A 114,193-nucleotide genomic window follows, 5' to 3' on the forward strand; every position below is an offset into this window, starting at 1 on the left:
TTGGAAGACTGTGTTTGGAGGAAAAGAGCTTTCTTTTCAGGAATGAGAAAAAGAAGAGAGAAGCCTTCTGCTCTATGAATCAAAAATTTGGGTGAAGGTCTCCACTGGCCCCATCTCCCCACTCTTCCTCCTCCCCATCTTCTCTGTTCTCCACATACACAGATGTCTGCAGAGCCTCCAGATAGGGCGCTCCTGCCCACAGCTGAGATTCAAGTCGGGATTAGCTGGGAGCCTCCCCCTGCCTTGTTGCTGGCTCCACAGAGAAACACAGGCCTGGAAGATAATGGCAACCAGCAGGGCGGCAATAATCTGGCTCCAGCATCTCTGCTGGGGCTTCCCAGTTTACCAAACGTTCACGTGGTCTCTTGACAACCTTGGGAAGTGTGCGTGTTGGGAGACAGCGTCCCTGCTTCCACATGAGGAAAAAGAAAAACAAGGGTGATTTAGATGATGTGCAATGATCCTGTTTCTGTTGCTGAGGCTGGAATGTGGTGACAGCCATGGCTGACTGCAGCCTTGACCTCCCAGGCTCAAGCGATTCTCCCACTAAAACCTCTTGAGCAGCTGGGACCACAGGCACGTGCCATGATGTCCAGCTATTTTTTTTCTCATAAATAGAGATAGGACCTCACTATATTGCCCAGACTGGTCTGCAATTCCTGAGCTCCAGCTATCCTTCCTCCTCAGCCTCCCAAAGTGCTGAGATTACAGGCATGAAGCACTCTACCCAGCCCGTATGTTTCTTGAACTCCTGACCTCAGGTGATCTGCCCACCTCAGCCTCTTAAAGTGCTGGGATTACAGGCGTGAGCCACTGCGCACCGCCCCATCTTTCTTTTATAGTGAAAATAACATTTTGTGAAAAGTACTGTGTGTTCTTTACACATTTAAGATTACACTATTAAAAGCTGAGATCTCAGTTTTTAATAGTATTGCAAATCTGCCTCTTTTTTTTTTTTTTTATAGATGGAGTCTCCCTCTGTCTCCCAGGCTGGAGTGCAGTGGAGCAATTTCGGCTCACTGCAACCTCCACATCCGGGGTTCAAGCGATTCTCCTGCCTCAGCCTCCTGAGTAGCTGGGACTACAGGTGCATGCCACCATACCTGGCTAATGTTTTGTATTTTTAGTAGAGATAAGGTTTCACCATGTTAGCCAGGATGGTCTTGATCTTCTGACCTCGTGATCCACCCACCTTAGCTTCCCAAAGTGTTGGGATTACAGGCATGAGCCACTACGACCAGCCTATGTATTTTTTTTCCATATTTTCAGAAATCTCTTTGTTTCTCTCTATATATAAAGCATTGTTACTTTATGTTCTCTCTGATAATTCCAGTGTCTGTGTCTGCAGAGTCTACCTGTTGTTTCTGCTGGGTCTCAGAGTGTATTGTTTCCTTGCGGTGTTTTTGAGTTTTGAAAACTGGAGATCTCATTTTCTTTTCTTTTCTTTCTTTCTTTTTTCTTTCTCTTTTTTTTAGAGATGGGGGTCTCTCCCTACATTGCCCAGGCTGGTCTCCAACTCCTGGCCTCTAGTGCCGGGATTCCAGGCATGAGTTGCCACACCCAGCTGAGATGTTCCTTTTCCTTGGAACTTGAGCAACACAAAATCCTGAGGCCTGGTGGGTTGTGTTCCCCTGGGGCAGATTCTCAACCAGGCACACTTCTGCCCCCAAGGACACATTTCAACATCCCGAGACATTTCTGGGTGTCACAGCTGTGTGTGCACACACATGTATGTCCCTGCACATGATATGGGCACTTCAGGGATAGAGACCAGGGATGCTGCTCATATCCTGCAGGGAGACTGACCCACCAGCGTCACCAGGGTGGGCTCCAGGCAGGATCTGCCTGTGCCTCTGCCAGCCACCTAGACCCTGCCACCCGGGGCCACTCTACCTTCTCCCCTCATGGTCTCCAAGTCCACACTGTAGCCTGATTTCAAGCTGTAACTTGGAGGACCAATTTTTCTTCACCTTGCATGGAACCCCAAGGCTGAGAGGCAGTTGTTCCAGAGGTGCCAGCCCATCTCACGTTTCTGCTTTAGCTGCAGGGTCCAGCTCTGTGTGGGTGGTCTCCTGATGAAGTCACCCTGGGACAGACACTGTTCTGTCTCCTGCTTCCAGTCCTGTAAAGTTGCCGGGAAACCCCAGGGCATGGGAGGCATCCTCAAAGTCAGACGTGGGCAGGCCCTGGTGGGCAGACCCCAGCCTCCTATCAGGGAGGGAGGATTCTCCTGGTCTGCCGCTGGCCTACCCACTGTGCTGCCGTCCACCTGGTGCTGGGGCTGTGGGGCACAGGCCTTCAGGACCCGCTTCCTTTCCTGCCAGGAGGTCCAGTCCTGGTGTCTTTATGTCCCCAGGAAAGCCCACTACCATCCTCAGGGGAGGAGGGCAGCTGCATGCTGAGCTGGCTTGGGCCTGTTCTGGGACACCCCTGCAGACCGGGTACAGGTGGGGACATGGCTCTGTGGGGTTGCAGTGGGCAGATGAGTGTGGAGCTGGATTCCGGAAAGGAATTGACCACTGCCTCTTAGGACCCCTCTTCTGAGACAGGGGTGCCTTGTGGGACAGTGCTCCAAAGTGCCCTGGGCACGAGGGGTCCCTGCACCCCCCACACACTGACGTTGCACTGGGGTCCCTGCACCCCCCACACACTAACTCTGCATTAGGGTCCCTGTGTCCCCTTCATACTGACCCCTCATTGTGGTCCCTGCACCCCACAAACACTGACCTTGCATTGGAATCCCTGTACCACCCCACACACTGAGCCCGCATTGGGGTTGCTTCACCCCCCACACTGACCCTGTGGTCTGCACAGGGTCCCTGTGCAGGGATCCTGGACTGCAGAACCCATCCGTGATGTTGCCATGCCCTGGCTCTGGTGGCGCTCAGTACCTCCAGGCTGGGCTCGGCAGGTGCCCCCAACCAGTACCTACCCCAGCACACCAGGAGTAGGCCTGGGTGGGGGGCAGGGAGTGATACCCAAGGGGACCTGCCCCAGCATCCTCCTGTACACTGGGGGTTCTCATTGTCTTTGGCTCAGGGAAGTGGCTTCTCCTGAAACCTGGGTTGGGCATGGCATAAAAAGGGGGGTGAGCAGGACCCCAGACCTTAGGAATCCTGAGTGGGGGGCAGAAAGACAGGCTCTGCCTATGACGTATCTGGGAGCTGTCTGGGGGCACAGAGTGACCCCCTTCCTGGGGACGGGCCCTCCTGGGGAGATAGGCTCACAGGTTGTTGTGTGGGACTCAGCGTGGGGCAGCATCCTGGTCAGGATGAGGAAGGCCAGGACAGGGCTGGGGGGTCTGCGGGAGGCACACGCATGCCAAGCTCCCTGATCTGCTGCAGCCAGACTCCCTCAGCCTTGGCCGGGACCAGAAATCCGACGGCCATCCCTGCCAGGCTAGCATACCCCCGCTTAGAGGCCACCCCACCCCCCATCTGCTCCCATCCAAGCGACAGCCACCCTGTCCTGGTGCCCTGGGGAGGGGAAAGCTGGCCTTGGACCCGCATCGCAGCCTCCCGCACCCTCTGCTGGCCGTTTTCGGAGGTGCAGCCTGGCGTGAGCGGCGCCTTTCCCTGGAGAGGGGGCCCAGGGCAGCACCGCTGGAAACCGCTGGAAACCGCTGGAAGACGCTGGGGTGGCCAGAGATCTGCTAACTCATCGAGGGTTCACCCCACCCCGTGTCCACTGACAGCGGCAGCAGTAGCTGCAGGCTATGCAGACTCAAGAGAGCCCCAGCCCATGTCAACACCAGGGGCCAAAACCGAGTCCAGGGCTCGGCGCGAGGTCAGCCTGGGGCAGGCCTGGGGAGCCCGATGGCAAGGGGGCCAGGAAGGCGCCAACTCAGGGACTGCGCCTGGGCCTGCCGGGGGTCTCCAGACAGAGAGGATGAGTGTGACGGGGTGCCTGCTGTCGCAGGGCTGAGTGCCAGGCCGGCCCTGGGGGCCCTGGGGCTAGATGAAGGTGGAGTCCAGAGCCCCCCTCGTCCTGCTGGCTCAGGACGGGACCTCAACAGCTGCTTAATGGGCGTGACTCCTCCTGCTCCAGCTGCGTGATGCGCTCCCTCTTCTTGGCCACCTCCTGGGTGAGGAGTCGGTTCTGCTCCTTTGGCATGAGGATGGTCTGCTGCTGCCAGCACGGTGCGAGGTGGACATCAGGACAGGGCAGGGGGCCCAGAGGAGGAGTGGGCAGGGCCCGGCTGGCACAGGCCACAGCCAGCAGCTCCCCCAGGCCCCGGGACATCTCGTGTCCCTCGGGCAGTAGCCCCCCAGTGGCCGGGGACTCCCTGTGGCCCCAAAGTCCGTGCAGCCTCCGCTCTGGCCCAGGCTGCACTGGCGCTCCGGCACTCCTGCTGCTGCTGGTACCAGTCACTGCCCTGAGCCATCATCTCTGAACCCTGCAGCAGCACCTCCTCCTGCTCCAGCTCCTTCACCTGCTTCGGCAGGCCGAAGCCCACGCCGCCGGTGATGGTGAGCCTCCGACGTTCCCCCCGGGCACCGGGCTGCCGGGCAACCCCTGATTCCGTCTCCAGGGCCTGCAGGCCGCTGCACATGCTTCTGCGCTCTGGCTCCATTCCAGCGCCGTGCAGGGCGTTGCCTGGTCAGGGGACACAGCTGCTCCGGGCTGCGGGTCCGCACTGCTGGGGCCGGCCGGAGAGCACGCATGCCCGGGGCAGGGCCTTCCTCTCCAGGACAGGCTATGGCTAGTAGGGGGGCACCGACACCAGGAGCTGCAGCCGCGGCAGACGCGGCAGCCGCGGCTGGTACCCTGGGGTGCCGTGGCGTGCTTGGGGCCCGGGGCTCCATCAGCCTCAGCAGCGAGGTGAGCAGGCCGGCCACGCAGTGCTTGAAGATCAAGTCGCCGCTGGCCGGGGCAACCTGGCACAGACCCTGGAGCACCCCGCGGAGCAGCTCGCGCGCGTCAGCATTCTGTCAGTGGGACTCGATCTTGCCCAAGTGCAGCAGCCGCTGGTCGTCCAGGATGTGGAACAGGGTGCGCTGGCTCTGCAGGAAGGCTCGGAGCAGTCCCTGGTTGCTGGGCGAGGGGGCAGGCTCGGAGGGAGGCAGTTAGCCCTGCTCAGCCATCATAGCTTGGGCCTCCTCTCCACCCGCCTTTCTTCCCGCGTGGCCCCATGGCTGGGCCGTCTCGGTGCGCTCCTGTATTTATTTTTAATAGATAATAAAATAATAAAATGGATTGTGTTGCCCAGGCTGGTCTCAAATTCCTTGGCTCAAGGGACCCTCCCACCTTGCCCTCCAGAGCGTTAGAATTACAGGTGTGAGCTGCTGCACTGGACAAAGAGAAATTTTATAGGCAGAACACTGTTGAGCCTTGCCATGGCATGATAATGTGGTTTCATTTTAATTTCTCCCCTTGAAATGTTTCTCTTTTTTAAAATTATTGTTTTTGGCCAGGCGTGGCAGTGTAAGCCTCTAATTCCAACACTTTGAGAGGCTGAGGCAGGAGGATCCATTGAGCCCAAGAGTTTGAGGTTACTGAAGCTATGATTTCACCACTGCACCCCAGCCTGGGCAAAGAGTGAGACCCTATCTCTATGCTTTTTTAATTTACATAATTGTACGTAATTATAATTGTACGTAATAATTATACATATTGTGATGTTTCAGTACGTGTACCTCCAAATGTTTCTGGGTGTGGGTATGAAGGGTCTCTGTTTCCTGATAATCATCACACAGTGTTGATTTTTACGTATCAATCCTTTTTCATGTTAATGTCAACTGAGAGGAAATGTTTGTAGATCATAAGCAGAAATACAGTTTGTTCAATCGGCAATCATTTATCATCTCTTGGTATGTGCCAGATCCTTGTTTATCAGGGTTGGAGCTCTCTATCCTTGAGGAATTGCCCTCTATTTCTTTGAAAGCACTTATAAAACTAGAGAGTAACTGTCAAGGAGGAGGACTTGTTATGTGCAGTGAGGACAGGGAGTCGAGCTTCTGAATTCTTAGTACACATTGGAAGGCTCAAAATATGCTGAGACATGGAATGAACTTCAATGCCCATCAGTAGTGGATTGTGTAGAGAATATGTGGTACGTATGCACCACGGAATACTACACAGCCATAAAAACGATCATATCTTTCACAGCAAGGATGGAGCTGGACACCATTATTCTAGGCAAACTAATGCGACAATAGAAAACTGAATGCCAGCCAGGCATGCTGGCTCACACCTGTAATCCCAGAATTTTGGAAGGCTGAGGCAGGTGGATTCTATAAGGTCAGGAGTTTGAGACCAGCCTGGCCAACATTGTGAATCCTGTCTCAACTAAAAATACCAAAATTAGCCAGGCATAGCGGCAGGTGCCTGTAATCCCAGCCAGTTGGGAGGCTGAAGCAGGAGAATTGCTTGAACCTGGGAAGCAGATATTGCAGTGAGCTAAGATCATGCACCACTAAACTTCAGCCTGGGCAAAAGAAGAAAGAAGAAGAAGAAGAAAGAGAAGAAGAAGAAGAAGAAGAAGAAGAAGAAGAAGAAGAAGAAGAAGAAGAAGAAGAAGAAGAAGAAGAAGAAGAAGAAGAAGAAGAAGAAGAAAGAAGGAAAGAAAGAAGAAGAAAGAAGGAGAAGGAGGAGAAGGAGGAGAAGGAGGAGAAGGAGGAGAAGGAGAAGAGGAGGTGGAGGAAATGCCCCACTTTATCACTTATAAGTGGGATCTAAACATTAAGGGCACATGGACACAAAGAAGTGAACAATAGACACCTGGGCCTACTTGAGTGTTGTGAGTGGGAGGAGGGTGAGGGTCAAAAAGCTGCCTATAGGGTACTGTGCTTATTACCTGGGTGACAAAATAATCTGTACACCAAAACCTGAGACACACACAATTTACCTACGTAAACAACCTGCACATGTGCCACCGAACCTAAGATAAAAGTTGGAAAGAAAAACAGAAAACAAGAAAACTAACATGTTTGCTGAAGAATGAGTGAAACTGTTAAAATATTTGTCCCTCACATAGCGTACAAAGCAGGTATTGCTGTGCTTAGGGGGATTATCTGTAAGATAAAGGGATGCTATTCCGAGGTAGGGGAAACGCTGACACTCACTCTCCTGGTTAACTTCGGTGCTGTCTCCAGTACACTTCATCTGCCAGTAACCACGTGTGTTTATGGACGACACACACACCCCGGAAATAGCTCTCCCTGGACACGTGTGGGTTCAACATTCCTGGTTTCAGCCATTCACAAGTTTCCCTATAGAGTAGTGGCTACATTGTTCCCAGTTATTTATTGTCCTGAGGTATCACTGTTTAATGTACATTTCCATATGATGGAAATTATATGATTTAATGAGGTTAATGAAGTTGGGGGGTTCATATAAGCCTCTGGCTGTACCTCTCAGAATAGAAACTCTGCTGTTGGCCTTTATGAAAACCCATCTTGGCCAGACCCAGTGCCTCATGACTGTAATCCCGGCACTGTGGGAGGCCAATGTGGGAGGAACATTTGAGGCCAGGAGTTTGAGACCAACCTGGGCAACATAACAAGACCCCATCTCTACAGAAGTAATAAAAATAAAAATAAATTAGCCGGGCATGGTGGCATGTACCTGTTGTTCCAGCTGCTTGGGAGGCTGATGTGGGAAGATCGCTTGAGCCCAGGACTTTGAGACTGCAATGAGCTATGGTCATGCCACTGCACTCCAGCTGGAGCCATAGTCTTATATATGTGCAGTTTAATCTCTTAAGTACCACAGTGAGTGTAATGGGAAAGTATATGAAATATCTGGGACAAAGCTTTTGAAATTGTTTTTCCATAGTACTTTCATTTTGCCTGTTTTTTTTTTTTTCTTTTCTGTTTTTAAGCTGGATTTTTTTTTTCAAATTGTGTCAATTATAAGAACGTTGAGGTAGAAAATTTTCCAAAACAAGTTTGTTTGTTTGTTTGTTTGTTTATTTATTTATTTATTTATTTATTGGAAATGGAGTTTTACTCTTGTTGCCAAGGCTGGAGCACAGTGCTGTAATCTCAGCTTGCTGCAAATTCTGCCTCCTAGATTTAAGTGATTCTCCTGCCTCAGCCTCCCAAGTAGCTGGAATTATAGACATGAGCCCCCACACCAGGCTAATTTTAAAATTTTTAGTAGATAGAGGGTTTTACCATGTTGGCCAGGCTGGTCTCGAACTCCTGACCTCAGGTGATCCACGCACCTTGGCCTCCCAAAGTGCTAGAATTACAAGTGTGAGCCACCATGCCCAGCCCATTTCCTTAGTTGAAGGAAGGAAGCTTGGTAAGTTGAAATGAAGCTGGAAAATTACCTTGGAGGTAATTTTCAAAAAAATTAGAAGCAACTGTGAAAACTTGTGTTTTGAATGGAACTGTTAGAAGTGTTTGAAGCTGGAAAGTGGTCAGAACCTCTCACTGCTGTCGTGCTGCCCTTACAGTGCTACAAGTATTGGCAAAAGCCCACATCAAAAGTTGTGATAATAATAACGGCTCAGCACTACCTACTAGGATGGTTAGAACCAAAACTAAACAAAATGGACAGCAAATGCTGACGTTGCTGTTAGGAATGCAAAATGGTGCAACCACTGTGGAAAGCAGTTTAGCAGGTTCTCAAAAGATTAAACATAGAACTACTGTATTACCTGGAAATTTCACTTCTAGGTATATATTTAAAATAATTGAAACAGCACCTCAAAGAGATACTTGTACACTCATGTTCATAGCAGCACTATTCTGACTCTCTCTCTCTCTCTCTCTCTCTCTCTCTCTCTCTCTCTCTCGACAGAGTCCCACTCTGTTGCCCAGGCTGGAGTGCAATGGTGTGACCTCAGCTCACTGCAACCTCTGCCTCCCGGGTTCAAGCAATTCTCCCGTCGCAGCCTCTGAAGTAGCTGGGACTACAGGCAGGCACTACCACAACTGGCTAATTTTCGTATTATTACAGATGGGGTTTTACCATGTTGGCCAGGCTGGTCTCAAACTCCTGACCTCAGGTGATCTGCCCACCTTTACCTCCCAAAGTGCTAGGATTAGAGGTGTGAGCCACTGTGCCTGGTCAGCAGCAATCTCCTCAATAGCCAAAGGTGGAAGTAACTCGAGTGTCCATCAATAGATGAATAGATGAACAAAACGGTGCCTATACATCTAATGGAATATTGTTCAGCCTTAAAAGGAAGGCAGTCTTGATATTTTCTCTACCATGACGGACCTTGGAAGCATTCTGCTTCATGAAATAAGCCAGACACAGGAGGGCAGCTGTTGTGTGATTCCACTTGCATGAGGTGCCTACTGGCTGTTGTATGATTTCACTCGCATGAGGTAAATTCATAGGGACAGAAAGTAGAATGCCAGAGCCTGGGGAAAGTTGGAAAGGGGAAGATATTGTTTAATGGATACAGAATATTTGCTAGGTATGATAAAACAGTGTTGGGTTACAAATAGTGGTGCCAGTTACACAGCAATGTGAATTTATTTAATGCAACTGAATTGCATATTTAGGAATAGTAAAAATGATAAATATTGTTATGTATATTGTACCACAATTTTAAAAAAGTGAGGCCAGGTGCTGTGGCTCACACCTGAATCCCAGCACTTTGCAAGGCTGAAGCAGGTGGATCACTTGAGCTCAGGAGTTTGAGACCAGCCTGGGAAACATGGCAAAACCTTATCTCTACAAAAAATACAAAAACTAGCCAAGCATGGTGGCACATGACTGTACTCCCAGCTACTCTGGAGGCTAAGGTGGGAGAATTACTTGAGCTCAGGAGGTGGAGGCTGTAGTGAGCCACAATCATGCCACTGCACTCCAGCCTGGGTGGCAGAATGAGATCTTGTCTCAAAAAAAAAAAAAAAAATTGTCAATCTAGAGTAGTGGCTTTTTCTTTTCTTTTTTTCAGATAGGGTCTTACTTTGCTTGTCACCCAGGCTGGAATGAAGTGGTGCAGTCATAGCTCACTGCCACCTCCATTTCCTGGGCTCAAGGGATCCTCCTGCCTTGGCTAGGAGTGCTAGGATTATAGGTGTGGGCTACTGCACCTGGCTGGAGCAGTGGTTCTTAGTGTGCTTCCCTGACCACCAACATCAGGATCATCTGGGAGCTTGTTAAAAATGCAGATTTTCACTGGCTGGGCATGGTGGCTGGAATTAGAACTGGGCACTGCAGTGAGGACATCCAGATTACAGGCAGCTGTTTAAGACTTCATACTTTGTAGGTTTGCAAATAGCCTCTTAGGTATAATAAGCTCATCGTCTTGTGTCATTTTACAATATAGGTACCATTATACGATGTAAGTTTTTTTCCTGAGCTTATCGGAGGGCCTTTTTGGATTTTACAGTATTGATCTAGGCTGGGCATGGTGGCTCAGACATGTAATCCCAGCACTTTCGGAGGCTGAGGCAAGAAGATCACTTGAACCTACAAGTTTCAGACCAGCCTGGGCAACAGGAGGAGACCCTGTCTCTACAAAAACATTATAAAGGCCAGGCATGGTGGCTCGTGCCTGTAATCCCAGCACTTTGGGAGGCTGAGGTAGGGGATCACCTGAGGTTGAGAGTTCAAGCCAGCCTGACCAACACGGAGAAACCCTGTCTCTACTAAAAATGCAAAATTAGCTGGGTGTGGTGGTGCATGCCTATAATCGCAGCTACTTGAGAGGCTGGGGCAGGAAAATCACTTGAACCCAGAAGGCGGAGGTTGCGGTGAGGTGAGATCGTGCCACTGCACTCCGGCCTGGGCAACAAGAGCAAAACTCCATTTTAAAAAATATATATTTTTTTAATTAGCCCGGCATGCTGGCATGCTCCTGTAGTCCCTGCTACTTGGGAGGCTGAGGTGGGAGGATCATTTGAACCTGGAAGGTCACGGCTGCAGTGAGCCATGATTGTCCAGGCTGGGCAACAGAGTGAGACTCTGTCTTAAAAAAATAAAAAATGAAGGAAGCATTGGCCTAGCAGATTTGAAATGGCTGACTGTAATCTTCCCTTTAGCCCTGTCTAGCTGTATCCCACAGGTTTTGGTATGTTATCTTTCAATTTTTATTTGTTTCAAGAAACTTTTTGATTTCCATCTGAATTTCTCTGTTGACTCAATGATTATTCATTGAATCAACATGTTCTTTAATGTTGTTTAATTTCCATGTATTTGTCTAGTTGCCAAAGTTTCTCTTGGTGTACATTTCTAGTTTTATTCCATTGTGTCCAGAGAAGATATCTGATATGATTTCAGTTTTTGAAAATTGATTGAAACTTGTTTTGTGGCTGAACACAGGCCCTCTGCCGGAAAACATGAAAACATTCCTTGTGTTCATGAAAAGAGTGTACATTCTGTAGTGTTAGAATGCACTGTAAATATCTGTCAGCTTTATTTGGTCTAAAGTTCAGTTTAAATCCCACTCTTTCTTGATTTTCTGTGTAGATGACCTGTCTAATCCTAAGGTTTGGATGTTGAAAGTCCCCACTATTATCGTATTGGAGTCTATCTCTCTGATTAAATGTAGTAATTTTACAGGCTGTTCTTTGTTAGAAAAGAAAATATTTGGGGGCTGCGTTTCATTAAAAGGAAAAACCTTACCCAGGACTTCCGCCGTCTCACTGTCTGCCTAAATAATGTTTTCTTAACTACTATATCACTGACAGAGTCTGAGCCAGAATGAGGCGGCACAGAGAACCTGGACTGTGCAGAACGCTTTGTAGTAAAGACGTCTGAGCGGCAGCAGTGATCTCCAGTTTCCAAATGCAGCAGTGACATCTGACCTCACCTCAGGGTTCAGTGTCCAGCACCAGGATGTCAGAGGTCTGAGCTGCGGTATCTGTGCAGTAGGGGCAGGTGTCCCTCGGTGGAACCTGCTCTAGTGTGGGCTGAGGATTCTGTTCCTGGATGTGTAGTTTCCAGCCTGGTTCTGTGGCCTTCGCCCCAGTAAAATTAGCCCCCAACACCAGATATCCTGGTTTATGTGTAAAGTACAGAAATTTCTTTTCCGTAGTTTGCTCCAAGAAGTAAGCGAGAAATCCGTCTGCAGACCAGTGTCAGAGAGCAACACTGAGAGGTGTTCTTTGTGTGAGAGCTGCATCCTAAATTGTCTACCTGGCCTCTGCTCCATAGTGGAGAGAACAACAGGGAATCTCACGTCTCATAATTGATGATATACGTCCTCCCTTTTCTTTCTACGAGAAGAATGCTCTTTTAAATGAGGTTTGAAAACCCACCCGGTCCACCCACCCTGGGCACTCTGATCTCTGATCTCCGTGGATCCCAATCTGGTAGAGCAACAGGATTGCTGGCGGGGATTAGAAAATACTCAGGCAGCTTCCTAGAACACCTGTCTCAGAGTCTTCTGCACAAGACCAAGGAATCACTTATATAACAAGTGCTACAAGTGAGGCTAATCCTCAGACACGTGGGATCCTGGTGTTCTAGATCTGGAGACCGGAAACATGAGCTCCAGCCTTGCCATAAATCCAGAATCTCTTGCTGGGCTCTGGATTTACTGGATCTCAGCACCATGTCCAGGTGATTCCTGTGCTCAAGGAAGTTCCTTGTCTAAGTGTCCTCTGGACATGGGGTCAGGACCGTGCAGTCTGCTCTGGGTATAGTCTGATGAGATCCCTTAGAACTGGAGGTCCAGGGTTCCATCCTTGCGCTCATTCTTTTCCACAGCGGGTCACTCCTTTGGTGCCTTCATCCATCCAGGCTTGAGGTTTTAAGTATCATTTATATGGTGTGACCTCCTAAATCGATTTCTCCAGCCCTGTATATTTTTCCTTTCCCCTAAACTCTGGAATTGTCTGTCCAACTGGCATGTGAGCTCCCTCACCTGCGTTCCTAGCAGAATTTTCTCCACTGAGTGCCTGGGATGTGCCCTCCTCCGTCTGCTTCTGCCAGAGCCTCCCCATGCCCACTGACAGCAGCTCCACCCTTCCGTCTACTCACTCCTTTTACAACGATGGGTGTCCTTGATTCATCTTCCTCACACCACTGATACAATCCATTGGCAAATGCTGTTGGTCCATCTTAAAACGCGTCCAGAATCCCCTCACATCCCACTATTTCCCCTGCTCACACCCCAGTCAAGGTAATGACATCTCCAGCCTGGAATACTGCACTCACTTCCTGCTGTTTTCCCTTCTGCCTCTCTTGTTCCTCACCTCTTAGTTTTGTTCTTAGCATAGCAGTCAGAGATCTTTTAAAGGAGAAGTTGTACCATGTCCCTCTTCTGCTCAAAACTGTCCTCTACCACCCCAGCTGACTCAGAGAAAATGTCAGATGCCTCCCCACTCCCTGCAGGCCCACCTGCTCTGGCTGTCCCTCTGCCCTCACCTCAGTTTCTCTCTGTCCGGCCCTCCTGGGTTCCTTCCTCTTCTGGGAACACAGACACCCTCTTGCACTAGTGCATTTGAACTGGGGGTTCCCCTGTTGGGAAAGGACATCCCCAGACATCCTTGTGGCCAACTCTTTCCTAAAAGGTCACCTTTGCAATGTGGCACACGCTGTCCACCCAGCACAACAGCCGCCTTCCCTGTCCCCACTCCCCACACCCTGGCTCACCTGCCTCACAGCACTCACCACCTTCTAGCACTTTCTTTCTTTGCTCTGGCTACAGTGTATCCACCATCTGCCTCTTCCCACTGGAACACATGCTCCACAAGGTAAGAGATTTTTCTCATTTGACTTCAATTATGTTCACCAGATGCAGAACCATTCTGTCCTGTGTCTGACCCACAACCAAGGACAGTTGAATGAGTGATCACTGCAGGGGACCTCCCTGTTCTAAAGGCAATAGCTTTATTAACATAACCTCAGGCCAAATGCTGTTTTGTGGCAACTACAGCACAAGGTCGCCTCACACTGACATCGAGGCCACCTGTGCTTTTCTCAGCAGGGCTGTTTGTATGTCCCCCTCCCCCATGTCTCCTCCCACACCAACCCTCCCCCCAACACTGCAGCTCACCATCAGCCTTCTCTCTTCAGGGAAGAACAGTTCTTGAGGATGGGTCCAATTTCACAAACAAATCTACATCTAAATTAGACTCTGATTAGAGTCATGAGTTGGGTATTGGAGCCAGCAGCAAGAATACTGGAACCAGTGCAGGCAGAGGGCAGGAGAGCAGAGCGGAAGAGGAGCCCTGGAAGAAGGGCAAGAGCTGAAATGGTCTGAACATTTGTCTCAGAAAGTGCAGAGACTCCTGTGTGCAGGGGAGACCCTGGGTGATGTCTGACCCTCTGTGATCACAGCTCCAACTGGACAAGTTTCCACTGAAGGGACAAGAACAGTGGAGCCGTGAAGCTAACCCAGCTGAAGACTGACCACATGATGCCCATGATGGACTGAACCGCAACTGGGCACAGGCCCCATCCACACTCGGCTCCTCACAGCCCTCTCCACTCCCACCTGCAACAAACTCAGCACAGCAAACACACAGATTCTGGAAGATTCTCAGGTCTTTATTTCCTCTCTCAAATTTTAGGAATTGATTTATTTAATTAACTCCTTAACCTCTCATGGCAAATATTTGAGAAAACAAATTTATATTCAGGTTCTTATTTTCAGTAGGGAAGTAAGAGGCTGCAGCTCAGTGCACCATGAAGTTGAGACAGAGATGGAGATGCCCAGCCCTGAGTCTCTAGCACAGGAAAGACGACTGGGGAGGGACACATGTCAGCGTGGGGACAGGGGTCACAGTGGGCATGGGGTGGGCTGTCTCTCCACATCCTGACATCATGCTAACAGTGACACAGACACATTCAGATGCCTTTGCAGAAAGAGATGCCAGAGGCTCTTGAAGTCACAAAGTGGGTGTGTGAAGAAATCCTGTATCTCCGTCCCACACAAGGCAGCTGTCTCAGGCTACAGAAAACAATGAAGCAATTCAAGTCAGTCATGGTAAGTGATGACACTCTGAACAGCCACACACTCGAAACGGCCCAATCAAAGAATCTCCCTTACCCAGTCCTTTCCCCTCTGCCCCGCCCCCACCCACTTGAGACCCCCAGAGTCTCACCTTTAGGAGTCATGAGACACATGTCAGAGTCCTGGGCACTGCTGGTGCCTGGCGTGGAAGAAGCACAGGACCTGGCCAGAGGCTGCAGGACCCATGGGACAGGAGGACTTGTGGTGTGGGTGGGCTCCTCCACATGCCTGCCCCCCCACTTATATACAACCTGAGATTCACGCCCTCTTTTTCCACTTGTGGGAAGAACGTGTCCTGTGAGGGTATAGAGAGGAGGCTGGGCCGTGAGATCTTAGAGGAGCCTCCTAGCCTTGGACCCCAGAGAAGTTTCCAGAATTATGACTCAGAACCTAGGGCAGGATCAGAAAACATGAGGAAAGCAGGTGTGTGTCCTGCACCACCCACCCTCCTAAGGTCTGTCCTTAGCAGGGACCTTCCCCTGACTCATGAATGCTGAAATCAGGACCCCAACACCACAATCACCAAGGTGATGAATCTGTCCTTCATTGTCACATGTGCTTCACAGAAGACCAAGTGCTGGCACACAGGGCCCCAGGCAGGGTCGGCCCATGTGTGGATGGTGCTTCCCAGTAACCAGGCAGGGACCACTTCTACCTGGGGCTTGAAACTGCCATGGGACAAGAAAACCCAGACCCCACCCCTCACCCCTTCCCTACCTAAGTTCCTCCTCCTCCACATCAAAGCAGCAACCACAGCTCCAGGGACCAGAGTTCCTGGGACAGCTAGGCCAGCACCGATGCCCACAATGGGGATGGTGGTCTGGGGAGATGGCCCTGGGGAAGGAGAGAAAGGTGAGGGTCCCTGACCCTAGGCCTCCGCCCTGACCCTGCTGGAAGGCTCCAGAAGGGCTTCTGCTTTCTCTGAGAAGAGATGTGACCCTCATCCCCCTCCTCACCCCACCTCAGGGTGAGGGGCTCTGGCAGCCCCTCATGCTGCACATGGCATGTGTATCTGCTTTTTTCCAGAAGGCACTACCACGGCCGCCCACTTCTGGAAGGTTCCATCCCCTGCTGGCCGGATCTCCACAAGCTGTGCCCTGAGTTTGGTCCTGCCCATCCCGCTGCCAGGTCAGGCACTTCACATCTCTCATGGGACACTCCAGCAGCGTCCTTGTGATCGTCCTGAGAATGGACACCTGGGGTATGGAAGAAAGCACAGAATCCAGACACCAGCCTGGACGCAGGACCCTGGGATAATCTCTTATTCCTTGGAAAGTTCTAGTCTCTGAGGGAGGAACAGCGACTTCTGGTCCTGATCTGAGTGGAGGTCGAGGGACTCACAAAAGCTGAAATCAGACCTTCAAATACACTGAGTGTGAGGCAGAGAACAAGGCCTGAGGAAAAAAGTCACAAAGCTCAAGATGGATGCAGGGTTCAAGGGGAGCCCCTGATCAGTATTCCAGGGACACTCTTCCCCTCCATTTCCTGAGAGACGCCATCCCTTAATTGTCCTAGAGAGCAGAGGGAGCCCGCAAAGGAATCTCAGGAAAACTCATGCCATGCTCCATGCAAGGGAGGGCGATGTTCTCTGTGATCCTGTTTTCCTCCCCTCCTCCGGGAGACCGTCCCGGGAGAGCTATAGGAAGTGGGGAAGGCTCCCCAGGGCCCCTGGGACCCCGCGCCGCAGCGTCTCCTCCCCGTTCTCCAGTTATCTGTGGCGGCGCTCCAGGTGCTCAGTCTCGAGGTAGGGTCTCGCCCTCTTCGCCGAACGGCCCACCTCCCACTCGCGCTGGGTGATCTGAGGTCCAGGAGCGCGGGTCCTCGTTCGGGGCAGTGAAGTCCTCGGCGTCCTAGGCTTGCGGGTCACACCCGCGGAGGAGGCCCCCTCGGGCCCCACGCGGCAGCCAGTCACCGACCGGACGGCCTGAGACCCTGGCCCCCCGCCCAGGGCAGCCCCGCGCCCGCCCCACCCACCCCGCGAGGACTTCGGAGCCTCTTCGTCACACTGTGTGCCTGGGGCCTGGCCAGGCATCTGTGTGTGGAAACCAGGGAGAGACCCCCAGGCTGCGCGCAGCACCTTCCCCTTCCCTTCTCGTCCCGGAATCCCCTGAAAATGAACGGGGTAAAGGCGCTTGGGGCTCTCCCGGGTCGGAGGTCCGGGGGGTCCGGCGGCCTCGGGGTGGATCTCGGACCTGAGACTCGAGGGAACCCGGCGTCGCCGGGGAGGGGGAGGGGTCGTGACTTGCGCTCCGGCCGGGGTCACTCACGGGCCGCGCTCTGGTCGTAGCAGCGAAGCAGGGTCCAAAGGTTCCCTCGGAAAGTCCCCGCCTGGCCTTGACCCTCCGAGCCTCCGGGTCCCAATGTCCGACCCCGCCTGCTCCCCCCACGGTGCCCGCGGCTCCATCCTCGGGCTCGCGGGGCTGCTGTCCATCCGCACGCACTGCGTGTCGTCCACGTAGCCGATTTCGAGGTACTTGGACTCCCCGCGGCGGGGCCGGGACGCGGCGGTGCGGAAACACCTCACGGAGCGGGAGCCTGGGGGCGAGGAGGGGCTGAGACCCGCCCGACCCTCCTCCCGCGCGGCTCCCGGGTGCTGCGCCCCCGCCGGCAGGCCCCTGGCTCCTGCCCGCAGAGGCCGTTTCCCTCCAGACCCCGCACTCACCCGCCCGTGTCTCGGTCCGGGTCCCGAGAGCAGCAGGAGGAGGGTTCGGGCGCCACGGACCCATCCTCGGCGTCTGGGAGAACCTGAGTCCGGGGGTGACTGGGGACTTCAGAACCGGGACCGGGGACGCAGATCGCCCAATGGGAGTGGGAACTGGGGACGCGTCGAGAGTGTCCTGGAAGAAGGGGCAGACACGGGTGGGGAGAAGTGAGACTCAGGGGAGTGGGGATCGCCAACGCTGCGCCTCCCCGGTGCAGACGCGGCCTTCGGAGCCCAGACCCTGAGAGCCACACCCGGCCCCTGGGACTCTGTTCCGATCCCTCTCCTCCTACACAGAGGCTCTTTGTCACACTGTCTGCCTGAGGCCTGGGCAAGGATCTGTCTGGGGAAACCAGGGAGCGACCCCCAGGCTGCGCGCAGCCCCTTCCCCTTCCCTTCTCGTCCTGGAATCCCCGTCCGGACGGGGGCCTCCCACCCCGTGGCTCTCCCCTTCGACTCCTGAACAAAGAAACTCACCAGGATGACCTGATGCCGGAGAGTGAGCTCGCCCTGGGAGTGAAGGTGTAAAGAGGGGTTTTCTCTTCAACCCTGGTGAAGTTTTGTCTGAAGTCACCGGATAGAGATTCACATGGAGACGAGTTTCCTTTTAGTTTATTAATACAGCAGGTAGCACAATATTGGTAATCCCCGAATGATTAAGATTCCAATCAATAAAAGACCTGTGTGAAAACAGCATTGCAATTAAACTCTCAAAGCTTCTAAGTTTTACTTTCCCGGACTGGATCTGTGACTCTGGGTTGTTGCATGTAAAACAATCTTCATTCCCTAGCTGGCATTTCCCCTTGTGCGTCCAGAACATCTCCTGAATATAAAGAAGCAGGGTGCGTTCCCGTACATGGCAGGAGCCTGTAGTCACCACCTGAGCATTGCGAGTGCTCCGGGCAGTCCCACTGCTCTTCCCCGATGCTCCAGCGCTGCCTGCTTTCGTGAACGAGGCACATCTAAGCAGTGTGCATATTTTATTTGGACACTTGGTATCGTTGTAACTTTTTTTTTTTTAATCATGGGGAAGCCATTAGTTTTTAGGCATTCCCACAAGATGTGTTCAATACCGAATGCAGAGAACCCCGGCTGGGCTCTTGCACCGCTTTAGAATTCTTTCCTCGCCCTCTCCTCCCCTCCTGCTTCTCCGGTCCTTCTCTCTGCCCCTCTCATCCCTCACATCCTCCTCTCCCGCAGTCCCTGCCACCCTGTCACTCCTGAATTGTGGCACTAACGCCTTCCCTCACTTCCTGCCCGTGTCTCTTCTCCCCACGGTGCTCGCCAGTCCTGCTAATGTGACTCAGGTCGTGTCATTTCTTCGCTTACCACGGTTGGATTTCGGTCTGCCATTTTGCTGTTTGTTTCCAATTTGTCTCAAATATTTTTGTTTCGTTTCCTCCTTTGCTACTTTCATATATGTCAAGTAAACATTTTTTAGTTGATGGTTTTAATTATCCTGATGGCTTTTAGCTACACTTCTTTCCACTAATTTTTTATTGTTGTAAGAGTGAAAACCCTATTCCTTGACTTTTCACAGTGAAGTTCAGGTCATATTAAACTACGTCCAAGGAAATAAAGGGCATTGGTAATAGCGTAGTTTTATTGAACCTACCATTACGCTATTGTTCTTGTATGTATTATATCAATATGCATTATAAACTCAGTGATACAGTGTAATACTTTCTGTTTTAGACAAGCAGCCATATGTCCTCAGGAAATTGAGTGAGTGTGTATGTGATACGTATATGTGCCTCATTTCTGTTTTTAATTCTTCCTTTCTCTGTATCTGGGTCAACATCTAGTATCATATCCCTTCAGCCTGTCAAATTTCCTTTAAAATAATATGTAGTGCAAGCCCCCAAGTAAATGAATTTTATGGTTTTGATGATCTTTATTTTTGCCTTCTTCCTCCCTCTTCTTTTTTTTTTCTTATTAGGGCATTTACATGTAACAAAATTCACCAGTTTTAGTTGTGCTGTTCGGTGAATATCAGTAATTATTTATAGTGGTGAACCTACCGCACTACCCAGTAGAGAAACACTGAATGCAAAGAACCCCCTGCTAGGCTCCTCCTCTGCTTTAGTGTCCTTCCCCTGCTCCTTTTCCTCAGGCCCTGCTTCCCCAGCCCTTCTCTCTGCCCTGTCACCCCTCAGACCCTCCTCTCCCCTCAATTCCCACCGCCCAGTCACCCCTGAACTGTGGCACTGTAGAGAACAGTTCCTTTCCCTAAAAACTTCTTTCATCCCCTTTCTATTTAGTCCTTGCCTCCCACCCTCACCCCTTCCCCTCACTCAGCCACCACTCTGCGTTCTGTCACTGCAATAGTGTAATTTATTATTTATTCAACATGTATTTTGATTTTATTTTCCTGGCAGCACAATAAGCCAGGACATGCTGAAACTAGAAATGACATCCACTTTCCAGTGATAGAAAGCCCAGTCCAGGGAGGTGAGAAGGAGACAGTCCTCATTAGCGCTGAGGATTCAGGGAGAACAAGATGGGTTGGGCAGGGAGGTTTCTACTTGGAACCTGGAGGTTGAGCAATGACATCCCCCTCCCCACCTGAAAGCCCATCCTGGGCGTCCACCTCCTGGGAGCAGGAGCAGCGCAGCAGCACCACCTGGTGGTCCACGCACTTCCTTTTGCAGATCATGCACAGCCCTTTCCTTCCTAGGCACCTGGGACTTCTTCAGTGGACACCAGCCTGTGTCAACTTTCCTGTAAAGCAAAAGAAGCGTGAGGTTGCTGGGGGAGGAATGGTGTCATCTCCACCTTTGGGGTGATCCATGTCACCGTGTTCAGGAGAAGAGCCCGGGCTTCCACCCCATGCAGAGAGGAGGCTCTGGCCATAAAGGCACCTGCGGAGAGGTGAGGACCCATTTTATCTACACTGATAGCCAAGAGCCTGCAGACCGCGGGGAAGGCTTCCCCTCAGCCCTGTCCTCGCAGGTTTTTCCAGGAGTCAAGGAGTAGACCTGTGCATGGCCTCTGGTGATGTGCACTGCATGCACACTTAGAAGTGAGGTCACCCTGGCTGGGGGTCCCTGGGCTGCTGGTTGTTCTGGGTGCTCAGTGTCCAGAGAGCAGGATGAGGAAGAGGCTTTGTTCCAAACAGTAACTATACTCTCTGAATTATTTTTTTCAGTAGGCTTTGTGTCATAAAATGTAGGACTCCAGAGGGGAAAAAACTGTCTAAAATTTGTGTACTTTAATAACAAGTAAATGCCCATTAGCCACCAGGGATAGATGTTTGCAGGGCAAACCGAAAGCTCCATCATTTGCCCCAGCTCAGCAATAAACTCTTTCCTCCCCCAAATAAAAACACATCCTGACTTTTAGGGTCATCCTTTCTTGTTGTATTTTATATTTTTATAATCCCAAATTATAATTTAGTTTTGCCTTTAGAACTATGCTTTTGTTCTCCTTTATTCTGTAGATTCTTTCTCAAAATACGTATTCTGTGGTAGAGTTTCCCACAGTGTGCGTTTTGCTGACTGCTCCCCAAGGTGTAGTTGGATATGTATTTCTATGGTTTGTATTGCCTCGAAGTCGGTGACTGGCTATGGAGGTTAGCTTAGTTCAGGCTTGATTTCCTTTTCACTTGCTCTTGTCTGCTGGTACTCTACTGCATTCTTCCATCAAGAGGAAGAACCTAACATTAGCTTTTTTTTTCTTTATTGTGTTGTTAATTGCCATTGCTGTTCAATGGCTAAATCTGTTAATTCCTTATGGGTTGCAAAACAGTTTGTATAGTCTCAGTATCTCATTCCTTCCTCATTTATTATCTGAATAATTTCTAAAGTAAGAGATTTACCCTCCTCTACTGTTTGTTTATGACTAGAAACTTGTTCATTGAGAGACTAAGCCAAGCATCGACTCCCTTATGACCCAGCAATTGCACTCTTGGTTATAAACCAAAAGAAACGCATGTATGTGTGTGCTAAAATATATGAAAGTATTCACAGCAGCACGATTTGTAAAATCTGGATATAACACAATCGTCTATCAACAGTGAAGGGACAGCAAGTGTAAGCTATTTATAAAGTGCAGCATTTGACAGCCTTGAGAATGACTAGCCTATGACCACAGACAGAGATGATGAGCCCCAGGGGCGTGATGGTGACTGTGTAATGCTATTCAGCCAGAACCTGAAGAACAAATTTGTGTTAGAAATCAAGAGTGGCTCCTCTGGGGTGGGGGAGGGTGGTTTATGGCTGAGAAGAACCCAAAAGTGTTTCCCTGGGGCTGTGATTGCTGTGGTTGGATGTGGGTGTTGTTTGCCGGAGGACTCACTTTGTGAAAATCCGCTGCCCGCTTGAGGATTGTTCTCTTTTCTCCATGCATGTTGTCCTTCACTCAAATATACATTTCTGGTGTTTTGAAGCAATTCTATCTACGATAAGAAGAATTGTTCCTACTGCACATCCTTGCAAATGCTGCATTGAAAAAATCAGTGCAATTTTTCCAGGAAATAAGTACATATAAAGAGGATAATTGACGACAAGAGCAGTCGGCTTGGGAGCTGACACCACAAAAGCTTTGGGAATGGATGTCGAGCTAGGAACCAGGAATCAAAATAGAGAGAAGCCTATGGGAGGTGAAGGATGTGAAGTGATGCCCCAGGAGTGCATGAATGAATGAGTCATGGGCAGTGGCTCTGGGCTTGGCTGGCAAGTTATGAACTTGGGGAAAATAGAGTTAAAAAATTGGTATTTAGAGGAGAGAGGTACTCATAGACCTCTTACTACACACAGAATGTGTGAAGATAGTGGTTGTGTGTGGATGCTTACTAGAGGGTCTTTTGGGGATGGGGCTCCCCGTGATCAGGTTGGTGAGATGGCTTGACGGGTGATGCCACTCAGCCACACAGGGCTTGCTCATGGAGTCCCTGCACAAAGTGGCCGTGGTGGCTGGGATGGACACTGCATGGGCACAGCAATCGCATCACCACCTTGGTGACAAGGCTGACCTGGCAGCTGCCACCGTTGAGGGCCCAGCCTGCCAAAAGCAGCTGTTACTTTGGATGGAGACAAAACAGGAAATGGTAATTCTGAATAAAATAGCATTATGACAGATAAATATGCCACTAATGATATAGTAGAGGTTTAAATAATTTTGAAATGATGAACAAGATTATACCAACGGGAAGAACTTACTATCAGTAAAGAAGTTAAAATGGTTTTAAAACTTTTTTTTTCCCTTCAGGCATATCCAGGCTGTTTTGAAAATAAGTTTGACCAAATCTTCAATGAAGTTTACTGAACTTATACATAATATCCAAGAGAATAAGGAAACATAGAGAGAGCTAGAAAACTCATTATTGTTTAGGCACCAATAACACTGATTCTAAAGCCAGCTAGAGAATAGATAAGAGAAAAGTATGATAGGATAGGCACTTCTAAGCAATTAGACATAAAGATACTGAGAAAAACAGCAGTAGACGGTGTCCACCAATGAGCTATAAACAATTTAAAAATCCTGCCCAGGTTATGTATTCCAGGAATACAAGAATACTTTAACTTATCTGGAATGCATTTTACCACTTCATTAAAGAATAAAAGACAGAGACGGTCCCATTTCACCAGATGCAGATGAAATCCAACACTCCCTCTCACCTACATTTCTTCAGTTATCTCCACTTTTAAGAGCTTGTGATCATTTCTCACGTTGGCAGCATGCAGAATAAAACTGGAATGGTACACAGAAGATCAGCATGGTCCCTACACAAGGGTGACATGAAAGTTCGTGAAGCAGTCCATATTTTTAAACTCTCAACAAACTAGGTATTGAAGGAACATACCTCAAAATAATAGTAGCCACCTATGACAAACCCACAACCGATATCATACTGAATGGGCGAAAGCTGGAAGCATTTCCCTTTAACATCAGCATAAGACAAGGATGGCCTCTCTCACTGCTCCTCTTCAACATGGTGTTGGAAGTTCTGGCAGGAGCAATCAGGTCAGAGAAAGGAAGGATATTCAGATAAAAAGAGAGGAAGTCAAATTGTCTTTGCAAATGACATGATTTTGTATCTAGAAATCCTGATTGTCTCAGCAGAAAGGCTTCTTAAGCTGATAAGCAACTTCAGTAAAGTCTCAGGATACAAAAATCAATGTGCAAAAGTCACAAACATTTATATACAACAACAATACAAAAGCGGTGAGTCAAATAATAAATAAACTCCTATTCACAATTGCTACAAACAGAATAAGAGGGCCGGGTGTGGTGGCTCATGCCGGTAATTCCAGCACTTTGGGATGCTGAAGCCGACAGATCACCTGAGATCTCATTTGAGACCAGCTTGGCTAACTTGGTGAAATCCAGTTTCTCCTAAAAATGCAAAAATTAGCTGGGCATGGTGGCATGCACCTGTAATCCTGGGTACTCAGGAGGCTGAGGCAGGTTAATCGATTGAACCTGGGAGGTTGCAGTGAGCTGAGATGGTGCCATTGCACTCCAGCTTGCGGAACAAGAGCAAAACGTCATGTCAAAACAAACAAACAGACAGACAGAATAAGATGCCTGGGAATACAGCTAACAAGGGAATTGAAGGACCTCTTCAAGGAGAATGACAAATCGCTGCTCGAGGAAATGCGAGAGGACACGAACAGATGGAAAAACACTCCATGCTCATGGATAGGAAGAATCAATATCGTGAAAATGGCCACACTGCCCAAAGTAATTTATAGATTCAATGCTGTTTTCATGAAACTGACATCTCTCACAGGATTGGAAGAAACTACTTTAAAATTCATACGGAACTAAAAAGAGAGCTTGTATAGCCAAGATGATCCTAAGCAAAGAGAACAAAGCTGGAGGCATCAAGCTACTTGACTTCACATTGTACTACAAGGCCAGTAACCAAAACAGCAGGGTACTGGTACAAAAACAGACACATGGACAAATGGAACAGAACAGACAACTCAGAAATAAGACCACACATCTACAACTATGTGATCTTTGACCAACTTACCAAAACAAGCAACCGGGAAAAGATTTCTTATTTAATAAATGGTGCTGGGAGAACTGGCTAGCCATATGCAAAAAATTGAAACTGGACCCCTTCTTTACACCTTAGACAAAAATTAACTATGATGGATTAAAGACATAATTGTAAAACACAAAACTATAAAAACTCTAGAAGAAAATCTAGGCAATAGCATTCAGGACATAGGAAAAGTCAACAATTTCATGAAGGAAATGTCAAAAGCAATTGCAACAAAAGCCAAAATTAGCAAATGAGATCTAATTAAATAAAAGTGCTCCTGCACAGCAAAAGAAACTATTATCGGAGTGAACAGACAAGCTACAAAGTGAGAGAAAGGTTTTGCAATCTATCCATCTGACAATGTCTAATGTCCAGAATTTTCAAGGAACACACAAGGACATGGTCCCTACACAAGGGTGACATGCAAGTTCGTGAAGCAGTCCATATTTTTAAACTTCAAATTTTCAAGGAGGACACAAGGTTCTGTGTCCTCCAGGAAACCCAGGCTTCTGCTGGAGCTGCGAGGTGCAGGGACATCCTGAGAGAGAATGTGGAGGTTTTGCTGATCATGGACTGAGAATTCCAGGGGGTGCAGTGGGAAGATTTGTGGAGTTGGGGAGGGAGGATGATGTGGACAGAAGAGGAGTGTGCAGAGCCTCGTGGATTCAAGTGCAGAGTATGTGGGGGACCCAGCGTGACTGACACAAACAGGGAGAGGGCGTGATAAGCTCAGTCGTGGTGGGCTTGAGGAAGATGATGGTGCTGAGGCTGTGGGAGACAGGGGAGGAGGAGAAGGGGTGGCTCTCACCTGGGCTCTGTCCATGGAAGTGAGGATGGTGGAGTGGTTGGGTCTCCGTGCTGTGTGGACCTTTCTTGACCACCTGATGACAGTTTGGAGTTCCTGACACAGCGGGCTTCTTAGAGGATTGATTCTTGACCCCAAGGAAAGGAAGTGAGCTCATTCTAGGTCTCAGGGCTACCCTGATGCCTTCTTCAGGGGGTGCCACTTCTGGGTCCCCCGTGGATCCCAGCACAGGAGCCCTCTTCTGCCCTGCTGAGGGGACCAAGGCCCAGGGGAGCTGTGCTCAGATTTCATAATGCCAATATATATCTCCGCACCTTGGAATATTATGTGGACGTGGAGGTGTTTTTCCCAAATAAAAGAAAACTAAGTAAATGGGACCCTAAAAAAAAAAAAAAAAAAAAAAAACTGAGCAATGGAGAGTAGAAGAAAATTTTCCTACTTTTCAGTTTCCCTGAATGTTGGTCTCAAGGGGCTGGAGAGAGAAGTTGCAGGGAGAACAGAAACTCGGAGAGGGCTGGAGCTCCCAAGCGCTGCTCACCTCCACAAGAAAGACATGCGGGAAACGGTTAAGGCAATTTCACATCACTTTGAAATTCTGTAATATTAGGGAATTGTAGTAACTCTCTTCAGTGTAATAATAATACTGTTGTCGGAAACATGTTATTTTTTAAGAGATGACCACCAAAGTATTTAGAAATGAAGGTCATGCTGTTGGCAAGTGATTGCCTAATGTTTCAGCAAAAATCGTGGACATATAATTTATTACATACACAAAGGAAATAATTAGATCTATGGTGACAATTGTATTCTTTCCAACTTTTGGACTCTGAAATTTTTTAAATAACTTGGAGAAAAAAATTAAAGCTAATACTACATAATCACATGAGAAATGTTCACAACGTCATGTTGAATGAAAATTAAACTTCAAGACTAGCTGAGGTGACTCATATCCAATCCCAGAGCTTTTAGAGGCTGAGCTGGGAGGACCACTTTAGGCCAGGTATTTGAAAGCAGCCTGGGCAACATGGCGAGACCCCATCTCTACAACACACTAAAAAATTAATGAGCCTGGTGGCAGGTGCCTGTGGTTCTGGCTACTTGGGAAGCTGAGTGGGGGGATTGCTTCAGCCTGGGAGTTCAAGGTTACAGTGAACTGTGATCATACCACTGCAATTTAGCCTCAGTGACACAGCAAGACCATGTTTCAAGAAAAAAAAAAAGTGAGAGAAAGAAGAAAAAAAAATAGATCAGGCCTTTCAAAGCATTCAAGAGCATGTGCATGAGAATGTCAGTTGTGTGTGGATGTGTCATTGTGTCGAGAGTGTCTGAGTAAGCATGTGTGTCAATATGTGTGACAACATCTTTTTGTCTGTGGGCAATGGTGTATGAGTCTATGTGTGCATTCATTCATTCATTTATTCACTCAACAAGTATATTTAAAGTAACAGTCACTGTTCGAGGCAGCTGTGAACAATCAAAATCACTGTCCTTGTCCTCATAAAGCATGTATGCTAGAGGACAGAAAGAGTATAAGCAATTAAAATAAATACAATCATAGCTGGGCACAAATGTATGTAATCCCAGCACTTTGGGAGGCTGAAGCAGGAGGACCACTTGAGGCCAGAAGTTTGAGAACAGTTTGGGAAACATATCAAGACTCCGTTTGTACCAAAAGTAAATACAAAACTAGCCGAGTGTGATGGCACACACCTGTAGTCCCAGCTACTTGGGAGGCTGAGGTGGGAGGATCACTTGAGCCCAGGAGTTTGAGGCTATGGTGAGCCAAGATTGCACCACTGCATTCCGGCCTGGGTAACAGCACAACCCTGTCTCTCAAAACAAATAAGTAAAGAATTCTTAAATGTTAGTAAAAGGGTTGCGAACAAAAGCAAAGCAGGGTGGGGTGAGGGGGGTGGGAGATGCCAAGTGGGCAGTGCAGAGACAGGCTCCGGTGGGCATGAGGAGAACGTGGGGCGGGGGGCGGGGAAGGGAGCCCTGGAGATGAGTTTCAGGCAGGGGAGTGGCTGTGCAGAGGCTCTGAGGTATGGACACCTGGGGTGCTGGATAAACCGTGATGCCTGGGCGGGCCTCGGTCTGGCCCCACCGCACAGCCACACCTGGGTAAACTGGGCGGTCACTGGAGAGGGCCTTGCCCACGAGAGGGACTTTTCACCATGTTCTCCGCCCTCCCCACACCCCAGTTCCTCTGCCAGAAATGAGCGCGTGATCACGCCTCGGGCGCCCTTCCCGGGAAGAAGTTGCGCACGTGTCACTGCTGTCACAGGAAGCAGGAGCGCTGAAAAGGAAGAAGGAGCAGAAGAAAACGTTTCTTCTTTCCGGGTTTCTGGAGGGTGGGCCCGGAGGGCTGGAGAGGGGATGAGGAGACAGAAACCTCAGGGGCGGCTCCAGAGCTTCCCGCTCCTCCCGCGGGTGGGGTCCCCGGCTGCCAGAGGCGGCTTCACCCCGCCGATACCCAGCCCGGCTCCGGGTCTCTGCCTGACTCACCCCCGCTCCTCCCTCCGCTGCTCCGCAGAATCCGAGCGCGGCCCGCGGCCGTGCGGGTGGGGGAGCTGCTGCGCAGAAACGGGGCTACACGGAGAGGGGCCGCTCGGTGCCAGGCGCGGCTGGGGGCGCCCAGGGGAAGGACCCGGCTTTGTGGCCGAGGCCAAGGCCGTGGCTGCAGGCTGCATGCTCTGTTTTCTCAGCCGCTCCGAGGACTCTCGCCCACGGCAGCACCGAGGCTGTTCTTCACGGACCACCCAGTCCAACCGCTTATCCATTGAGAACTGCGCACATAGGTCAGTTTTTGATACGAATTGCAGCAGGAAAAAACCTGGATGCACAGTTTGAAAATGATGAACGAATGACACCCTTGGAACAGCCCTGATGATCTGGGGTTCAGTGGAAAAGGAACAGGACAAACTTCACGAAGAAATAAGAGAATTTAATCGAAATTCAGGCTATCGCTGTTTGTATGGAAAATGGCAACTTTAAAGAAGCAGAAGTCTTTGAAAGAATATTTGGTGGGCTGGGCGCGGTGGCTCACGCCTGTAATCCTAGCACTTTGGGAGGCCGAGGCGGGTGGATCACGAGGTCAAGAGATCGAGACCATCCTGGTCAACATGGTGAAACCCTGTCTCTACTAAAAATACAAAAAAAAAAAAAAAAAAAAAAAAAAAAAAAAAAAAAAAAATTAGCTGGGCATGGTGGCACGTGCCTGTAATCCCAGCTACTCAGGAGGCTGAGGCAGGAGAATTGCCTGAACCCAGGAGGCGGAGGTTGTGGTGAGCCGAGATCGCGCCATTGCACTCCAGCCTGGGTAACAAGAGCGAAACTCCGTCTCAAAAAAAAAAAAATAAATAAATAAAATAAAAAAATAAAAAATTCGGTGATCCAAATTCTTATATGTCTTTAAAAAGGAAATTGCTTATGATAATCTCTCAGAAAGATACATTTCATTCCATGGAGTAAATGAAGAGTTATGTGAATTATGTACTAAGTGAAAAATCATCCACCTTTCTAATGAAGGCAGCCGCAAAAGAATAGAAAGTAAAAGAGCAAGAACAATAACTTCTCAAGAGAAACCCAATGGTAATGATGCTGAAATGGAAACCGAAGCTAATTTGGATACAAGGAAAAGGTCTCACAAGAATCTTTGCTTATCTAAGTTGAAACATGGAACCCAACAACAAGACCTTAATAAGAAAGAAAGAAGAGTAGGAACTCTTCAAAGTGCAAGAAAGAAAAAAGAAAGCAGAAGAGCCAATGAAAGTACGATACCTGTTTCAAAGGGTCAGCTGGTGACTCCTGAAAAGCACTGAGCTAGAAAAAGACAGATGTGGCTTTGGGAAGAAGACAAGAATTTGAGCTCTGGAGTGAGGAAATTTCGAGAGGGTAACATCGAAAGTACTGTTGCAGTATAAATTCAACAACCTGACAAATGTCATGTTAAAAGGCACAATGAAGAAACTAAAATGGATTTGCTCAGACAGTGAAGACTGATTGTGTTTGTAAAAGCTTGGTGAAAGGACAATTAAGTATTTTGGTTGCTACGTTTTGTTTGAAACTTGCATCATTGATGTATTTTAAAACTTTACATTGTTACAGTATTTTTCTGTGACCATCAATTAATATGAGGGTTTGTACTATAAGAGTTAAAGTATATGCTATCGTATTCTTTAAGAACTTTATTTTGATAAACTGTAAATTTGTTGAAGCCTGCTACATTAGCATTCCCACGCACAAATCCTGTTCCAATGAAAAAATTAAAAGCTGATATAAAAAAATTTAATTAACCTATTTTGTATCTGTAGGCTGACCTCAACCCTGTAACGTAACCCATTAAAATGAATTTGCTAGATGATTGAATAACAATAGTCCTTTGGTATGAGATAATGACTTGGTTTATGGCCTTAATATGCTACTTAATTACTTAAGACATGTATTAATAGAATGATAAATGTACAAAGTAACCTATAAGCATGACATTCGTTTGCTTTCAATGGTTTCATGTAAAGAAAAAAAAACTTGAACACAGTAATACCCAAGGACACAAGTGAACAATAGACACTGGGAAGGGAGGGTGGGAGTGAGAGCTGAAAACTGCCTACCGGGTGCTCTGCTCACTACCTGGGCAATGGATCATCTGTGCCCCACACCTCAGCAGTGCAGTGTACCTAGCTAACAAGCCTGCCATGTGCTCCCTGAATCTAAAATAAAAATAAATTTTATTATTACCCATGGAACTAAATCTGTTCTATTAGCAAGAGTCATTTTGCGTCTCACTTGGAAACAATTTGACTTTTGTTCCAGTGTTTAAACTTTGACAAAAATGGTTTTGAATAGATCTGTATAGCCTGATGCCATAAACATAATATAACCTGATGCCATAAATATAAGATTCTCTGATACATTCATTTAACATATCAATATCGGGCCAAAAATAATATTGTGTAAAGTTTAAATAGCTATTGACTATGAGCACCTTGACGTCTATGATAGGTAATAAACAAGGCCATACATACCTTGCTAAGCAGTTTTGGTTTTTCACTAACATTGCATTTTTTAAAGATTTAAACTCACAGAATTATTGAGCATATTGACTTGTGTGCTTTATTTAGCAAGTGAGTAAAAATATTGGAATAATAAAGCATTTGCATAAAAATCAAATGGTAGTGTGTTGTAATCTGTATTTTACTTCCTATTAAGGTTTTATACGTGACTTTCCCATGGTTCCTGAATTTGTTATCTTATTATATACTATATATAATCAGAAACATGGATAATTTTTTAAAAGAAGAATCTGACAGCTGCGCGGCGACGCCCCGCTGTGGCCACAGGGCTGAGAACGGTGGCCCTTAGCTCCATCCTCACCTGCTCAGCCGAGACCTCCCCTGGGTCTCCCTGGGCTCCCGGCAGCAGGAAAGGCGTCTGAACACAAGAGGGCGCCCCTACCCCATGTCACGGTTGGGATCGGCCGCGTCTGTGTGGTTCTATTCATGGGCTTTTTATTCTATTCCATTGATTTAAGCCTATTTTATAACAATGTCGCACTGCTTTTTATTACTAGAGGTTTATAGTAAATCTTGAAATTACTCAATATGCATCCTCCAAATTCCTTCTTTTTAAAATTATTTCAGCTATTCGAACTTATTTATATTTTCATAGAAATGGTAGCTTCAGCTTGCCAATTTCTTTTAACATTTCCTTTAAAGCTCACTGGTGTCTTAATTGAAAATGCACTTAATTTAATAGCTCAGTCTTGGAGAAGTAATAACACTGGATATTCCACTTCTTGAATACGCAATTTCTCTGCTAATTTTGATCTTCTTTACTTTCTGTCGGTAGTGCTTGTAGACTTTAGTGTAGAAATTATACACACTATTAAAAAATTGATACCTGAACATGGTATTACTTTGTTAATTTTTATTTTGAGACAGAGATTTGCTCTGGTTGCCCAGGTAGAATGCAATGACGTGATGTTGGCTCACTGCAACCTCTGCCTCCTGGGTTCAAAAGATCTCCTGCCTCAACCTCCTGAGTACATGGGATTGCAGGCTTCCACCACCATGCCCGACTAATTTTGTATTTTTAGTAGAGAGAGGATTTCGCCATGTTGGCCAGGCTGGTCTGGAACTCCTGACCTCAAGTGACCCACCCACCTTGGCCTCCCAAAATGCTGGGATTACAGGAGTGAGCCTCTGCACCCGGCCTGTTTTTTATTGTATTAATTGAGTTGTGTTATTTAATTTGCAGTTTATTTGAATCAAACACTTCCCCATAAACCAATCTGGAGTGACATATTTTTTTAAAATTTGTATTTGAATTTATTAACTTCTTGCACTGAATTTTTGGTCTTTGTTCAAGAGAAATAATTGTTCTTGGTTCTTTTTTCTTCTAATTTTGTTGTCTGCATTTTCTTTTTTTAATCTGAGTAATGTTGGCCTCATAAATCCAGTTGAAAAGAGTTGCCTCCTTTAATTTCTAAAAAGGTGTGTGTAAAATTGATGCTATTTTCAACTGTGTGTTTCATATAATTCATCAGCAAAGCCTTCTGGACCTTCTGTATTCTCTATGGGAAGGATTTCAATTACAAATTCAATTTCTACAATTTATATATGGCTGGTCACATTTTCTATTTCTTCTTAGATCAGTTTTCATGAATTTTCTCTCTCAAGGAAATTGTTCATTTGGATGTCAAGCTTATTGGCATAAAATTATTAATATTCCTTTTCTTGACCTGAAGGTCACAGTGGTCTGATGTTCTTTTATTCCTGTTATTGTTAATTTGTATCTTTTTGTCTTGATCAATCTAGTTAGGGTTTTATAAAATTTACTGATTATTTTCCCGTACAAGCAAGTTTGGGATTTGTTAATTTTATTTATCTTTCTAAGTAATTGACTTCAGTTTCATTATTATTTCCTTCCTCTGCATGTTCCTTTTCATTTCTTATGGCAGAAGCTAAGTTACTAATTTGACATCTTCTTCTTTTCTAATAGAGGTACTTAAAAATGTCATTTTTTTCTCTATTATTTCAGCTGCACCCCATAGATTCTGATTTATTTTACTTTAATATCCTTCAGTTTAGAGGATTTCCTAATTTCTCTTGTGATTTCTACTTTGACAAAATTGTTATTTAGAGTTTTGATGTTTAATTTCTAAATACTTGTTATTTTTACAATCATGTATCTTAGTCCATTTCGGCTGTTGTAACAGAATACCACAGTCTGTGTGGATTATAAACAAAAGAAATCTATTTCTCACAATTCCAGAGCCTGGGAAGTCCAAGGTCAAGACAATAGTGGAATGAGTGTGTGATTCAGGTGTTTCCAGATTCACAAATGGTGTCTTTTCTCAGTGTTCTTACATGGTGGAAGGGGCAAAGGACCTGAATGAAGTCCCTTTTATAAGAACAGTAACCTAATTAATAAGGGATCTGCCCTCATGACTTAATCACCTCTTAAAGGCGCCACCTCCAAACACCAACACATTAGGGATTAGGTTTCAATATATGAACTTAGGGAATGACCAAAACATTCAGTCCACAGGATCACCTTATTGCTACCAATTTCTAATGCGTTTTCATATGGTCTGAAAATACGTCTTGTATGATTTCAACATTTTCAAATGTATTGTTTGATGGCCTGAGATATAGTTTCTCTTGGTAAATGTATAATTTACACTTGAGACAATATATATTTTTTCACTGATGTTCATATGTATTTATATACATAAAGTCTGTGTGGTTAATGTTTTTGTTTTTCTAGTTCTTTGTTGGAATTTTCTATAGTTTTTAAATTTATTGCTAAAGTTTTAACATATCTAATCATGCTCATAGAATTCTCCATTTCTCTCTGTAATTTTATCCATTTTTTTGTGAACTCTGAAGTTAAGCTATTGGGCGGATTTCTGATTGCATGTCTTTTTGTTGGATTGATGCTTTCGTTATTGTGAAATGTCTCTCTCTCTCTTTTTTTAATCTCTGGTAATACATTTCATTTGGAAATCTCTTCTTTACTGGTAGTAATATAACCGGTAGCAATATAATGCTTTCAACCCCCTTAGGCTTACTGTTCACGTGACATTGCTTCTTCCGTCAATTTTCATTTAACTTAGACCTACGTGTGCAGGCGTTAGTCTGTTTTCACACTGCTAATGTTGTAACCAAGCGAGTTGTAAGGAAAGTGCCACACTCTGAGATAGAATCAGGAGTTCTTTGTTGCCAGTGACCAAGAGACAGCTAACGCTCAAAATTCTCTTGGCCCGGAAGAAGGGGCTTGATTCCTTTTTACACTTTGCTTAGAGAAAGGGGGTAATCACCCCCTTGCATTTTGTAAGTCCAGGAATATTTAAGTTGGATTTAGAATTGGAATGATAGAAGATCCAGTCACAGACGCCATCGATTCTTTGATTTTTGTCTTTTGGATTCCTCGTTTTTCCTGATTATCCACTCACAAGTTGACTCAGCTGGGAACCTGACCATGAATGTAGAGCTTTCTGGCTGGGCTCCGCCCCTCATCGGGAAGACCAGGTGAAAAGGTAAAGAAACAAACAAAAACCTGAATTCTCCCTTGGCAGTGTGGGTCATATCCACTGTCTGGGATTTAAAATGCCTCTTCATGTGCAAGGCGAGGTGGTCTGACCTGGAAAATGCTCGGTGGCGTTTCTGGCACCGGAACGGGCGTTGCCCAGTGTGTTTACCGTAGTGCCTGGTCAGTTCATCTGAGCAGACGAATTTCCGTCCACAGCCCTGGCAGTCACCGTGGTAAGGTTTCTCACCTGTGTGGGTTCGCAGGTGTGCCTTGGGATGGGAACTCTTTGTGTGGGTGGCCGTGCTTTTCTGGGACACGATCGTCTTCCCCTGTTTGGCCTGGGCTCCTCGGCAGGCAGGAACCCGGCGGCTTGAGCTCTTGGTCATGGAGCGGCGGACTTGCGGCTGAGTCTGGTCAGGCAGGAAGGATGGGTAATCGGCCCCGGGTGGGGACGGAAGCCGGGGAAGTGGCAGGGCAGGGTGACAGTCCCTGCTGCTCAGCAGTTCCTCAGGTCCCAGGGGTCCGACTCTGCCGCCCCAGGGGGACGTCGTGTGCAGCCCGCCGTGGCCATGGCTGGGAGGGGTCCAGCGCCTGAGTGGGTGCACGAGGAGGCTCCTCCTGCTTGATCTTGGGGTACGGGCGCTGCGGGCCGCCGTTGTGGGGGCCGCCACCACCACCACCAGGTGGCTGCTGTCAGGGCCGTCTTCGCTGCCGCTGATGACAACTGGCTGTGTACTCGCTGCCCGGGGGCGCTGAGTGACGCCTTCAGCACGAACTTGCCAGTCACCCCAACAGCTGGCAGCTGCAGCTGCAGCGGTGGAGTGGACCCCGGCTCCAACTGCGGCTGCAGCAGGTCCGCCGCAGAGCCGCCAGAGGGGCTCATGTTGTGGACGTCCTCCAGGTCGAAGGAAGCCGTCGGAGGGGGAGCGGACTTTCTGCCACAGAGGAGGCCTCCGCCCGTGGGGTCCCCACGCCTGGGTCGCCCCGCCGGCATCGGACAGCCGAAGCTGCAGGTGGAGGGTGCGCTGGCAGGGCCGCTGCTCGACGGGAACGACGAGGAAGACGCGGATGCTGACAAGGGCACAGTGGCGGCCACCAACTGTTGATGGACAGGGAATTGGAGAGGACAAGGCCCAGGTCCAGGAGGCCGCTGAGCTCCTCGGTCTCTCTCCGGGGCAGGGGGGCCAGGTTGCTACCGCCGCAAGCTGCAGGGATTCCGGCAGGTCTGTGGCCACCGTCGCCACCACTAGGTCCCGGCGTGGCCAGGAAGCACTGGGGGAAGTCCTGCATGTGGCAGAGCTCCTCCTGCCAGCGGCTAATAGGGTTATTTGGAGCACCTGCTTAACACAGTGTCCTCTCCCTTCCCGCCCGGCCAGACGCCAACGTGGAGAAAGGTGGGAGCAGCGCCTCGCTGACAGCCCTGTCAGACTCGCCAGGTGGCTGCCTCATGAATGTGAGGGCCCAGAAGGTCCTCGGGAGCCCGAAGCATCTGGGGCACCTGAGCCCCAAAGTCAACGAAGAGAAGACTTAGAAACGAAGCCAAAACCCAAACCCCCAAGTTGCCTGACGTCCCTCTTCTTTAGATTAAATATAAATTAGAGTCATCCTTTTTAAAAAGTTTCTTTGTTTACAAAGTTCTTAGAAAAGTAGACAATCTTATAAAAATAGACAATCAGCAAGGCAAGAAAGTAGGCCCGGTGGCCGGGCTGCCCTGTCTTCCACTCACCAGCGTCCTCCACCACTATCATGGTCACCTGGGTTGCTGCCGTGGGCGCAGGGGCTGTGGCCAGGGCAGTGGGCAGGAGGTGCTACTCGGTGAGGCTGCCACGGCGGAGAACTGGTGGGTGCTGCAGGGCACGGAGTCTGGGGAGCTGGAGTCTGGATGCACGGAGTCTGGGTGCGCAGAGGCCACAGGCGCGGGTCATGGGCCTGTGGGTGGGGAGGGGACCGGAGGGGCGGCGAGGTCACTCGGCGGCTCCTGGTGCCTCCGCTGCCTGCCACGGCCTCTGCTCCCCACGCGCCCGCTCCTTCTCTCTGGGAAACTTGGAAAAACTCTTAATATGTGCAGATTCCTTAGGCTTTCTTGATTCTTTCCGGGCCTTAACGTAGATTTAGAGAATTATAAATTCTTGCAACAGAAAATCTGCATTAAAAAAGTCTTCCCCGGTGATCTTTAGGCAACTCATCTACAGACAGGTTCTTAGACACCCTGGCAAGTTTCAATATTGAAAATTGTTTCCTCTTCCCTCAAAGCAATGACAGGGCAGGTGGCCAATGGACGGGGACCGGAAACCGAGGCTGCCCCCGAGGGCGCGTCTAAGGCAGAAGACAAGGACCGCATCCGAAAGCACGTCCCGTCCCGTGGAGCTGCAGCATTTCAGATCAATACTGCAAATACCCCCGAACTGCCAAGGAACACGGCCCAGGCACCCTCTGAGGAGGCATTCTCACTTTTAATTCCTCTGTTCTTCATCTTCTGCTCTGTTGGAACCCACAACCTTTGAGTGGATCTCTCCCGTTCTGGGAGCGCAGCTGTTCCTGGGACTCGGCTCCAGCTGCTGCCCACTCTGCCCTAACCCGGCTGTGCGGTGGAGGTGGCGGCCCCTTTAAGGCCCCGCTGCGCCTGCGCCTGGGGCTCTCGGAGGCGGGGCCGGGGCGGAGGACCAAGCGGCCGCAGGGGGGCGGTGGGCGGTGGCTGAGACAGCGGCGGTGCCGGAGGGGAGGGGCGGGGAAGGGCGTGGTGGGGCGGGGCGGGGCGGAGTGGGGGCGGGGGAGGGGCGGGGAGGGGGCGGTGGCGGGGGAGGGGCTGGGGAGGGGAAGGGCAGGGGAGGGGAGGGGCGGGGCGGGGGGAGGAGAGGAGCGCGGTGGGGGCGGTGACGGGGGAGGGGCTGGGGCGGGGAAGGGCGGGGAGAGGTGGGCGGGGAAGGGAAGGGGAGGGGAGGGATCGGGAGGGGAGGGATCGGGAGGGGAGGGGAGGGGAGGGCTGGGGAGGGGAGCGGAGGGGAGGGGAGGGCTGGGGAGGAGGGGACTGTGGAGGGGAGGGGAGGGGAGGGGAGGGCTGGGGAGGGCTGGGGAGGGGAGGGGAGGGCTGGGGAGGGGAGTGCAGGGGAGTGGCTGGGCGGGGAGGGGAGGAGCGCGGTGGGGGCGGTGGCGGGGGAGGGGTTGGGGCGGGAAAGGGCAGGGGAGGGGAGGGCTTGGGAGGGGAGGGGAGGGCTGGGGAGGGCTGGGGAGGGCTGGGGTGGGCTGGGGAGGGGAGGGGAGGGGAGGGCTGGGGAGGGGAGGGGAGGGGAGGGAAGGGCTGGGGAGGGGAGCGGAGGGGAGGGGAGGGCTGGGGAGGGGAGGGGAGCGGAGGGGAGGGGAGGGCTGGGGAGGGGAGGGGAGGGCTGGGGAGGGGAGGGGAGGGGAGGGGAGGGCTGGGGAGGGGAGGGGAGGGGGGGGCTGGGGAGGGGAGGGGAGGGGAGGGCTGGGGAGGGGAGGGGAGGGGAGGGCTGGGGAGGGGAGGGGAGGGGAGGGCTGGGGAGGGGAGGGGAGGGGAGGGCTGGGGAGGGGAGGGTGGCGCCGCCGCTGGGAGCCGCTCAGTGAGTGCGGCGCTTCTGGAAACGCAGGACAGGCGGGCGGGCTGCGGAGGGCGGAGGCGCGGGGCGTGGCGGCCGCCATGCCTGTGGGAAGTGAAGGTTTGCCGGGAAGTCCACCAGCGTTTGTGAGGTGAGGGCGCCGCGCCAGGCCGCGGGCGGGGAGTTCGGGACCCCGGCGCGCAGCTGGGTTGACGCGCGCGGGGGCCTCCGCAGCGTTTGCTGGGCGAGCCGGCCGGGGCGGCCGCCGGGCTGGAGTCCCAGCGCCGGGTTCCTCTCCCCGCGGCCGCCGCAGCCCTCCTCTCGGGGCGCCGGGAGGAATCCCGCTGGCGGGAGCGGGTCTTTGGGGCTTCTCAGATGATCTCACCGGGCGTCCTTTCACCGAAGCTCAGCAAGACTTTTGGAGTGGTGTCCTCGCTTTCCTTTTTTTTTTTTTTTTGCTGGTAAAGCTGCTTTCCACAGGAAGTCTTTTCTTGAAGTGCTGTCATTTTTTTGGGGTACAGTGTTGTTCACCCGAAGGAATGACTCCCAGTGCTCCAGGACGTTAAAGTGATCTGCTGGTCGTTTCAAAGCTTTGTTCTGAGCTGATACGCGTTAGTAGCTTTCTTTTGTTGTTAAATTTTATTGGTAAAATTTCACCTGTGAACCAGCAGCTCGGTTTTCTGTTCTAAAATGCTAGCTTTAAGATTTCTGAGACCTTTGTGTCAAAGAAGTCTTTGAAAAGTTACAGAAGTCTGTGGAAGAAGTTGACAATTTGAGATGTGCAGGTGGTCGGGGGGCAGTGGATCACACGTGTAATCCCAGCGCTTTGGAAGGCCAAGGTGGGCAGACCACTGGAGCCCAGGAGTTCCAGACCAGCCTGGGCAACATGGCAAAACCCCATCTCTACTGAAAATACAAAAATTAGCTGTCTGTGGTGGTGTGTCCCTAGCTACCTGGGAGGCTGAGATGGGAGGATCTATCAGAGCCTGGGAGGCTGAGATTACAGTGAGTAGTGATCTTGCCAGTGCACGCAGGCCTGGATGGCAGAGGGAGAACCTAAAAAAAAAAAAAAAGTCCAGGTAATAAATTTATACTAAGTAAAATTCACCACAGATGAAGAAATAGAACATTGCTAGATTGGGGTATATATGTAAGAGTCACATTGTTGGTTTTAGAGGTATCAGATATTGTTGAACATTTTCCCAAAGTGGTTGTAAAACTTATCAGGGAATATTCTGCTTATCCCACATCCTTGCTGATGCTTGTCAGTTGAAAGTTATTTTGCCATTGGAGTAGAGGTGCAGTAATGTATCAGTGTGGTTTCATTTTGCCTTTTCCTGGTATTGAGGTTGAGTATTTTTTACTGCCATTTATATGTCCTCTTTTGTGAAGTGCCTGTTAAATCTCTGTATCCTGTTTTCAGGATATGCTTGTTTTTCTGTTGATTTGTAACACTTTATTCTGGTTATGTGTCCTTTGTAGGATATATACGTATTGCATTTCTCTTTTTTCAAACTGTAGCTTGCCTTTTCACTCTTTTAATGGTGTTTTTAAATGAATGGAGATTCTCTATTTTTTTTTTTTTCTTTTTTAGACAGGATCTCACTCTGTGGTCCAGGCTGGAGTGCAATGGCACAATTACAGCTCATTGCAATCTCGACCTCCCAAGGCTCTGGTGATCCTCCTGCCTGAGCCCCCAAGTAGCTGGGATCTGCAGGGGAGCACCATTATGCTCAGCTCTTTTTGTATTTTTAGTAGAGATGGGGTTTTAACATGTTACATAGGCTGGTCTGGAATTCCTGGGATCAAGTGATACACCTGCCTTGGCCTCCCAAAGTGTAGGGATTACAGGCATGAGCCAGTGTACCCAGCCTGAGTTTCTTAATTTTAATGAAATTATACTTGATCAATCTTTTCCTTTATGGTGACTGCTTTTTGTGTCCTGTTAATCAATGCCTAACCTAAGAATATGAACACATTTTTTTCTGTGTTAACCTCATAGCAATTTTATTTTAGTTTATGTTTTGTTTTTTTTTTTTCAGACAGACTTTCACTCTATTTCCCAGGCTAGAGTGTGGTGGCATAATCTCAGCTCACTGCAACTTTCACCTCCTGGGTCAAGCGATCCTCCCACCTTAGCCTCTTGAGTACCTGAGACCATAGGCATGTGCTACCATGCCTGGCTAATTTTTTTTTTTTTTTTTTTTTTTTTTTTTTTTTGGTAGAGATGGGCATTCAACATTTTCCCAGGTTAGTCTCAAACTCTTGGGCTCAAGTACTCTGCCCACTTCAGCCTCCCACAGTGCTGGGATTACAGGTGTGAGCCACCCCACCCAGCCATGATTCACTTTTTACTCTACTAAAAAATAGCCATCTCTACTAAAAATACATGGATGTGACTGTTTAATGTAGCACCATATATTGACCGGAACATCCTTGTCCTTCTGGACTGTGTGGCACTTTTTTTCATAAATCAGATGGCTGTATGATCATCTGATTTATGAAATCAGTGTGGGTCTGTTTCTGGACCAACCTGAGCAACATAGTGAGATCCCATCGCTACAAAAAATCATAAATAAAGATGTAAAATGTTTTTAAGTGGGTAGAGAAGATGGAGTCATAGGTGATAATTTATAAATGATTGTCAGTTTTTGGCTACATACAGGTGTTGGTAAGTCAGATCTGTTGGGAGTTTAGGCAACATGTATTAAGAGAATTATGTGTTCAGAATGATTGCTAGATGTTCACTGACTTCAATTAGATGTTATTTGAGACTCACAGAGCTACAGGTTTTATTATTTTATTTATTTATTTATCTTTTAAAAAATTTTACCATCTTCCTGTCAAGGCAGTAACTCTATACTTAATTGTTCTTAAGTATACCTAATTACCAGGAAAATTTTATGGATCATATCTAATTGTTAAGCCATTAAAGGACTGACGTGATGTAATGTAGACAATAGTATTCTACGTAATAGTTTCAGGACTACATCAATGAAATTGTTTCTTTTTCTTCTTCTTCTTCTTCTTCCTCTTCTTTTCTTCTCCTCCTTCTCCTCCTTCTCCTCCTTCTTCTTCTTTCTTCTTTCTTCTTTCTTCTTCTTTCTTCTCCTTCTCCTTCTCCTTCTCCTTCTTCTTCTTCTTCTTCTTCTTCCTCTTTTCTTCTTTCTTCCTTCTTTTTTCTCCTGCATATAGTTTGAACATATCTTCTTCTCTTTGCTTTCTTGAGACAAGGTTTCGCTCTGTCGCCCATGCTGGAGTGCAGTGGTGCAGTGGTATGATCATGACTCATTGCCGTTTTGACCTCTCAGGCTCTAGCAGTCCTCCTACCTCAGCCTTCTTAGTAGCTGCTGGCATGCACCACCATGCCAGGCTCAGTTTTTATTTTTTGTATACAGGGTCTTCCTATGGTGCCCAGACTGTTTTCAAACTCCTGGGCTCAAATGATCCTCCCACCTTGGCATCCCAAAGTGTTGGTATTACAGGTGTGAGCCATCACTCCTGGCCATTTTAGTTTTAATAATTTTATATTTTTCTAATTTAAAATATTTATTATTTATGAATGTAATATTGTTATGATTATTTTGTGTTTAATCTCATTTTCAAAATAAGCTTGTGGAAATTAGAGATCTTGTTTCTTATTTACTACTGTATTCTCAGTGCCTGACCTTGCCTGGTATGAAACAGATATTCAATAAATAGTTGTTAAAAGAATGAATGAACCACATTCAACAATTCTCTAAGTATCACAGCTTTCACTGTCTAACAAATAAAATAGCTTGTATAGAATAGAGTCACAGTTAACCTGCCATAAAAGGAAATGTCAATGAAAATAGACCTTTGTATGTGTAGCTGCTAAGATTTTGGGGCTTTTGTTACTGCAACATAAATTAGCAAAGCTCAGTGAGACTGCAGATAGAATATACATATATAAATAGACCAGATAGACCAGTGGATGAGATTCCAAAGATAGTTCAATCATCATTAACTAACCACACCCACACTCTCTTAATTTCCTAACGGAAAGAATGGAATTCCTGTTCACTAAGATCTGCCCCAAATATTACTTATTTTGTGAAAACTTCTCTGGCTACTCAGGAATCTCCCTGCTTCAGCCTCCCGAGTAGCTGAGATTGCACGTGTGCACCACCATGCTTGGCTAACTTTTTATTTTCAGAGACAGGGTCTTACTATGTTGCCCAGGCTGGTCAGGACTGTTGATTGCATATGACAAAAACCCAGCCAATTCTAGTTCCTCACCGCCTTTCAATCTGCTCCTTTCTCAGTCTTCCCAGTCTCAACAAATGGCAGTTCCATCCTTCAAGTTCCCCAAGCCCCAAATCTTAATGTTAACCTTGCTTTCTCTCTTTTATGTCATAGCTCGTATGAAGGCCAATCATGTTCAGACCCAGGCGGAGGTTCCTGCTGACCCAGGCTCTCACCAGCACATTGTCCTTTACTGTCCTCCTGAGGGTGTCTGGAGCTTCAGTGCTGTGTGCTTTCGGCCTCCATGCTGGGGCGCCACTGACTCCTGCTGTCCAGGGCTTCCAGTGGACTCTCCGAGGCACTGATGTAGAATCTTCCCCATTCGGTTCACCAAGAGCAGCCTCATGTGGTGTGGGCTGACATGAAGAGCTGCCAGATCTAACAGGTAAAAATCACGAGGCACTGCCAGCTGGATGGGGTCAGAGAGTCCTCTCTCCATTACGATTCAGATGAGAAGGGAAGATTCCATAGGCCCTAAACATTGCAGCATGACCCGCATGTGCCACCCACGAGCTGCAGTGCGTGGTCAGGTGGAAGTTATTTGACTTCAGGAGAGGACAGTGTTCTCTTCAGGCCTTTTCCTCAGTGGCTGGATCTGCGTCCCTCTCCTCTCTCTTCCCCTCTCATCCCCCAGTCTCCATCCCCATCTCTCTCTCTGTTTCCACCTTGCTGTTCCCTTTCACCTGCTTTTACCTCTTCCACTTTCGTGATTCCCCCCTCCCTGTCCACCACATTTCCCAGGCTAAGGCTCCTGAACTGTCCTGTGTGGGGAGATGTGTCTGGATTTAGGTGGTGCCCTCTAGATGTGTCCAGGATGGGGAAACATGGCTCAGCTGCCAGTATAATGGTTTCAGAGAGTGGCCACTTTTGAAGGCCTTTCACATTTCCCATTCTTGAATTGTGTAGGACTTAAAATTGATGGGCCACAGTAGAATTCTTGGTTCCTCATGACCTTGTGGTGGTCACCTTCTTTCACTGAGCATTCACATGGTGGCTATTAGGTGCCAGGCCCTGCTCTGGGCTAGGGGCACCATAATGAGTAAATGTCAGATCACTACCCCATGGAACCCACCACTGCAGGCATAGAGAGGAGAAAGAAAGGGGCGTGGCCTGTTTGTGTTCTTTTCACGTGGTCACCTGCCAGTTCCTGGGTGAGTGGGAGCCAGTGCAAGGAGAGAAGCCCAGTGAGAAAGGCAAAGGGATGATGTCAGACCCAGGAGCTGAGGCTCACATTCCCCTGCAGCTGGGCAGCTTCTGGAGTGGACAAGGAGCAGCAGGGAACATTGTGGCCTGGTGTTCTGGGGTTCACTGTCTCATCTCATTCCTGTGGGTGCCAGAACTTGTCCAAAGGGAAGACTCAGTGTCTCTAACAACAGCAAGGCGGAGACAGAAAGTGTTTCAGAGAAGCAGGAATGATTGTCTGCCATGGAAACAGTATATGGATTTATAGTATATAAATTTATAGTATATAGTGTGTCTCTCTAATAACTAGTTAGCGTGTTCCTGTTAATTGAAAATATCGGTGGTGTAAGTTTCCTTGGATCTCCTCATCTTCATGTAAGTTTATCTGTTCCCCTATCCCTCCCTTCTTTCCTTCTTTTCCTTCCTTCCTGGGTTTTCTGATCAGGGTCATGTGAGGCTAAAATCCAGAAATGGGCTAGCTATGCTTTTTCTTTAGAGCTCAAGCTTTTATTCCAAGTTCACTGCAGATATTGGAAAATGTTTCTATTCTTGTTTGTGGGGGACTGAGGGCCCTTTTTCTGTGCTGGCTGTCAGCCAGGAGATACTCTGACTTCAGATGCCACCTGCTTTCCTCTTTACCTGTCTTTTTATCTTTCAGCCAATCACAACTCATGGAGTCCTTCTCAAGCTCCTTCCTTCTCTGACTTCATCTTCTCCAACCAGCCACAGAAAGCTCTGTCATGTATGGAGTGATGTGATTCAATCCACTTCATGCAGGTAACCTCATCATCTTCAGGTCATGTAACTGTCACATAAAAACATAATCACAGGAGTGGTGTCTCATCACCTTAACAGGCTTCAGAGACAAGGGTATGGGGATGTTTGGGGACCATTTCAGAAATTCCATCTACCACAGTTGGACACTCACATTCCCCCATCTGCAAAATACATTCATCCTCTCCTCTAAAGTTTCCAAATTTCATGTCATTAAAGCATTAGTTCAACATGAAAAATGTCACATAGGCCACATCAGATCCAAAGTTTAAAATCTTATCTAAAACATCCACACCAGGTGTCAATGAGGCTTCTGAGGGTGTCCATTAAGTACAGATTATTGACATAATTGCCTTACCTCTGACGACCTGTGAAACTGAACAAACTGCTTATCTGCTCCTAATGTGGAATGGCGGGACAGGCACAGAATAACAATTACAGTGATTCTAGTTCAAAAAGAAGGAACATGGAAGGGAGAAAAAAGTCACCAATCCAAAATAGTTTGGAAATGGAGCTGGGCAAAATCCAGCAGGAGGTACTTAAGTAGGATCCACAGCCTGAGACTGACCCTCCATCCTGTGGGACTTTGCTTCTGGGATCTTTGCTCTGCATTTCTTGAAACCATTATTGTCTATCTTATTTCCCCCTACTCCTTTGGTTCTTCCCCTTTCTCCTCATGGCAGCATCCTCTGCTTAATCCTTGGTCCATCGCCCCCAGCAGAATTGGTCAGATAGTGCCCGTGTCACGGTCCTGACTGTCTCCACGAGGGGCTGTCCTTGTGAGCCCGTGCTCCTCTGAGATCGTCTTCACTGTCCTAACCTCTCTCAGTCATGATTGCTTTCAGCTGATCTGGCTAGCTCAGGAGAAAACCTAAGACTATGGAGTCCCAGAGCCATTCTCTGCCCTCTCTATCTCCAGGAGAGGAAGAATATAACAGGGATCTTCATGGAGAAATGACCCACATGAAGGCCTGGACTCTCCAGCAGTTACAGCAGAGGAAACTCCCTGAGGAAGCATGGAGGAGCTGAACGCCCAGACTGGGAAAGCAGGGTTGTGTTAACCACTGTTTAATCCTCACATGCTCCCTGCCCCAAACTGCTAGCCAGTGAATGACAACGGACTGGGAGTAAGTAATAGGCCTATAGAACTATGATAAAGAATTGTCCAAGGAAAGACCCTTTTACTCTGTTTGCAAGGTGAAATTGCTGTATTTGATCTAAAGTTTTCTGAAAGGCAGCAGCGAGTTTCTGGAGGATGAGTTACCTGCTTTGCACAGGGAGGGTGAGGCCAAGGCTTTCGTGGTATATCTGCTGCCACTGGGTGATGAGGGAGCCTGGGAGAGTCTTAGTCTTTCTGGACTTGAGTTTTCTCATCAGTAAAGTAGGTGCTAATTGTACCTCTCTGAGGTCCCTTCCTGCTTAGTTTTCTCTGAGTCCTTGAGGGACTGAGATGGTCTTTAACACTGCCTGAACCTCTAACCTGCCTCTGACCTCTCTGGGTCTGACTCCTGACTCTGGCCCCTGTGTTTCTCCTTCAGAGCCTGAGCTGAGTTCACACCTGGAAAGCTGAGAACTGAGGGAACAGATGGAAGAAAGTCAGCAGGTTTTGGAAAAGAGAAGAACCTGTAAAGGACAAGTCAGCGCTAGAACAGGTGAGAAACAAAGCAGGGGAGAATAAGGACAAACTGGGCCAGAAGCCTCAGGGGAATGGGCAATGGGCCTGTGATCATTCAACCAGTCGAGGGGCAGCGCAAGCTGAGCAGCGGGAACTGGGCAAGACACTTAATCCACAGGAGTCTTCTGACCCTGGTGAGGAAGAGCCAAAGGGGGGATCAGAGCTGGTTTATAGTGAGAGGCAGCACCAACTCCAAGAGGGGGAGGATTTGACCCTGAGCCCCACCCCAGACCTAGGAGCATCGACCTCGGGGCTGCCATAGCAGTGGATGCTGTTCAGGTCAGTGTGGGTTAGAGAGAAGAACCATGCTTGGAGAAGGGTTGGAGATGTCTATTCTTACATTAAACAGCTCTGCCCTAGGTCAGGTGCCAGAGTAAGTGTTTCTTGCCAGTATCTGAAGCAGTGATACTTACACTATTCCTCTGCACTTTCAGTTGAGGAAGGTCTCTATATGATATGAGTATTTACTGGGTGTACTCGGGTTCAAATAGTAGTGTTTCCCCAAGCAACTCAAGCTCATGAGAGAAAGAACACAATGACATGATTTCAAGAAAATATAGTAGTTCTCTGAAAGTGGTGTGTCATGGCAGCCCAGAGGATGGGAGTGTAGGTGAAGACATTGCTCCTAATGACAAGGGGAACCATAAGAGGAATTCTTCAGAGTAGTCCCGTTTTTCCTCCAGTGTCCCACAGAAGATCCTTGGATGTGACTGGTGTAGAGCAGGGGTCTACAGGTGTAGGAAGGGGGCTTGCTGCATCTTGGGAGAAATTATAGCATCCCTGGTAGGACATTTTGGAGAGGATTGTTGGTGATTGGATTGGATATCTATAGTCAGTTTTATCCTATCTTCAGTGAACACTGCTGAGACCTTCCTTAGTGCCAGACCCTAAGCTGGGAATCATGAACACAGAGATGAGTAGATATGATCTCAGCTTTCACAGAATTCTCAGTCTAGTGAATAGCGAGTTATGAGAAATGTAGTGATGGTGGCTTCATTAGAGCAAGTGGCTCATGCTGCATGGAGATGACCTCAGTGGATGACCGGGTCCCCCTTCTGGTTGTTAATCAACAGCTGGCTGGCTTGCTCTGGGACAGTGACCCTGGATTTCTGCCAGGTGTCAGCATCTTAGGTACAAGCAACACCTCAGTTTTCTGTTGGGTCAAAACAGTTATCACTGCCAAGGTGATCAGAGGACACTAGTGACATCAGTAGCTACTGATGAGGTCCTGGCCAGCTAGGGAAATAAAGATGTAAGTTTAACAACAATTCTAAATTTGTTCGTAACATCATGAGCAGAGAGTATCTGTCTTCTAAGTTAAATACTTTTTAGACTTCAAGATTCACCCACGTCCAAAATAAAATCTGTATCAGTCATATTACTGCCCTGAGATGATTTTTCCCTGTCCTTACCAGAAGCCTGCACTATCTGGAGCACTGAGGCTGTCTCAAGCCAACTGATCTGCTCTCTGGATTCCAGAGACACCCGCAGAGCCAGAGGTTGAAGGCACAGGCATTGCTATCTCTGACCGTTCTGACTCCAGGTTGATCCACCCCAATGCCCATTATTAACCACACAGTAACAGGATGCCACCAACATTTTGATTTGAGGCTGTCATGTCAGAATTTTAATAAAATTTAATAGATATTATTTTTTAGAGTACTTTTAGGTTTACAGATAAATTGAGCTGATAGCACAGGGAATTCCCCTATTCTCTCTTGTCCTCTGGAACACAATTTCCTCTATCATTAGTATCTTGCATTAGTGTGATAGATGTTTACAATTGATCAATCAATATTGGTATGTTATTATTAACTAAACTCCATAGTTTACGTTAGGGTTCATTCTTTGAGTTTTATAGTTCTGTGGGTTTTCACAATTACCTAGTGTCATGAATCCTCAGTACAGTATCACACAGAAGAGTTTCACTACTGAAAACCTCCTTGTGTTCAACCAATTCATCCCTCCTCCACGTTTGGCAATCACTGATCATTTCACTAACTCTACCATTTTGACTCTCCTGGAATGTCCTAGTGTTGGAATCATACAGTGTGTAGAGTTTTTAGACTAGTTTCTTCCTAGCATTATGTATTTAAAGTTCCTCCATGTCTTTTCATGGCCTGATAGCTCATTTCTTTTTATAACGGAATCATATTCTGTTGCACAGATATACCACAGTTTGTTTAGCCATTAACTTAGTAAAGGACATTTTGGTTATTTCCAGTTTTTGACAAGTATGAGAAAACTGTTGTAAATACCTGGATGCAAGTTTTTGAGTGAACATGTTTTCACATTACTGTGGTAAATACCTAAAACTGCTATTTGCAGGATTATGTGGCAAGGCTATTTTTAGCTTTGCAAAAAACAAAAACAAAAACAAAACAAAACAAAACAAAACAAAAACACCTGCCAAACTGTTTTCCAAAGTGACTAGCATTTTGCGTTTCCACTAGCAGTGAATGAGAGTTCCCGCTGCTCTGCAACTTTGGCAGCCTTTGGTATTGTCACTTGTTTGGATTTGAGCCATTCTATTAGGTATATATTATAGTGTAGTGGCATCTCTTTGGTTTAATATGCAATTTCCTAGTGACACATGATTTTGAGCATCTTTTTCATATGCTTATTTGCCATCCATATGTCTTTTCTGGTGGAGTATCCAGATCTTCTGCCCATTTTTAAATTGGGTTGTTTGCTTTATTATTATTGAGTTTTAAGAGTCCTTTATGTATTTTGGACACCAGTCTTTCATCAGAGCTGTATTTTGCCAATATTTTTCCCAGTTTATCACTTGTTTATTCATTTTCTTAACAATGCCTTTCCCAGAGCAGAAGTTTTTAATTTTAATGAAGTCCAACTGATCAATTTTTTCTTTCCTGGGTTGTGCTTTTGACATTGTATCTGAGAAGTCATCACTATGCCCAAGGTCACCTAGATGTTCCCCTATGTTATCCTCTAGGAGTCTTACAGTTTTGTACCTTGCATTGAAGTGTAAGATCCATTTTGTGAAAGGTGTAAAATCTGTGTCTAGATTTATTTATTTTTTACATGTGGATATCTAGTCATTCTAGCACCATCTGTTGAAAAGACTATCCTTTGCCTGTTAAATTGCCTTTGTGCCTTTCTCAAAGGTTAGTCTATTTCCGAGCTCTGTATTCTTTTCTAGTGACCTATTTGTCTGCTTTTTTTCTTTCTTCACCAATTTCCACACTGTTTGGTTACTGTAGCTTTATAATTAGTGCTGAAGTCGGCAGTGTCAGTTCTGTGGGCATTTTTCTTCTGATCTTTACTATGAGAACCTGGTTGGGCTCCAGGTGATAAAACTTAGAAAAATGTGAGATCCCCACTAAATCTGGGCCCCAAGGAGTTTTGAATGCTCAAGGCAGGCCACCCTCAGCTTCTAGTAATCTGTCAGTACCATTTAAGTGCTGGCTTCAGCAGCTTCTGTTCCTTGTATTTGCCTGTCTGTCTTGTTTTCAGCATGGCAATTTGCCCTGTGACCTCTCTTCTAGGCCCGCTAATAAGATTTGATAATTTTCAGTTTGTTCAGCTTTTTTCTTGTTGTAAGGACAAGTGGTGACCTCCTGGCTCCTTGCAGGTTGGAGTAGAAACCAGAAATTTTATTGAACAAGTTACTTGTAATGAAAGTCAGTAATCACAAATGTAGAATTGAATGATTTCCGTAGATATGTAGAATTTTGTAGCCATCACCTCAGTCCCCTCTTAGAATACAGACTACCTTTCTTCCCTCCCCAGATTCCCCAGAGGCTCTTTGCAGTCATTTTCCAATCCCTGGTCACCATGACAGAGCCTGAACAAAATTAAAATTTGGGAAACAGACAACATTACATTTCAGCTTTTATTAGATTGGGATTTTATGTAATGGACCATTGTCTTAATCTTGTGTCAACTAGAGGAAATATTTTATTCTTAAGGACTTTCTTTATGGGAACTTAGTAGTTAGTCCCATTTATTGCTCTCCTTGAATTGGTTCGTCTATGCTGGTAGCAGATAGTTGCAATCAAACCTTGTCCAGTGGGCACAAGTGAAAACGCTAAAAAAAAAAAATCCTTCTATTAGAAATGTAGATGATGAATTTGCAGATAATGTTATGCAGAGTTACGTTTGTTTTTGAGCCGGAGTTTCACTCTTGTTGTGCTGGCTGGAGTGCAATGGCATGATCTCAGCTCACTGCAACCTCTGCCTCCTGGGTTCAAGCAATGCTCCTGCCTCAGCCTCCTGAGTACCTGGGATTACAGGCATGCAGCACCATGCCAAGCTAATTTTCTATTTTTAGTGGAGACAGGGTTTCTCCATGTCGGTAAGGCTGGTCTTGAACTCCCAACCTCAGGTGATCTGCCCTCCTCAGCCTCCCAAAGTGTTGGGATTAGAGGCATGAGCCTTCATGCTGGAGTGCTATGTGCAATCTCAGCTAACTGCAACTTCTACCTCTAGGGTGCAAGTGATTCTTGTGCCTCAGCCTTTCGAATTGGCTGGGATTACAGGCATGCAGCACCACGCCCGGCTAATTTTGTATTTTTAGTAGACAAAGAGTTTCTCCATGTTGGTCAGGCTGCTCTCCAACTACAAACCTCAGGTGATCCACGCACCTTAGCCTCCCAAAATACTGGAATTACATGCATGAGCCACCACACCTGGCTGGGAGTTAAATATTTTACCATCTTTTTTTTCTTTCAGAATTTGGATTGGTAACATGGAAAAGACACTTCTCACCTGCCTGAAATGCCCTTCATTATCTTCTTCTAGTTGCAAGGGCTCTGGAACAGCCCTTACAGTGCTCCCACAAAGGTAAGTATAACATTTTAATGTAGTCCCTTGCTTTTTTTTTTTTTCTTTCTTGTGCCTATAGGGATTAGCATACATGTATGTGAAAATATAAAAAGAGTACAGATAGGCACCTGTAACTAGTTTTCTGTTGCTACCTATTAACGCATTATAACAAGTTAGTGGTTTGAAACCACAGAAATCAGGAAAGATTGGGTTCTCTGATCAGGGTCTTAGGAGGCTGAAATCCAGTTATGGGCTGCCTTGTGTTTTTCATCCAGAGATCAGGCTACTCTTCCAAGTTTACTACAGATGTATCGGCAGAATTCCTCTTCTTGTGGGTGGAGGACTGAGATCCCTTTTTCAGTGCTCCTGGCTCTCAGCCAGGAGACACCCTGACTCCAGAGGCCACCTGCATTCTTTCTCACTTTTCCCATCTTCCAACCAACAACAGCCCATGGAATTCTTCTGCAGCTCCTATCCTCTCTCTGACTTTTTCTTTTCCTACCCACTAGAGAAATCTCTGACACTGAGGGAGTGATGTGATTAGATCTAGTGCACTCAGGAAAGCACAGCCTTTGTATTAGTCTGTTCTTGCAGTGTATAATTAATGACCTGGGTGATTTATAAAGAAAGAAGTTTAATCAGATCATGGTTCTGTGGGCTGTGCAGGCTTCTGCTTCTGGGGAGGCCTCAGGAAACTTACAATCATGGTGGAAGTGGAAGCAGGCACGATCTTCACATGGCCAATGGGAGAGAGAGAGAGAGAGGAGCGGGGGGAAGTGCTACATACTTTTAAGCAACTAGATCTCATGGAAACTCTCATGCGATGGCACTTGGGGGATGGTGCTGAGCCATTAGAAACCTTCCCCATGATCCAATAACCTCCTGCCAGGCCCCACCTCTAACACTCAGGATTATAATTCAACATGAGATTTCGGTGGGGACACAGAGCCAAACCATATCACTCTTTAAAGTCATATGACTGCCATGTAACAATGTAATCACAGGAATGTCTTATCAGCTTAACAGGTTCCAGAGATAAGGGTACAGCATGTTTGGAGACCATTTTAGAAATTCTACCTATCACAGTTTAACTTCTATTCCCCAGACATTCACATCCCTCACAGATGCAAAATACATTCACCCTTTCACCTAAGGTTTCCAAGTTTCGTGTTATGAATGCATTAGTTCAAAGTGAAAAATGTCATGTAGCTCTAATCTGATCAAAAGTTTAAAATCTCATTTAAATCATCTACACCAGTGTGAATGAGGCTTCTGAGGGTGTCCATTAAGTATGGATTCTTTTTTGTTTTTGTTTTTGAAAGTGAGTCTTGGTCTGTGACCTATGCTGGAGTGCAGGGGTGTGATCTTGGCTTACTGCAACTTCTGCCTCCTGGGTTCAAGCGATTCTCCTGCCTCAGCCTCTTGAGTAGCTGAGATTACAGGCATGCACCACTGGATTCAGCTAATTGTTTTGTATTTTTAGTAGAGAAGGGGTTTTGCCCTGTTAACCAGGCTAGTCTGAAACTCCTGACCTCAGGGGATCCATCCCCCTAGGCCTCTCAAAGTGCTAGGATTACAGGCATGAGCCACCGTGCCTGGCCCAAATACAGATCCTTGATATAATTCCCTTACCTCTGTTGACCTGTGAAACTGAACAAACAGCTTATCTGTCCTCAATGTGCACTGGTGGGACAGTCACAGAGTAACGACGCTAGTGATTCTTGTTCAAAAAGAGGGAAAGTGGAGGGAACCAAGTCACTGATCCAAAACCATTTTGAAATGGGGCTGAGCAAAGTCCAGCAGGAATTTCTTGATTGGGCTCCTCAGCCTGGAACTAACCCTCTGTGACAGGGGGCTTTGTCTCTGGGCTCTGCATATTTTTCTATCGTTATTGAAAACATTTTATTTTTCTTCTTCCCCTACTCTTTTGGTTCTTCCCCTTTCTCCTCATGGCGGCATCCTCCACTTAATCCTTGTTGCATCATCCCAGCAGAATTGGTCAGATATTGCTGGTGTCATGGTCCTGACCATCTCCACGAGGGGCTGTCCTTGTGAGCCCGTGCTCCTCTTCACTGTCCTGACCTCTCGCAGTCATGATTCCTTTCAGCTGCCCTGGCTGGCTTAGGAGAAAACCTAAGACTGTGGAGTCCCAGAACCAATCTCTGCCCTCTCTATCTCCAGGAGAGGAAGAAAATAACAGGGATCTTCATGGAGCAATGACTCACATGAGGACCTGGACTCTCCAGCAGTTAGAGCAGAAGAAAGTTTTTGAAGAAGAATGGAGGAGCTGAGAGCCCAGGCCGGGAAAGCAGGGTTGTGTGAAACGCTATTCAATCCTACATGCTCCCTGCCCCAATCTAGCAGCTAGTGAATGACAGCTGACCGAGTATAAACACCAGGACTATAGAACTGTGATAAAGGGTTTGTCCAAAGAAAGGGGCTTTTACTCTTTTTGTTATCACAGTGGACATTGCTGTTTTTCATCTAAAGTTTTCTGAACGGCAGCAGTGAGCTTCTGGAGGGTGAGTTACCTGCTCTGCACAGGGAGGCTTAGGCCAAGGCTTGTGTGGGATCTGCTGCCACCAAGTGGTGAGGGAGGGAGCCTGGGAGAGTCTCAGTCTTTCTGGGCTTCAGGTTCCTCATCGGCAAGGTAGGGGCTTTTTGTACCTCTCCGAGGTCACTTCCTGCTCTGTTTTCTCTGCATCTCTGAGGAATTGAGATGGTTTTCAATACTGCCTGGGACCTTCAGCTGAGACCTGACTCTGTGTGTCTCCTGCAGAAGGCTGAGCTGAGTCTACACACTGGAATCCCAGAGATCAGGGAACAGGTGGAATAAAGAAACTCAGCAGGTTTAGGGGATGAGAATAATCCCCAAAGGACAAGCCATTGGTAGATGAAAACCAAAGAATGGGAGAATAAGGGAAAACTGGGACAGAAGCCTGAAGGGAAATGGGCACTGCCTGTGATCATTTAAATTCTCAAGGAGCAGCATGAGCTGAGCAGTGGGGACTGGGAAACTTACTCCACGGGAATCTCCTGCCTCTGGCCAGAGAGGCATAGGGTAGATCAGAGCTGGTTTATAGTGAGGGGCAGCTTCAACTCCAGGAGCGGGAGGATGTGACCGTGAGCCCCCACCCCAGACCCAGGAGCCTCGACCTCGGGGCTGCCGTAGCAGTGGATGCTCTTCAGGTCAGTGTGGGTTAGAGGGAATAACCGTGCTTGGAGAAAGGTTGGAGATGTTCATTCTTAGTCAAACAGCTCTGTCCTGGGTCAGGTGCCAGAGTAAGTGTCCCTTGCTTGTATATGAAACAGTGATACTTATACTATTCTTCTGCATCTTCAGTTGAGGGAAGTTTCCCATAAATATTTATTATTTACTTTTCTTTATATTGGCTAAGCACTTGTGATTCAGGTATTTAATGTCTCTAAAAAAACACAAGCCAGTGAGTGGAAGAACACACACAGATCATTTCAACAAGATACGGTAGTTCTACCCAACTGAGGTGTTGTGGCAGCCTAGAAGATGGGAGGGTATGTCAGAGGACATTGCTCCTAATGACAGGGGGAGGTGTAAGAGAACATTTTCAGATTGGCTGGGTGCAGTGGCTCACGCCTATAATCTGAGTACTTTGTGAGGCCGAGGTGGGTGGATCACAAGATCAAGAGATTGAGACTATCCTGGTCAACATGAAATGGTGGACCATTTCTACTGAAAATACAAAAAAATTAGCTGGGTATTGTGGTGTGTGCCTGTAGTCCCAGCTACTCGGGAGGCTGAGGCAGGAGAATTGCTTGAACCCAGGAGGCAGAGGTTGCAGTGAGCTGAGATCATGCCATTGCACTCCAGCCTGGGTAACTAGAGCGACACTCTACCTCCAAAAACAAAAAAAATTCATAACAGGCTTGTCTTCCTTCAAGCTCCCACAGGAGAGGATCCTGGGGCCGCGATGGTGTAGGGCAGGCGCCTCTTTAGGGAAGGGGATTTGCAGCATTCTGAGAGAAAGAGCATCCTCACAAGACATAGGGGGCAGAAATGTAGGTGAAAGAGTCGGAGGTTTCTAATCAATTTTATTCAGTCATGGATGAACACTGCTGAGAGGCCTCTCTGTGCTCGGCCCTTAGCTAAGAACCATGATCACAGAGGTGAGTAAAATAGGATCCCAGCTTTCACACAATTCTCAGTCTAGTGACTGGTGATTGATGAGAAGTGTAGTGATGGTGGGTTCATCGGAACCAGTGGCTGATGCCGCATGGGATGACCTCAGTGGATGGCCTGGCCAGTGACCCTGGACTTCAGCCATATGTCAGCATCTCGAGGTGCAGTACACCAATACCTCTGCTGCATGTTGAGTCAAAGCAGTTAACACAGCCAAGGTACTCAGCCAAGGTATCACACTGGTGATATCAGTAGCTATTGACTGTTTCCAGCTGGGGAAACAAAGAAGTAAATTTAGTAAGTCTTCTAAATTTGTCCTTGCCATAATGATAAATAACTTTATCTTGATAATGAATTATTATTACTGGCAAATTAATTATTATTTGCCATAATGAGAAATAACTTTATACTGAGTACTGCCGACATACAAGCCCTTGAGGACACATGCCTGAGGATTCTGATGAAGATAATGATGTCCAAATATGTACACATTTGGACCTACAGTTCAGCTTTGAAACAGTGGAAGACCCAGTTTCAAATTCAAGGTTGCTTTGAGTAGAATCTCACTTTACCTCTCTTTGCATGGCAATGGGGCCAATCTTCCCTAAGCTGTACCTTACAAGAAAAGTAATACTGGTAAGATTTCAGAGTTCAGCAGACAGAGGTAAGTATTTTAGTGCCAATGATTGAGATCTACTCTAACAGTGTCCAATATTATTAAATTCTTATCTTCAGATAATTTAAAATAAAATATTTAGCACTAAACTTTAGCCTCGATGACAAAATAATTTAATCAAATTTTTATTGTTCCACAGCATTCTGTATATATCCCATATATCCCATATTTATTTAAAACTCTGTAAGTATGCCACTGGTCAGAAAAATGTTTTTTCACATATGTATTTATATTATTGAATACTATTTTGTAGTTCATGAGAGGTATTTAGGGAATAATAAAGAGCCACACACTGTTAATCTACTTAGCTCAATTAAATACATTGCTCCACAGAGGAACATATGTCTAAATCAATCACATTCATAGTCAAACCATTTTATATATTTGTTACCTACTATTTTAAATAGTATTAAAAGTGTCACTAACTAGATATATCTTATGTCTTTTGTAATTATGAGCTGCTTAAGAACATGAACACATATTTACTTATTTGCACATTTTATATTGCCTCTCACACTGCTTGTTGTTTATAAAAAATCTGCTGCAATTAAGTTAATAAAAACAATAAAATAAAAGTGGTTTAAATTCAAAAGACAATCATAAGTTCTATCTGACATAATAAAAAGGAGGCCAGGTGCAGTGGCTCATGCCTATAATCCCAGCACTTTGGGAGGCTGAGGCGGGTGGATCACGAGGTCAAGAGATCAAGATCATCCTGGTCAACATGGTAAAAACCCATCTCTACTAAAAATACAAAAATTAGCTGGGCATGGTGGCACAGCCTGTAGTCCCAGCTACTCGGGAGGCTGAGTCAGGAGAATTACTTAAACCCAGGAGGCAGAGGTTTCAGTGAGCCGAGATCATGCCATTGCACTCCAGCCTGGGTAACAAGAGTGAAACTCTGTCTCAAAAAAACAAAATAATAATAATAATAATAATAATAATAATAATAATAATAATGAGAAGTTATCTAAACAGTATATGTAACAAAAGCATTTTTGTTGTTGTTGTTGTTGTTGTTGTTGTTGTTGTTTTGCTACATAAGTAAGAAAACTTCCCAAGACACACAAAGTGGATTTGAACAAATTGAAAATAAATGCTATACCCTTGGATAGGAAGACTCCAAAAAATAACGTTACTCTTGTTCAAGTCAACTGACAAATTTATAATTTATTCACTATGCTCCCTGGAAAATAATTAATACATCCCAACCATTGCCACAGGACTTGCAGTGCTTCACTGAGGGAGAAGACTTCCACGCCTACTGAGCTGAACCTGGCCACCTTTGGCAACCGGCTTTGGCCAAAAAAAGTAAGAAAAATTGATTTGTACCATTTTGCAGAGAAACTTGAAGAGCTTCATTGTGGTTTGGCCATGCTTTTCTCATCTGCTTCAAAACTGAGATGGAAACTTTATCCCACATTGTGGTTTCAGAATCAATGTCAAAGCTAATATAGATGTTAAGATGAGATTAGTAGATCATCTGTTACTACAGAAGAAAGCGCTGATAGTTGGGAAATTGTTGCATGGAGGTTCATTGTAATCTCTACTTCATATGTGCATTTGGAAAATTTTAAAAGAACATGTTTGCAAAACGCTAAAAATGAACCAGTATGACATGTTGTCATTAGAAAGATATCAATGATTTAATCTAAAATATTATTCTAGCCCTAAAAAGTCCTTCATTTAAATTGAGAAAAACATTTGAACCTATTTTTGTATAATGTATATGTCTATGTGCAAATTAATAATTTAAGAGAAAATATTACATATGCATATTTTAAACACTAAATATAGCTCAGGCCACGCAAAGAAAATGTCTCATTTATTCTTTAAAATTCTGTCTGTTATATATGGTTTTCTCTAGTTTCTAAAACCTCAGATTTCTATATAGAGTAGGGTTTGATTTAAAAAAAGTTATGTCCATCAATTTTTATTTGGCTACAAAAGCTTACTATATTTAGGAACAATCCAGAATTGCAAGTTGGTTTATTGAATATATTTTTCACTTTCTTCCCTCTACTTTTAATGTGGTGCATTATCCTGTAAATTACATTCAGATTATCATCTCCTTAAGTTTATAAAATGTTTTTCAAAATAAAAGTAAAAAAGATAACAATTGTAAAGTTTCTTTTTAAGATACAAACTTCATGAAACATTATGTTTTTTGATAAGCATGATATCAGCAACATATTTGGTTGAGAATGAAAGGCAAAGCTTTACAGAAACAGGAATATCTGAGTCAAAATTTTCCATAATTTGTTTTTATGTATTATATTTCACAAAATGCATGTAACTGGATTAGTTCTGCAATAGATTAAATTTGTTTTCTCACAAAATAGAACTTAAACAAAAGCAGGTGCTGTTTTCTGATGGAACACTATGAACCTATTTCCATAATGAGTTTTACAGGCACATAAATCTTCAATTCACATTCTACATTTTATAAAAGTTGCCTGCTACTAAAACCTTCAAGAAAACTACAAATTTTAAATTGATTGTTAATTTGAGGGTCTTTGAACATTTAGACATAAAAAGATAACTTTAAATTTCCATAGCATTTACAGACAAGAAGAGCATGCTATTTTAAAAAATTATTTAAACACTTTTCAAAGAAAATTGTTTAATATTTTAATATTTATTTTAATATTTATCATCAGATAATACCTCAACACCTTACCATGAAATTTAATTATATGAGTTAAATAAAATACAATTTGACATTTAATGCTCACATTGAACTTATATCTGTACACATAGAGAACTATGCAACTTATGTATTATATTGCAAAAACATTAACAATGGAAACATATTCATGTTGCTTAAAATAGTCATGTATACACTAACCTGAATTTTTATTAATACATCAAATGAAATAAAATAGTCTCAGGTACAATTTAATATATATCTTTAGTTTTACATTTTATGTATCACAGAATGGTGCAGTAAAGTATGAAAAATATATTGAGCTGCTATCTAGGAGACTAGAATAATTAAATAGTCCTGTGTCCTAAATAATCAAACTACTCTGAAAGCATATTTGTTTTTTATTAGTGTCACATTTCTGTGTAATATTTAAATTTCCTTGAAAGCCAAAGTAAATAATTTAAAGCATATCCTAATTATAAACATAAAATTGAACAATGTCAAGGTATAATTTAAAAATTTAGAACAGATTTTAAATAACAGTTGTAGATATTAACAGAAATATGGAATCAGTTACCTTTAATACTGGACTTTTAATTTTACATATTTTTTCTCGAGTTCAAAGTAGAAAATATGATGGAAGGGTCACAGGATCCTTAGGGTGTCACTTTTCCAGCTCAGAACCAGCCACCTTTCCATCTGTGGCTGGTAGCATCTTTGCTTGAGCTCTTTTCAGGTCACGGGGCTGGTTCCATCCACTAGGCCCAGCAGGCTGTGCTTGGCTCATGCTAGCAGCTCAGATTCTGTGCCTGCCAAGAGTGAGCAAGGCATAGAGCAGTGAGGTGTGTGTAAGCCAGTGTGGGTTCTGGCCACTGCTCACAGCCAGGTGTGCCAGCTGTGGCAGAGTGGGCAGCTCTAGGCCCTGGCACAGGTGCTGGCACCCAGTGAGGCTGTGGCTGGACCAGGTGTATTAAAATTATCTTCCACTGTGGGTGCCAGGCAGCTTGGAGACACCAGAAACTGCAGAGCCTCAAAGAGTGTCAGCCCTGGCTTGGGGAGCACCTAGATCTAGGCTTCCAAAAGGGCCACTGCTCTTCTCTCTTCTCTCCTTTTAGTGATGAGTAGGGGCCATGTTTCATCCCCGTTTGTGTTATAGCTCTTTCAGTCCCATCATTTGGCAGGTCCTGAGTTTTTGTTCAACGTCCAAGTAGAATGAGTGGAAAACTGGAAGGTGAGCATGACAGAGAGAAGCTTCACTAAGCAACAAAACAGCTCACCAGAGATCCAAAGTGAGTAACTCTTTCTTGCAGCTGGTAGTACCAATGTCTGTGTGAGTCTGGCTGAGTCTGGGGTTTTTATATGCTCAGAAGGGAGGAATTGAGTGCTGATTGATCAATAGGTGGCCGTGGATGAGCCAAAAAAAGCACCATAAGTTCTCACTCCAAGCCACAGACTCCACCTGGAACTGGTAACCCATCCCTGGCTTGAAGGTTGAGTTTCAACAGGGACCCACCCTTTGTGCCCAAGAACCTGTCTGCCTGCCACCATCTGCATTCAGTACAACTCAACCACTCTGTTTTCACAGAGGAGAACTTGCAACCCTATGCCAAGCTGCCATTAGCCCCTTCCAGTCTCCCTCCTGTGCTCCTTGGCACCCCAAATCTGGAAGACACCAAGGCAGTGGTGGGGGATATTGTCAGTGCTGTCTTTAGTATGTGCACAACTGGCTGGGTTGCAACAGCACTCGGGCTTGACCACAGCTTTCCTCCAAAATTATTGCAGGTGCCAAGGGAAAGGCAGAGTCCAGGGAGTAAGAACAGAGACATCTGAGCCACTTGGGGGAGAGGCGCTTCCTGGTCCCCAAGAGTGCAGGGATCCTGAGTCTGGAGCTGCAGCTGGATAGCTGCAGCTGTGTCCCTGAGCCTAGCTCTTCTGCCTCACCAACTCAGCAGGGGGCAGGCTTCCCACCTGTTCCTGGCTCCCGCTGGCTCCATGGAGTGTGCAGCCCTGGCTGTGCCTCCCCCACTGCAGCTGGCACCCCCACAGAGGCTGCTCCAGATAGGCCACCACTGCCATCAGAGGCAATTCTTTTAAAAACTACATTTTATTTAATGAATGATATTAAACACAAATAGCTAATTTTAGAAATATTGTGTTTTCCATGTTATAGTTACCCAGTGACTATGGAAATTAAATATGTATTACAAACTGAAAGTGAGAAAATCAAGACATAAAATTTTGTTTGTTTAGCCCATTGAAAATAAAAGTCAGAATATGCTTCAGTAAGGCTACCTGTGAATTAAAAAACATAATTATTACAACAATCTATTATGGTTATTCCTTAAGTGATTCCTAGAAGTGACAATAATTCATGCTCTTAAGCTAATGATTTCATTTTTTTCTCACAGATTAAATATAAGCATATATATTTATAGCCAATTTAAAATATTTTTGACATGTGAAGTAGAGCATGGCATCAATGATGATACCAATAAGAAATTAAAATATAGCATATTATATTAAAAGTTGCTGTTTATAAACATGTTGTATTATTGGTATGTCATTTGCACATCTTTTCTCAACAAGTCTTGCTATGACCATGAAGACAGAAAGCACTGTAGCTATAGCAAACAGAAAGATATTTAATAAAGGAATTTAGAAACAGCTCTTATAAAACAGCCGTTTTATAGAAAATCTGAGGAAGAAAAAGCCAAGGAAATCTGCCAGTGACTTCTAGAAGATCAAAATTGTTTAGTTAACATGGGAAGTAGTCATTGATTTTCTCAGACTTCTGCAGCACTAGTGGGAGTATTTTGATAGACAATGTCCACAGTCACTAGCAAAACCTTATGTCTGTCATATGCATGTCCTGTCCCATGTGATTCTTTGCTGCACCCACGTGAACAGGAGTGATACTTGCTTCTGTTATCCCCTCCAATGCTTTTGTTAATGCCTTGTATTTGTGGAATACAGTCTAAAATTCTGCTGGCAGGAATTATGAAGAAATAGATGTTCTGGGCTTCTAGTCTCTACGACACTGGAAAAAGAATACACAGAAAATTTATTATTGAGTGGCTAAAAGACAAAATGAAACAAACTCAAAATAGTTTTTAAGGTTTATACCTTTTAAAACAATTACATGGGACCTTAAAGATACTCTACCTAAGCAATACAATCTCCATTGCAGGGTATTAATCAACACACTTAACTATGTAGTCTCTTCAAGGAAGCTCAACCATATCTGAAAAAGAAAGAATTGCAGTCCATATATATAATTGTTATTAGAGAACCTTTGTTTTTGTTCTTGAGAAAAATCTGAGAATTCTCTCTTCTGTGTTATTCTTGTCTCTTGTTTATAATTGTCTCTATTTTTATATGCATAGTGAGAGTTAGAGCTACAAATAAGTATATATACCTAAGATCTTTATGGATTTGTGCATTGTAGACATTTTGTGCAAATCAAATGATACAATATGTGGTTCTTTGTGTCTTGTTTCTGGCATTTCACATAATTTATCCAAGGCATTCATATTGTAAACAATGTGTTTTACTCACCTATTTAAACTAAGTTGGGGTAGAAGAATAAAGTGCTGAATATCTCAGTTACTGAACTCATTAGAGCTCTTAGTTTTCTCTTGAAGTCTGATCTAGATGGGTAGATCCAAGTATCTGGCTGATTATGTCTCTAAATCCTAATCATTCATTACTTTTCAGAAAACCTCAAACAAAAGCATTTTGGGAAATTCCTCCCACCATCTGTAGACCAGACAGTTATTATTACACACTCTAAGAATATTATGCTAGCTCCTCATAATATCCAACAAATTCTCATTCAATTTGTAGATATTACTATGAAACTGTACATTCTAAAATGGTAAGGCCAGAATTGGTCTTATTTGCCACTATATTCTCACTTTCTAATGCAATTCTTAGAACATAATACATACTACATGTGCAGCTAACAAATATATGAACAAATAAAAGACCTAATATAAAGAAATATTGCATTGAAGTTTCCAAGAACATAATGAATGAAAATTCTAAGTGATGAATGCCAACAAAATCAAGAAATAGATTGAATGCCAGATTCACAGTCTAAGAAAATATCATTATGTTTAGGTTTTAAATAATTACAACAAAATTTTATTTCATAGTGCTGATTTTGAAACTTTTCCTGGATCTTCAATTTATTAAAAAAAGATAAAGTGATAGGGAAGGAGAAAATAAAACTTAAAATGAGGAGGCTACCATCACTTAAACTATCATATGTTCGATGGTTTGGCTCCTTTCTGTGAAATCCCATGTTGAAACTGATCTCCAGTTTATCAGTGTTGAGAGGTAGGGCCTACTCCGAGATGTTTGGGTCATGGGAATGCCTTCATGTTTTTGGGCTGAGATGGGGTTGTGAAGTTTAGCTTCAGCAGGAATGATTATGTTTCTGAGAGAGCAAGTTGTTTTTAAAAAAATCTGTCTTCCTGGTTTCTCTCTCTTGCTTTCTCTCTCACCACGTAATGTCTTTGAACCTGCCTGCTTCTTCTCCACTTCCTGGAATAAATGAACTCTACCAGAGTCCTTCACCAGGTCCATCTGCCCAATCTTAGACTTTCAGTAGCCAGGATTGTGGGCATTGACTTCTTTCTATTACAAAATACCTAACCTCAGGAATTCTGTTATAGAAACACAAAGTGTAATAAACCAATGTATATAGTAAATTACAAAGTAAAATGCAGTATAAATTACTTATGGAATGGATAGTACAAAATCTATTTACATTTGAAAGAATAATCTAGTAGATAGAGAATGCAGATTTTTATAGTAAAATGAGATACCCATGTCTCAGAGAGAGAGAGAGAGAGAGAGAGAGAGAGAGTTAGAAAGTAGTAAAATAATTTTCAGCATAGTTTGCAGAATAAAGGTGGACTGAAATATGAACACGTCTTAAAAAAAAAGAAAGCAAATAAAATTTTGGAGCATATTCATAAAATAAATGTGGACTGAAATGTGAAGACATTATAAAATCTATAATATTCTCAACCCCAGGAAATCAGGGTTCATTTCTCACAGATAATCAGTCATGTGAAGTCTTTCATTGAACCTGTTAAGCTAAGAGCCAGATCTCCCTAATCTATGGAAGCTTATTTAAAGCTTATTTGACAGGCATCACTGAACAAAAGGAAAGTTGAGTCCTGAGTGGGTGCACACCTGGGTGATTGGGAAAAATGTTGAAGCCAGAACATACGGGTTCAGTCCTTTATACTTCATATTCCCAGTGTCCTCACACAGCCTCATTAAGTCTCCCATTTTTCTGTGGCTCCACTATAAACTGGCTGGGGTGTCTGCCTCACATACTCTGAGGGTGACTGAGAACCACCATGGCTCTCCAAACTAAGACTAGGAGACACAGCAAGGCTTAGGAGCCTAGGGGAGCAGCCTGTGGTGTCATTTGAGATGTTCTGGGAGCTGAAAAGTAGCATTGTGTCACAACTCTACAAATTGAGGACAACATACTGGAAGGTGATTCACAGGCTAAAGCCCAAGTCCTAGATTGTGAATCCCTTAGCCGAGACCTTCAGCATTTTCTGCTTTCTTTTGAGGCAGGTTGGAGAGCTCCAGTGATCCTTGAGGTCTGTGACTGCTGCATGTCACGATCATGGCATCTTAGAACCCTGAGTGTGAGAACCAATGAAACCTCCGTCCCAGTGATATGCAAACGTGTCCTTTCTCTAATCAATCTTCTAATGCAAATGTTAGAAGTTTTAAAGAACTTTGTTAAATTTTTTAATTTTTTAAAATTTTACTTTAGGTTCTAGGGTCCATGTGCAGATCATGCAGGGTTGTTGCATAGGTGCATATTCTATGTGGCATTTCTCCCCATGTTATCCCTCCCCACACTCCCTACCCCCTGCTGTCCCTCCCCTAGCCTCCCCCAACTGCCCCCAGTGTGTGATGCTCCTCTCCCTGAGTTACATGTTTGCATTGTTCAACACCCGCCTGTGAGTGAGAACATGTGGTGTTTCGTTTTCTGTTCTTGTGTCAATTTGCTAAGAATGATGGTTTCTAGATTCATCCAAGTCCCTACAAAGGACATGAACTCATTGTTTTTCATGGCAGTGTGGTATTCCATGGTGCATATGTGCCACATTTTCTTTGTCCAGTCTATCATTGATGAGCATTTGGGTTGGTTCCAGGTCTTTGCTATTGTACACAGGGCAGCAATGAATACACATGTGCATGTGTCTTTATAGTAGAACGATTTATAGTTCTTTGGGTTTTAAAATGCTTTTTCTGGCACTTTCACTTACTGCTATCTTAAATTTGGGTTCTCTCTCAATGATTTGCTCTTTTTTTCCTTGCCTCCTCATAAGTTTCTGTTATTTCTCTTATTCCCATTTATTTGCTTTTTTTTTTGGCTGAACTACCTTTACAGTTTCTCTGTCTTATAGCTGTTTGTTTAAGTAAATTTTAACCATTTTGCAAGGTACTGATCCAATTATTTTATATAGGTGCAGGATATGTGTGTGTGTGTGTGTGTGTGTGTGTGTGTGTACACACACAATTACTGTGTATATATCAACACTATATTATGTAAATATACGCATAACACACCCATGGAGTCCACATCCACACACATTGCTTTGAGAAAGGCACTTTGTTCTGGGAATGAGGCTTATAAGCAGTGGGTGTGGGAATCAAAGTGAGGCAGTTTAACTTCAAGACATTGCTCTAAACCATGACACCATATTACTCTCAGCTGTCTTTTTCACTTTGGATACTGATATACAACAGACACTTCATGCTAATTCCGGGAAATGATCATTTTGAAATGTGCAGGAAATGTTGCCTGTTCCCTTCTTTATCTGGATCCCTTCTTCACTATGACTTTGCTTTTTCTCACCTAGGATTACTTTTCTGACACATGCATGGGTACATCCCATTAAAGTAAGAGAGTTTTACTTTGTGTAAGGCACTGACAGAATCTCTCTTTCTCCATATACACCTGAACGTGACTGTCCTCTTTCTCCGTTCCAATTGTTTAACCCCAAATACCTTTTACCTTTTCAGATGTCACAAGGATGTGACTGAGTAGTTTCAAGGGCATCCACTTTTGCTTCCTCCTCCTACCTTTGAATCCTGCATCTGCATTGCTGGGTCTCAGGCCAAAGAGGAAACCCTTGTTTCCCATTCCAGGATATTTTGATGACCAACTTTTCTTATGTTGTGAATTTGAAGGACAAGGGCAGATAATGAGAAATGGATAGACAGGGACCTGTGTTCTGAGACCTGGGCCAGAGGACTGATGGAGGTGGAGAAGAATTTCAGTGATTCTGGCAGGCATCATGGATCACTAAGGGCCAGAGGAGTGGAACATATGGGCACAGGGTGAGAGGCCTGTGACAGGACACAGCCTATCTCCTTCACAGCAGAATGTTAATAGGCATTAGATTTTAATAAACAGAGAACATATCTCTGAGTCAGCATCAAAAATTTCTACAGTCCAGAAGAAGGAATAGCCACAGCACCTAACCTCACCTTCCCTTGTGAGTATGGGAGTCACAGGGCAGTGAGAATGGAACAGTGTTTATCTGAGGTTAAAGCCAATGCTTCTCTCTCTTTAGTCCACACTTACAGTAAGGTCCATTGGATGCCGTGGCTACAAGTTTCTGAACTTCTGGCTTTTGAAGGAAAGACTTTCTCACCCTCTGTGCTGAAGGTATTCTATGTATTATGAAATCTGGTTAGTGGCTCTTACCATCAAGAAATCTTGAAAAGTACAAGGCACTCAGAAGGCCTACATTAATAGTTTCCAGCCACTTAGAGACATCAGAGGGGTTCCTGCCAAGGGTGCACTGACCTTTTTCATCTCACTGTCCTAGAGTTAGTGGGTCTGTCTCTGGTCATCTTGAAGGAGATGGATCATCCTTCACTCCCTCTACTTCAATATCTTGTGCATCTTCCTCAACGGTTTTGCCATGTTGTTTTCATAATGATTGTCCAGTTGATACTAAATCTTGAAAAAAAATTCCAAAAGAATATTTAATTCTTTTTTGGTCTCAATTGTCAATTGCCCTTTTACACGAATCTGGGGCAGATCTAAAGGGCTTCTTAGAGCTCATGTTTTATAGGACCACAGTCTCTGGATGTAGATCCTCAATGTCCACTTCTTAAAGATACATTCCATCCCACATTCTCTTCCTATGATGTAACTTCAAGACTGCTACTGTTGAATGTTCTAGTCCCTTTACTTTGTGTAGTGTTGTGACTATAGCTGATGTTTTACTCTAGCATAATAACACTTCTCCTGACTCTGTGGGAATCTTCACTGTGGAAAGGTAACTACCATGCTGTGAGCAAGCCCAAGTGGCTACGTGAAGAGGCCCTTTGAATATATTCGAGGTAACAGCCCCAACTGAGGAACCCCAGACATCAGTCAGGATCATCTGCTAGACTGGGAGTGGAACATCTGTTGCCATTATTTAATTGGTGATCATGAAAATGACCATGTGGTAGGTAGACAGACTCAGTTGACTCACTAGAATCTGGGTTTTTATCAGAACTGGGTTTTGCTTGTTTTGGCTTGTTTTCTTTTTTCCTGACACTAATGTGTTCCCACTGTAACGTGAGGTGATGATGATGTCTCAGGTCTAGGTTATCAGTGAGAATTCACAATCTGTGTGAATTTTAAGTATAAACACATTTTAAAGCAGACAGTGTGCTCCTCTGTCTATTTTCCCCTGGGTGATGCTGTTTGCTTTTTTAAACAGCTACAGAAGTCAATGTGGGTTAAACCTTTTGGGTTCTAGCTCAGGCATTGCTGGCAAGTTCTCAGAGAAGCAAGGCTCCTTAGGCTGCACCATTTGGCTCATGTCTGCAGATGGCTGTTCTATCTAGGTTTTCATAAGTTCACTCTGATGTTCACACAGTGATAAAAATCACTTAATAATGCATTTCTCAGAATGTGTTTTTGTCACCATAGGACACATGCCTGTTAAATCCTCATTTTTGCCCAAAGATTCAGTGACAATTTAGGTGTAAAATAAATGTTCCCCCTAAAGTGATGAGGTGCAGACTTTATTGTATCAATAGGAGGGAGCTCCCACACTTGCAAATGCATTGTACAAAATCCTGACTGTCCATGATGTGCAAATTATGTTCCTGCCTGAGATCATTCAGCTGGAATCACACACCCACATATTTCCAGAATTCCATCCAATAAATTCACAAAGCAGTTGAAAATCACAATATACACTTTAAGTAATGGGCCATTAGAGATTATTTTAATTGTAGAAAAGCATACAAAAATTTTTGCATTTTACATATTTTTTATTTAACTGTAATAAAGTGACACTAAAACAGAAAAAAAGCCTGAACAGTATGATTCCTTTGCTTGAACAGTGAAGGACTCCCTTGTACATGCAGTTCCCAAACAGTCAGCTTTCTTTATCTTAATCATCTGTGGCCAGTGTAAAAGAAAGGCCTGACAGGGAAATTTAAGGAGCCATCCGGGTAACGCCATATGAGGGAATTCTTGGCTACATTAAAAAAACTCAGACTTCCACTTTCAAAATCCAGAAACACACCAACCCGGCCCAGAGGTTTCTCTACATAGTGAGCAAGCATTGGAAAGCTGGTCAAGAGACGGAAATGATGATTCACCTTCACACATAAAAGAAGAAATATGTCCACAGATGTAATCATGGTGCCATTATTCCTTATCTGGGAGTCCTTACAGACACCCAGAGCCCAGTCCCAAGAGTCGTCCACATCCAGCTCCCAATAGTGTTTCCCAGAGGAGAAGCCCTGGGCTCCCCATGCAGCAAAATAGTCAGGTCTGTCAGAATTCACAGATCCACCATCCCGTTCAGGTCTAAACATCCAACTTCTCACATCCTCAAACAGGCTGATAATGTGATTGCTTACTTCATAATTGAAGGAAATTTCCACTGTAGAAAAAAGAGAATGTTCCAGCGAAAAGCAGCTTCTACATTCTTAGGTTCAGATAAGAAAGAGACTCTCACTAGAAACCACAGGTCAAGATTAAAAGGCAACTTTTGTCTGGAAAAATGTTGGAATCAGAGGGTGTTAGGATATCTGCACAAGTACATGGCTAAACTACAAGGACCACAATTTCTATAAACTCAAAAATATAAGGGGAGGATTGTCATGCCTAAGTCTAGTCAGCTACTTCTTATAACAACGGAAAAACTGGAAGCTCTTGCACTGCATCCAAGTCCATGGCAATAAAATATATGTGCATTTCCTCTTCCCTGTCAGGGAAGAGCAGGAGGCTGGGGACAGGAGACGAGGTGGGGAGCCATTCTTACACCTAAAAAAATTATCACTTTGCCAGAAATATGATCTGCCACTTAAGTAAGCAAATTCATACTTAAAGAGAAAATCTGAATCCATCTTCTGGAAAGTGCAGATTCCTTGCAGGAATTATCTGACTTTCATGCTGGATTTCAGCACAGACTTCTTTTATCTGCCTGATTGATCATGATCTGTCCTGGAGTTCTATCTAAGGCCTCATCAACCACCAAATCACTTTCCTATTGTTTGCAGATTCTCAGATTTGCATTGTTATTTAAGTTACTCATGGGTGTTTTGGTTGATTAAAATGCACATGATTAAAATTACAAATGCTATGAAACTTCACCTGAAGTTTACTTAAAAAAAAAAAAAAAACTCTCACCAAATCACAATCATTAACAGCACTTAATTTCAAGTTGAAATGTCCTGAATTAATTCAGTTCTGTATACCTCATGTAATACTTGTATACATGAAATTTTGTCAGAGAATGTTTCTAAGTCCTAAGGAGCCATTCTGCATGTTTTATGTTTTTCTAAGTAATATGTTATATGGCTGATTCTTATTACATTTTACCAGCTTTTAATTTAGTCTGTTTGATGATAGTGAAACTATAAATATAAAGACTTATTCACAAACTAGTTTCTTCCAGATGAAATATCATTACACTAGGAAAACTGCCCATAGAAACCATACTTGAAGACATTACATGTTGATCCCAGCAAGACGGCGACACTCACCTCGGAAGCGGTTGAGCCTGTGCACCAGTCCAGTGATGGGCCCTGCAGTAAACTCTGGATTCACAGGCTGGGGCATGTGCAGCAGCACGGACTCGCTCCTGCAAGGAAGCAGGTGCAGTTGGTTAACCTTTCTGGTGTCTGTGTTTAAGAAATAGATTCCAACAGGAAATCCTTCATTCAAACCCACTTCTGATATTGCCATGTAACTCCACAATCCTAGGATGGGTTTATGGCTCTCTTAGGGAATCTTTCTAAGGATTCACTCCATTTCTAACCTACTACCACTGAAAGATAATTGCCTCTCTCTCTATCTGCCACCAAATAGTTTGTTTCTAATTATGATTCTGAATCTTAAAATTAGGCAACTATATCCTAGTAACTTCTGCATTGAACTCTTCAAAACATTACCCCCTGAGTCACTTGGGAAAGTAAGAAAAGATTAAAATCTGATACAGGGCATAAGAAAACATATTCAACATAACACACGAACACCTGAGTACACACACATACACACACAATCACACTGACACATTATGTTAACAAATTATGTTTTCACTTTGTTGAAAACAGCTTGATGTTTTTCATAGCACACCTTGTGCTTCGGCCTGCAATGATGACCAAAAACATACCTTGCCATGATGTCTCCCAAATCCTGTAAAGAGAGAGAGAAAAAAGATACTTCTTTAGAAAGTTGTTATTCTGGCTGGGTGTAGTGACTCATATCTGTATTTCCAACGCTTTGGGAGGCCAAGGTGAATGGATCACCTGAGGACAGGAGATCCTGACTAGCCTGGCCAACATGACAAAACCTCATCTCTGATAAAAATACAAAAAAATTAACTGGGTGTCATGGTGCATGCCTGCAGTCTCAGCTACTGGGGAGGGTGTGGCAGGAGAATTGCTTGAACACAGGAGGTAGAGGTTGCAGTGAGTTGAGATTAGGCCACTGCACTCAGACTGGGTGACAGAACAACACTCTGTCTCAAAAGAAGGAAGCAAATGAACACACAAGTTGTTAGATTCCACCTGTCTAGTCTTTAGGTTTTGAAAACTTTCGAAGTACTACGTACTATCACTGCAAATCTTTTAAAATGTATTCTCATTTCTCACATTAATACCAGTAAGACCAATTGACAGAATCTGTTTCTGATAAATTCAGGACCCTGGATCTGAGTGAGAGAGAAAGGTTGAGTAGTGACTGTGCATTGCTGCAGCTGTCTACAATGTGGTCTTTTTCAGGGCTAGTTCCTGAGGGGTAATGTGGCTCAAGTCAAGGGCATTTCAAACCTAGGACTGCCCAAAAAAAGGAAGAAGGAAATGTTAGTTTCTTCATAATTTCTATGTATCATCCAACATAGACAAAAATATTATTTTCACATGAAAGTTTTCTCTTCCAGAGTTTTAATGAAATGAACTGGAGAAGAAAGCTTGAGGTGGAAAATGTTCTGTGGAAATCTATCTGCACAGCTCCCTAAAGCTTTGTTTCTATGATTAGGTTAGGAGTTGTAGTTTATCTCTATAACTAGGTGGGAATGTCTATCACCATCAATGCAGGAGATGAAGTATGTCTTTGGTACCCAATGAAAAGCAAAGATGTAAATGTCAGCTAATACAAAGTGTCTCAAGGGACATCCTCAGTTCTTACCTGGAGCAGCTCCACATCTGGTTTATGACACATTTCCATTAGTTCCCGATACATTTCTTTCAAGTGCTTCTTCTTTTGATGCATGTTGATGCAACTTCTCTGGATTTGTGGAAATATCTCTTGGTGTTCCTTGCCCAGTCTCTCTAAATGTTTTTCTTCCTTATGGAGAACTGGATGCACCTTCATATACTCAACCCTGATCATCTGTGCACGAAGAAGTGCATAGGCCTGGAGAGACATGGATTTTGTAGGTTACATACCCAGGTCTACTTCCACCTCACAGAACCCACTAATTCATCCTGACCTTTCCTTCGTTTAATTTTCATTCTTTGCAAACACTAGGATAAGTTAAAAAGATCTTCCTTAGTGGAGACCAGGATGGTTGAAAGGAAGCTTCTCTGGAGTGCAGCTCCCACTGAGTGAGACACAGAACCAGAGCGATATCCACAGGCCACCCATCTGACAAAGGGCTAATACCCAGAATCTACAAAGAACTAAAACAGATTTACAGGAAAAAAACCAACAAACCCATCCAACAGTGGGCAAAGGATATGAACAGATACATTTCAAAAGAAGATATATGTGAGGCCAAGAAACATGAAAAATGCTCATCATCACTGGGCATTAGAGAAATGCAAACCAAAACCACATTGAGATACCACCTCACATCAGTTAGAATGGCGATCATTAAAAAATCAGGAGACAACAGATGCTGGAGAGGATGTGGAGAAATAGGAATGCTTTTACACTGTTGATGGGAGTGTAAATTAGTTCAACCATTGTGGAAGACAGTGTGGCAATTCCTCAAGGATCTAGAAATAGAAATTCCACTTGACCCAGCAATCTCATTACTCGGTGTATACCTAAAGGACTAGAAATCATTCTATTATAAAGACACATGCACACATGTGTTCATTGCAGCCCTGTGTACAATAGCAAAGACCTGAAACCAACCCAAATGCCCACTGATGATAGACTGGACAAAGAAAATGTAGCACATATACACCATGGAATACTATGCAGCTATAAGAAATGATGAGTTTGTGTCCTTTGTTGGGACATGGATGAACCTGGAAACCATCATTCTCAAAAAACTGACACAAGAACAGAAAATCAAACACCACATGTTCTCACTCATAGGTGGATGTTGAACAATGAGAACATGTGGACACAGAGATGGGAGCCTCACACACTGAGGTCCATTGTGGGTGCTGGGGGGAATAGTGGGAGGGAAGGTAGGAGGGATAACGTGGGGAGAAATGTCAGTTATAGGTGATGGGGGGATGGGGGCAACAAACCACCTTGCCATGAATGTACCTATGCAACAATCTTCCATGACCTGCACATGTACCCCAGAACCTAAAAAAAGACCTTCCTTCAAAATGTTTATAATTCATCAATTCCTGAACACCTGCATAAAAGCCCTTTAGATTTAAATGTTTAAATATATGTCCTCTCAAATCTGAAATACCACTAGAAAACAAGTAAAATTTATCATTGATTGTTAAATCATCATCAACAATATATATATTTGTTACTCAATTAGTCTGTAGTCTCAAATCTTTGTACTTCACAGCCTAAACAGTCATTCTTAGTAAATGTTGTCAGTATATTCTAATCAGGGTCAGAAGTCATCACACAAAAAAGATCTCAATAAACATTGTAGCCCCCATCTCTGAAACTGACCACCTCTGCTCTGTCTCCTCCCTTCTTCTGTCTAAAGCTACAGTCTTGCCTCACCATTCTAAGAACATGAATCCCCATTCCATTGTGTTTCTCCTCCCAATACTGACAAACTGTTCTCTCACTCCCCTCGTCATTTTCGTTTCTTCTCCTCAGCTTTTCATCATGTTACATTTTCTCCTACTCAAACAGGCATCATGGTCTGGGTCCTTTGCTATCAGATTTCACTAACACAGGCATAGTTCTTAAATTACTGTTTCCACCCACTTTTTTCCCTAGGAGCAACATCCTATTTACTGCTAAATGCCTTTATTTCTCATTTACATATTATTTAATCAGTATTACATAATTCATCTCATACAGAAACCTCTGCCTGAAATACTGATTAATTTTAAGCGCACACTGGCCTCTCAGAATTTACATATATATATATTTATATATGTAAATATACATATATATATTTACTTATCTGAAAAACATTTCCAGAACACCTGAACAATTGTTATGTTGAACAGTCAGGTTGTTTTCCAGGCTATAAATAAACATATGACAAAATCTGGCATATGAGAATTTCAACTCAAGTTGCTAATATAAATGTTCTCGGCATGCCTGACTCAAACATGTCCTGAAGACACATGATCTCATACTTACACTCCAGAGGATGCTTGTTTTTACCTCCTCACTTAGATTTCTCTGATTTTCTTGAATTTTTTCCCATAAAATCCTCATTTGCTTTAAGAGCTTCTCCTGCAAAAGAATTATGAGGGTGAGCAACAGAAAATCAAATACCATAGATTCCATACTCTGAGTGAGATACGCAGGCAAGGGTTAAAATGTATGAACAGACTAGAGAGAGGAAAATAAACCAAGTTTTTTCACTGCTCATCCTCAGTATTTTCAAATCTGAGGTTTCAGATGTATAACAGTTTAGGGAACTGGTGAGTGAAGATTTCTTGTAACCTAGGTAATGATCAGTGAAACACCCTTCCACTACGCTGGCCGCCTGCTTTTGTCATTTGTCCAGTAAGATTAAATACATTTCCAAAATGTATTTTCTTTGTTCTTGTAGTTTTGGTAGCTTTTCGATGCCTTTAGTGTTATACTGTAGAGTCAAAGTAATAGTGACATTCACTTAATCACCCTCTTTTTGGGTGCAGGCTTTGTGAAGGCAGGTATAGTTGCATATTGAATTCAAAATTTCATCATTGGTACCTCCAAAAGCACCTGGCACTCAGTAAAGGATGGAGTGATCACCACAATGGTTCTCATCTCCCTTCTCATCTCTTTAACTCCTCCACCCTCCAGCCTGCAGGTGATCCCAGCACTGTGTCTTACCCGGTGTTCTTCAGCTGCCCCTTCAATGGGACAGTGTTTGTGAGCCCCGTGCTCCTGAGAGTTAGAGCACAGCGAGCAGAGCAGACTCTTGTCCGTGGCACAGAACATCTTCTTTGTTTCCCTATGGGTCCCACATACTTGTGTCTCAGAGCTCAGGAATTGCCAGACACTGGCTTTCCTGGCAATCGTCACTAAATTCTTCAGAAAAATGTTAGTTTTGAAATCCTTTTGATGTGATGGCTCCCTGCACATAGGGCAGTTGGCAGGACTTTGGGCTTCTTCCCAGGAAAGGCAGAGGCAGGGTCTACAGAAGCTGTGCCCACAGCCTATGGTGACAGGGTCTACCAGGTAGTTCAGGCAGATGACACAGGTGAGTTCCTTCTGGAAGGCCTGTGGGAAGTCTGAGTCCATTTTCCTGGGGGAAGAAAACCACAAGAATTTAATCTTCTGCCCTGGAGAGACAAAGATCCAAGCAAAGTCTCAATCAGGTTGTGATCAAATAACATCTTGTTTTTTTTTCTAGAGAAGAATTGGCTTTCATTTGCAATGACAGAGATAGGACAAATAGAAAACTGAGGCACTAAGAGCCATCAACCTCTGCAGAAAAATGTGATTGTTCTCCAGTCAACGCACAACCAGCTTTCCAAACCCAACTCTTTTGCACAGAAGAATGTCAGTTTTTTGAGGTGTTAGTGTCCACCAAGTTGCTTGGGCTTCTAGGATTTAATCAAGCTATCAACTCATGGGGTAGTTACACTCTAAATTGCCAGGGACTGGTTTGGAGAAGGGATGCTAACTAAGCTCTTCTACTCTCATCGTTTGATTTAACTGTAACAAGGATCCCTCAGAGTTGTCCAGAGGGCCCCTGCTTGAAAATAAAGCAGAGGTCATTCTTTGTCCAAAATCAGGCAAAGCTAGCCTTTACACTCCAAGGCAAAACAAACCAAGGTAAAGGCACTTCTCCAAGATAGAACAAACAATCATTTTTTAGGCTGCTGTGTTCATTCAATCAACAAAAACTTTGTGGCATGTTTACTATTCCTGGACTGTCTGTTAGTTTGGGTATTGATAAAATATAGAAGGGTTAACAGAGGATAGAAATGTTTTCTAAGCCCTTTGGAAGCATTGTCATTACTCTTTCACACAGTCAGAAAAATACTCAGTATCATGCAATAATAAAAGGCACTAGACAGTAAGGTGGTGTTTTAAATGGAAGGGTGGGGGGAAGAAAACGTAGGCCAGGCAAGGTAGCTCAAACTTGTAATCCTAGCATTTTGGGAGACCAAGTCAGGCAGATTTTTTGAGCTCAGGAGTTCTAGACTGGGCGACATGATGGCAAAGTGTCTAGATCAGCCTGTCTCTAAAAACACACACACACAGCCGGGCCTGGTGGTTTATGCCTGTAATCCAAGCACTTTGGAGGCCAAGGCAGGTGGATCACTTGAGGTCGGGAGTTCAAGACCAGCCTGACCAACATGGTGAAACCCCATCTTTAAACACACACACACACACACACACACACACACACACACACACTATATATAGATTATATATGTAAAGCCCAACATGGTGGTCCATGCCTGTAGTCCCATCTACTTTGGGGGATGAGGCTGAAGAATTGCTTGAGGTATTAAGTAGAGCCAGTAGTGAGGATTATTTCCACCACTGCACTCTAGGCTGTGTGTCCCTGTCTAAAACAAACAAAGAGACAAAGAAAGGAAAAATCTAAAATCCTGGTTTCTACACAGTATAAATACAGAAACCCTCTATTTCTGATATTTCTGCATAGTTGCCCGTGAGACTTTCCTACATGGATAGCCATTTCTGGCTTTCTTCCACAGAGGAACTGAGGTTTCTGAAGAGACTTTTACCGTGTTTTAGAAAAAAATGTTTGCCCAAATCATTCAAAGCACTCTACCTATGTACAGGCATACATTGCAACATAGGCACATTTTCCCTAGTAGAGTAGAATATAACACATTTTTACACATAGATTACAACACTCCTAACCCATTTACAGAGTCTTCAGAGATTAAAGAATTACTAGATATTTGGAAACTACTGCAAAATGATTATAATCTATAAAACAACTAAAAAATACGTTAAGTAAAAAATTAATCATAACATTAATTTGAGGATCATGCAGCAAGACAGATGACAAAAATGTTTAATTTGTAAATAGGTTAAATGGAGCTTGTAAACCTATTGGTTATGTTTAAAATAATTTAAAAAAAGAAACGGAGCTGTTTTTAAAACTCAGAAAATGACATCATTTAATCTAAAAAAAAAATCTAAGTTTGCAGATAAAGTCCCCAAATTTTGTTTGTTTTGGTTTGTAACCTAATAGCAGCTCCTACTCTGGAAAGTGTACACTTACCTCAGAAATAGATCTACGTTCTCACCAAAGCTTGCTGTCCAAACAGATGAAGTCAGCTCAGGGATCAGGGTCTCACGGCGCAGTGGCGGTAGCTTTTGGAAGTCTCCAAGGCCAGTTGCAAAGCCACTCTGTGGGTGCTGGAGAAGAATGAGCTTGGCTCCTGCGGTGTCCTTTTATACGTCTCTGAAGACCACACCCCTTTCCTCTAATTGGATTTCAGAGGGCGTAGGTGGGTGTTAACACAGTTGATTAAGTTTCTTCAAAACAAAAGGTTTTTTTTTTTTTTTTCTTAATGACGTTTCGCTGTGTCGCCCAGGCTGGAGTGTCGCGAAGCTATCGCAGTTCACTGAAACCTCCGCCTCTGAAGTTCAAGCAATTCTCCTGCCTCAGCCTCCCAAGTAGCTGGGATTACAGGTGCCCGCTGCCGGGCCTGGCTAACTTTTTTTTTTTTTTGCATTTTTAGTAGGAGGGGGTTTCACTATGTTGGCTAGATTTATCTGGAATTCCTGACCTCAAGTGATCTGCCTGCCTTGGACTACAAAAGTGCTGGAATTGCAGCCTGAGCCACAGCCCCCAGCAATTCACTTTTATGGTAATGTAAGAATTTAATCTAGGGTTACTCCTGGCCTCCCGACTCCAGAAGGAATATTTCTCCTTCTCCTTGTGCTGCAGATGAAGCCTTCCAAGGGCCTCTCAGCAGCCGTGGGACATATGATTCCCTCCTTTATTACCTGGCACTGCTCAACCCAGCTCAAGGGGTATAGGGAGAAAGTCTAGAAAGCTCTAGCCAGGTGCAGTGGCAGGCACCTGTAGTCCCAGCTACTATGGAGGCAGAGGCGGAAGAATCGCTTGTGCCTGGGAGGCGGAGGTCGCAGGGAGCCGAGATCATGCCACTGCAATGATATAGTGAGATTCTGTCTCCAAAACACATAAATCAATAAATAAATATAAAAAAATTGATGATTAGGAATACAATATACTAAGATATTTATGACAAAATATAAAGTAAGCAGAAATCATATAAAATTGTAAATAGAATTTGGTTACTTTAACAAATATAGAAAAAATTAAAGGGATTTAATCAATTAGTATAATAATTGTGTTATCTTTAGGGAAATATTGGGAGAATTGTTTCCTTGTTGTTTATAATTCTTTCCAATTTTTTTTGTGGGTAAGAAGTCAATAATGAGAATAACACTTTCAGTAGATTTCAAACACGGTGTATTCCATGAAGCTGATTTTCTAACTTGAAAAGAAAAATGATGATGTCCCTCCTTGACAAAATGCCTCATCATTAGAAACATGGTTTGTTTAGGACACATAGCTTTTTCTTCCTTATTTCTATATTTGTTTCATTTTCTCCAAATAATAGTAAAGATCTAGTTTGTGTCTCTATTTGATGTTTACAATTCCTGAAACAACTGAGCAGTGCATTGCACATAATAATTTCTCACTAAGTAAATTAAGCTGAATGTTGAATTTCCATCCAAACCTTTGAAACCAAAGGAAGAACTGTGTCTTCATCCTTCTTTTCTTGTATTATTTCTTTCCCCTGTAACAAAGGATACAGCGTGTTAACACAAGATACAGAGAAAGAGAATGTGTGTCTGTGTGTGTTTATATGTGTACATGCTTTACATATGGTAACCACATCAATTTTTGTATTTGTAGCAATGCCTTGTAATTTTGATTCAGAAGCCCATAGCATTTTATTAAAATTATGTTTCATTTGATTGTCTCATCTGTTTATGGGAGCTGCTAACAGGGATTCTGTGTTTCATTTACCATATACTATTACAAAATGTGAGTTTTGTGCTCAATCAATCTTCCTACCTCAGGCTCCAAAATCACTAGGACTAGTCACGTGCCACAATGCTCAGCTAATATTTGTACTTTTATTTGTCGAGATAGGGTGTCCCTATGTTGCCCAGAATTGTCTCCAACTCCTGACCTCAAGCAGTCCTCCCACCTCAGCCTCCCAAATTTATGAGATTAAAAGCATGAGCCACTGCTCTGGAGCTTATTTGTTTACGTCAGAGTTTGTTCTTCTCTTCCTGGTCTATTGCATGAACTATCTTAGCTCCTACTGTAAAATATTCTTCTGCCGTGGTCATGTGAAACATTACAAAATTGTTTCTGATGATTCTTCATGTTTTATGTCACATATTCTAACATGATAGTGTGACTTTTTAAAAAAGAACAAAAAAATAAAATTTTGGCTAATCACAAACAAGACTTTAATGATCACTGTTGTGCTATAACTTATTATAATGCATTAAAAAATCAGGACTTATTTATAATGTGCCTTGAGACAGATACTTCAGTCACTTGATTTCTCAGACCTCAATTTTCTTCTCTGTGAAATACTAATACAAACTGTGTGTAATTTATTTTGAAGAATTTGGAAAATTGTAACTAAATACTCTTATCAAGAATGATTGCTGTGTTTTCTATATTGTTGTTACTGTTGTAGCACTGAACCACTTACCACTTTTAAGTTTTTGCTCAAAGTGAAAATATAATTAATTAATATGTATTTCATAGACTATGATTTTTTTTTTTTTTTTGAGACAGTCTCTCTCTATAGGTCAGGCTGGAGTTCAGTGGCATAATCAGCTCACTGCAACCTCTGCCTGCCAGGTTCAAGCAATTCTCCCTCCTCCTGAGTAGCTGGGTCTACAGGCATGCGCCACCATGCCTGGCTAACTTTTTGTATTTTCAGTAGTCCGGGTTTCATCTTGCTTTCCAGGCTAGTCTCGCACCCCTGACCTTGTGATCAGCCCACCTCTGGCTCCCAAGCGGCTGGGATTACAGGCTTGTACTACCTTCCCTGGCCAGACTAGTCTTTAGAGATGATTGAATGTGGAAGTTCAGTTGAGAAGTGACTTGTTCAAATTGTTAAATTAGAAATATTCAATGTTAAAATGGTAGCATGCTCTTGTGTTTCTCTTCTGTAACATTTAGGCAACTAATAAAGACCATACTGTTTTATCAACAGGCATGTCATCCATGCTCCAAGCAGCCACAGCAAGTATTCAAGGGAGTCATTTTCAGGAATTTCTGATGCTCTGTTTGATATTGAAACCAAAGTGGATCTTTGCAAAACTAAGGGAGAAGTGAAGAGAAAGACTGCTGTTGCAGCCTTCACAGTGCAGGCAGCTGCAGAGGCTTTGAAAGAAGCAGCCTGAGAGGGTTCTTTAGAGAATCCATAGAGATTTTTGTGGTATATCATTCAGAAAGGCTTATGATGGGTATATTGGTGAAGTTTAAAGGAGTATATTAGAAATAATGCTAGACATTATATACAGTCATGTGAGTGTTCATATATTTATCTGTGTATATATTTTTCTTTTATTTCCTTGTTATGGACTAAAAATAAAAAATAATAATTAGGCAAAAAAAATAATAATTATTCTGAAATGGAAGAATCAAACTCAGTAAAACATCCAAGGGGAATGGGTAAATATGGTAAAACTCTCATCTGGCATTATCAGGGAATCAAGTCTAATCTGTTCATGTCACTTCACACATAGGAAAGCATCAGTGTGTCCTAGAGCGCACTGGGGAACATGCACAACTGCTCCAAGGCGGAGGCCTCACGCCCTGCCTGGCCCCCCAGGGCTCAGAGGATCACTAGCTCAGCACATGGTTGAGAAACTAATTAAATTACACTTTTAGTAAATGTAATCACTCTATAGCATAAGAAATAATTTTTTATTAAAAGTATTTTATATAAAACACTATCATATAACACACAAGGTAGAGAAAAATAGTAATGAAGTGAACATTTGTGAACCTACTAGCTATATTAAGAAAATAATATTTTCAATATCTTTGGGTCCCCTATGTATTCACGACAGTTGTGCTTTTTCACTTTCTTGAATTGTTATGTTTATTTCCTGTTATTCTTTATGATTTTATCATACATGGCTATATTATTTACATATTTTATGTTTGTGTTTTATGTAGTTTACTATTTTTTATAAATGCAATCATGCCATGTATATTTTTATGGTACTTGATTTTTTCCCACAGGTCTTTAAGTGTTCAGATAGATAGATAGCATTTATTCAAATGAAAATAAGATTCATGGACCATCAAGACAAAGAAAATACATAATAATGTGAATACGGAAAGTTAATATAAAGAATGATTAATTATAATAGAATTTGAGCAATGAAATATTGTCTAGTAAAGTGTAAGGAGAAGTCTAAATCATATGTGATGAGCACATATAAGGAATTGCCATTGTTTCCAGGGTGAAGTTTAAGAAGCCGATGAAGAGTCCCCTCACATCTTGCCCTCACTGAATGTTGAAAGTTGCTGTGGTGCTGCACTTGAAAAACTTTTGGTCAGTCCAAAAAGTATCACTTGCTCAGAGGGAAGAACCTGGTACCTGGTACCCAGAAGTGCCCGGATGTGGCTGGGCGGTGTCCGAAGGCTGCGAGCAGGTGCTCACAGGCAGAAAGCTCATGCAGCGCCTGCCAAGCCCAGATGATGTGGACATGGCCCTGGAGATGTACAAGCTGTCTCTGGAGACTGAACGACTTGAGAAAGAGAGAGACAAATCGGTGAACACCCATCAGAAATTTTCTGAAAAAGAGGAAGCAAAGGACTTATTTTTTCCTTTAAGTCAATACACAGAATCTTCATTCATCAACTCTACTCTTCGTTAAGCACAATCACTCTAAAAAGTGTCTGGGCTAGAACTTTATTACTGCGAGAGAAAATGTGTAGTTATTGGTAATCCAGCCTTTTGTGGCTCATACGTCTACTTTCCTGGACTTGAAGTACTGGGGGTGGGTGGCACAGAGTAGGCCATGGCCGAGGCGTCGCCACAGCCCGGACGGTGCTTCTGCCACTGCTGCTCCGTGGAGATCGTCCCACGCCTGCCGGATTGTATCTGCCCAAGACGCGAGTCTGGTTTCATCGAGGAGCTTCCAGAAGAGACCAGGGGCACAGAGGATGGTTCTGCCCCCTCCGCAGCCCTCACGGACTGGAACCGCTGGAACCGGCTGCCTTTGGAGAACGTGGACCAGGACCTCAGGACCGCAGGGCCGCAGACAGTTCGCTCTCGGCATCGCTGACGGCGGCGTCGAGACCCCCACGCTCCCTCCGGGGGCGCAGGCTGACGACGGCAGGGACCCCGAGCGCCGGGGGGAGCGAGAGCCCGAGTCCCGGCACCCGCCCCCGGGGCCCCGCGCCGCCTCCCCCCGCGGCGGGCCACCGGCCGACACGAAGGCGCCCCCACGCTGGAGGGGGTCGCCCGGCGCCGACGGACATCGCGCCCGCCGCCGTCCCCGGCCCGGGTCCCTGGGGAGCTCCGCCCTCCGACCCCGCGGCCCGCGGCCCGGACGCCGTCCTCACGCGGCCGCTCAATCCGTCTGAGAACGCGGCCCCCACCGGCGGACGGAGAAGACCCAGGCCCTGCCCGCCGCCCCGGCCCCGAGGGGCACCGGGCTCCGGGCGGGAGCGCCCGTGTGCGAGGACGACCGTGCGCCGGGCCGGCGCGGGCGGCGGCTGCCCTGCACCCCCGGTCCTCGAGGCCGCGCGGTGCCCCGGCGGGAGCAGGGGGTGCCCGCCCGCGCGCCCGCCCCGACCTGCCCCTTCTCCCGCCCTCGCCGCTGTCCCCGCCAAGCGCGGCGGCTGCCCCGGCTGCCGGAAAAGCCTCACGGGACAGAACTCGGCCACGAACGCCCCGGGCCTGGCGGGGCTGAGCGTCTCCGCGTCCTCCTCCGCCTCCAGCTCGCCCGGCAACCAGAACGCCGCAAGGAGCCCCTGAGCCCGCGTCTGCCGGCACCACCCCGGTCCGCACCCACCCCCGCCCGGGGGACCCGAGGCTCCGGGGAAAGTGCGGGGCCTCTGCCCCTCACCCCCGGCCGGCGCCACGTGGCCCTCGCAGACCGTGTGCCCCGGCGGCGCCGCTCCTGGCTGGTCGGCACCGCGGGCCCGGCCTGTACCGGGGCGAGACCCGAGCCCGGCCCACGGGCCCCCTGGCTTGGGAAGGCCTGCGTCATACGGCCCCTGCCGGGGCACCCCGGCCTCCCTGGCCTCGCTGTCTGACCGCACCTTCTAAGCGTTCAGTGGCGGAAAGGTTTTTATAATTTTAAATTATTACTGCTCTGAAATACATGGACGTTTTCGCTCACATGCTGGCCATGCGTGAGCTGTGGCAAGATGGGGCCCAGCTGCCCCGCCAGTGCTGCGAGCACCGCCAGGACAGGCCGTGTGGGCCCCCCAGCCTCCGCCTCGGCTGCCTCCACAACCCAGAGTTTGGGGGCTCCGGGACCATGAGGATGACCAGCAAAATTCAAGAACAAAACTGCTACAGAAGACTTTTTTAAAGGAAAAAAAATATGTGTATCTTGAAAGTTATTTAAAATACACCGCTTACAAAGGAAAAAAAAACAAAAAAACAAAAAAAAAAACTTGGTTTCAATCCACACTTGAGGACTCCCTGGAAACTTGCCTTCTGGGCCACTTGTAAAGCTGTTTAGGTAGAAATGTCATCTCTGAGGTGCTCCACTGCAAATTTGAAAAAAGGCCAGTATCAGAAGAAGCTCTTGGCTGCTGAGGTCTCCTGGTCACCATGAACTTGAAGAAGTGAGTGCTATAGCAGCAGCCTTAACTACAGAATCTGGGAACTGGTGTACCCCTGCATACCATCTGGGCCAGATACCGGAGATGTCATTTCCAAAGCAGATTGGAAGCACGTTTTTGGAATTCTCTCCAATGTCTTCTGCTCAAAAAGACTGACATCCTAACACTTGACTATATATATATATTTAAAAGGTCTAGATCTATTTATGTAAAAAATCAAGAGCGAGTGGATAACCCAAGTTTGGATAACTGGTGCATAATAAATTTATTCATTTTTTGCTGTTGTACATTGGATTTATTTTTGTATTTTGGTTTTGTGAGCATGTCTGCTCATGCAAATAATCAAGAGATTCTCTTTCCTGACAGCATCTTCCGATAGGTGGAATATCTGGGTTATAAAATTTGTGGATTGTCAATTCTACTGAGCAATGCCACTTACTGTTTTAAAGTGATTTCATTTATATTTCTACTAACAGGGTAATCATATTACATAAAAATAATAGAAGTATGGTTGATTGTGGCAAGTTAAAGAAATATAAATAACTCACTCTTATTAAAATCCAAGGGGCGCAGTGGCTCACGCCTGTAATCCCAGCACTTTGGGAGGCCGAGGTGGGTAGATCATGAGGTCAAGAGATTGAGACCATCCTGGTCAACATGATGAAACCCCGTCTCTACTAAAAATACAAAAAATGAGTTGGGCATGGTGGCGCATGCCTGTAATCCCAGCTACTCAGGAGGCTGAGGCAGGAGAATTGCCTGAACCCAGGAAGCGGAGGTTGCAGTGAGCCAAGATCGCGCCATTGCACTCCAGCCTGGGTAAGGAGCGAAACTCTGCCTCAAAAAATAAATAAATAAAATAAAATCCAAGGGATTTGAGGGAAGAACAATTTATACATTGAGCATCAAATACTTCAAATAAGTTTTGGAAGACATCCAGAGGAGTGTAACTACTTTCTTGTAGTTTATCAAAATCCCGTAATAAGGTTAAGCAGGTAGGAATATAGGCACATTTGTATTTCAGAAAGCATTCGGACGTAGATGAAATAGAAGGGCTTCAACCCAGCAAGAGAACAGAACAAGTGTGTGTGTGTGTGTGTGTGTGTGTGTGTGTGTGTGTGTGTGAAAAACAGTCTGACTCTGTCGCCCAGACTAGAGTCAGTGGCACAACCCCAGCTCAGTGCAACCTCTGTCATCTGGGCTCAGGCAATCATCCAATTTAAGACTCCCACGTAGGTGAGATTACAGGCGTGCACCATCATGCCTGTCTAATTTGTGTGTGTGTGTGTGTGTGTGTGTGTGTGTGTGTGTGTGTTTTGTGGAGATGGAGTTTCACCAGGTTGCCCAGGCTGGTCTTGAACTTCTCGGCTTGACTAGTCTATCTATCCAGGCCTCCCAAAGTGCTGGAATTATAGGCATGAGCCACTATTCCAGGTCCTAAAATCTTTTCTCATGGCAACTGCTGTCATGTAAACTTTACCCTCAGAAAAGATAAGACTACCCTCATCTGTTGGATTTCAGTTTAGGTGTTACTTCTCTTAGGAAGACTTTCAGGATGACTGTCCCTTCCTTTGTATCACCTACTAGACCATGAGCTCCTTAAGGATTGAGTTTTCATTTTTTAAATTTTTTAAAAAATTTAATTTTCGGGACTCATGTGCAGAACATGTAGGTTTGTTACTATTTTGGCTCCAATCCCTACCAATATGGAGAGTCCATAGTAGACACTCATTTTGTGAGTAACCAGAGAAGTGCACACACGAGATCCTCTGAGACATTCTGGGCTTTGAACAGACGAGCTACACTGCATTGTAGGAATTGCACAATGCCTTTGTTATGGGGTTTGGCTGAGCATGCCAACAGACTTTTTGTGATGTCATTGATAGAGAGTTGGGCAGTGTTATAGATGTGGGACAAGGTGAATATTATTATTCTATAAAATGCACCAAAACCTGCACAATACTTGAAAGCTGTGTAAACTTCCAATCAATTCTGCCAGCATGCAAGAAGCATTTCCCGCAAAATATTGTATGCAGTTCTGTGGCTTAGGAACATACTTTGGCAACATATTTAATATCACTGAGAGAAAAACAGTTTTCAGAGACAGATTGCCTGTGTTCAAACCCTACTTAATTTGAATATAACTATTCAAATTATTGAAGTTTCCTGTTCTTACATTTATTAATCTTTAAATGAGTATGAAATATTATTTATCTCATGGGGTTGCTGTAAGAATTAAGTAAGCTAGTACTTAGAACAGCTTGTAGCATATAATTTGTAATTAATAAATGTCTGCTATTTTCATTTGAATGACAGTATATTTTAGTTAGGTAATGAAATACTGCTTTTTCTCTCTTACCTATTCTGCGTGATGACACAGTTGTAGTATAATAGATGGTAACTTTTTCAGCCTCTAGCACTAAAGTTTGCAATTATTGCTCATTCTTTTTTATGCATCTCATAAGTGCTCATTGTTTATTTCTTTCTAATTCAGGGCATTCTACACAACACAGCATTGAATTTTTCCTGAAAAGTGAGACTAGTAGAAAGCCTTTCTTCTCTACACTTAGGTAGATAATATACAACATTTTAAGAAGTGTTTGAAGCAGTTTTCAAAAAACAACATTTATGGAAGACTCTGCATATATGTATCTATGATTACCTTTTCTAACTTTTTTGGATCTATTTTTTGAAGCATAATGCTGATCAAATGACACCTCAGAAAACATACTAATTTGCAATGCCATGGATTGATTAAAAAGACAGCCACTGCATCTTTTACTAGGACATGCTTTTATAAGGTTTATAATTGTTTTAATGTCTGTTAATATGTAAATGGTGACTTTTATTTAGATTTTTACTTTTTCAGTTTCTAGCAAGGTTTGTTAATTTTTAGTTTATAGAAATGACCGAAATCCGCAAACTTTAGATAATCTGTTAATACAAGTATGTGTAAACATTGGTGATTTATTAAATCATGGTAAACAACAACTAAATCTGCTAGTATGGCGACTGTGTTAAAAATATCTTTTATACACTATTAAAGATAATTATGCATGTAATTATTCTGTAAATAGCATCTGGGTGCCTTGGCTAAGGCCTGAAATTCCAGCACTTTGGGAGTTGGAGGCAGATAGATCACCTGAGATAAGCAATTTGAGACCAGCTTGGCCAACATGGTGAAACCCCCATCTCTACTAAAATTACAAAACTTTGCCAGGAATGGTGGCAGACACCTGTAACCCCAGCCGCTTGGGAGGCTGAGGCAGGAGAATTGCTTGAATCTGGGAGGCAGAAGTTACAGTGAGCTGAGATCATGCCATTGCACTCCAGCCTGGGTGACAGAGGGAGACTCCGTCTCAAAAAAAGGTAATAATAATGATTATTATTCTGTAAATAACTATTATATAATTTTAAAAATATGAATACATACATTGCTTTAGATATTTGTGTACATATATGTAAAGTATCTGTAGTGAAATTATTCAAAAAGGTGTATGAATTGAAAAAAGATTTTATTTTTATATAAAACAATCATTATGAAATGGTCATAAAATAGTAAAAATAAGAAAAAAAGCTTAATACAACTAATTCTACTAAGCATTATATATACAATTATATGAAACACAATTGAGTTCCTCCAACACTTTTTTAAACAAGGGAGTTACACAGTACAGATGTGTTGTAATCCCAGTTAATGTTTTATCTTTGGACATATTCTGTTAAATAATGGCTAGGCACTTAAGCAATTATAATTTTAAAACTCACAGTAAGAAATAAAATTTTAAAAGTTAGCACGTGGCTGGGCACGGTGGCTCATGCCTGTAATCCCAGCACTTTGGGAGGCTGAGGTGGGAGGATCAACTGAGGTCAGGAGTTCCAGACCAACCTGACCAACATGGTTAAATCCTTTCTCTCCTAAAAATACATAAATTAGCTGGTGTAATGATGGGCACCTGTAATCTCAGCTACTTGGTAGGCTGAGGCAGCAGAAGAATTACTTGAACCAGGTAGGGGGAGGTTGCAGTGAGCCAAGATTCAACCATTGCACTCCAACCAGAGCAACAGAATGAGACACTGTCTCAAAAATAAATAAAAGTTAGCATGTGCAAAATAAAAACATATTTAATGAAATAATTGTTTTACATAAAATATTTCTTTGAACAAGTTGTGTAAAGTCAACTTTCTTGCATCCCAAACTTGTCTGTTGAGCTTTGAGCCCCCAAGTGTGGTTTTCTGTACTATATAAATCTAATCAGCCAATTTACCCCTTCCTGTGCAATCTAATCAGTTTCAGGAAGTGGGTGTGGTCTTGTGTGGGCCCTTACACACTAAAAGGATGCCCATCCACGGACCTCTCCTTCAGTGAGGACCCACTGGATTTCTGGCTTTTGGGCTTTGGAGCACCAGGAGTTACTTCTAATCTGGTTATCGACAGAGCTTCTAAAAAGACACCATTCATAGTAGTCTTGTGAGTATCAAATTTACAGTAAACCCATCATGCTTACTTTTTCTCTTAAAAATACTTTAAATTTACCTGACAGCATGCTTGGGTCTTTTCTAAGCAAACAAGTAGCTGTCCTAGTGATTTTACATCGAATCAAGATAAAGTGTCTTTTATTTGTAACAGCATTTTTGTACCCTTGCTATTTGATTTTTTTTTCTGTATTGTTGGATTTTTTAGGTATGAAAAGATATCTTTCCAGGGTTTCATGCAGTGATAGAACCCATCAAATACCTAAAATGTTCACTGAAATGTGGGAATGTAGTAATGGTTATTATGTTCACCACAGTAAAATTTTAAAATGTTGAATTGCTTTGAAAATTCTTGTTGGAAAAGTCCTATTTGCTGTCTCTTCACAATTTTCAGTTTGCAGACTACACTTGAAAGCTGTTAAAAATAGATCTAACTGGCCTAGTGTGCTGGCTCATGCTTGTAGTCCTAGCACTTTGGGAGGCCGAGGCTGGGAGATCTCTTGAGGTCAGGAGTTAGAAACTAGCCTGGCCAAAATGGTGGAAAACCGTCTCTGCTGAAAACATGAAAAAATTATCCTGGCATGGTGGTGGGTGCCTGTAATACCAGCTAATTGGGAGGCTTAGGCAGGAGAATTGCTTAAATCTGAAAGCTGGAGGTTGCAGTAAGGTTGCAACAAAAAAGGAGGGAAGGAAGGAAGGAAGGAAGGAAGAAGAACTGGGGGCTACACTTCCATTAACTGCATTTCTGAATTTTCTAGTTGAGCACAGAAAACCTAAAGCATGTCTTCACTTTTTTGTTATTTTAGAAGATAATTTATTAGTTCTTTATGAATTCTTGCTATTATAGTTTAAATACTATTTCAGAATGTGAAAGTGTTCTCTCTGATCATCTGAATTGACTATGGAAAAGTTTCTAAATTAAGACATTATTTACATTTAATTTATTGAAAGGAAGAGTTTTGATGTTAAAGCTAAAAGGACTAATTCAATGAATGATAATTTTGGGAGTTGACAGTTGAAGTCCACTTTGATTGATTAATCAATCTTAGATAAAACCTATTCATAGTTGTCTAAGAAAACTTCACAGGTGAGTTTGGAGGCAGGGAGTATAGAATAATAGCGTAGATACTAAGTGTCTTTCGTATATTATCATCATGGAATCTTTGAGAGACATAGAATGACAGAGACAGGAAGAGATTCAGAATGTGCTTCTTCATTAATCAGCTTATATAAGTGACTCAGAACGCATCCCCACATTGACCCTCTTCCCAGGATTTAAGCTTGTCTAAGTAATTGGGAATGATTGAGAGCACTGCTTGTTTAACAATAATACCATGAGGACTCTCGTCTCATTTTCCCATTTGAATCACAATTGAATCTTCATATCCATGGGTTTCATACCCATGGATTCAACTAATCTCAGATAAAAAATATTTGCAGGAAGAAAAAGCAGCTGTACATGCATTTTTTTGAGACAGTCTTGCTCTGTCACCCATGCTGGAGTGCGGTGGCCAGATCTTGGCTCACTGCAACCTCTGCTTCCTGGGTTCAAGCGATTCTCCTGCCTCAGCCTCCAGAGTAGCTGGGACTACAGACATGTGTCAACATGCCCAGTTAAGTTTGTTGTATTTTTAGTGGAGACTAGGTTTCACCGTGTTAGCTAGGATGGTCTCAGTCTACTGACCTCATGGTCTGCCAACCTCAGCCTCCCAAAGTTCTGGGATTAGAAGCTTGAGCAACTGCACCCAGCCAAACATGTACATATTTTTAACAATCTTCTTGCTGTTCCTAAGCAATCTTCTAAAAAAGGGTAGCTGAACAAATTAACAAGTAAGAGCCAACTATAGGCTTCCTACGAGAAACGCACTTCACCTATAAAGACACATCGAGATTGAAAATAAAGGGATTGGAAAAGCTATTCCATGCAAATGGAAACCAAGAAAGAGCAGGAGGAGCTACACTTATAGGAGACAAAGTAGATTTCAAGACAAAAACTGTAAAAAGAGGCAATAAAGTTTATTATATAATCATCAATTCTTTAAGAGAATATAACTATTATAAATATATATGTACCCAGCATTGGAGCACTCAGATATATAAAGCAAACATTATTAGAGAGACAAACCCCAATAAAATAATAGCTGGAACTTTAGCACCCACTTTCAGCACTGAACAGATTATCTAAATAAAAAATCAACAAAGAAGCATCAGACTTAGTCTACACCATAGACTAAATGAACCTAATACATATTTACAGAATATTTTGCCCAACAGCTTCAGAATACACATCTTTCTCCCCAGCACATACAACAGTCTCGAAGATTGACCGTATGGTAGGACACAAAACATTTTTTTAAAACATGAAATTACATTAAATATGTTTTTCTATGGGATGTGACAAAAGCAGTATGAAGGGGGAAGTTTATTTGTAATAAACACCTACATAAAAAAGTAGAAAAACTTCCAATAAACAACCTAATGTTGCATCTTAGAGAAATAGCAAAGCAAAAGCAAAACAAACCCAAAATTTGTAGAAGAAAAGCAACAAAGACCAGAGCAGAGGCCACACGTGGTGGCTGATGCTGGTAATCTCAGCACTTTGGGAGGCCGAGGCAGGCAGGTCACCTGAGGTCAGAAGTTTGAGACCAGTCTGCCCAATATGGCAAAACCCAGTATCTACTATAAATACAAAAACTAGCTGGGCATGGCGGCTGGAGCCTGTAATCCCAGCAACTTGGGAGGCTGAGGGAGGAGAATTGCTTGAACCCAGGAGGCAGAGGTTACAGTGGGCTGAGATTGTGCCATTGCACTCCAAGTTGGGTGACAGAGCAAGACTTCATCTGAAAAAAAAAAAAAAATTAAAACAGAAAAAAATGAAATTGAGACCAAAAAAATACAAAAGACCAATAAAATTTCCATAGTACCTAGTGCAATCTACAAGGCCAATGCAATCCTTATCAAACTACCAATGGTGTTCTTTACAGAAACAGAAAAAATAATTCTAAAATGTATATGAAACAACAAAAGACCCAGAATAGCCAAAGAAATCATGAGCAAAAAGAACAAAGTTGGAGGCATCACACTGCCTGACTTCAAGTTATACAACAAAGCCATAATAACCAAAACAGCATGGTACTGGCATAAAAACAGACACATAGACTGATGGAGCAGAATAGAAAACCAAAAAATAAATCTGCATAATTACAGTGAACTCATTATTGACAAAGGTGCAAGAACATACATTGGAGAAAGGATCATGTCTTACATAAATGGTCCTGGGAAAATGGAGTATCCATAGGCAAAAAATGAAACTATTATAGATAGTTTCTCACCAAATAAAAAACCACATAAAAATGGATTAAAGACTACAATCTAATACCTGACACTATAAAATTGCCAGAAGAAAACGCTGGGGAAATGCTCTACGACATTGGTCTGCATAAAGATTCTTTGTGTAAGATCTCAAAAGCATAGGTAATCAAATTAAAGCAGACAAATAGCATTACATAAAGTGAAAAGGCTTCTGCGCAGCAAAAGAAACAACCAAGTGAAGAAACAACCCATAGAATGGGAAAAAATACTTGCAAACTGCACATCTGACAAGTACTAATAACCAGAATATATAAGGTGCTCAAACAATCCAGTAGTAAGAAAACCACAATCCAATTTAAAATGGGCAAAAGATCTAAAGAGACATGTTCCAAAAGATGACATACAAGTGGCGAACGGGTATGTGAAAATATCCTCAGTGTCACTAATTATGTATATTTTTAAAAAGGCAAAACTACAATGAGATAGCATCTCACTCTAGTTAAAATGGATTTTACCCAAACGCTAGGGAATAGTGAATGCTATCGAGGGTGTGCAGAAAAGGAAAGCCTTGTACACTGTTGGTGGGAATATAATTAGTGCAACCACTATGGAGAACAGTTTGGAGCTTCCTCAACAATGTAAAAACAGTGGGATCCAGCAATCCCACGGCTGGGTATATACCCCAAGCAAAGGAAATCGGTACATTGAAGACATCTGTACTCCCATGTTCACTGCAGCACTATTCACAGTAACCCAGATTAAGGATTGACCTGTGTCCATCATTGGTTGTATGGATAAAGAAAGTCTGGTACATACATGTCCGACCAGCAGGAGCTGGTCAGTAGAACCGAGGATGCCAGGAGGAAAGCTGGCATGGCCTGCAGCACATCCAGCAAGGAAATGCAGAGCCATGTGCCCCCGAAGGCCAAAACCCGGGACCGATACTGTTCTCTCGTGGTGAGGCTCATCACGTATTTTCCAGACATTCCTGACAAGAAACCTCAAGTTTCCGTCAGTGATCCTAGGAACGCTCTCCAGAGCCTGCCACGCTGGCCGGCTGCGGAAGCCACGGGAATTGGCCTCCCCGGACGGGACAGCCGGTGGGCGGCCTTGGCGCTGTTGGGCAGCCGATGCTCCTCTCGGGAAGCTGCCCGGGGAACCTCGGGGAGGCCCCTTGGCATGACTGTGGTGCCTAAGGCAGGTCTTCAGACCCGGCTGCCACTCCATGGGTGGCACAGCAGCAGCAACGTTGCATCCAGTAGGCGGCGCTACAGCCGCAGCGGTTCCAGGCTCAGCAGAGTGATGCGCAGCAGCAGCAGTTCCAGGCAGCGGTGCAGGTGCTGCGCCAGCAGCAGCGTCCAATTACAGTGAATCGTCAAAACCAGCAACAGACACAGCAGCAGTCTCATGCTGCTGCAGGAGCACAGGGCACAGCTGCGGCTACAGCAGCAACAGGAGCAGCAGCAGCAGCAGCAGCAGCAGGCTTTGCGGGCCCAGTGTCAATACAGAGCCACCAATGCAGTAGCTGCAGCCTGCCGCCTCCCAGGTCCCGCCCCAGCAGCCGCAGCAGATACGTCACCCACAGCACCACTGACCGCTGCCAGAGTCCCGGCAGCCTCCAGTTGCTCGGAGCGCACCACCGCAGCTCCCGCCACAGTCACAGTCACAGACGGAGCCTTTGGTGTGGCAGGTGCAAGCCTTCCCCCAACAGATGCTGTATGCCCAACATGCCTTCTGGACGCTCTGACAGACCGCTCTCAGCGGTGTCCCCTGGAGACCCTGTGCCTGAGAGCGCCCTGGAGAAACGCAAGCATGAGCTGGAGGTACCCACGCCCCCACTGCCCCCGGTGCCGCGGACCACACAGCAGCACCTGCCTGGCCGCTCCTGGACGCCGCCCTGGCCTGCATCTGCCCTCCGTCCTGAACGGTTCCCTGCCCCACACCTTGGAGCTGCTCAGCACCAATACCCTTCCAAAGGAGGCAAATCAGATACGCATCTATTTCAGCGAGCAGACGAGTGACTTTAAATAGAATGGGAGGCAGGTTTGCCCTAAGCAATCCCCAGCTAAAGTTTAACTGAGTGATTTGGGGGGCTCAAGAAATTTTCCTTTCACAGGCACAAAGGGAACTCAGGGTCTCCTGAGAGCATCTTGTGTGTGAGCTCGCCGCACCTCCACTCTTTCTACAGGAGAACACTCAGGACGCGAGAGAAACTCTTCATACACAGTTCTCGATTCTCTGATCGCAGTTTTGGGTTCAGGCTCCCTGCTTTCCGCATCTGGACGCCACAGGCGGAAGCCAGGTTCCGGATCCGCTGCCAGGCTGCCTCTGGAGGGAGCGTGGGCCTAGAGGCTGCTGGCTCCACGCTCCCAACTGAATCTTAGCCAGGAGGAGCTTCTGTCCAGCACTGAGGGCACCCGGAGGCATTGGAGATCCTGTCCCCCGTATCCCCGCCGGCTCTCAGTCGATGGCAGCACCCACGACTCCCTGCGCTCTGCGCCACTGTGGACTGTGCAGCCCTGGCAGGAGCGCGGCACCTCCCTGTGCTGCCCACACTCGGGACCCCGAGCAGTTCTCTGGCGACGGGAGTTTCCCTATGGTTTATTATTTATTTATTTATTTATTTGAGACAAAGTTTGGCTTTGTTGTCCAGGTTGGGGGTGCAGTGGCCCGATCTTGGCTCACTGCAACCTCCGCCTCCCAAACTCAAGCGAGTTCAAGCAATTGTCATGCCTCAGCCTCCTGGGTAGCTGGGATTGCAGACCCGACCACCAGCCCAACTGATTTTTTATATTTTAGTAGGGACGGGGTTTCACCATCTTGCCCAGGCTGAGCTCAGGCAATCCGCCCGTCTCAGCCTCCCAAAGTGCCTATACTAGATCAGTGTATATTCTACCATATTAGCATAGTTTTAGTGTAGAAATCATCCAGCAATGCTAGTTTTCCTTACTTGATGCCCACCTGTTAAATATTAGTCCACGTAATCTTCATGAAAGGATTTTGAGGAAAAATTTTTTAAAGTACATTCTGTCTGGTCAGTCGTAACTCGATTCAAAACCCCATTCTGCCTTCTCACTGTGTGACCCTGGGCATACTGATGAACTCCTAATCAGGCCACAGTTTCCACACATGTAAAATTGTCATAGCTACCTTCCTAGATTTTTTTTAAAGGAAAACAAAAGTAATATTATAGATAAATAAATGTAAACTATTTAGGAGAAACCTTAGTTCAAATTACGAAGCATTTAATGTGCTACACTTTCCTCAAAGCTTCATGTTGTTCATATTACCCTGCCCTGTGAAAGTTACCTGATGAAGTCTGAACCCCCTGTTCTAAATTGTTCTCTTCTTCCTTCACCCTAAAAAAATAAGATTTTTAACCCTCTGTTAAATCTGTAACAATTTTATGATTAATTCCTATTAAAATGGCCACAGCTATTAAAGTTTAAAACAGGCTAAGGATCCCTTACCTTGGGACCAGAAGTGCTATGGATTTATTTTTATTTTTTAGAGTTTGAAATATTTGAATATATATATATATATATATATAAAATGAGTTATGTTGGGGATGTGATCCAAGTCTAAACAGAAAGGTCATTTACGCTTTGTGTACACCTTATACAAATACCCTGAAACTACCTGGACATAATATTTTAAATAATTTTTGCATAAAGCACAAATCTGACTGCATTTTGACTGTGACCCATCACCTAAGGTCAGAGGTGGAATTTTCCACTTATGGTATTATGCCAGCACTTCAAACGTTTCAGATTTTGGTCATTTCAGATTTCAGTATTTTGGATTAGGATGCTCAGTCTGTGTGTTATTCCACCTAGGATTTTTCTGTATCTAAGGGTAGACTCTAATGACTTTGAAAAGTTAAGAGAATCATTTCCCCTTTGCCAGGGAAGAATATATTTTTTTTCTCTCTGGAGTGTGAAATCACACTCAGTAAACGTTTACCCTTCCACATACAACACTAATGTGGCTACATTATTACTGAGCTCTTACATGCCTAGATTCAGCTATTGAATATGTATATTGTCTGCAGAAGGCCCAAATATGCACATTTAGATGGACTAGGGAGGCGGGGGGCAAGCTGCAGCTGAGGCTGCACCCTGCACTCACAGTGGGCTTGAGTATGGCTGGGCAGAGGCATCAGGCTGGGGGTTGACGTGGTTCTCAGGCCTCCAGACCTACGTCTGGGGCTGAGGGACAAGGGCAGTGCCGCAGGGGCACAGAGCTGGTGTCCCAGGGGCTGGGGATTTCTGCCGATGCTGGGGTGGAGGCTTGGGTCCCACTGTCTGTAGGATGCAGGAAGGGCCGAGTGTGGATGGGGTCCACACTTGCGATGCTTCCTGAATGTCTGCATTTAGCACTAAGCCCTTGCCTGCAGCCCTGGACTCGGGGCTTGGGGTTCAGAAGAAGCTTCCAGAGTGGCACTGGGCCTGAGGGGCCAGGAGCCCATCCCTGGTGCTCAGCAGTCCCTGGATCCTTCCAGGAGTTGACACTTGGTCAGGGAGGCCTGGGGTTCAAGGTGGTCAGGGTTCTCACGGGCAAGCTGCAGATGCTGCCGGCTGGGCTGAGGAGCTCCATCACATACCCCAACACGGAGACACCAGCTTCACATAAGATCACAGTCTGAGCAGATGTGCATTTGGGAAACACGTCGGCGAGGACAAGGACCAACTGGAGGAGCAGCTGCCCTGGACAGTCCAGCCTGGCTCAGACCAGAACCCGGCAGATTGCCAGGAACACATTCCTTCTCTATGCAGTGGGGGCTCAGTCAGCTTCCCTGGGTCGTCCCTGACCTGGGCTCTCCTGTGCCTGGGATCAGTAAGGGAGGGAGCCCTGGGCCCTAGCTGGGGGCCTGGTGTGGGCAGGGGAGGGTTTCAGAGCCGGAAGAATATGTGTGGGCTGAAGGTGGCAATGCTGGGATGACAATGGGCCCAGCAGGGAGCCTGGGGTCGGGGGACGTGGGTGCCAAGGCCCAGAAGCCGGGAGGAGGCAGGAGGGACCGCACTGTGCCTAGAACCTGGGAAGGGACTGAAGGGTCCCCAAGGCAGGTCCCCAGTTTAAAGTCTCAGGTGTCCTCTGCTGTAGCCACAGATGTCCAGGGAACTGGAAAGCCCCCTGCATGGAGCTGAGTCGGGCAGGGCTGCACACGCATTGCGGGCACCCCGAGTGCAGGGTGGGCCACTGGGAGCTGGCCTGGGGGTGCAGCTGCTCCCCGGCTGACAACAATTCACCAGTGGCTGCCCTGGCTCAGATGTCCCTCATGGCCATGGCGTGAGGACACAGTGGAGAGTGGGTGCCGGCTCACAGGTCAGTGAGGACAGTGCAGGTGTTGGGGACTCGGGGGAGGGGAGTAGCACTCGGCAGGCCCCTGGCCAAGCCTGGACGACGATGGGGCACGTGGAAGGGCAGGGAGTGCCATGTGCCCGGCTGTGCACTGCAGACACTGGGGCCCTCTGCCGCCCATCCTGGCGGCCACAGTGAGGATGTTCTGTGCTCCTTGAAGGGCATCAAACTCCTCCCTTCCTGGGTCCTTGGACAAGGCATGTTGTCTGGGATCCCCCAACCAGTCTCACAGGCTCTGGTGAGTATGGCAGTGGGACAGGGCCACTCTTGGCCCAGGCTGCAGTGAGCGCTTGGCCAACCTGGCCACAGGCTGGTCACTGGGGACCTGGTGTCTGCGGCCCACAGGCCTAAGAACCCCAATACCAATCCCAGCCCAGGCCCCCCAAGGCTGGGCAGATGAGGGTGAGAGGGCCCTGTTCCCTGGGACCCATCCTTGATAGGCTGGGCTGGGCTGTGCAGAGACACACTTGCTCTGGGGTTTGTGGGATGGAGACACTTCTGGGCCTGCTTCTGCTGGCCTCAAGGACAGATGTGGCCGCCCTGGCAGCAGCCATGCCAGAGGCTCGGGAGCCAGGAGGGCACAGAATCCAGGCCGGCCAGGACCCCATTAGTTACAGGGGCTGCAGATGCAGAGGGGCTCTCTGGGGTATCAGCACCAGGAGGTGGATAGGGGCTGCAATCCCCCAACCCAAGGCTGGGACAGAGGATGAGCCAGCCCCCACCCTTGCCCACCCAGCATTCCCCAGGGCCTGTTGTCACCCTGCACACAAGAAGCTGTCCCAGGCTGTCATCATTTTACACTGCCCAGGCCCTCCCCTCGGAATCCCTGATTAGTGGCTATGGCCACCCTAGTCCCTCCCACTAACCCTGAGCAGGGACTCTGCCCCCATCTGCTCTGCTGCCCACCCCACCCCCGTGTGACGCATACTGGGCTGGAATACAGGATCCTAGGATGGTGCATGAGTGGGCAGCCCCAGCACCCAGGCAGTGGGGGGCCAGGGAGGAGATGCCCCTGCTGAGCACAGCACAGTCACTGCAAACAGTGGGTCTGCCTCAGCTTTGAGGACCCAGCAGCACACAGTAGGTGCTCAGTAAATGCTAGAGGAGTAAGTGAGTGTCCACGTGGTGCGAAACTCCTGTGCCCGGGAGCCCAGCCCAGACTCCAGCACTGTGGCGTCCATTTCTCCCAACCCGAGGCCCCCTCAGCGACACCCTGAGGCCCCTGTATAAACGCATTTCTTCCAGGTCCATGTGGACCTCAGGGCCCACTGGGATACCCAGGACCTCAAGGTGTCAAGGTCCCCCAGACTGGGGGTAAAGAACTGTGTGGAAGGGAGTGAGATGGGGTCTCAGGAGCTTGCTCCTTCCACCCCACCGCCATCCCTGGCCACTCTGTCCTCCTGTAATTCCAAGGTGCAGATGGAATTCAGGGTCTCAAGGGCCGTAAGAGTGCAAAGGTGACTTCCCAGCACCTCACTCCTGCCATCGCTGCTCCTGAGCCCGCCCTTGCACCCATGTCCTCAGAATCCTCCATGAGAGCCCCCGGCCCTCTATCATCTGTGGGGTCCTCTCACCTCCGCCTTGCTTAGGGGAGGGTGGCTTTCTAAGGTTCACAGGTGACACAGGTGTGAAAGGAGTCAGGTTGAATAGAGACCGCACACTGGCCCCAGCTCCATGTCCTAATGATTCTGCACTCTGGAGCCCCCAAGCGCCGGTTCATTCCCCGGAGGCGCTGGGCTCCTCAATTCCAGTGCTGGCATCCTTGGGGACCTGGTTCCTGCAGGTGGCAACCCTGATCTGCATCACACTGGTCCTGGATCGCCACACCCTCTATACTCCATGGGCCCCTCTCCTGCCACAGCCCCTGGGATCTGCCGGCCCCACTCAGCCTCACTGAAGCGTTTTTCTCCTCGGGGCCCAGACCTCATCTCCAGTCCTCCACACTCACCTCTCCCAGCCTGTCACTCAGGGCAAGGTTGGAGCCCTGGTTCCATAGGAGAGGATGGTTCAAAGGGGCAAAAGGAACACAATGAACCCTGAGCCACCCCCAGGACTCAAGGCAAAGTGAGGACGGGAGGAGAGATTTGTGCCTGGCCCCTTTAGGGATGTGAGCTCTAGGGTCAGGGCTGGCGTTGGGGGTGCCCATAGCTGACATTGTCCAGTCAATTGAAAATGGCCAGGCATTAATCGTGCTCCTCTCTCTGTATATGGCACCTTCTGAATGCTGATGGGTTGAGGCGGGTACAGAAGTAGTGAAGAAAAAGCCCCTGATGTGGAGAGTTGACTGGAGATGAGGCACAGAGTGGCTGCAGGCAAAGTGAATGTGCCCAGACTCAGAGCAGCAGCCCCTTCGAGAAGGGAGCGTCCAACAGCAGTGAGACCTGTGGGCTCCAGGGCTGGTTCCCCGCAGTCCTGGCCGTGTGCCGGCGCTGTGCTGATGTGTCCTTTCCGTCCTGTGAGGTGGGTGGGGTGTGCATGGTCCTGTTTTGCACGTGAGACTTTGCAGAGGCCCAGGGAGGCTTGGTCATCACATGCGCAGTGACAGGCAGGCAGGGGGCTGAGCCAGGGCAGTCTGCTTGCAGAATCGCTGCTCCCAATCCGGGCGCCCCACAGCTGCCTGGGCAGGAGGAGCCTTGCAGCATCAGGAGGAGGAAGACAGGTGGGGAGTCGGCGTGAGGTGCCACGTGCACACAGGGCAGGGCCTGCGGGGGACCGTCTTGGTGGAGCAGGAGTGGGTGCTGGGGCAGGTGGTGCTGAGGTCAGCAGGGGGCTGCAGTGACCCTGAAGGACTTGACGGAGCTGCAGGCACGGGGAAGCCGGATCCCGGTACTAGAATTGGGGAAAATTCAATCTCTGGAAGGAGAGACTGTGAAATACGGCTGTGGGGCAGGAGATAAGGGGCTAGGAGCTGGGGTGCGGGGGTGCATTGAGAAATGGGGCATGGCCCTCACAGAGTGGAGTGGCACCTGGGCCTCCTCTCTCTCCTAATTGCTCCCTGTCCCTCCACAGGGCAAGCTGGGCGCTCCTGGTCTGCCTGGCCTTCCCAGATGCCAGGAGCCCAGGGTGGCACCGGGTGTGTGCCCCTCCTCCTTTTTACTTCCCGGACTTCGGATGCCAGGAAGCACAGACCAGCAGAGCTGCGGGAGGCCCTCAGGAGCCTTTAGCCAGCCCCCAATCTACAGACGAAGACAGAGGCCCCAAGAGCAGCAGGGGTTTGTCCCCGGCCACCTCGTTATGGGCAGCACCTGGGCCTCCGTGCCGCAGCTGCCTCCGTGGCCTCTGTGGGCGTCCTCTGCCCCTTCCTGAGTCGGACTTCTCATAACTTCTCAATTTCCGCACTGCTCCATCCTCACAGGGGCTCCTGGGCTTTCCTGGAGTCAGTGGGGAGAAGGGAGCCCGGGGAAGCTGGGGGACAGGGAGAGGGTGTCAGGGGAAGGGTGGGAGGGGGTGGAGGCACCCCGTGGGCAGTCATGCCCCAGGGGATGTCCACTCCCTTCCCACCAGGGCCTTGGCGAGAACAGGGCCTCATGGTAACTGCAAGGGAGAGAAACAGGGGTCAATGTCCAAAGGGGTTTGTTTGGGTTTTTCTGACAACCCCACTTCCCCGCTGTGGAACTCTAGGTTCCACAGGGTCAGCAGGTGCCACTGGGAAGTCTAGAGCTAAGGTCGCTGCAAGGTCCCTTCTGCCCTCTGCCCACCGAGCCCCAGCTCTCCCTTAAGCCCCTGACCTTGGGGACAGCTGGGGAGAAGCTCCTCCCCCTCTCTGTTTCCCCCATAGGGCACATTGGGGGCGATGGCCTCCATGAGTCCCCCAGAGAGAGGGCGTGTGTGGCATGAGTGTCTCTCTCCATGCTCGCAGGGAGTCTGGGTGAGCCAGCTCCCTCCTCACCCCAGCGGGAACCCCAGCCCCTGCCCCACGCTCCTGACTCAGCCCACCTCTGTCCCTAGGGTCCTCCCGATTGATGTGTGTGGCCCTCTGCCTCCCTTTCCCCAGGTCATACACTCTAGTCTTTTCTCAGGGGTCAAGAGAAGCCCCTTCCCCGGGGGGGCCTCTGCTGTCTCACGGTGGTGACCCTGGAGCTCTCCTCCGGGCCTCTGCCCCAGGAATGGCCCTAAGCAATGACCTCTATTTCTGTGTCTCCTCCGGGGCCACAAGGTGCCCTGGGAGGCATTGCAAACCTGGGTCCCCCTGGAGAGACAGTCACTGGGAAGGGGTGAATGGACAAGCATTTCGGGTGAGGGATGAAAGTTGGATTTCTGCCCACGTTGGCTGGGGAGACAAAAAAGAAAGATGTGGGGAATACCAAATTTTTTTGAGGGGGGAAAGAGGTTTTTGACCTCAATCTCTTTGCAGGGGGAGCCAGGAGAGTCGGGATCTCCAGGGTGAGCCAGGTGTCAAGGTGAGTGACAGCTCCAGGGCCCTACTTCCCCCCAATCCCCTTCACCTGCTCACTGCACCCCACTTTTCCTGTGACCTCCTTGAGCTGGAACTCCTCTGCGGCCAGGAGTCTCTGTTCCAGACCTTCCCCTCTTACCTCTTCCTCTCTTACCTCCAGGGGAAAGGGACGAGGGCCTTCCCTTATAGGCTGGACTTTCTGTGTCTCTCTGAGGGCAGTTGGGGGTGGCTGAAGGTGTCTTGGAAGCAGAGGCTGCACCCCTGATCTTCCAAGACCCCTGGTGCCCTCCACTTTTTCTGCTGCATTCACATGGGCAGCATGGGGAGAAAATAGAGTCGGGGCAGCTGGGAGAGGCACGACCACCAGGGCCTAAAGGGCCCTTGGGTCAGGTGACTGTGGCCCCGAAGGGAACCATATGATTTTGGGGGCACGGGGGCTGAGTCCTCTCAACCCCTGTGAATGGCAGCCCTGGGAATATGGGTGTCTGTGAGTGAGGATCTTGGAGTGTGGGGAGCCCAGGAGTCGGGGGATGCCTGGGAGGGAGGCTCTGGGAATGGGGTCTCCTAGGAGGATGCATGGAGTCTGGGATCCAGAGAGAGAGCTGCCCTGTGGCTGGTCCGCTAAAGCATTAGAAGGTGTGCAGTGAGGGCATGAGGTGGGGAGGGGCACAGAGACCCTCTTCCTAGGGAGGCGGCGGGTGCTGCCTGTGCAGAGGGGGAGGAGGGCAGTGCCTGTGAGTCTCTGGTGAAGGGGTTGAAGGGGCTATGACCATGGTCCTCGTTTTCTCTTTGGATCAGGGTCTTGGTTTTCCTGGAGACCCTGGTTCCCCTGGAAAAGGTGACTCGGGTGAGTCTTAGGGAGGGGAAGGGTTAAGAAGGGTGGGGTTTCTGTGAGGAGGCTCCCTGTGGCTAAAGGGCTCTGGTGCTGGGAAGCTGGGGATGTGACAGGACCAGCAGGGCCATGGGAGGATTGGCAGTTTTAGGGGTGATGCCAGCCAGGTTGGGGCCACCTCTGGCCTTGCTTCAGCCCTGCAGTGCCAGGACAGTGCGAAGGGTGACTGTAGCCAGGACGGTGAACCAGGGCAGCCTGTGAATGACCAGTGACCCCGCCAACCCCACTGAGCCCCAGCTTTCAGCCCCTTACCCCTCTTCTGTGCCCTCACTCCTGAGGGGTCCCTGGGCTGGAGGCCAAACACTCACCCACCACAATTCCGCTTTCCCTAGGGATCTCCTGGTCCTGCTGGGGAGAATGGACCCCTGGACCACTTGGCAGGTGGGTGAGTGAGGTGGGCTCTGGGACCTTGGGACGCTGTCCCCGGCCTGTGTGGTGAACGGGCAATGGCAGGTGAGGTGTGCAGGGAGATGCCTGCCCATTTCACAGCGGGGCCTCTGCCTGTGTGTGTGTGTGTGTGTGTGTGTGTGCAGTGTGTCTACAGTGTGTGCCTGTGTGCAGTGTGCCTGCCTGTGTGCAGTGTGTGTGCCTGTGTGCAGTGTGTGTGCATGTGTGCAGTGTGTGTGCCTGTTTGTGTGTGTGTTTGTGTGTTTGTGTGTCTGTGTGCAGTGTGCGTGCCTGTGTGCCTGTGTGTGTGTGTGCAGTATGTGTGCCTGTGTGTGTGTGCGTGTTTGTGTGTGCAGTGTGTGTGCCTGTATGTGTGTGTTTGTGTGCAGTGTGTGTGCCTGTGTGCAGTGTGTGTCTGTGTGCAGTGTGTGTGCCTGTGTGTGTGCGTGTTTGTGTGTGCAGTGTATGTGCCTGTGTGCAGTGTGTGTTTCTGTGTGCAGTGTGTGTGCCTGTGTGCAGTGTGTGTGCCTGTGTGTGTGTGCCTGTGTGTGTGCGTGTTTGTGTGTGCAGTGTATGTGCCTGTGTGCAGTGTGTGTGTCTGTGTGCAGTGTGTGTGTCTGTGTGCAGTGTGTGTGCCTGTGTGTGTGCAGTGTGTGTGCCTGTGTGTGTGCGTGTTTGTGTGTGCAGTGTGTGTGCCTGTGTGCAGTGTGTGTGCCTGTGTGCAGTGTGTGTGCCTGTGTGTGTGTTTGTGTGTGCAGTGTGTGTGCCTGTGTGCAGTGTGTGTCTGTGTGCAGTGTGTGTGCCTGTGTGTGTGCGTGTTTGTGTGTGCAGTGTGTGTTTGTGTGCAGTGTGTGTTTGTGTGTGCAGTGTGTGTGCCTGTGTGCAGTGTGTGTGCCTGTGTGTGTGTGCGTGTTTGTGTGCCACAGGAAGGGGCAGCGTGGAGCCTGGCTCCCCAGGGCCTCATGCTCTCTCCCTTCCCATCCCACCTGCGAGGGCCTGCCAGCATGCGCGGTTCCCAGGGGTGATGAGGAGTGAAGCCCAGGTGAGGGAGAGACTGTCCTTGGGTGCTGGGGCCTCCCCTCTGCCTTCCTGACCCTCAGGCGCTTCTGTCTCCAGGTGTCCACCCATCGCCACTCACCTGTCCCATGCTGAACCCCTTTGGGCACAGGGTTTCCTATAGCTGTTGGTGACTCAGGGGCTCCCAGCGTTCAGCCCCTCCTCCCTGGCTCACCCCTCCCACCTTGAACCCCTGCCCCAGTTCACACCCCCTCTGCTGCCCTCCAGACACATTCCCTGTGCGTGTTTCAGGGCCTCTGGGTGCCATGGGTGCCCCGGGGAAGACAGGCCCGTCAGGAAGGCCTGGCACTGATGGTCTGTGGGACTCTGGGGCCCCGTGTGGTCACTGCAGGGAGGGCTGCGGCTGGCGAGGGGGTCTAACAGCCCAGGAGGAGTGCAATGTGGGGGTGCTCCTCCCCAGCGCTAAGGTCCTCTGGAATCTGCAGGGTCAGCAAGACCAACCTGGAGCCACAGGCCGGGCTGGGCCTTCCGGTCCTGTGATGAGTGACTGGGATGGGGTGGTGAGGGGTGAGCCAATGCCCTGCAGGAAGTGGCGGGCGATGGGGGACCGGTTTCCACCTCTCCCTGGAGAGAGGGACTTCCTGTCTCCTCAGAGGGATCCCACGGCTTCCTGGCCTTGGGGGCAATGCTGAGCTGAGGGAGAGAAGGGGAGTGACAGCCACACAGCCAGGTGTGCCTCCATCACCCTCAGCCCTGAGGCCTGAGCGACCTGGAGGGTCCTGCTCCACTCCAGGCCCCAGGCCTCGGGGTCCCTGCTCAGGGACACCCACAGACCCTGTGCCTGGGGCATTCTCTGTGTCTTGGTCCTTCTCCCCTGTCCGTGTGATGACGTCCTCCTGACCACCTGCTCCCAACTCTAGGGGCCACACAGGTCTCACTGGACTTATTGGGCCCCCTGGGGGAGCAGGAAGAGAATGGGGATCGGGGCCATCTTGGCCCTCGGGGCTCCCCTGGACAGAAGGGGAGAGGTGAGTGGAGGGCCTGGTCCTGGAGGGGAGGGGGAGGGATGGGGATTCAGTTGGCACTGGGGGTGGGGTTAAAACTCAGCTGTGGGTGAGGAAGCAGATGGTCCGGAGTGGAGGGGGAGGAGGGCCCAGCTGAGCCAGGTCCCTCTCTAGGGACCTTCCCTAGGGTACCTCAAGAGCATCCAGTCCCATTGGTCCTCGAGGCTCTCTGGCCTCCCCGTGAGCACTGCCTCTGTTCCTCCACTAAATGCAGAACTCCACTGTTCCCTCATATGACCACCAGCACAACACACCGAGTCCTCAGGGTCGCCGTCTGTCCTCACCCTTCCAGTGCTTCCTCCCCACACTTCCAGGACTCCAGTGTCCCAGGGTTTCCTCAGCCCTCCTCCTCCTGTAGGAACCAGGGCTGCTGTGGCCTCAGGACCCGGCCTCTGCACTCCTCTGAGCCCTGTCCTTCCCCTGCTGTGACCGTCTCTTTCTTGTTCCTGGTGTCACAGGGACCTGCTGACCCAAAAGGAGCCGAAGGAGCTGCAGTGAGTGACCCATGTTAGTTCTGACCTTCGTCCCCTCCCACTGGACTACAAACTCTCTCTCCAGAGCAAACAGACTCCCCCAGGAAGCCCCTGATTCCCAGGCAGGAGACTGACTTGGTCCTTCTGTGACCTTGATCCCATGTGTGACCTCTTGACCTCTCCATGACCTCATTTGTCCTCACCCAGCAGGAGAGGACCAGGCTGACCCCAACCAGGGCTGTGCTGGGGAGGCCTTCTGGGTTTTCTGCAATTTGGCAGCAGGAGGGGAGCTTCGCTGACTCTGGGATGACGTCACAGAGGTGTGAGCTGGCCACTGGCTGCCCCTCCTCCGCCTGTGGTGCACCCCCTCAGGGCCCAATGAGTTGGGGGTCCTGGAAATGGAGAGAAGCTTTTGGGAATTCCTACTGGAGGAAGGATAGAGAGGACTCAGTCTTGGGTCATTTAGGGCACTGGGAGACGGGATAAGGAGACTCTCCCAGAGTGCTAGACTCATTCACAGATTAAAATACCGGCGTCCAGCTCTGGTGCGGTGGCTCATGCCTGGAATCCCCTTGCTTCGGGAGGCTGAGGCAGGAGGAGGGCTTGAGGCTGGAATTGGAGGCCAGCTTGGGGACACAGCCAGGAAAAGAAGTGGCTGCGGGAGGTAGGGGCATCCAACTACTGGGCCAAGGTCCTCAGGAGGGACCTGCCGGTGGGGGAAGGCATGTGACTGCCCCACGGGACGCCAGGTCTCAGCCCGACCCCCTTGCGCTTGCATTTCCTGGCCCCCTCATGGGCACATGCAGAGACCCTTCCTTGTCTCTGGAAGGGGAACTTGGAGCAATTCCCACGGGACCCTGGGAAGGAGGGAGGCCGGGATCTGGGTCCCCTCTCAGTACTCAGAGCGTAGCCAGGCCCAGGGCTCCTGCTCATTGCCTGAGAGCATGGGAGGTCGCCCAGGGTGCGCGCCCGGCAGGGCCCTGCTGTGCTACCCAGAACCAGGAGGCCTGGCCGCAGTCTCTGACCCCTCTCTCGCAGGGGATCGCGCAGGACGCGGATGCAGAGGCCGGTGTGGTGGCTGCAGCTGTGGTGCCAACTGCTCGGGTGAGGCGGGAGGAGCGCGGGAGGCCGGGAGGCAGAGGCTGCAGGGAGCTGAGATCGCGCCACTGCTCTACAGCCTGGGCGCACAGTGAAAACCCATCAAGGAAAGAGAAAGGAAAGGAAAGGAAAGAAAAAAGCCAGAGCTCAGGGCAAGAGCCAGCGTGTGGTCTCGGGCGGGCTCCGGTAGTGAGGATGCTCTGATTTGCCGGGTCCTGCGCGGTCCCCAGCCTGTGCCTGGCTGCAGTGTCCTCCCTATGGTCGTTGTCTGCCCGGACCCATACCCAGCCCCACGCCTCTCCTGCCCTCTTCCCAGAGTCGCGTGGAAACACCCGTGCAGGTGCCGGAGGGCGGCCCCTGTGTCTGTCTCCCGCCCAAATACCTTGCCACAAGGAACACGTGGCCTGAGACGCGCATTCCGTCTCTATCCTTAAAGCCTTCACCTTTTAACAGGTCTTACTGGAGACATGTTTAGGACTTTCACGTGGCCTCACAGTTTTTTGTTTCTTTTTTTCTTTCTTTCTTTCTTTTCTTTTCTTTCTTTCTTTTTCTTTCTTTTGGGAATGTTTCTTGGAAAAGGCTGTTGAGATTAGGTATTAAATGTTCATTGTCTCCTTTTTTAAAAATATATTTATGTGGTTATAAATGGATTTAATTTTATCCCAGACATTGGGCAATATCCTATGTTCCCCTGATGAACTTGGGACTGTGGTATCCTTTCCAGTTATAGCAATAATGATGGCTAACTTGTTCATAGCACTCACAAATCACAAAGCACTGTCCTAAGTATTTGACAAGTATTAATTCAGTTAACTTATAATAGTCCTATTTTATTTTTTTTATATATAGTTGAGAAATCTGAAGCATAGAGGGATTAAGTAGCATTTCCAATGTCAGCCAGGAAGTGACACAGCTGGGATTTAAGCTGGTCAGATTCTAACCACTATGCGGTGCTGTCGGCTCGATGCAGCTGAACTGCAGGGGATGCCGGGAAGCCACGGGCTTTCAGGTCAAATGACCCCTGTGAAATTCCGGTCTGGTCTGTGCTATAGACCTTTCTGAACCTCATTTTTCATCCATATATAATCAAGGATCCTGATAATGACTTCACAGCTTTTTTTTTTTTTTTTTTTTTTTTTTTGAAACAGAGGCCTGGTGCCAGGCTGGAGTGCAGTGCTGTGATCTCTGCTCACTGCAACCTCTGCCTCCCCAGCTCAAGCAATTCTCCTGCCTCAGCCTCCCAAGTAGCTGGGATTACAGGTACCTGACACCACACCCAGCTAATTATTTTCTGTATTTTTAGTAGAGACGGGGGTTTCATCATACTGAACCAGGCTGGTCTCCTGACCTCCTGACCTCATAATCCACCCACCTCTGCCTTCCAAAGCACTAGGATTACAGGCATGAGCCACCATGCCCAGCTTAACTTTTTGAAGAAAACTCTTCTCCAATTTCCCTTTAAGCTACTGACATTCACACAACCCTGGTCTCGCTGTAACCTCACAGTCCAGGAAGCCACATATCATGTGCTTTGGCTCTCACAGGTCACTCAGAGGCAGGGCAAGAACAGAAAAAGCACTGGTTTCAGAGTAAAAGAAAACTCACGTCCTATTCCCAGCACAGTCAGTCTCTAGATGTGTGAATTTCTGCATGACGTTCAATGTCTCTGGGTCTGTATTTCCATTTATTTCATAGAGTGGTTATGAGGATTCAGTGAAGTAATATATGCCAGGTGCTTAGGCAAGGGTCAAGCAGAGCAAATAGTAGCTGTTGCCAATTTTCTTCTTTCCTTTGCCTTTATCCTGAGGGATTTTAGTTTGGAAATTTTATAGCATCTTTGATGCTGTAAAATGATGAACCTGGGCCTCAGTGGATCTGTCAACACCCGGAAATTACATGGAAAGTTGGGTATGCTCTCAAGTGTCTCTGTTAGCTTCCTGGGGCTGCTTTAACAAACTACCAAACTGAGTGGCTTAAATAACATACTCTTATTGCCACAGAGTTTGAAAGCTAGAAGTCTGAAATCAAGGTGTGAGCAGGACTGGTTCCTTTGAGGGCTGGGAGGGAGAACCTGTTCCATCCTTCTCTCCCAGCTTCTGGTAGTGCCAGGCCACCTTGGCTTATAGATGGCGATCTCCTTGTGTCTCCTCCATACATACTCATCTCTGTGTCCATATTGCCCCATTATATAAGGACATCAGTTATATTGAATTAGGGCCCTCTCAAATGACTTTATTTTAAGTTAATCATCTGCAAAGATTCTATTTCCAAATAAGGTCACATTCATAGACACCGGGGTTAAAACTTCAACATCTCTTAGGGGAAAAACAATTCAACCCATAACAGAATCTAGCTTTCATTGGATTCGTAAAGATGTCTGTGGCCCTTCCAAAGACTAGGAACTGTTGACTGTAAACTCTTCATAATGGCTTATCCCATACCAACCTAATCAGCAAGCTTGTATACTTGAGACTGGCCATGTTGTCTTGAGTGCCAGATCATGGAGAAACACTAAAGTAATTCTTTTTTAAAAATAGATATTTTATTGCATTTTATATTTTGGGCTACATGTGAAGATCATTGAGGATTGTTGCATAGGTACATACATAGCAATGTGGTTTGCTGCCTTCCCCCCCATCACCTATATGTGGCTTTTCTCCCCATGTTATCCTTCCCCAACTCCCCACCCCCGCTGTCCCTCCCCTAGTCCCCCCCCTGCAGAACCCAGTGTGTGATGCTCCCTCCCTGTGTCCATGTGTTCTCATTGCTCAACACCTGCCTATGAGTGAGAACACGTGGTGTTTGATTTTCTGTTCTTGTGTCTGTTTGCTGAGAATGATGATTTCCAGGTTCATCTATTCTGACAGGGTTGTTTAGGCATGCACTAATGGGAAGAAAGTACAGGATGTCTATTTCTACATCAAACTTTATTCCAGTGGGAAACTTTATTCCATTGGTGTTTAGTTAAAATATTGCTGTGCTAAGAATTTCTCAAGTCTCATTCTAATAAAGTCTACAATCCAGTGAATGACACATAGTCACCAAAAAACACCTGTGCTGGCATAATTATAAATTGGGAAGAGTGCTGGAATAGAAAGAGGCATGATTCTATAAAGTTAAATAATTTGGCTTGGCCAGGTGCAGTGGTTCACATCTGTAATCCCAGCACTTTTGGAGGCTAAGGCAGGTGGATCACCTGAGGTCAGGAGTTCGAAACCACCCTGACCAATATTGTGAAACCTTTTTCTATTAAATGGTGAAACCCTGTTAAAAATTAGGCCGGGTGCGGTGGCTCAAGCCTGTAATCCCAGCACTTTCGGAGGCCGAGGCGGGTGGATCACAAGGTCGAGAGATTGAGACCATCCTGGTCAACATGGTGAAACCCCGTCTCTACTAAAAATACAAAAAACTAGCTGGGCGTGGTGGCGCGTGCCTGTAATCCCAGCTACTTGGGAGGCTGAGGCAGGAGAATTGCCTGAGCCCAGGAGGCGGAGGTTGCGGTGAGCCGAGACCGCGCCATTGCACTCCAGCCTGGGTAACAAGAGCGAAACTCCGTCTCAAAAAAAAAAAAAAAAAAAAAAAAAATTAAAAATACAAAAATTAGCTGGGCGTGGTGGTAGATGCCTGTAATCCCAGCTACTCAGGAGGCTGAGACAGGAGAATCACTTGAACTCGGGAGGTGGAGGTTGCAGTGATCCAAGTTGTGCCATTGCACTCCAGCCTGGGTGACAGGGTGAGACTCTATCTCAAAAATAAAAAAAAATAAATAAATAATTTGGCTTGACCTGGATTAGCCAGGTAAGGCTTTAGTGAGGAAATGATGCTTCATCTGTGTTTGGAATGATGAATTAAAGTGCACCTTAAGGGAAGAGTATTCCAGGCAGAGAAATAGCCCATCCAAAGGCTCTGCGGTAGGAGTGAACATGGTGCACTGGGCAAAGGAGAAGAAAGCCAGAGAATTGGCAGTGGGAGAATGGGAATGATGTGACATGAGGTTGAAGGGCAATTTGGGCATTGTGAGCTGAATTAGGAACTTATCCTAGGAATTTATCCTAGCAGAAACAGGACACCACTGAAAGGCTCCTCCCTTGTCCTCAACCTGTATATCAATCTGTATGCCTAACTTGCTAGCCCTCCAACATCTTGACATTCTTAGCCTTGATTCTTTAGAGATACTACTTTATTCTGACTGTGTTCCCATTACTCTGGCTTTGCTTTTTCAACTTCATTTTTCTCTGTCTGCTCCTATTTTTTTGAGAGGGAGTTTTGCTCTCGTTGCCCAGGCTGGAATGCAAAGATGTGATTTGGACACAATACAGCATCCACCCCCACTGGGGTTGAAGCAATTCTCCTGCGTCAGCCTCCGGAGTGGCTGGGATCATAGGCACCTGCCACCATGCTCGGCTAATGTCTGTCTGCTCCTTAACTATTGCTTTCCACTCTCTCCCTGAGTGATCTCACCCTGTTGCACGGTTTCAGCTATCACCCTCTTATAGATACCTCCAAAACTTTCCCCCCAGGTTACAGTTGCCTTTTTTCATCTGCTTACAAAACAAATAATGTACAATTTTGGTCACATGAATATATATGTGGTCTGCCTAAGCCCTACTTTGTAACTCTATAGGTAACTGCTTTGTAGAGGATGTTTCCAAACTGGCATCATTCCAGCTAATAAGACAAATTTGCTACAGGGCAGAGGGAAATGTGTCATCGCTAAAGAGGTGTGAACACTGACTGGTGGGGTGATGTCAGTAAAGCCTCCCTACTCACCTGTGGAAACAACTGACAGACAGTCTGCCCTTGTGTGCTCTCCTGATTTATAAAACACATGCTTTGAATTTGCTGAGGCTTCCGCTCATCTACTCTGAGGCACCCTGACTCAAGGCTTCAGTTGCCCTCTGCTTACTTCTATGTGGGCATAGAGCATCCCCCAGCTGAGACGGCATGGCAGGAAACCAACAAATTAATGCACTTGAAGGTCACCGTGGCGATGTCAGAAAGTCAGACTGCAGTGAACAGCTTGGTGGGTCTGATTCTCAGGCAGGGATGCTTCTAAGGTGACGACTGTGGAAGATAAAGAGGAAGAATAGAGAAAGAAAGGGAGAAAGAGAAGAAAAGAGGCAGGGAGAAAAAGATGCCAAAAAATAGTTGCTAAACACTGTGCGATTTATTTTCACAGTTGTAGTTTATTTGATCCTCACAGACAGCCTGGTAAGGTATGTTTTTGTTTTGTTTTGTTTTGTTTTGTTTTGTTTTGTTTTGGGGGTTTTTTGTTTGTTTGTTAAGATGGCGTCTTGCTCTGTTACCCTGGCTGGAGTGCAATGGCGTGATCTCGGCTCACTGCAATCTCCTCCTCCCGGGTTCAAGTGATTCTACTGTCTCAGCCTCCCAAGTAGCTGGGATTACAGGCACCCACCACTGTGCCTGGCTAATTTTCATATTTTAGTAGAGATGGGGTTTCACTGAGTTGCCCAGGCTGGTCTCGAACTCCTGAGCTCAGGAAATCCACCCACCTCAGCCTCCCAAAGTGCTAGGATTATAAGCATGAGCCAGGGCACCCAGCCCAAGGTAAGTATTTTTTATATTTTAATTTGTATAGGCTCAGAAGCATGAAACAGTTCTCCTGAACTAAAAAAATGAAAACTAGTAAATTTGTTCAGCAAGTTGGGAATCACTCATTGTTGCTTTCTTTTGAATTTAATGTTCTTTCAACTATACAACAAAGCCTTCGTCATTGCTTTGGTGAATTAGCCAGAACGTTTGAGTCATTCTGGGTTCTGTCACTGTCGTGAGGACTCAGCTACCATTGAGTCCTCTGTGCGTTTTTATTTGCACAACTTGTCCTAAACCTGTACGTTTAAGTTAAATCAACACAGCCAGAAACCCAAACCAAATACCTGAGAGCAAATGTTTGTAAACCTGGGACCCACCAGCTTAACAGAGACAGTCTCCTCTGTCCTATCCCCTAAAATCCTCCCATTTTATTACAATTCTTTTTTCTTTCTGGTCTAGATTTCTCAACCTGATTTGGCTCAGCTCCTATTCTTGGACATGTGAGCTGATTTTTACTGGCTTTAACTCAATACTAATTAGGGATTTGCCTCCTGGGCCACCCTTTGATCCTCCTGGACTTACTTCAGGTCCCTGAATGCTTCACGACCCTACATGAAAGCAAAATTCTCATACTTGTCTACCTGGCTGGCACTCAGATGCTCCAACATTGAAACTGTCTAGTGCAGGGGAGAGTTCAGAGAGGACAAGGGGAGAAGAACCCAATTACAGAACAGCCTTTGGGTACTCCAGCACTGGCTCTCATAAGCAAGTTGTGCTTACCCTCTAGCAGGAATGTTATATTGAGAATTTGAAGGAAAGCTTGTCTAGCAAGAACTACCTGCTCTAGTCATCCTTAATGGTCTATATTGGGCAAGCGGTCATTCCACCAAATTTAGGTATGTAGGGCAAATTCCTTTCTCTTCAACTCAATAAGTCATTCTATCATGGGGGTACTACAAAAGGTTTTGTACAAACCTACATTAGCATATAGTAATCACTCCCCAATGGTAAGTTTCTGTGATGAGTCATTCCAATAAATGTACCTGTACTTGTGGATTTTTTTCCCCATAGTATCCAGAATTTTGCTGCCATTACCCATGCACTGTGAATTCTTGGAGAGGTTTATGTTTTCATAATCACCTGCAGCCATGACTTCCAAACATCACCGAATCTTTCTCTGCTCCATGCTTGCTGTTATTTCTTATTATTCACATCTTGGCACTGATGGAACATAGCTCCAACCCCTTTCTATTATATTTACAGAGAAACAAATTACTTAAAGTCTTTACTGCAGTTCTAAGCAAATAAAAGGAGCTTATAGTCAGCACCAGATGCACCATAAGACTGGACATAAAAATTTCTCATGGAAAATGTCTGCACATGGCTTGTCCACCTCTTTCAAAAAATCTGTCTTTTTTTAAATTATACTTTAAGTTCTGGAGTATATGTGTAGATCTTGCAGGATTGTTGCATAGGTACACACATGCCATGGTGGTTTGCTGCCACCAACCCCCATCACCTACATCAGGCATTTCTCCCAATGCTATTCCTTCCCAACCTCCCCACCCCTGCTATCACTCCTCTCGCTCCCACCCCCCAACAGACCCCAGTGTGTGATTGCTATCCCTCCTCTCGCTCCCACCCCCCAACAGACCCCAGTGTGTGATGTTCCCCTTCGTGTGTCCATGTGTTCTCATCATTCAACTCCCACCTATGAGTGAGAACATGTGGTGTTTGATTTTCTGTTCTTGGGTCAGTTTCCTAAGAATGATGGTTTCCAGCTTTATCTATGTCCCTGCAAAGACATGAACTCATCCTTTTCTGTGTCTGCATAGTATTCCATGGCATATATGTGTCACATTTTCTTTGTCCAGTCTATCATTGATGGACATTTGGGTTGGTTCCACGTCTTTGTTATTGTGAACAGTGCTGTAAACATACGTGTGCATGTGTTTTTATAACAGAATGATTATAATCCTTTGGGTATATGCCTAGTAATGGGATTGCTGGGCCAAATGGTATTTCTAGTTCAAGATCCTTGAGGAATCACCACACTGTCTTCCACAATGGTTGAACTCATTTACACTCCCACCAACAGTGTAAAAGTGTTCCTATTTCTCCACATCCTCTCCAGCATCTGTTGTCTCCTGATTTTTCAGGGATAGCCATTCTAACTGGCGTGAAATGTTATCTCAATGTGGCATTTCTCTAATGACCAGTGATGATGAGCCTTTTTTTTCATATGTTTGTTGGCTGCATAAATGTCTTCTCACACCAAAGCGCCTGCGGTTTGGGTGAAGCAGCCTGAAGCAAGTCAACGTGCCACTGCCTGGGGCCCAGCTCAGAGGCTACCAGGGATGCCCCAGTCTGGTTCCCTGGAGTTCATAGCATCCTGTTACCTGGATCTGCACATGGGGGTGCCTTTCTGCATCTCGCCATCAGGTCAGTGCTCCTCCAAGCTCCCTCCTGCTGGCCTGGAGACAGCGGCCTGAAGCACACCCCTACTGCACTCCAGCAGAGCCCTCCAGACCAGAAGCCCCACAGCGGTTAGCCCTGGCTTGGACACTGGGCCTGGGGAACCAGAGCGGGAGCTGGCCGCCCAGCTCCAATCCTGTGGCTCCAGAGTGCCCCGTCGCCAATAGCCATGTGGGTGCAGACGGGTGGCAAAAGTGCCTCGGGCAGGGTCTGGGCTGGATGAGCTGCTTGTGCTCACAATATTGAGGCCATTTGCAGCAAGCTCTGACAGCCCGAGCTCCAAGCTGCAGCTGCAGCCACCTGCACCAGCACCGCCCAGACTGTCTTGGGGCGTTTCTTCAGAGGAAGCTGTCAGCATCCTCAAGTTGCAGGGGCTCTAGACCCAGCACTGCTTCAAGAGGCTTTTTCTCAGGGGCGGCCTTCTCTTCTCAATGGCCTGAAACCTCCATCAATTCCCACAAAATTTACGGGGAACACAAGGACTGGCGCGCATAGGTTGCACACGTCGGTCACTGAGCCACGTGCAGTGATGGCACCTGAGGCGCGCACGCTGCACACTGTGGCTCGCCTGCAGAGGCTGGGACACGCACACGCCACACACGCACGCTGCACGCTGTGGTTCACCAGTGGAGGCTGGGACACGCGCACGCTGCACGTTGTGGCTCACCTGCAGAGTCTGGGACATGCGCACGCTGCACGTTGTGGCTCGCCTGTGGAGGCTGGGACACGCCCATGCTGCACGTTGTGGCTCGCCTGTGGAGGCTGGGACACGCGCACGCCGCACGTTGTGGCTCGCCTGCCGAGGCTGGGACACGCGCACGCCGCACGCTGGGGCTCGCCTGCGGAGGCTGGGACACGCGCACGCCGCACGCTGTGGCTCGCCTGCCGAGGCTGGGACACGCGCACGCCGCACGCTGCGGCTCGCCCGCGGAGGCTGGGACACGCGCACGCCGCACGCTGGGGCTCGCCCGCGGAGGCTGGGACACGCGCACGCCGCACGCTGGGGCTCGCCCGCGGAGGCTGGGACACGCGCACGCCGCACGCTGGGGCTCGCCCGCGGAGGCTGGGACACGCTCACGCCGCACGCTGGGGCTCGCCCGCGGAGGCTGGGACACGCGCACGCCGCACGCTGGGGCTCGCCCGCGGAGGCTGGGACACGCGCACGCCGCACGCTGGGGCTCGCCCGCGGAGGCTGGGACACGCGCACGCCGCACGCTGGGGCTCGCCCGCGGAGGCTGGGACACGCGCACGCCGCACGCTGGGGCTCGCCCGCGGAGGCTGGGACACGCGCACGCCGCACGCTGGGGCTCGCCCGCGGAGGCTGGGACACGCGCACGCCGCACGCTGGGGCTCGCCCGCGGAGGCTGGGACACGCGCACGCCGC

General features: G+C 46.5%; 1 protein-coding gene, 2 long non-coding RNA genes, 1 other non-coding gene and 3 pseudogenes across 5 annotated transcripts; 5 read left to right on the top strand and 2 right to left on the bottom strand.

The window, feature by feature from the left end:
- Nucleotides 1-23,231: 23,231 nt before the first annotated feature.
- LOC141583296 (U6 spliceosomal RNA) lies at nt 23,232-23,338 on the top strand. The gene has a single exon (XR_012515974.1). It is a non-coding gene; the product is annotated as a U6 spliceosomal RNA (small nuclear RNA).
- A 4,407-nt stretch (nt 23,339-27,745) lies between these two features.
- LOC141583253 (telomeric repeat-binding factor 1 pseudogene) lies at nt 27,746-29,847 on the top strand (annotated as a pseudogene).
- Nucleotides 29,848-33,347: 3,500 nt separating this feature from the next.
- Nucleotides 33,348-35,464, bottom strand: LOC141583269 (Krueppel-like factor 4 pseudogene; annotated as a pseudogene).
- Nucleotides 35,465-37,445: 1,981 nt separating this feature from the next.
- Nucleotides 37,446-44,515, top strand: LOC141583260 (uncharacterized). The gene is made up of 3 exons (XR_012515946.1): nt 37,446-37,606; nt 41,836-42,106; nt 43,562-44,515. It is a non-coding gene; the product is annotated as an uncharacterized LOC141583260 (long non-coding RNA).
- Nucleotides 44,516-44,652: 137 nt separating this feature from the next.
- Nucleotides 44,653-58,876, top strand: LOC141583257 (uncharacterized). Of its 2 annotated transcripts, XR_012515942.1 has the most exons (5): nt 44,653-44,804; nt 45,216-45,329; nt 50,048-50,158; nt 56,196-56,283; nt 58,801-58,876. It is a non-coding gene; the product is annotated as an uncharacterized LOC141583257 (long non-coding RNA). The 2 variants fall into 2 exon arrangements; XR_012515941.1 differs by lacking the exon at nt 58,801-58,876 and having other exon boundaries at nt 56,196-57,545.
- Nucleotides 58,877-66,943: 8,067 nt separating this feature from the next.
- On the bottom strand, nt 66,944-75,954 carry LOC141583264 (tripartite motif-containing protein 43-like). Its single transcript, XM_074392543.1, has 7 exons — nt 75,706-75,954; nt 73,329-73,743; nt 72,645-72,740; nt 70,311-70,538; nt 69,295-69,317; nt 68,666-68,763; nt 66,944-67,560 (listed from the first exon to the last, which is right to left on the bottom strand). The coding sequence occupies exons 2-7, from the start codon at nt 73,737-73,739 to the stop codon at nt 67,067-67,069; spliced, it is 1,350 nt and encodes a 449-aa protein (XP_074248644.1). The 5' UTR covers nt 73,740-73,743; nt 75,706-75,954; the 3' UTR covers nt 66,944-67,066.
- Nucleotides 75,955-79,012: 3,058 nt separating this feature from the next.
- On the top strand, nt 79,013-81,768 carry LOC141583254 (uncharacterized; annotated as a pseudogene).
- Nucleotides 81,769-114,193: the final 32,425 nt, after the last annotated feature.

This window comes from Saimiri boliviensis (assembly GCF_048565385.1).
Source record: "Saimiri boliviensis isolate mSaiBol1 chromosome 19 unlocalized genomic scaffold, mSaiBol1.pri SUPER_19_unloc_2, whole genome shotgun sequence".
In the NCBI taxonomy this organism is placed as follows: domain Eukaryota; kingdom Metazoa; phylum Chordata; class Mammalia; order Primates; family Cebidae; genus Saimiri; species Saimiri boliviensis.

Coding starts and splice junctions, on each gene's coding strand:
- LOC141583264 (XM_074392543.1), bottom strand. CDS start 73,739: ATGGACTCAGACTTCCCACAGGCCTTCCAGAAGGAACTCACCTGTGTC. Junction 72,741..73,328: donor GGGCAGCTGAAGAACACCGG/GTAAGACACAGT, acceptor ATTCTTTTGCAG/GAGAAGCTCTTAAAGCAAAT. Junction 70,539..72,644: donor AAACAAGCATCCTCTGGAGT/GTAAGTATGAGA, acceptor ATGTCTCTCCAG/GCCTATGCACTTCTTCGTGC.